This window comes from Leptosomus discolor, chromosome 2 (assembly GCF_034619465.1).
Source record: "Leptosomus discolor isolate bLepDis1 chromosome 2, bLepDis1.hap2, whole genome shotgun sequence".
In the NCBI taxonomy this organism is placed as follows: Eukaryota; Metazoa; Chordata; class Aves; order Leptosomiformes; family Leptosomidae; genus Leptosomus; species Leptosomus discolor.
The window spans coordinates 75,380,375-75,524,553 of record NC_141392.1 but is presented as its reverse complement, the minus strand read 5'-3'; the positions used below and the strand labels follow the sequence as shown (position 1 = coordinate 75,524,553).

General features: G+C 43.0%; 2 protein-coding genes across 2 annotated transcripts; both read right to left on the bottom strand.

The window, feature by feature from the left end:
• Positions 1-22,722: 22,722 nt before the first annotated feature.
• Positions 22,723-41,359, bottom strand: TRAF3IP2 (TRAF3 interacting protein 2). Its single transcript, XM_009954158.2, has 9 exons — positions 41,344-41,359; positions 40,348-41,103; positions 37,075-37,264; positions 34,667-34,842; positions 33,141-33,229; positions 31,274-31,342; positions 28,847-28,963; positions 27,591-27,665; positions 22,723-22,870 (listed from the first exon to the last, which is right to left on the bottom strand). The coding sequence occupies exons 1-9, from the start codon at positions 41,357-41,359 to the stop codon at positions 22,724-22,726; spliced, it is 1,635 nt and encodes a 544-aa protein (XP_009952460.2). The 3' UTR covers position 22,723.
• An 18,901-nt stretch (positions 41,360-60,260) lies between these two features.
• Positions 60,261-111,005, bottom strand: FYN (FYN proto-oncogene, Src family tyrosine kinase). Its single transcript, XM_009951839.2, has 12 exons — positions 110,951-111,005; positions 97,651-97,908; positions 96,974-97,070; positions 93,373-93,471; positions 92,186-92,289; positions 87,388-87,537; positions 84,323-84,478; positions 80,485-80,664; positions 78,600-78,676; positions 78,341-78,494; positions 69,831-69,962; positions 60,261-60,736 (listed from the first exon to the last, which is right to left on the bottom strand). Exons 2-12 carry the CDS (start codon positions 97,895-97,897, stop codon positions 60,528-60,530), a joined length of 1,605 nt encoding a protein of 534 aa, XP_009950141.1. The 5' UTR covers positions 97,898-97,908; positions 110,951-111,005; the 3' UTR covers positions 60,261-60,527.
• Between the last annotated feature and the right edge of the window lie 33,174 nt (positions 111,006-144,179).

Below are 144,179 nucleotides of genomic sequence, written 5' to 3'. Positions count from 1 at the left end.
CCTAGAATCCCATCTACTGTTGCCTCTTCAGCTGCTATTGAACAGTGCAGTGTCCTAACCACTCTGCTGCTACATAAGAGTGTGCAACAAAGGTGTGCGTCCCAAAGGAGGGGGAGATGTCCTTAACCTCTGCTAAGACTGATGAAAAGCTCTTAGGCAGCAGATGTAAATTTGTGCCTGATGACTGACCTAAACTTTGCCAAGAAGAGAGACAGACTGAACAGCCATAAATGGCCTTCTGTAACCTGCTGTCTGAGCTATCATAAGCATGTCTCTGGTTAAAACTATTAACGCAGGAGTTCTGGTTGCTAGGTACTGCTGTGGAGGACTAAACTCTCTAGCTTCATACATTCACCCATCTTTGTTGGTCGGGTGGCATGCTACTTAATGAGAGTAGTGGTGGTCTGTACGCCATTTGCGGGGGCATAAATGGCCACACAAAGGCTAAAGTTCTAAAGAATAAGGTCAGTAGGTTTTATATCTAATTAGACCTCTAATACTACAAACCACTTAGGGTTTTGCGTTATTATATGTTCATTGTGTCTTAAATGGAACTACTCATTTGAGTGAAGTTATGAGTGTAATTGCATGCAGGATCAGATCTAGGCAATCACATTTGGCTTATTATTCATATTGTAGCACTGTTACAAATCAGATATCTCTGATGTTACCCCTTGCCCAGTCAGGGTGAAGGGGTGTCTGAAACTGAATATGTTTCTGTGTAATGACTTGCACTCCATTTCCATGCCTGTCCAAACCAAGCGCTTATACAAAGGCACATCACAGAGAGTATTTTAACTGTTAAGAGAGTCATAAGGCATAGGTTTTCAATGCAGAAGGTCATGAGGCTGCAGTTTCACTGGGTTATGTGCTGTATTTGCGTAGACAGATATTCAGACAGTTAATGGTAGTGCAGAATGCTTTAATGATTTTCATTTGCGTCAAGCTGTTCTCACCTCTTAGGAACATAATGGATAAATAAAAGAGGCCTTTTGTTTGCTCTTCATAAAAGTTACCAGTGATTAAGTGGTGCTGAGGGAACAGACTCATGCTTTCATTTAAAAAAAAAAAAAAACCAACAAAAACCAGCAACAAAACTGCCCATCAAAGCTGACTTCAAAGTGACCTACTTCATTTTGATTTAAAATGGCACTTGAATAATTTATTTTAATGTTATGCACATTTCCTAACTCGAAACACAGAACTGGTCACTCCTAACTGACAATACAGAAATAGTTGTTACATCAGACACAGAAGCTTTGAGCAACCTGGTTTAGTAGGAGGTGTCCCTGCCATGGCAGGGGGCTTGGAACTAGATGATCTTTGAGGTCCCTTCCGACCCAAACCTTCTGTGATGCTATGAGTACTCATCATTTGTTGAGCTGCTCTTTATGATGATGATTTACAAACAAAGCTATATACTATACGCTTAGATCAGTGTTTCTTCCCAAGGGGTTCAGCAGTCACTTTTATAGTGAAACTTATGTCCAGAATGTAGTTGTGGGCAAATTGGTACTTTTTGTGCTATACTATGGTTTTTCATAAGAAAGTCCATGACAGTGGCTTGCTAGAAAAAATCTTGTCATGATTCTTTAAGGTTTTCTTTTAGTTTTATTCTTAGATATAGTCTCCCTGTGGAAGATTTCTCCAAACCTTCCTGGAACATGGCATATTCTTGTATAGAGACTTCCATGCTATGTCTTGGCCCCTTGCAGCTCAGCATCAGCTTCTTGGACTCCCCTGCCATGCATCAGCTCAAAAGCCCCTTCTTGAAAAGGGCTCAAGGGAAGTTAGCATAGTCTCTGGCTGTGTTATATTTTAGGCATTTTCTGAAGGATTTCATGTGCACTTCAGTCTCTTTCAGTGTAATCTTGAAAAAAAAAATCTGAGTGGCCTTCACGGCTCTTTTAGAATAAAGCTCTGTTCTTACATACCTTTGTGACAGAATGGTAATGCTTAAATTTTTGTTCCTAATTTATAGGCACACACGTCATGATTCCATTGCCCTGATTTAAGCATTGGCACCTCGGTGGTGATATTTTTTCATTATATTTTTCTAAATATGTTAGAGTTTCAACTTTGTATAACATTGAGAAGCCCAGCCAAACACTCCCTGTGCCAAATGCTCAAATTTCAGTAGTCTCCATTTATGTGGTACAATGGTCCTGATAGCAGCTAGGATGAACAGGCTTTCAAGTACTTGGGTCTTTTGTTTTCAGTTAATAACTTCCAGTCCTTTCAGTTTCTAACCTCCTGCCTTTGAGATAATGATCTTGAGTATGTCTTGTGGCATTCAACTTCTCTCTCTCAAGCCTGTGTCATTTAAATCAAGATACAGAACTTGACTTCATGTATTTGGAATACCCTCCTATTTCACAGAATTAATAGGATATTTGGAGAACACAGAATATGCAAATTCAGACCGGCTGAATACGTAATTTTTATGGCCCTTCTGTTTTGTGGTGGCTTTGTAATTTGTCCAGTGTTTGACTGAGGGCTAATTAAATTACTGAATTTACAATGGGAATATATTAATCCAACCTTTCCTTCACCAATTCTAATTCTTTAGTTGTCCAGTTAATTTTCTTTTAAATCTGCCTTTGTGTTCTCAGTATGGCATAAAAGGACCAGTCAATAGCCTGAATACAGGGGCAGTCGAGGGAAATTTCTGTCCGCAGTCAAATCTCCTCACTGCAGCAGGAGTGCTGGATGTTCTCACATGTACAATAAAGATGGCTGAATTCAGTGATCACTGCCTGACCAGCATAACAATTCCTTAGTGATTTATGGGAGGTTGGGAGAGCAAGGGTTTAGGAATACAGCTAAGAAGAGATCTGTGCATGTAAGGCTATGACTCTCGCATTAGGAATAAAAGACCTATTTGGAGGTATGTATAATTTCAGTGTACGGTAAGATGCAAAGTGTCACACATGGAAATAAGATCCATTACTGAATGTATTTCAGTACATGTAGATAAAAATGTATTTTACATGTATTATCAGTGTAGGGGGGTTGCATTTTTTGTGTTTACAGCCTTACAATGGCCTTGATCATCTTAATCTTGGTTTTTAGACATGAACTTATGTGCAACACATGGAAATAAAATTTACTAAGTATGTATGACTAAGGAGATATTCCAGAAACAAATTCTGGAAGAGAAGGTGAAGCGTTGTAGCTCATTCTGACAGAATTACAGCAACTCCTTGCTGTAGTGGGAAAACTTTGTTCAAAACCAAAAATGTTCTTATGGTTTTAATTGAGTGGCAGAAAATTACTTCTGTGTGGTCATCCCTGCTAAGAGATTCTTTAAAACCAACTTTTTCCATTTTTCCTTGTTTATTTCTTTTTTAGCTAGTTGTTGCCTCCATGAATTGGATTTATAAACTATGAACCTAAGGAGGATAAATTGTTTTCTGGAGAATTTGATCCAGATGTATATTACTGTTTCAATAAATATCTTTTTAAGTATTTAGGGTGAAGAAGGCTTTGGGGGGGGGGTTGTCGGTGTTTGTCTTTTTTTAACTATCCTGGTTAACTTAGAATCAGCCAAATTCTTGCTGTGTAAAACTCCAGGAAAGTCAATAGTATTTCAGCAGGGATTCATGTGGCCCTTGGGTTTTGAACTGTATCATATTGCAAGCTCCTAAAATAAGACTGTTTGTGGAAAGCTACAGGCTTCCCATCTTTTTGTCTGGAAAAGTTATAAAATGGAACAGGCAGGCTTTTCACTGAGCTGCTGAGAATGCAGTTCTGGCTATGCAATCAGGACTAAATAAGGAGCAAGATCTGCACTAAAAATAGAAATGGAGGCTGATCCAACTGCAGCGTGAGTTATAATCCTCACACAGCAAAGGGCTGGTAGGTTCAACTGGGGACACTCAGTTACAGAGAATCAAATAAACTTTATCCTGCTCCTAAAAAGTCATCGTACTCTAGCTGCTCTAACCAGATTTTTACCAGTCAGCAGAACTATTAATCATTCCTGCAAATTATTTAACATGTTATTTCAGATTCAGATTTTTTTTTTTATTAGAGAGAGGATTATATTTGCCACATAGTAAGAGGGAAATGCCGGTTGGGTTTATGTAACTGTGTTTGAAGAACATGGGGGAAAATGACACAGAGGTTTACTGCACTTTCCTCACGGCTGGATAAATACATTCTTATCACTCCTTTGAGCTAACGTGCCCACTGACATTACGTGACTCCAAGTGGGCACGCTGAGCTGATTTGGGTATCTGGCCAGGCCTGGTACCTTGTCACGAACTGTGCAGTTCACAGTGTGTGCTTCAAGGGAAGTTACTCTGCTTGTTTTGAAGAACAAAGTACAGAACAGTGTAGGTCATCCCTGCCCCCTCCCCTCCTCTTTGTTGGTAAAATAATTCAGAACATGTTTATCTTCTGTTTGTGTATTTCCTTTCAGCTACCACATGCCTCATAAACTTAAGCCAAAACTTGCCCAGGGAGTACAATTATATCATTTGATACAGAATAGATGATTATTGCTTATTTATTGTTAGGAACATTTGGCTATTAAATATTTGGGTTACGTGAGCACAGCCAGCTACAGCTATGTCCTGCTTGCTTTCTTTGCCTGTTCCTGTATCTCTTCAGGCAGTGATACAGCAGGCATGAACAAATTTTCTGTTACATCAGTCTTAAAAATGAGAGATTCTGTAAGAGACTTTGGTAATTCATCATCTAATTTCAATTTCTTTAAATATGGTTACATATGAAAAGAATAAAAAAAAAACAGTAGACACCAAATCAAACTCTTCTACTACCCAAATGTTAAAAATATTTTTAGTAATTTTTAGTGTTCAATGAGATGCAGAATTTGTTACTGAATATGCACACTGTTCATGTACCTCTTGCCTGTTTAACCACAGGAGTAGCTCAGTCAAATTAGAAGAGAGTCAGTGGAGGAGAAACATCTGGGTCATTTGACACATGGGAAAGCTTAGACAGCAGTGGGAGTATGTGGAAGAAGACCAAAAGACAGAGATCATCAAACTTGCACAGGCCAGGAACAAGGCAGATAAAATATACAGTGTCAGTGAGTCACAAATCAATTGTTCAGTTGCATTTTCCTTCCTTACCTCCATCCCCACCATAATATGAACTACAATATTCCCTGTTTCCAGACTCCCATTCCAGCACCTGTATCTCCTCTCTTCCATGTCCCATACTGAGGGCACAGCTTAGCAGAATCTGCGAGCAGCTGCCTCGCAGAGAGGCAAGCTGATCAACACCATCTTGTTGAGGGGGAGGCAGCAGCCTCCTTCTCGAGCTGAGTTGAGAGGCCTTTTCGTTGTTGTTGTTTTGTTGTTGTTGTATTCTGATTACTTGTGCTGTATTTGGAGCTCTGTATTTTCTGGGGAAAAAAGGAGTGGTTGCAGTCCAGGAGACATAGAGAAGGGATGGTGATCAATAATCAATAGAAGCTTCATCAAGAGAAGCGTGGCCAGCAGGTCGAGGGAGGTGATTCTCCCCCTCTACTCTGCTCTGGTAAGACCCCACCTGGAGTGCTGTGTCCAGCTCTGGAGTCCCCAGCACAAGAAAGACGTGGACCTGTTGGAGCAAGTCCAGAGGAGGGCCACAAAGATGATCAGGGGCTGGAGGACCTTCCCTATGAGAACAGGCTGAGAGAGCTGGGGTTGTTCAGCCTGCAGAAGACTCAGGGGGGAACTTATAGCAGCCTTCCAGTACTTAAAGGGGGCCTCTAAGGAAGATGGGGGTGATGTTTTTAGCAGGGCCTGTTGCGATAGGACGAGGGGTAATGGTTTTGAACTAAAAGAGCATAGATTTAGCCTAGATATAAGGAAGATTTTTTTACAAGAAGAGTAGTGAAGCACTAGAACAGGCTGCCCAGAGAGGTAGTAGATGCCCCATCCCTGGAAACATTCAAGGTCAGCTTGGACGGGGCTCTGAGCAACCTGATCCAGCCAAAGATGTCCCTGCCCACTGCAGGGGGGTTGGACTAGATGACCTTTAAAGGTCCCTTCCAACCCAAACCATTCTATGATACTATAATTTCTGTGAGTACTGAACAGTGAAATATGCATATCATTGTGGTTTGGTCACATTCAAAACTTACACTGATTGGTTATTTAATTGACCAACTTAAGCGAAATCTTTATAAAGACTATATAGCGCTTCGCATTAGTTTAACTGTGGGCTACACACACCCAGTCTTTGTATACTGTTAGCTATTTGGAACAAGTTTTTTGGTGTAATGAAAGCAATATAAGCCTGCAGTGCAGATACAGTACTCTTAGTGAATTTGTTAAAATAAACTTATATCAGCTTAATGATTATGCTTAAAAAATCACACCTAATCCAACAAGTAAAATTATGTATGGAAAGAGAAAAATCATTTTAATAACATATTTTAGATAACCAAAGAGGTTACAAGAGGGAATGGGATTACTTGAACTCAGTTTCAGCCCAGGTAGAGGCTTACATGAATGTCATATTAGTTTACAATGAGTCTGATTCTGTATTAGGAAACGGAGATGGTGAACTATGCAGTATAACTAAAATGTTAAGAGATAACTCCAAAACTAAATGTGAACATGTGTGCAATTCTACCTTAAGTGCCTTTTCACTATTGATTTTGAGGGTAATGAAAATGTGGAATAATTCTATGGGTCCTTACACATGAAGAATGAATGAATTCAAAGTAAGATTTTTTTTCTTAAAGAGGATTTGTTTGGGGTTTTTTTGTCAGAGCCCTTTGGAAGTACAAGGGGAGGTCACAGCTGTTCTTTTCCTTCACATGTAGTCTAATAAAACAAACAACATATGTATGGGGCATAAGAGTTTAGCACTCAGAACACAGGGATTTGTATATGACTTTGAAAACTGTAAATAACAAATTATGCTTAACCTTTATCCTACCACCCATCAACCTGATTTGTTAGTAAAAATTTCTGTTGGAATTGGGGTTTTCATGTGTTACATTGTTCAGAAAAATAAAACTTCTCTCGCCAAATGCAAGATAGCAAGGTCCACATTTACATTCTCAGCCTTAATTCCAATTGTCATAAATCTTCCAGATTTACATAATTACTACATTTACATAATCACTTAAGACCTTCATCTGTACTCCAATGAAAGCAGACCTGAAACCTTGCCGAAAATCACACGTACCCACATTTTATACTGCAAGCATACAGGACTGGCCTTAGATATGGGCACATCGCCTTTTTCTTCAGCGCGTGTTGGCTTCTGGGTACCTGAGCGAGCTTGGTGGGATGCTAGTGCTCACAAGCAGTCTGCTGGTGGTCCTTGCTGCCCTAAGGTATCTGGAGTGGATAGGGCTTGGGGAGAGGGGGTACAGAATATGCCATGCTTGCTTCTGGTCCAAAGGACTTTTTGTTCCATGGCAGGGTAGGCATAGCTGCGGTGGTCTCATTTACCCTGGAAGATGGAGCTTCCAAATACTGAGGATTGAAAAACAAACCTAAAATACATCACTCAGTTTCTTACAAGTCAAGCAGGAAGAATAGTTGAATATTTCACAAATACAAATCAATTCATCCCTCAATTTATTTTTTTTCTTGTTGGAGAGAGTGAGCTACAGAAACCCATCAATTTGCACTTTGTCACAAAGACATTTGCTTTTGAATCAGACATTGAACTTCCCTTTGACTTCCTGAAACCACAGAACCCTTACCTCTCATTTTACTCTAAAAATACAGTCAGTTCAGGGAAATTGTGCTTGCTACACTGAAACACTAGAAAGCAGACAGTGCAGACTTAAGTGGTTGCTATTCTGTTATATGATAGTAGCAAAGATGAATTTCCCATAGGAAATGGGTAGCTCACAGGATATAGGTTAGATCTTGACACCACCTAAGTCATGACAGAAAGTTACTGTCCACTGATAGTTTTTGGATGGCCTCTTTACAGTTAAGTCAGGCCCTTACACCAGTTTCCAGTGGAAAAATATCTAAATCAGAAAAGCCATCATGATTGTTAGTGATCTTATATGGCTTCGTGTCAATAGCGTGAGAATGTGGCACTGCTTTCTGTGCCAGGAAGAAATTAAATTATGGCACTCGCATAAAAGCTGGGTTAAAGATTTCAGCAGACACTCCAAAACACGGACAGGAAATCAAAAACATTTGAAGGCATCTTCTCAAATTAGAGTTATCCTGAATGGACATCTTCACCACTCAGGTCAACAAGACAACAATTTCCGTGTTCCAGGGTTAGCTGTTTCCTTTTATGCTTGCCTGTCAATCCTTCTAATGCCCAGATTACTTGGCAAGATCAAGTAAAACCCAGCAATATTAACCTTTTTAATCTCCACTTGCCAAAAGAGTCCTGGTTTCGATATCATTAATAGAATATGTGGTACTTATGGACTTCTTGCATTTGGAGCCACTGAACAGATGAATGGTTTGTTCATCTGTACTTAAAGTTGTTTCCTCTCTTAGCCTGCATGCTGGATGGCTGTTCTCCCACCTCGAACTGGAAACTCTGTGTGGACCCATCACCTCACAGGAGTCCCTATCCTTGACAAATATTGTATGCCCTTGATGACTTTTGTCAGCTAGGATGACCTCCTGGAGGCCATCACTTCAGTGACAAGAGTGAGGGAGAAGTACAGCTGATCCTTCTCCTCTAAATGGATACAGAGCACTTAATGGCGTCTTCCAGTTTCTGCCAATGATGATTGTGGAGCTCCATCTGAACTACAAAATTCATCTTTCTGTATTCTTCCCTCAAACCACATGTTCCTGGAGCCAGAGTCATCTCTCCACGCTTGAGATGTAACAGGTACCCTGTTAACTACAAAAGGTGAATATTTTAAGATATTTACTTGACTTTTCCTACGTAGTTGTATTCCAGACTGCAAGTCTCTTTTAAGATTGTTATGACAATTGCAGGTAAACCGTTAGATCATATGATGTTGGAGAAGCATCTGTGCTGGCAATTTCACCAAGATTATTTATCTTGGACATCTACAGAGCATCGACCTGAAGCCCTGTCTTCCCAATTCAACAGATGTTATGTAGAGTATATTAAGAACTCTTGATGGCATACAACATAAAGCGTTGCTCCAGCTGCAACCTCCCAAGAATCTGTCTGCCACGGAAGAAACTAATGATCACTGTTCAGTACACTGTGGTGGAAATATAGATATATATTGCATACAGATAACTGCTCGGAGGAGAACAGATCATGAGTTACCTAACATAACTGAGCAGTGCTAGATGTGTGCATATCCCACACAGCCCCCATTCTCTTTTCGTTATACTCCTGCACACTTGGGATTCTCATACACATAAGGTGCACTGAGTGTGCTATTGCCCAAATTAAAATCTCAAGGAGCCTTAAAGCTTATACGTGTTGTAGAGGTATATCAGGCCTCGCAGCCCCATAAGCAAATGTGCAACTCCAGCAGATATGCATATATACCTCTCATCAAACTCCTGGTGCTTTATCGTAAGTAACTTCTTGTTCAATCAGAGGCATGAAAAGCTTTCCTACAGGTTCTTTGTGCAGTGAGAGTAGCAATATCTGATAGCATAAGGATGTTCCATCATACAAAGGATAAAGCGATTTTAAAACCCCCACGCAAAGCAACAGTAAGAGTACCAGAACAAAACATATTTGGAATAGCATAACTTACTACTTTTAAGAACTGTTCTCAAACGCCAAATTTAAAGCTTTCTAATGAAATGTGACACCAATACATAGCTCATTTTAAAGCCATATCTGCACAGGAAGTGTCCAATTCTGCTGTCACATACAACATTTAAGAACCCAAGGAAAATTACCAACAAACATCACTACGCAAACAGTTATAAGACAACAGTAAGCCTTCATTCCTAGAAGCAAAATATGGACCACTCCACAATGAAATAAAAATTGTTCAGAATACATCACATTTGCTCTCAAAGAATTCTGTACATTTTGAAATTACAGCCAAGCAAAACACAGGTAGACATCTGTCTATAACCTGCATAGTTGCAGGATGTCTCTTCTGCCCATTCATCCCTTAAATAACGAGCATTTCTGTGCAATCATATTGTTGTCATACCTTCTATGTAGTGGCTTGAACTTTTCAATGTCTCATAAATAACAACAGTAAACAAAACTGGGGACTAAATAGTGCGAAGCCTAATAGGGAAGTAAGGATTCATGAGACGATACAAAAAAGTAGAAAAGACTGGGAGAGTGAGAGCAGAGCAGAAGGGGAGCAGAAGAATACGCTCCAAGGAAAGAGTCAATGCCAATAAAGGTAATATCCTACTCTCAAGTAAAACAGAGTAAAGAACAGGTGGAAATGAGAGGGCGTGTTCATCCAAACCCATTATAGGAAAGCAAGACAATTGTTCCTCTTTTGTTCTTCACTGTGTTTTAATACGGCTTCTGTATAGAGTTGTGGATTGTGACTGTTGAGGGAAAGGTATACTTAGAATTTAGATAGGCTCATAAAAGCAAGCATATGCCATAGAAAGAGTTGTGAACCACAGAGATAGGAAATAAATGATGGTGGACATTTCTAGAGAATTCACAGGCCTTCTGAAAGCCAGGGATCAAATTCAGAATTGATCACCCAATTTAGTTAAATAAGCTACAACTGTTACCAGCAGGTTTGTTTTCTTGTGAGTCAAACTCCGGTCCTATCTTTGCCCTTTTGTTTCAGTGGAAGACCAGCATGTACATATGAACACAGAATTATTTTATTTTCCGTAATGATGAAACCCAAATGTTATTTTACCTTTGCCAGTTTTGTGTAGGGTGATGTGCCATCTTGCATATTTATTTTCCTGGAGTGATTCCCAGAATTATGCTATGCTTTTTCTTCCTCATGTCTCACTAGCTTTATTTGTGAGTTGTGTACACCGGCTTTTCAGTCCCTGGCCTACACAGGAAATCTCTGGACGATATTTAATATATACAAGTATGAGAGCAGTAAAAAAGCAGCTACCAAGTGGTGCTCCAAATTGATGTGATTCAATATTTCAGACTACATTGTGGATAGGTTAGCATTTATGGTTTAAACCGCAAACACCTTTATCTGTTTTGTCATATAGAAAGAAGAGACACGGTAAAGATTAGTAAGTCGGGAAGAAATGTTACTTAACGCTCACTGATGCTTTTGGGCTGCTAAGTATTTAAATATTAAAGTCTGACAATAGACCTTTGTGATAGGATTAAGTGGTGCTAGATGAATGAAAAATGAAGTACTGTAGCCTGATTTTCTGTTTGGAATACCTAGCTTCAGAACACCTCATGTTTTCAAAAGTCTCCTTTAGTTCTTGGGGAAATCGAGGGGTTCAGTTTCTTAAAACCAGGCGCACAGAGCTTGGGACACACAGATTTAACGTAAAAGCCATACTGCCTTTTTTCCTTTTTAGTTGCTTCCTAGAATTAAATTATTTTTACCTGAATTGTTTTAAGTGTAAAGTGGGGGAGAAAAATCCTGCTATGTCCAACAACCATACCTAATCTGAAATACCAAACTTGCAAGTAGAATTGAAGGGAATGCTTTGAGGGAGTATATTCAATTCAAAATACCAAAATGTGATTAATGACAACGAGCCAACATTTCCAGGAGTCTTCCTTGTTAAGTGGAAACAAAATAATTTAAAGAGCAAATTTTCATTTAGTTTACAAAATTAAAATTCCTTTGTTCTCTGATGACTGGGTCTAATGGCAGTATTTTTATTGTTATTGATTCTTACTGATTGCATAGAAAGTATGTTTTAAAGATACCTTTTTTCCTCATTATTGGATGCATGAATTCCCTTTGGCTGTGAAATAAATCAAGATAAGGCCCTTGTTCTCACATGCCATCACAACTGATGAGAGCTGATCGGTATCATATTATCCCTTCAATTACACCTGTGCAATCCTATTAATTGAAAAAATAAAATGACCTGGGGAAACTTAGTGGCTAGTAATGGTGCCTAGGAAAGCTGATATACAAAGTTTGACGCACCTTTTAGACTGTAGTTGTATTTACAGGTTGTCTGCTTGACAAAAAACAGAAACAGTTTTTACCATCCCCTAGGACTTCTGTGAGATGCCATAACCGCTGGACCATTCCTCTAAGCCAAACTGATGGATACGTATTCTGATGGGTCAAGCCAGGGAGCAAGGCATCCCCTCCAACCTCTCTGATGCTCCGATTCATTCAACAAGTCATTTTGGTACTCATGTATGTGTCCTTCATCTGGCAAATGTTTCATCCCTAGGTAAGAGCTGCACTAGGTGTGCTGAGTCTGTCATCCCACGTGACATGTTAATGTGTCAGTAGTGTACTTTAGGGATGCTCCTAGGCTTGCCTCTGGGCCAGCTCTAGTATCTGTGCAAATGGCAAGCGCAGGATCTCACTTGCAAGGTCATCTGCATATCTGTGCATGTCTAGTGGTTTAATACGTTGGTAGTCAGTGAGGTGGCTTAACGTGCTGCTCAGTACAGGCAATGTGGGGCTGCCTGTATGCACGAGAAGCAGACGGAGTGGGGAGGACAGTGACATGCCAGCCATAACCAAGATCGTTCTCCAGAGTGCTGTGCAAAAGCAGCCTTGTGGCCATACAGGCTTCCTAGTGCTGATGCACAAGCGATTGCACTGTTCCTGTGCCAGGCTGGGCACTCTTGCCTTGTGCAGTACGGCTGCAGAGCGGGAGGGAAATGCAAGGGCTGTAAGCGTCATGGAGGAATTAGCACTGCCAGTTTGGTTCCACTGCGTGTCATTGACAGATTGAGACCTACTGGTGATGAGCAGGACAGAGCAGCTGAGGTGCAGGCCGTTTACCACCCATTACTCTCTTGTTTCTCCTGACACCTGAACTCCCAAAGCAGTTCCCTTTAAGGTGATTCACCCAGTGACCCTAAAGAGCTGATTATTCAGTGGGATGATACGGAGTGAGGTAGCCTGAGGTCAGGCATTACCAGGGACTGGCTTTGCAGCTTATGCCATCTCAGCTACCACTTTGTAAGGTCTGGGATCTGGACTGGGAGAAACCTGGTGTCAGTAAGAAGCTAAAAGGAAGGGGATCATCCATGCCCCCCCCACCTTTCTGCTGAATTAGGGGTCCCAAGTAAAACCAGTTACCTTACTTGGAGCCCAGCACTTGCATGTCTCTCCACGTGCTCACTGACAGCAGCACCATATCACCTGAAACGGGTGCCCCCTCTACCCTGACACCTGAAAGTGCCAGCAGAGCTCCTAGCCCTTTTCTGTGTAGCTGAGCCTTTGCAGATATTTTAATCGGGTATCGGACCAGACCAACATGTGCGTCCCAGTGCAGATACCTGTTGCCCACGGTAGCAGAAGCACATGGGTATTGCTAGTCAGGGAGCAGAGGCTGTTGGGGTCTTTTCCTCATCTCAGTCCTGGGACCTGAAGACTTTATCTTAAAGGCAGCCCATCCATCACATGTGCTGCAGCTGGCACCTGGGTCAGGGATACAGCACTGGCCTTGGAGAAGCAGCGCCATAATTTATGCTGACAGGCCAGGAACCAGTACATCCCATGCTCCATTCCTGAGCCAGGGTGCCTTTTGCAGAGACACTGTAGCTTGTTATGTGGAAACAGCTTGGGAGAGGGGGATAAAGATGAGAGGCTGTGCTGCTGAGAGTGAGAAATAACGAGCTGCTAACTGGGGGTGAGGAGAAAGCATAGCAGGTGTTGATATCTTACCCTGGTCATTGGTCCTATAGGTATTGGCCAAAACTGCAAGGGATGCTCTTTGACCTCTCTCACGGTTGCCAATGCAATGAGTTTTACCCTGTGGTGATTCAGGTTGAATTAGATTTTTATTTTTTAAACAAATCAAACTAGCATGGGTTACTCATGAGTTTATGCTCAGTTTTTGTTTGGTTGCAGCTTTTTGTTTTGTTTTCTTTAATACGAAAGAAATCCCTCAGAAGCATGACTAGACTTGCTCGCAAGTGGTTGCGTTTAGCTGTAATCTGCATGGTGAGTTGTAGGAGGAAAATTGCACCAGTTTGAACTGGATTTAGTAGCAAGGATATTTTAATTTGGGGCAGCACAGAGAAAGTTGTATAACACTGTTCTGCTGTCCTGAGTAGGAGAAGAAGCCAGTGAATTGCGTGATTTTTCCGTCTTTGTAATCAGTTTGTTATGCAGAGAGCAATGCCGTGGGATCCAGCATTTTATCTGCTGGGTTTCCCCTGGCAGCATCTGAAGAAGTTCATTATAAGTGTTTATCACATGATCCACTTAATCAAACCACTGAAACTCAGAGAATAAGTCATTCTAACAAGACCCTTCAGAGCTGCCTTATAAGCTACTTACTGATAAACTCTTCCTTGGTAAGTGTACAATGAGTTTCCTTGTGTCCCAGTCTATGATACAGGAAGTTCATTATCCCCAGTCCAAATTCAGACGTAAAGAAAGGAAGCAGGGCTTACAAAGAAGCGACAGATAATTTGCAAAGGATTTTGGTTAGCCAGTCAAATCCCAGATAGAGTCAGACTGTAAGTGCTTCGTAAGAACAGCCTTCTGGTTTTCAGCATTAGGCACAGAGCGGCTATCTATGTAGCTGTCTCTAATGTTGTAGAACGACGTATGAGAAATTATTTGCTTCTTTTGATTAGAGGTCAGCTAATGGAAACGAGTGAGAAAAAAAAGAAATCAGAACTGAAACCATGCTTTTAGGTGGGCACTAGCACATATGCTGCATAATAGTAGCAGAGCTCATATCTGCAAAATGCCTTGAAAGCCTGCTAAATCCCAGCGTGCGCTAGGGTTTGAGATACCGGGACTTGTCTGACAAGCTAGGAGCTCGCAGACATGCTGGTTGCAACCTGTGTTTGTACACTGTATGTCTGGTAGGATAAAATGCATTTCCCTTTGATGTATCTAGGAATTGTTCTGGTCGTAGGGAGCAGGTAGGTCAAGGGCTGCTCTGACTCCTTAAAGGCATTAATTTTACTGAGCTGTGTCACAAGCAATGTGACACCTGATTTTCTGGCACTCGCTGGGTTTTCTCACTGATACTATTTCACAGACAGTGTCTCATAAAGGCTTGCCTTCTTGCTTGGACCAACCTTAATATAGGAATGCCCTGGATAATTTTCTCGAGCTCCACCCAGTCACTATACAACAGCGCTGCTCGGCTACATCTCTTCTTTCACCTCCCAAGCTCGTGTGAAGGCAGTACAGTGTAACACCAGACCAAATGTTGTTTTGCTTAGGGACACACAGGCTGTGAGTCTCCAGATGAACCTTTTTTTTGTACTGGAAACTGCCGTTGGGACAAGGAGCATTGGGCAGTTCAAGACAAGCTACTTTGTAAGACATAAAAAAAAAGGGAAGTTTGCAGGACCGAGAAGTATGGGCAACAGAAACAAAAAACTCCAAGCTGGTTTGATGGCGACGATGCTTTTTCCCTAGCATAGCTCCAGGGAAACAGGTCACAAAATTCATGCCATTGTCTGGGCAGTGCTTTGAGGGAATGGTGAAACCTGTCCCCCCAGTGCCAAAGTCTGTCCAGCCCAGAGCTTTAAAATTCAACCTGCTAAGTACTCCTGGGAGTAATTAACTCCAGCCTGGAGTGAGCAAGGAGTCTGGGCTGCATCAATCAACAGATGTGAGAGTTTGAGATGTGAAGTTTTCATTTGTTGTGTTTGAGGAAAGTTCTTTGTTTTCCATGTACTTTGTACCTGGCTCTCGTGTCTGGATGCAGCTGTTGGTCTCTTGACTGCTGATATACTGATATACCAAATTGGCATCGGTGTGGCTGTGTCCTCAGGAGGGACTGTGCTGCTTTAGTAGGTTGGTTTCCAACTAGTATGTTAAAACAGGACACAAAAGCCTGGAGGAAAACACTGTTTTGCTGTCTTTTCCTTCTTCATTCTAAAAACGTAAGTGCTAAATTATTTTACCTCTTAAAATAAAGCATGAAGCCAAAGAAAGATGAATCTATGCTAGCAGGTTAGTTTTACTACTTCATTCAATTTTATTACAGTATAGTTCCCTTCCTCTTTCTCACTTCTTTATCGTACTCCCTGTCTGTCATCTTGGTTTCTATTGTGCCTATTTAAAGACCCCCTCTTCATCTCTCTTTTGGGACAGTCTTACTGCTGGCTTTCTGCAGTTTCAGCTTCTACACAGCCAGTGCTTCAAGAAAAAAGTGTTTCTCTTGTAAGGATGAGAGGAGAACGGACCCATAAAAATAAATATTGTACGTAAAACTCGAATCAGTAAGTCTCCAATAACTTTACCTAAGTAGCCAGTTTGCTGTCATCTCAGCTTCTTGGGTAAAGAGACTGGAGCAGAGTGAGTTGATAACTTTCTGCTGTCTGCAGCAATGCAGTACTAAAGTGGAGAATAAAACTTCTGTTTTCCAAGTGATTTTTCAGTGGCTGACCCACTGCCCTGTACATGGGGAAAGCCAGTACCGAGCATCTGGAATCATTGTTGGTAAGGATATCTTCACTGCTGAGAAATGGTCAGTTGTTTGCTGCGTGCTGTTAGTTTGGCATTCAGTAATGGCTGGTGCCCGTATCGATGCTGAGGCGGGATCTTAGTGTCTCTGCAGAACCTGCTTGGAGGGAAGATCTGGGAGGAAGAATATGACGAGTGTTGTGTGCATCTGGCTGCGTGTATTCATTCATGCATGTGAGTGAGATGCACACAACACCCACTGAGAACTGAGGTGATGCTACCAGATACTAACCTGACTGGGTTTGGGCAGTGCTAAGCTGGGCTCAATTCCCTCTCCCAGACTAGGGATGACAGACTTTTTAATGCACTCGCTGCTCCTGGGCTGTTCAACTCTATCCCTGGTAGTGTTATCTGTTTCTCACTAAATTGCTTCCTTTGAAGTCTGCAGGCTTTTTAACAGTGGACTGCAGCACCTGCTGCTTGCTGGAAATCCCGAGGCTGGCACATGAGAGCATTGCCGTGCCGAACGTGCCAGTCACAAAGCATCATGTTTAGCAGATTTTCACTGGAAGTAGCTGATGAAAACCAGAACAGACATGTTGTAAGGACTGTCAGGCCAAGTAAAGGAAGGTAGCTTTGAAGAAAGCCTCCAAGATAGTATTTCCAGAATACACTCCTTTAGAAAAAAAGTGGAAAATCCAAAGAATGAAATTCAGCGCGAATGAGCTCACTGCAGGTGGTGCTGGTAATGATTTTTTAAAATAAATTTAAATTATTAACTATTTTAATAATAGGTATTTATTATATAATAGGATAATAATAAGATTTAATAATGATGTCCAGTGTCTGTCATTAGTTTTTTCTGCAGCCCCAGAAAACCCACACTTTTGTGTTTCTCTGGGCTTTCCCACAGCATGCATTCCCCACCACCACCACCTTAGAAGACTGGTATGCTACAACAGAGAGGAATTCATCTGCCCAACCTGCAAACCAGGTGCTGGGAAGTCACCTGCTCCCTGGCAGGATTTAGGCCACCGCTTTCCCCCTTCCACAACAACCAGTCCCGCAGCGATTTACACCCACTGGGTGCATCCATGTTTCACCTGAGATTCCCTGGATTTGTCCATTAGCACCATGGGCTTGGCGGCTGCAGAAGTTACTGTGAAGCTCCCCTGAGGGTTAGGTGGGCAAGCAGGCGCTTGCCCTCCTCCTCTCTGGAAACTGGAGAAGTCCGTGATACCCTTCAATGAAGAACAAATGTTTAAAAAAACCCTGCCTTTCCTTTTGGTGGCATTTCTTCCAATTTGCACGGATCTGCAGTGCCCAGAGCCATGATGGAGGATACGTGCATTTATATTTGTCTGGTCCCATCTACACCAGCGAGCCCTTGAAATGTAGCCTAGCTGGCAGATCTGGTCAGGCTGGGAAACTTGAGTTTTAGATGGTTTTTTGTTTGTTTACAAGTGATCTTGGCCACAGACAGGGACACACAGCTGGTGGTCTGTGCACGGCTCCATGATCAGGCTGAGGCAGAGCTCTGAGCCTGTGAAGGCTGGAGTGGGACTGAGCTCTTCCAGCTTATTCCAGGCTTAATTTGGAGCTGGCGTTGGAGAGGCTGCTGCTCTGCTGCCTCCTCCTGTGGGCTGGCGTCTCGGGGCCTGCTTTGGCTTTGCCTGCACGAGCAGCAGCATCCAGCACCTGTCTGTGGCCGTGGCTCAGAGCAGACATGCAATGGACCTGCTTGCTCCAGACGTGCTTCTCCCGCAGACCAGAGAACACCTCTCACTGTTAGCAATAGCTTTTAATGCAGATATTACACAAATACAGATACTGTTCTTCCTCCAGAAATTACAATAGCATTAGACAAGGTGGGAGAGGTGTGTGTCTGAAAGCCTAGCATCTCAGAGAGGGCTTCGCAAGTGGCTCTTGTGAGATGTTCGTGTGCCAGTGCGGTTCATGCTGGCTGCGGGGACCCGTGTGAGCAGCTATGGGCACAGCTCAAGCAGAAATGACACAGTGGAGATTTCTAATGATACTGATGTGCTGTGTGCCAGCCCTGAACTTCAGAAGACCTGTGTTGGGGGACCAGAGGGAAGGAGCAGTGTGAGCCCATCAGTACTGCAAACCTGGTATTAAGGGAGTGCTTTCCTGCAGCAGCATTGTGATAAAGGATGGTGGAGGGGGAGACTGCTGAAAGCTGGGACCTTCCAGGCAGGATCTGTTTCCCAAACACCTGTTAAACAGCAGGAAACTCTGGCAGGTGTGGGCATGGGGAAACCTGTTAAATTAAAGCCAAAGTGTAACAAGAGAGGTGTTTGCTGTGGAAGATAACGTGCACCTGTTCTGCGTGCAGAGGGTGAGGAAGCTCTCCACGACATGTTTTCCTTCGTTACCACAGTAGACATTTTGCTCTGCAAGGCTACGTAGCTCCCCCTTCTCCCCCTCCATTACCTTTTAAGGTCAGGTATCTCCCTCTGGTTTACCAGTGCCTCCAATCCAACAACTCAGAAGAGTGATCAGTGGTGCCAATCAGTCCTTTTCCTCCATGAGCACATCTCATTGTGGAGCTCCCCTGACCACACTGCCGAAGTTTGCTGCCCAGACTGACGCTGTTATGAAGATGCCCGGGTCTCCAGTACCTGCAGCCTGGTCGCTGGTTGGACACAAGGGAAGGAAACGGTCCTGGCAAAGTGCCCCTTGGTGGGGCTGCTCTAATGAGCCAGCTTCGTTATCTGCTCTGCTGCTGGTCCCAAAGAGGCTGCAGGGATGTCTACTGCTTTATTTTCTTGAGTGGCACAAAATGATGGCAGTTAAGAGCCTACCAGGAGAAAATGAGCTCTTAGGGCAGCATTTCATGTCTTGCACACAAGGCTTTATTGGATTAACTTTGTACTAGAACTGCCGTACACTTCCCTCACTGGAGAGGCCAATCTAGCTTAACTGTGGGATAAAAACTTTACAACCATATTTTTGTCACACAGGTGACTTGCATAAAAAAAAAAAAAAATCTTTATGTGCATTAATGTCATCTGAGCTTTGGCAAGCCTGCAAAGCAGGCTTTCTCAATGATCTCTGTGTCTGTCTTAATGCTGCACTCATCCCAGCATTAAGTATGTAACTCTCTTGCTTTGCTTCTTATTTTCCACATTAGGGACAGTGTGTATTTCCTCTCCCCCACACCCCTTGCAAATGTACAGGCGCTGTGAGAATGATACTGTCGCCATTCAAGTGATGCCTTTTGCCTCTGTGGGTACCTGCAGCTCGGCAGCTCCAGCTGGGCAGCACTGCCCGCCTGCAGGAGGAAGACTTGCATACTTTCAGCTGCTTCCCCATTATTTACACGTAAAGTTAATAACTGACTCAAGAGTTCATCTACAAATATATCTTCAGGGCTGCTCTTGGCAAATTTCCCCCCTCTTGGCCACAAAGCTCTTGTTTTCTGTAATTTCCTTCCTATATTTTCCCTTAACCCTAATCCATTTTAACATTAACGTGTTAGTTTTGAAACAGACGGTGTATTCTCAGCCTCTTCGTCTCCCTTACCTGCTGATTATTCTTTTTTTTTTTTCACTGTCCTCTGTCTCTACTTTTGTTGTTTGCAAAAAACGGCTTTTCTCCTCCCTCTCCCTCTTGACAGCTCCCACCATCTGTCTCTCTACAAATACAAAGCTTTAGGGGAAATGATTCACTAGGCTGCTAGCTCATTACTCACACTCGCCCCATCATGGTTTCTGTCCTTGTAGGATGCTCTTAACTAATGTAAAGATCAATGAATCCTGGGAATTGTTATTCAATTTAAAAAAAAAATAATGCCCCAGCAGTTAAATAGGTGGGGGTCTTTGTAATTCCTAAACACCAATGCTTACTTTTTCTTCCTCACTCTGCTAGTGTTGTTTTTCAGTAAAGGATCGTTGAAACAGAAGAATAGAAGTGATCACTGGACCATTTAATGCAACCTTGTGTATCACGTGATACAGGAGTTACTTAATGAAATACCCTGGCCCAAACCAAGCAAATCTGTGGTAAAATTAGAGCACATATTTTAGGATGACAGCCAAAACGATGAAAGGAATTTACTACCCAGCCTCGCTAATCATTTTGAATGCTTAACTGCGCTCCCTAATATGCTGCTTTGCAAGCAGCAAAACTGACATAGCCTCATTCCCTGCAGATTTCTCTCCTCTATCCCTACCCAAGCTGCACACCCTGAAAGCCCTCGCAGCCCCCTGCCAGCCCCGTCCAGGGGCAGGGTGGCCAGCTGTGACTCCTGTGAGCGCTGGCTGGCCAGCTGCCCACCTCTGGGAAGAGCCCACCACAGACCTGATCCCCCGCTGCCTCTCCCTCCACAGCATGCAGGTTTGGGGCTAGCTCTTTGCTTGGGTAATTATTTACATGGAACTTGTAGGCACTTAATATCTTTGAGCTTCTCCCTATTAAATTTGGTAGCAATTGGCTAAGGGGCTTAGAAGCCATTTGAGACAGACTAGTTAAAACACTTCAGATATCTTAAAATACCAGAGACAGCCATATTGAGTTGGCAGATACACCATAGCATTTCAGGAGACTGGCTCAACCTGGAGGGTGTGCTCACTGCTGTAGGGCACTCCAAGCGACACGAAATGTTGGTGTTTAGGTACCCACATCCCACTTCTTCTGTCTTCACTTTGTTGACCTTTTAAGAAGGATTTCTGTCATGATTTTAGGCTTGTCACGATATACTAGAAAGTTATTTTCTTAATTCGAAGCTTAGTTTTTATTTTATCACGTCCCCCCTGCATGCACAAGTAGGTAACAGGAAATACCACTACCTAACACAGTTTTGTTGTGCCTTGTCAGGAAGCTGCAGGCATGGCAGGTATTAGCCTATTATTTCAGCTGTTGAACTTCCCTTTAGAAATCGGAATTTTAAGAAGTACAGCAAATACCACCGTCAACATTGTAATACACCCTTCTCCCAGTTCTCTTAAACAGCTGCAACTCTTTATGCAAAAGCCTGCTAAAGGAAATCTGAGTATATTTGCAATGTGGTTCTTCAGTTGTTTCTCCTGTGCACCACAAAGCACGTCCTGTATCAACACACCAGACTGGCACCACCTGCATGGAAAGCCAATTAAATAATTTGGGTAATGTAACAGGAGTATCAGCTTCTGGGCTAATTTACTTTTCGGACTGCCAAACACATGTACTTTCTTATAAAGCTGTGTTTGTGTCATTCTGTAACAAATAATAAAGCTGAGGAGCCTGCATTGAGCAGGCATGAAGTCTTCTGTGTCAGAGCAGGACATTCTTGTATGACTACTCTAAAGAACAAGGGCTGCTGTTACCTCAGTAAGGTTCAGGCAGTTTTAAAAAAATGAACCCTCACCAAAGCTGTACTTATGTGCTCTGTAAAAAAAAAAAAGTTCAAATTTTAGCAGATGTGATGTTGTTGAGCCTTCCCGGTTGCCAACACCCTGTGGTTCTCCAACATCTTTGATTATTTTATTGTTCCATACTGCATACAAGTTGTAGGAGTCAATGTTATTTCCCTCAACAGTCGCTGGCTTTCCAAATGCCAACTGTCCTTTGACATGGTCTGTTTTAAATAAGGGCTGAAGAGCAGTAATGAAGCTAAAGGCCCACTATAAAAAGCACTGTAGCATTCCATGGTACTGACAGCACACACGTAGCCATGCGGCTAGCTCTCCTTTTGTGGACTATTGCTGCAACACGCTGAAGGTGTTAGGGGCTGAGGTGTAAGGAAATGGAACCCCAGAGATTTCAGATTTGAGAGTCCTCTAATTGAAGACAGTGTCTATGCAAGACAGGCTAAGGAAAACTTGTGTTACCCAACAGTTACCATTCCTCTGTTATTCCCAGCAATAATAAAAGTTGACGCAATATGTAAGGCTGCCTTACAAAAGGCAAATATATTTAATAGTGTATATACAAATTAACTGTTCGATAATGCTATACAAGGCAGGAATATCTTTAAAGAAACCCTGAGCAAAAAGGAGGATGTAATTTTTATTTTACACTTACTGCAACATTATTTCTGGTATTTGTTTGCTATATTGACTGTTAAAGGAATATGTTAAAAACAGATGTCAAAGTAAAACTGGGCTTTCTTTCCATTTGCAGCTTATTTTGAAATCTAGAGAAAAAGAGTTCTGCCCCATCAGCTTCAGAAATAGATGTTTAACATGGTAGAGAACAAGCCGAGCCTGAGTTACCCAAGACAACCAATTCCTTTAGCAGAAAGAGTGTCTTCTGTCATCAAAAAGAGCCATCTGGAAAAGTGCTGTCTCCCTGCCAAGAACAACCCTTTAACAACTGCTTTTCGTGCACTTTAAGTAATAATGTTCATAACGGTACAACCTGGAGTGTTGGTAAAGGTCCTATTGGAGGAGCAACATATTCCTCCTCCCTCAGTAACCGCAAAAGGATGTTCTTCTTATTCTTTGGCCAGTTATAAATGTGAGTGTTCTGCAGCCAGGTAGGCACGTGTTCCTGAAAAACAAGGGGAAAAAAAAAGCGAAATCCCATAAATCCTCCTGAATCCGTACCAGAATCTTGCAGATTTCATCAGACCCTGCCAAGCAAGATTTCATTTTGTCTGTTCTAGGCAATTCCCACAACAAGAAGAAATTTTAATTTGGCTTCAGAATTGTATTTGGGTTCCTAAATAAATGAACTTTGTGTGATCTCACAGCTTGCCTGTCTCTCTTTCTTTTCTGCCATCACGTTGGCTAATTTCACCGCATTTCAAAGGGAGTCTGATCTCAATGACAGGCATCTAAGGGCTTGTGAAAATAAACATTGAGAAGAGAGGGGAGGCATTTCAGTGCCCCTAGCAGGGAAAGGCTGCCACCTTAGTAGCTGCTGAAGGATCCACACAACATGTTCAACCTTGAGATGAGAATGAATAGGGAAGGACCGGGACCCCAGGGGAGCATTTCTCATCCTGGTAGCCTTCTCCCCTCCTCCTCTTGCACCTTCCTTCAGCAAGTGCGGTGTCCTCTGGCCGCCTCCTGAGCAGGAGGCTGGGGCCAATGCTGAGCTCAAGGAGAGGCTAATGCATCTCCAGATGAGTAGGGTCAAACCTCCACCACTCCCTGCATTCTGGGAAAGATGCAGCTTTCAGAGGGGTTGGCTAAACTCCATTAACATAATGAAGCTGGGATCACCATGGCCCTGGACAGTGGCAGTGGGCTGATGGAGGGGAGCCTGCTTAGATCTCATGTTCCCATGTCTCCGCAGCCTTGGGAGGTTTCCATATGGACAGCCTGGATGCGTAGGCGTGAAGGGATATTATCATACCACTAATTAAAAGAGGGTCAAAGACTGATCCTTGACCAAAACCAGCTCATGTCCACTGTAGAGATGGAGATTTCTTTTTGGAGCGCTGTTGTTGGAGACACTAGAACACAGCCAAAGTGAGACAGCAGGTAAGCAACATAAGCAGTCAAGATATCCAGCACTTGCTCCCTGGACCTCTTGTTTAACAGGACAGTATTTTCCCAAGGTGGTCCCTGCTAGGGGCAGGACAGTCCCTGTCGAGCCAGTGGAGGTAGCTCCAAAAGGACAGAGCAAAAAGCTGCTGGTGTGCACCACATCTCTGGCGCCTCGCCAGGGGATGCCCTGGCATGGGCAGCACGTGTCCTGCCTGCCAGCAAACAACCTAGCTGCAGTCCAAATCTTCCATTCCCAAGCCTCATGCTTCTCAAATTGGCTGTCTTTGCCTTGACCTGTACAGCTGTACAAACGGGGCTGCATTGTTTCCACTGCTCAGGAAGTGGTTTGTGTTCATTGATGCCACCACTTTGTTAGATCTATTGGATTTATGTATAAGAAGAAGGAGGTAAGTCACACAGGCACCTGCAGACCCAGTAGTCTGACTTCACCTAGGCTTTTCAACAAGCAGCTTGGTGAGTGGCCTTCCTCTTTCTTCATTGGCCGAGAAAGTACAGGTTTTGGTCAATGGTCTCCCCAAAGTGGGGTTTTGAAAATGTTGCTCCTCCAGGTGGACACCTTACTGCCCAACGAGTCTAAGATCCCGCAGCGTTCCCTTTGGTAGGAGCACAGACAAGATCTCTTACCTCCACCTGCAAGTCTGTTTTTTGCATAGGAACGGATTTTAATCTTTGTGAACTTTACCCCTTTGACAAAGCTGTTTGAAATTAGCCAAGAGATTCAAATGTTACTCAAAGAAAGATAACTATGTTTGCATGCACGTGCACACCTTTATTACATAAAATTTGTTTCTTTACTAAATCTTGTTAAGAGCTATAGAAGGAAATGCAATGAAATACAGCAAGCATTTACCAAATGAGCCCTCTCTCTGTCTTTGATAAGAAATTACATTTTTTGGAGGAAGGAAATGCAGTAGACGTAGTAGGTCTGGACTTCAGTAAAGTATTTGATATAGGTCCACATGGGAAATCATTAGTTAAGCTTGAAAAGATGGAAATTAGTGTGAGAAATGTATAGTAGGTAAGAAAGCAGCAAGTGGGGATATAATGAGAGAGGCACTATACATCCAGAGGCAGGCTCTGCGCCTTTCTTCCAGAACTGCTCCTGCGCCAATTTCATTTAATATCCTCCATAATGAACTCGGTGCAAAAAGCACCTGCGCGCTAATCAACTCTGGCAATAATTTTAACTTGAGGGAGGTGTGTAGGGGTAAAGGAGTAACTATAGCTGCTATTTTGATCCAGAAGGAGAGCAGAGAAAGTGAGAAGGGGGCTTTTCCTTGCCATGCGACACCGGCTGTCATTGCGGGTGGGAGTAATTGGAAAATGGTTACCACCTTGTTAATTTTTTTTTTTATTCGGCTGTGTATCTGCAAGCTGAGAGGAAATTCTCTCTACGCTGTGGAAAGAATATTTGATAACTCTGAGGATCGAAGTGGTAGGAAGAGGGCAGGGATTATTACTGCAGAGGGCAGGGCTGTGTCGGCAGAGCATGGTTTGAGCAATCCTGGCACCGACCCTGCTCACCTCACCCCTCTGGCTGCCTCTGCTCTGCCAGAGGGAGCCTCCAGGATGGGGCAATCACAGCTTAATGCTTTGGTCATTGGGTGACCAGATCAGGAGGACACATTTCGGTGGACTGGCTTGATGCAAGGCTTGAACCAGCAAGACCCAGTTTTTCTTTAGCAGTGTACAACGTGAAGCTGGAAACGTGAGTTCCACCTTAACTGTGTGTTCTGCTTTTCCCCTTCATAATTCAATTTCCTGATGAACATTCTTTGAATCACATAGATCCCTTCCTGTTGGAGGTCGACTGACTTTCACATACCAGCAGTGCTTTATAACGTGCTTTGTATGAGATTAACTCATCTAATAGCCACGACCCCAGATGAAAACTTCCAAACCTTGCTTTCCTGCTTTTCCACTGCCAGCTGCAGTAGTACTTGAACATGTAAAAGACAGCATAAAAAAAATGAAATGAAATGAAAGTAATTTGCCCACCAACATAATCCAATTGTGCATATACATGGCGTTTTTCAGGTACCTCACTTTCTCTGACTAACCACAGACTTCATTACTGCAACTTGTACAGGCTCTGGTGCTCTCCTTCCACCCCTGATGCCCTCAGTTATATTCTCAGTAACTAGTTAGACGAAGGTAGGTGATGAACCGAAGAAATGTGTTCAGGAAGAGAGCAAAGCTTAACAGCAATAGAAAATGCTGATCTGCATAATTTAGATGAGAAAGGCACCTAGAAAAACTGAAGGGCGATGTGGACTACAGAGGATGGGCAGGAAGGCTGCCTGGAGCCTGCTGGTTTGATAGGAGCAGCTGAATAAACCAACCCTGGAAACTCCTTATAGATCACTGCTATATGCTAAATAGACTTCTGATACATAAAGTTCAGCCAAAATTAACGTAAGTTTATTGTTCTTGTGTCTGCCTCAGGGCCCAGAGGCAGCTCTATGCCTGCTGGGCCAGCTCTCCCTGCAACCGTTCCGGAGCCAAGTGGCTGCTCTGTTCGCACGGCAGGCACTCAAGCAGCCCCCAAGGTGAGGGGCAGTCCTGCCCTTCCCCTCTGATCAAGCTGCAAAGACTGACTGAAAATGCTGACCACTTCCCTGCCTTTGGTCTGCCCAGTTCCCACCAGTGCTGTCTCCCAGCTTTTCGCTGTTAAGGCAGGTACCAAACTGAGGTCATTCGGGAAGGGAGCTGAATGACTGAAATACCCGAGGTACTGTTCATTCCAAAGGACCTCACGTATTTTACAAACCCAGGGACATATTTTCAAACTTCTGAGCTTATATTAAATTTGTGCCTAAATAAAGAACTTCATTACACTAAAACCTACAAGTGCAGTGGGGCATCAAAGCCCTACAATCATTGATAGCATTGTTTAAATTTTGACTCATGTTCCAAAATTTAGGCACCCAAAGAAAGATAAAGAATCTTTCCCTACTTTTCCAAAATGCAGCTGCACCTAGGGGTAACATGACAGCTACCCAAAGTGCACACAGCATTGGGTGATGAAAAGTGAGCACAAATACAATACATCCGTTCTACGTTTGGGGAAGAATGCAATTTTTTCAACTATAACTGAAGCCATTTAACTTTTCTGGCCTTGTAAAAATCTAAGAGATTCTCTCAGAGTGAAGAAGTCAGGAATCTGCTGCATTACTTAGTTCTTATTCTCAAATGAATCTTCAAAACCTATAAGGAGGGCAGATGAAATTGCAAGTCCTAAAAAATCTTATAGTTTGCCTTTGATGGGCCCATCAGAGTTCAAGCAACAGCCTAGTACTCTATTATTTATTATCCTCTTTATTTTTATATTCTTAACCCACCCTCTTCCAGATCCTCACTTCACATCAGTCATAAATCTCTCCCATCTCACTCATCGGCATTACATCTGGACAAAATTATAAAAGGGTTAATACAAAAAGCATGCTTGCTGGATAGATTGTCTCTCTCCATTTAAATTCTTTCAATGCTCAAGACAATTTGAGTTTTAGGTGTACATTCGTCATCAGAAATACATTTATGCGCTGATTTATATTGTGGATGAAATGTTTTTTTATTTGTATGTACATAAAACTATAAACTTTTCGTGTAAAATGTAGCTTTGGAACATTACTAGTGGTATATTAAGAACCAAGAAATTGAGTGTTTGCATTTTAAGATTTCAGCCGATGCACTGTGATCAAAATAATATGTGCTTAATCATGCAACAAGTACATATATGCAGGTATGTATGTTACCTTTTTGGCATTTGGAAAAAGCACAGGGATGAATCTGAAGTTCATACTTCCTTGTTGTATAAACTCGATCTGCATCTAGAATAGAACAAATTGCCAGATTTATTGTAACGACACGTTAATTTTTCTTCGCATGCAGGTAAATCCTATGCGTAAAAACATTTGTTGCTTACTTAAACTGCTCTTCTGTTAAGTGATTTGATCTATTGCTGGTGGACTCGGTATCATTTTGTTTGGCCACTTAATCTGATTCTTCATTACTACAGAAAGGATAGAGGAAAGATCTGTCAAGGTTTCTTCAGTATTTAGTTCTGTGGTGTGAAATAACTGTGGGTTTAGCTGCAGCTGCAATCCTGTGAAGTTCATCTAGAACTGATGAAGTTTGACTTGACTAAGGCCCCTGTTCAGTCTCCAACAGGGTGGAAGATTTCAGCCGGAGGCCAGCTCTGTGTCCAAGCTAGGACCCAGCCTGTTCCCCATGTCCCAGCTCCATGTCTGAACCGGGACCCAGCCTGTCCCCAGTGTCCCCGGACACACACATCCCGGAAGGGTAAGGACAGCAAAGTACTACTGAGAGCTCATCTGGTGGTGACAGGTTCTCAGAAGTTTGACTGCAGGATCAAACTGGGGAATCAGAAGGGTTATAGGGTGAGAAAGGCAGCAAACTGCGAACTGAGGAAGAAAGGATGAGTTTCATGGCACTGTGGGCTCTTCTGGCCTAAGTGTCCATCCTGTGACAGACTGCAGAGATGAGCGTCTGTGACCTCTGCTGGTCCCCGGCCACCCTGCTCCCCCCCAGAAGCCCCCTTTGCAGCTCTGGCCTCTGCTTTGTAATTCCACCTTTCAGTCAGCTTTACTGCTGCCTGAAAAAAGATCTCAGTTATGGGATGGCCGGAGCCATAGGGGCTGGTTTATAGGGAGGAAGGTCAGGCACTGTTAGATAAGATTGTGCTCAGGGCTATATGACAGGGCAACAAGGGCTCAAGAAGGTGAAGGAGGGAAAAAACCATTGAATGATAAAGAATATGGAGAAATAAGATGAGCATGTTTAATAGGATTTTTCTTCCTTGAACCTCTTAGCAGATGTTAATGAGCATACGGAGCTGAAGAGAGGGAGGATTAATGAATTCCAAAGGGGGGTGTTTAACTATGGGGATTAGGGAAAACAAAGCAAAGAACCTGCCATTTGGAGACAGATTTGTCTTTTGAGAAGAAGAGACAGAATCGTTGTAAAACAGCAAATGCATGTCCTTGCTTACCATCCTGTGGATGTATTTAGTATGTAAGCCGTGTTCATCCCTGTCCAGCTGGGATTCAGCCCCTTCCACATCCTGTTTGTATTTTGGACTGATTGCTATGATTATCATCACCGTCTTCTGTTAGGGAGAAAAGCACTTTTATGAAATTGGGAAACGCAGCGTGTTTAGTAGAGGCAGATCGGAAATCTGCCAGTTTGTGTTTTAAGTGATCTTTATGTTCTTGGCAAACACGAGAGGATCTCATTCATTCTGGCAGGAAATACAGGAGAACTCGTACACTCGTTCTCCTCATTATTTCTCGAGATCTCATAATATAGAAAATCCAAATGTCAAGAGATATATTAGCAGCTACCAGCTTACAGTTGGAATCCCTGTAATAAAAAGCTACTTTTTATCAGTGTAGAGCATCTATGTACATACACAGAAAAGTTTTATCTTCAAATTCAGACCTAAATGTTTTCCAACAGCTTATGTAAAAGTGCATCTATTTAACCATCTATGGCTTTTTATACATAAAGCCACTAAAGGCAGTGGTCTATGGAACCTACATTTAGGGCTCTCAGCAACAGAGATGACAATTTCTTTTGCTGATCTTAGCGGCCAAGTGTGCAGAGAGGTGGCTGCGCAGATAGGTGGGCTGTTGCGGGTGGCCTGGGCAGGTTTAGAGGTACCTGGCAGCTCTGTCCCACATTGCTGCCATGGGCCGAAGGCAATGCTCCTTGCCTTGCCTGTGACCTCTTTAATCCCAGGCCCCCACTGAGCTCAGGTTTCTACAGAGGGGCCATCCTTCATATCTGGGAAACGTCTTTCCTTCTTAATGGTAGGCCAGTGAAGAGGCTCAGCAGATGAAAGCCTCCTACTTGTGTTTACCTAGGGCCTGTCTTTCATCTCCGCCACATCAGGCTGTGTAAGGTTTCCAAGTCTGTGGCTCATAGTCAGCCTGGCACCTAATTAACTCTTTCCTTCTGTGCAATATCAAGGGAATTTGCCCCATCACAGGGTCAAATACGGTAAGGAGCCATTATCCCTTACACTGACTTAACATACTCCAGAATTACTTTTGCTTGTGCCTGACATGCATGTAAGCACTTACAGATGTTGAGGGTTTGCAGAGACATGCCCTGTTGCACACATCCCCCTGCTTGTGTCCAAGCAGTCCCTTCTTCCTCACACGTGTAAGGGTTTTGAAGTTAGAAACTGCCTCTACAGTCAATCGAGGAAAACAAACATGTCTGGGGCAGGCGGTCGGAGAAGGATCCTCACGTGGAAGCAGGGAATTGCTCTCTGCACATACTGGTCTCTCCTACTGACTGTGCAGGAGTCCCAAAGGAGATCTGCCAGTTTGTATTTTTCAAGTGAAAACAATGTTCTTGGCAAAAGTGAATTCACCCTGGCTTCTAGTTTCAGTGCCTCCATTACACACGGTGAGGCCAAGCCTGCTTTGTCCTGATGAAAGTCCCAAAAGGCATTGCCACAACAGAGGCCCCAACCTGGCTCTACATGCAGTACTACCATGCCTGCATGGGAGTGAACTTGAGCTAAGGTGTCCTCCTGGACACCTTTAGGAAACCTGTGTAGTGCTGTCTCAGACGGCTGAGCTTCCTTGCTCAGGTGGGAGAGAGCCCACCACTTTGTCATCCTGTTCCCAAACCACAGAGATGTGCCCAGAGCGAGTCAGAGGTCTGGTGGCTACCCAGCAAGGCACAAATCAGGAAGGCACCCCATGACGGCCTGTGTCCAGCGACAGAATCGCCAGTTTGTGTCCAGCTGTGCTGGTATAATGGGACCACTTGGCTTGATCGTAAAGGAGATGTGCACCCACTGCTCAGCTGAACTTCAGAGGAAGTTGTTGCTGCAGGGAACTGCACTGGCAGCAACATGAAACTCTATTCAGTTCTAGATACAAAGCGATGAGAGCACATCTACCATTTGACTAACGGAATACCCATTTCCAGTTTACAGATAGGATGGTTTATCAAGAAGAACCCTTCAGTGGTTTAGATAGCAATGTAAAAGCTACAGGTGGGAAGCAGGATGAACATTAGCCACTACTATGCAGCCTGGGATGAAATACAGACTATCATTTTAACCAAGCATAGCTAAAACACACTATTTAAAAATGAGATGGAGGAACAACTTGTCCAATGGCAGCTTCAGGCTGAATGTAACAGCCAGCATTGGAATTTGGCAGGAATGCCAGGATTAGCACTTCATTTCTTAAAGAAAGAGCTTTGGGACCATAGGATACAAAAGTGAGTGAGATTTGCCTATGCTCTCTCTGCAAGGACTCTGCCATTTCTGTGGGGGCAGGGAAGGTGATAGCAGGGTCCTGCATTTTGATTCTACTAGCATGTTGCTATTAGAATAATTCAACCATTTTCCTCAGATCACCTCTGCCATGAACAAGGTTAAATTGCCTTTACATACATCACCTAGGTAGCGCTCCATCCACTTAATGATGTCAATACCTCGTACCGTGTCCTCAAATATATCAATCTGCAAAAGAATGAAAGTCTGTGGTGAGCATCCTTTCACCTCCCCTCCTCATTTGGTGGCACTGGAAAAGCACCTGCTCTTTTCCTCAGGTTCTAACATGCATGCCTAATTCCCTTAGGAGAGAAATGTGTGCATGCACAACTTTCCCTGCAGTCCGGAGTCAAGCTGGACAGGCACCCCAGGCAGGCAGAGGGGGCTGTTGTAGGCACACCACTGGGCTCCCACTCAGCCAGCCGTCTGACCAGCCGCTCTGCCCTGCCAGCTCCCAACTCCCAGGCATTTTCTGCTCAATGGAACAAGACACAACCACTGCTGGTGAACGTTAGATATGTGATGTTTGCAAAATGGCTTTCTTGCCTTTCTGTACACCTCATGAAAGTGGATGGCTGGTCCCCTTCTCTATCTGTATAGCTGCAAATGTCCACTATTTTCTGGCTGCAAGGGTATATACTGAGTGTCAAGTTTTAGCTTCATACTGAGCTAAATTTTCAGGGTGTGTGATGGGATGTCAGCCAGGTCACAGATACTGGACACACTAACCCAGACTTCAGTGACAGCAGAGAGGTGGAGGACTTCATAGGACTGAATATGACCAACGCCGCTCACTTCCCTGCAGGCTCCATAAGCCCAGAAACTGGCAATCAATGACTGACCAACGGAGTAAATATTAACTTCTCCAAGCTTTTCATAGAAGAGTCATGTTCTGCTCTAAGGTCTTTCTTTTTCACTTTTTGAAAGTAGAGAGCATATTTGTTTCCCTGCTTTGGGGCCTTTTTGCTGTATTTATTATTCTGCAGCAGGCTCCAAAAATTGCCTGTCCAGCAAAGGTGCTACTAATGAGCCTTCTACTCCATACCTCTATGGTGCTCAAAGCTTTCTTATGAATTGGTCATAGTACAGAACTGCTGGAGAGAGGTATAATGGCAGTCTCTGGAAAAAGTCTTTGATTCATGAAAATAAATAAGCATGTGCAGAGCCCCCCACTGAGTCTCATTCAGTTTAATGATAGCCACTTGCTTAAATGCTTTCCTGAATTGAAGCCAAAGAGTGAAGGTTGAGGGGTCAGATAGCATATGCACTTGAAGTAAGAAAATATGAATCAAGATTTTGATGAACACCAAATCCTAGAGCCTCTGTGGATGGTTCCCTTCAAGAGGGCCATTATGATGAAGCAAACTCACAAGAAGTTAAATGAAAATCTGGATGGCTTATGGGATTAGACAGTAGGACATAGACCATTTCAGGCCAGTGATTTTAGAATCCCTTTTGAAAGTATAACAAAGCAAATGAGACCATAAGATGGGCTGTTTCATTAAGCTCTGTGAAATACACTCATTTTAGATCATTTTTTAGCAGAAAGGTATTCACATCTGAAGCATAAACGATGTAATAGCATCACAGAAAAAAAGCTGGGATGGGATGAACATGAAAATTGACCTTTTTTAATATTGATATTACAGATCAAATATGAGACAATGTTAATGGAATAGCTCACAAAGCCTCACACTATTGCCCATCTGGTATCTGGTGTCACGAAATGAAATTTTCCAGGGTCATTATGAAAACAAATTTCAAAGCATAAAATCCAGTTAAAATGTGAGCAAACGAAAAGGCAAGTCATTTAAGTTACAACTTTTGAAGCCAAGGCTAATTCATTCTATTTGCATCTTCTTTAACCTGCAAAACAGGATGATAAACAAAAACATTTAAATGGACAATGTATTGTCTCTGCTTTCTAAAAAAAAAGGTCTTTTTTCTCCCCTGCTTGGAAGTCATACTCTCCTGAAGGAATACTTACAGCAGTTTGAAATCCATTTACAAGCAGGAAGTTCACAAATTTCATAACCTCCACCGCTGTGTCCACTGAATAGGTTATAAAGACCTTGCCTAGGAGAGAGAGTCCATGTGAATATGCGATACATTGAAGTACACCATTTGGAGGGTGAGACTTTCACAGTCCTCCTTTTCCACCGCGTTGCGGGTTCTGCCCACCTACGCCTCTGGATTATTCACAAAATGGATGCGGGATAGCGCAGTGGCTTGGTGTTGAACTCAACCCCCTGTACAGAAACCTTGCTCTAGATTTAAGTTCCTTCTGCCTTGCCGCTGGCAAGCGCCCCTGTGGAAGCTGCAGAAGGTAGCAGCACTCTGCTGCTCACCCTGCCCTGCTGCCAGAGCTGCTTCTTCTCCAGCCCTTTGGCGTCTATAAGGTTGGGCCCTCACCCAGAGCTTGTGCCACCTGCGCTGGCTGCAACCAGCGCAGCTTTCCCCCAGACCTCATTGATCTGAGAGCTGGAGGGGCCCTTACACATGCCGTACTGCCTCCCCTTACAGCAGCATTAACCCCCTGTGGAGGCAGGATGGAAGGCTGATGATAGAAATGTCTTTAGCTGTCCTTGCCATCATGGAAGGAGTTTTCTTACTAACCAAAGAATCATGGATTTGCAGGTCAGGGTAAGCCAGCTGGCTAATCTAATGCAGCTGTGCATGTATCACAAATGACACAATTTTATCCAGTAATTCCTGTATCTAGGACACACGGACTGATAAAGTAGGGTCTGTCCAAGAGTGGTATCTGGTGTCATAACTCACTCCTACCGGCCAGAGAGATGAAACTCTCTGGATTTGAAAGGTGATATGCAAAATGAATAAAGGAAAAATCAAAACCTCAAAAGAGATGTGGAGGGTTCTTAGCAATGGTGTATCATCTCACTTGCTAGCCAACCCGGCATTAAGAAGGAAGCCAGTTTTCTGAAACCTGACTTTGTCCTAAGAGTTGAAGGGTGACAGTGTTTCAGGTGCTGGTGGCAGGGGAAGCTCCTCAGCCAGAGCCTGTGCCGCCCTCAGCCCTCAGTGTGGGCTCCCGGCCCAAAGTCCTTTCCACTCACCAGGTCAGGGAGAAACCGAGATCGAGACTCAACATATTTTTCTGGTTTGGGACAGGCAGAAACACTTTAGCCTTAGGGCTTTGTTTGTTATTAGTCTTTTACTGTAAGCTTCAGTGCCTGCTGCCTCAAAGGGACATCCTGTTTAGCAAGAAGTCATGAAAGCATTCTAAATGCTATTTATTTTTTGTAAACAAAATAACAAGCAATTAATGACAATTGTGCTTTCAGGATTCAAGGGGATCATTCCATCCCACCAAACACAAACCCTCACACCCTACAGATGTGATGACACTCGATAGTTTCTTTTCTCGTTGTCTTTGTGTCTCAATGTTGTTCCCCCTGCCTTCTCCCCGCCCCCTCCCCCCGAGTTTTCCCACCTAAAGCTGTCGGGCTGTGCTGTAAAGTCTTGCACAGAAAAAATTTGCTAACTACTTACGCAACTCCTCCGGCAAATTGCTGGTTCTCAGAGTTCCCTTGGCTGCAGGGTTACTGAGAGGTCTCGGGACGGCAGCTGGAGATGGAAAATTGTCAGAAGGACAACAGCATGCTTCATCTGGGCCACATGCCTTGGGGGGCAGCTGCCCATTAGGTAGCTGGTTGTATATCTGGTTTCTACAAAGAAAAGCAAGTGAGGATTTAAAAAATATTTCTTTTCAGGAAAATTTCAGGGTTTTTTTTCTTTTAATAACACACTGAGAACTTTATCTGCATATTAGCTAGGAAAAGTTCTTGTAGAAATGCTTGGCTCGGCATTTCTACTTAGTTATTACAGCACCTTTTGAATGGATACCTTGGTGACAGTCTACCTCAAGAAGCACTTTACTGCAGAAGCAACTTTAGCCACAGGAAGTAAATGCACTTCATAGCTGAAAGCTGTTCAGTTTGCAATTAGCAGAAGCAAAGGCCATTGCTAAGCAAGAAATAATGCCTTGTTGTGGATGTTGTTACGCACATAAGGGAGCAGGGTGGCACTTGGGTAACCTCTTCCCATTATCTAAAGGGTGCTTCATAGCAGCTCGAATGCTCTCAGGATATCCCATCCAGCACAGGAGGAACAGCACAAGGTGGGGATTGAGAAAAGTGTGGATACAAGGGCACCCCACCTCCAGCTCTGGCACAGCTTGGAGGGTCTCCAGTTTTGGACAAAACTCAAAGTTTTGCTAAAGGGAACAAAGTTAATTTCTTGACCAGCAACAACAGACCCAACGAGGGTTTCTTATGTTAGAGATCTGTGCTCCAGACCTGCAATAACCTTGCCTAACGTCTTTTCCATTTTAACAAACAGAGAGAGAGGGATGATTTTAGAAGCTTAGCAGTTCTTGACCTACTACAATTCAGCTTTACAGTTTAAGTCGATAGGAAGGGGAATCTATAGAGATTTTTACGTGAGGTGTGCTTGGAATCTGCTGGGTTGAATCTGTTGCATGAGTGTTAGGTTTCTCTGAGAGCTTTTCCCCACAGAGCAGTGATGTTTAGTCAATCAAGCCCACTCTCTTTTTTTTTCTTTGCCTTCCTTAAATGAATGATGACAGGCTGGTCACAGCATGTTTTCTGTTGTCACATTAAGATTTGGTTTATTCATTTTGGTACAGATGTTTTCTGTTACAAAATACTCTATAGGCAAATATTACCAACATATAACTGCTGTTCCTGGAATAAGCATGCAAACACCAGCCATGCAGCCGCAGGACAGACCCTGCATATTCTGGAAGTACTAAGAAAAGCAACACCTACCTCATCAACAGCCACAAAAAACTACCCTGTCACTGATTTACAGATCTTCCCAAAACTTCACCTTATCTAAAAAATGTGCCAAAAACTGGGAGTCTGTTTTTAAATTTTACTACTGCAAAGGATACCCACTATTCCTTAGTATTTTTACATTTTCATACAAACTCTTCACTGCAATTATCTCTGATGCAGGTACAGCCTTATCTTGCTGTCACTTTTCCGTCACAGTCACAGTCCCTAAGTTTTCACCTCAGTCATCCGCCTTTTTTTTTGTCTCACCTATTCTCCCAGTTTTCTGCCAAGACTGTCACATAAGTGGACATTTTCAAACACAGATGCCTGTAAGTTTAGCACTTCTGAAAGTATTGTGTCATTTAAATAAAAAGGGTCTGATTTCAGATGTCCTCAATACCTGAAGCTTCAATTTGTCTTCAGGTAACTGAGTCTGGACAAACCCCTGCATGGATAGTATTTCCCATCTGTTATTTAAGTACTTATAAGGAGGGAGATATAAGGCCTGGTAAATTAATATTTGAAAACCAGTCAAAAAGCCCTGGATGGAAAGTGCTAGATATGTGGTGTTTTATTACTATATGAAAAATCCTAGAAAAGGCTGCAAACTGCAATGTAGAGATACATCAGCGATGAATGGTATTTTGTTCCTTTTTCTCAGCACTACAGAAGAGATAAGAAGGAAATCACTGGAAAGCAATGACTGAGGCGTCCCAGGCTGGTACAGTGTAAAGCTGAAGACCACAGTGAGCTGCTGAACTGACCTTTGCTCTCAAGCAGGAGAGCTCTAAGGTTTCAACTGAGATATTTTCCAACCCCTTATCCTTTTAACCTTCAAGCATTTATCTTCCTTAATGTGTGCATTTCAGGGTGCGCTGTAACAACATATCAGGTATCTGGCTTTGAAGTTCTCTCGGGTAAGGTCAGGCCCCTGTTGGGTGTAAAATAGCAAACAAAGAAAACTACCCAGCGTCTCGCATGTACCCCTACAGCCCGGGCATGCTAACATTACAAGGCTTTAGAACTATTGGTTAAAAGCATAGAAAATTGGATCAGAGAAGCTTCCACTGCACACAAGCCACCCCTCTGAGGTGTACTTACGGGAATCGAGGAGGACCAGGGGAGGAGCACGTCCTCTGGGGCAGTCGGTCTCCAGTGCCCTTGGGAGCATGAAGGTTTGAGTAATTCGGGATGACTTGCTGGGTCGGGCGGATAACTCTTTTGCAAGGTCCAGGAACAGGAGGAAGTGGTTGCGATGTATGTGCAAAATGTTGGTAAGGAACTCTGCCATCTGGGAGGGTGAGAAAGTAAAGGCAACAACTATCATTTCAGCCAATACATTTTTGCCTCAGTTCATGTTTATTCCTTTCCAGGCACGTCCTCCTGCATGTCTTGGGAAACTGAGCAGCTTGGAGGCATTTGCAGGTATCTCGGTCCGAAAGAAGCCAGATTAAGGACCATTTCACAGTCTGAAGTTTCCTATTTCCCATTCATGCTTGGCAGGATTCAGATCCCCACCCTGGGTTGGGCTGTTGGGACAACTGACAGTTAAACATTCAGGGCTGCTTTGTCCCTGCACTTACCATGCCTCAGTGTTTTTTTTGTTTCTTGTGTTTTGTTTTTTTTTTTTTAAATTTCTTTCTGGCAATAACTTCTGAAAATGAATCATCCCAACGTTCTCATGAAAGCAGATGCAAAATCCTGGAACAAATCAGTTTGCAACACTAAGACTAAACAGACTGTGATTATTGTAAATTAAAAGAGAAAAAAGAATCCCTTAGTTTGTTACTTCACCCTGTATGAATTTTCTGCCTAAGTGACCTTTTAAGGCCTTGCTGCTGCTCCTGTTGTCATCCAGGGGGCTGCAGGGGAAGCCCAAAGTGATAATTTTGCTCAATTCTGAAAAACCTTACTGTTGTTGGCTGCACACGCGTAATGCTGTTTAATAACTAATGTACACTGGAACTGTTGGCATAAACTGAAAGAGAAAGCAATGTAAGCTGTTTGTTTCCCAAATGGGGAAAACTATTTTTTTTTTCCCCCAGTCTTTCTGCTCGCCGTTTTCATTAGGCAGCAGCTCTGTGCACTTTCAAGCTGCTGTGCGCAGATCAAAGTCCAGCCTGGCAGGGCTTATTAGCGCTGCATGATTATGGTGTTATGAGCTGGCTCTGAAAGCTGCAGTACTCAAACACTCTTTCCCCCCTCCCAGACTGTTTTTTTAAATCCTTTTAGCTATTTTGGGGTCATGCGTGCCTTTTCCTAGCGGCCATGAGGACTAAAAATTTTTTTTTAAAGAGGAGGGAAAAAAAAGAAAGAATACAAAGCTTTGATGAAATAGTTCAATTCCAGGAGTCAATACTTTAAAAAACCCCAACCAACCCCTCAATTGCAAAGAGATTCCTGATGAAATTGTGTTTGGTGAGATTGTTTTAAGAGATTTTCCTGCTCTGCTGCTTAACTCTTTGTAACAGGACAGGGTGAAAGAGGCTGGCAGAACAAAATTGAAAGTAAATATGGCCTTCTCATGGTTCCTCATGCCCGGCTCTAGGGAAACTGGCAGTCCTCTGTGAGATTCAGTTTGGTTTACAGGTTTTTAGGCCAATGTTTCACCAGCTTCCTTTGCTTCTATCGGATTTTAATGGATGCAACCTCTGCCCTTCAGGAGCACAGCATGGAAAACCATGCGTGCCTGCACACACCAACAGCTCTCATATATAAATACCTGAAATGATGGTCCCATGGCACACAGCATTACTGTGAGGATTTCTTTGACTTCAGAAGCAGTTTTGCTGTTGTATCTCAAATAGCAGGTGTCCGGAGCCAGCTTAGAGCCTACGGGCACAATTGCTATTCCCTGGGAGAGGCGTGTTGCAACACACAAACTGCAGAGCTTTGTTGTGGGTTGCCACTGCCCAACAATTATCTGAAACGCGAGGAGCTGTCAGGAGGTGATTTACGCTGTACTAGGCATGTGAGAAACAGAAGTACAGTTGCCAGCGTCTTGGTCCTGACCAAATCTGCTCCAGCCATCTGAGTTTATTTTATTCTTTTTGCCCTCTGGATATGGTTGAAACAGTACTGATTTTTCTAAAGCAAGCCTTTCAGAGTTCCTGCTTTAAAACAAAATGGCCTCATTTAGTAAATGTCCTACTTCTCACGATGCTCGCTTGTGGAGGAGGTAAATGGAGGTAAATAGTGAGGGGTGTTGTGCAACCAGCTCTTTGTCTGCTTAAAGCTGAACTGAAAAGAGAAGGTACGAAAAGAAAACCAGAGGACATTTTGTAAATGTTCAGCTGTAGACATTGATGAACGTCCAGCTGTAGCTCCTTCCCCTTTACAAAGTCCCAAGATCAGAGGTGAAAACAGAGGCTCTGATATCCTCTCTCTTTCATATACCTAATTACAACACATTGCTGGAATGACAAAACTCCTTAAACAGATGTAATATAAGTGCTGTGGAGTCAACAGAAGGTTAAAAAGAAAAAAAAAGGGGTTATCAGAGCAAGCCTACAGCTTTTTGTTACAAAGCCAGCCCAAAATAGGTTGGGGTCTCATGAGTCTAATGTAATATAAATTATATTAAAACAATGATATTGCTGTTGAATGTTCAAAGCTCACTTCATAACAGATAAAAATCTCAGAGACTGAAAAGGAATACTAATTAATAGCAGGCTGTAAACTGTGTTGTAGCCTCCAAGAGCCAAAACACCCATATTGACAGAGTCACATCAGCGTTCAGTGATACAATCACCAGCAGCTGAGAGGGCTCCATTTTAAGTAATGAGCTTTCATTTCAGCTGACAACAGAAAAAAATGAGGATGATGGATGTCACGCTCGTTTCACATAGAAATAAAACACATGGGTGAGTTTGGTCATAATGCTGGGAGATGCTATTTACAGAGATCAAGGGTAACCTCTCATCCTGATTCTGGCAGGAAATTCTCAACTTCGAGGATTGAAGTGGGAGCAAGGAAAGCTATGAAAACAACAGGAATTAAGTCAGTATAGGAGGCTGCTGAATGGTTGATGCAAGGAGGAAGGAAATGACTGGAATATGAAATAACAGCAGGGAGAAGGCTGTGTACGCGCAGCGTGACCGACAAAGGCTAGTTTCTAGGCAAAATCGTTAGCCTTCATTTGATGAGTAACTGTGACCTCTTTAACTTTTTATCTGGCTCAGAGGTTCTGCATCAGAGCCCAGCTGCATAACCCGAAAATCTGGAAATACAAAATGGACTGCAAATACATGTTTAAAAAGGTTAATAATTGCAAGCTGTACGTTGCCATTAAATACAATAGGAAGACACCAGCTTGGTGAATGATGGCTGTGATACACCCAGAAAAACTCCCATGGGGTGAGCGGTGCTACTCACATGGACCCTGTGGCTGCTGCTCTGCCAGGCAGCGGTGCCCAAAGCAGCCGTGGGCTTGCGAGGAGGCGTTGGGGTGAGGCAAGTGCTGGCACATTGGGCACTGATGATGTTCAGGTCCAAAAAACTCTCTGGAAATCAGTGGTCCTGGGAGGTCCTGGGGATTCAGGACAGACACTAGTGGTAAGGGAGGCTCCAGCTGCCTGATGCCCATGATGTCTCGTGACTGGGAATTGTACCCTGTGTCCACAGTCCCCAGTTCTGCTGGGGGTCTGTTTCCTGAGGGTTGCCGTAACTGTGAACTCCCTTTGCTGCTCTCCTCCAGTGAGTCCTCAGGAGCGTCAGACAAGCTCTGCTCTGATTTACTGGAGTGGTGCCCAGTGTCAGCTGAAAGCTGTCGTCTTGGCTGCATGCCTGGTTTGTCCATAGCTACAAGATGCATCTTGGAGGGAACTACTCCAGCTATTGATTCACCAGGGGAACAGAAGCGTCCACCTCCATCAGGATTGGTATATTTTGACCACAAGCTGCTGTCCAGCTCCACGGACGGTGCTGACTGATGACATGCTGGTGCTCTCCAGAGGCACGATGGTTTGGCCACAGGCTGAGGTGTTCGAGCGACACACAATCTCTGGGATTCCTCATCCTCCATATCCTCTCCAGAAGGCTCCAAAGCCTTTTCCAAGACATGTTCAGGAAATGGGGACCATGGCATGGATTCATCCACTTCAACTGGTATGCTTCGTCCCACAAAAGAGCCTGAAAAAGTGTGAGAATAAACACTGTAGACGGACAGCCATAGAGACAAATGCCTGTCATCAGTCATCACGCAATGACTATGAGCTGGAATACTCAGAAGCAATATGTATTCTTTATACGTCTACGGTTTTAAAAAGACAGGCAGAAAACAGCAAGAAAGGTCTGTCTGAATTTTGGCAAAGCAAGAAAGTAGAGGGTTAGCTGGAGTGTAGCTAGCACAGAGCTATAATTTGGACTAACCTGACACAGAGGCCATTTCCAAGTTTCGTAGTCACACCGGAAATCAGAGTCAGCTGCCTTACTGCAAGGCCAGGATTTTCCAGCGAACTGGAAAACAAGAGAAAGGACTCTTGTGAACATGGTACAGTTTCACACAGGCAATAATCCTAAAATAACTCTATCTCAGAGACTGGAAAAGAAATACCAGTTAGAGTTCTGGAAATCGCATTGCCAAAATTGCAAAACAGATGCTTTTATGGGATTTCTGGAACTTACTGTTCCTGCTGAGGTTGGAGCGGGGGGAAAGCACATGAACTGCCTCTCAGAGGTAATTTCTGCACCTGACAAAAGAGCAGGGTGCTTAGGACTGGAGGTTTGGCTAAGGCATATTCCAGGGAATAAAATAACTTCCAATTATTTTATTCTGGGCCTTCTAATAATAGCTTTACACTGATGCCTCGGATCTAAACTTCACCACACACCTAGACGAGTAATTTCAACTGCAAAGCTTGTTTCCAACTGTTGCTGCTTATTTTATCAAACTGCTTCATCCAGCCTGTTATCACATGGCTGTTACTTCAAATTATTGAAAATTAAAAGACAATTTAGAGATGTTAGTTACTGTTTGGATTTTTTTCCCCTTCCTTCAGAATTGGCTTGGGCCCAAACATCAAAATTATCTCTTCCTTTTGGGTGTGCTGTCAGTAAATTTGGTCCAGCCAAGCGATCCCCGATGATGGACGCCTCTGCTCTACCTTCACTCAAAATGACAGCAGCAGTGATGGGTGAATGCTGAGTGGGCTCCAGGAAGAGCAGCCATCTTCATCTTCTTATACAGGGGTGCAGGTTAGCTTTCTCCCAGCAAACTTTATCTGTTACAATGGAGTACAGAGAAACAAGCCCGGTGCTCATCATTTCCCCAGCCATTTTCTTTCTATCACATTGGAGAAGCTAAAATCCCACACAGAAGAGTTATCAAGAGAATAGACTAAGCACTCAAGCAATTGGAGTGACAACATTTGGAAACAGAATCTGACTTGAAAGACTGGTGAAGAAAGTCAAAATACCAACATGTTTGAGGAGCTTTTAGCGATCCAAGGATTTGTCCCAACTTCAGTCACAGTAGCTTGAACAGAAAGGTCAAATGAAGAACATATTCAAATGACCACAGTATTAAAAACAGTTGAACAGGATCACAGAGAGGTACCAACGTTTACCCTAGCTCCCACAGCAATTCTGTAAAAGCAAATTGTGTGCCCCATGCTATGGGGCAAGAGTGAGGCTTTACATTAATGCTGATCAGATCAAATGAGATGTATTTCCCCCTGAAAGTACCTCTGGCATAGAAAATTCTGGGTGTAACATTTGCTGGGAAGTAGGATAAAAACCGTGCTTTACTGCTGGGCTGTAATGTAAATACCCCTCCTCTGTGTAACTTAAAACCCATCTATGCAGAAGGTTTAACATATATTCACACATATCCTGTGTTATAACAAGCACGTCCACAGGGAGAGTTATCCTGGGATAATTACAGTGGTATAATTACGCTGGTAAATTTTCCCATGTAGGCCAGTCCTCAGAGCAGCTGTTAGTTGCACCAACACGGTGAACACGCTGCTGCTCTGACAGCTGCAGCCCTCTGCGTGAGAGCGCTGGGTCTGGTGCCAAACTAGCTCCTTCCCATACAAGCACCCAGGCTTGAAATCCTGACAGTCAGCTCACCACCATCACACATCTCTCCCTGCGGTTTGCATCCTTATGCCTCTGCGCCACGTCACGAACGGCAGCCCTGCTCGCTGAGTCACGGTTCTCTGACAGTCATAACCGATGTGATGGGAAAGGGAGAACCTCGAGCTCTCATAAGCAGCACAGGACCATGACAGGGACTTGTACTGCGCTGTCCTGTGCGGCGGTGGCAAAACGCCCTTTACCTGGAACCTTTGGTCAGATAGAAGTTTAAATTATGACTGTCCTGTGGTGGTGACTCACTAGGACAGTACAGAGCAAAGTCAGACTTGCACGAATCAGGGTGTAGAGCTGCCAAGTGGTCCCTTGCCAGACTTAAGAGAAGCGCCTGTGAAGGTTAAGTGTCAAACTCCCTGCAAAGCATCTGCCTTTTGCTCATCTCAACAGCTTTGTAAACCTGACCTTTGGATCATCTGGCCTCGAAGTGCCTGCTCAGACATGATTCGTCTTGTGGATATCTCTGTCTGGCTGCTTGTAAGCTGAATGACGCACACTTGAGCAGCACAAATAATATTGCAAACCAATTCCCCTCACTGAGCATCTCCAGTGAGCTGGTTCCTTGTGCAAAATTCACCCTGGTGTTCACAAAACACAAGCTCAGCTGTGGGGTACCAGGGTACAGCTCCATCTCTTTAGCCACAAGTGTTGTCTGAGCATCCTTCCCATTAGATATAATCCTTAGCAAACACCCAAACATGGCTTTTCAGAAACAAATTTGCAATGCCTTATACATTAAGACACTTCTTTGATGGTCTCTGAAGTAGTCAGGTCAAAATGCTAGTAAACACTTCTGTCGTGGTTTAACCCCAGCCAGCAACTAAACACCACGCAGCTGCTCGCTCACTCCTCCACCCTCCCAGTGGGATGGGGAGGAGAACTGGAAAAAAAGGTAGAACTCGTGGATTGAGATAAGAACAGTTTAATAACTACAATGAAATAAAATATAGCAATAATAGTAATAGTAAAATATAATAATAATTGTAATTAAAAGGCATATAACAAAAAGAGAGAGAACTAGTGAAAAGACAAGTGATGCACAATGCAATTGCTCACCACCTGCTGACCGATGCCCAAGCAACGATCTGCCCCCTCCAAACTCCCCAGTTTCTACACTGAGCATGACGTTCTATGGTATGGAATATCCCTTCGGCTAGTTCGGGTCAGCTGTCCTGGCCACGCTCCCTCCCAGCTCCTTGTGCACCTCCTCGCTGGCAGACTGGGAAACTGAAAACCCCTTAATTTAGGATAAGCACTACTTAGCAACAACTGAAACATCAGTGTGTTAGCAACATTATTCTCATACTAAATCCAAACCACAGCACTGTACCAGCTACTAGGAAGACCATTAACTCTATCCCAGCTGAAACCAGGACAGCTTTGAATTCAGATCCTCTATATTCAACAGCCTTTAGTTTAGCACTGTGACAAAAAGCACATATTTCTGTGGAGAAACCGAGAACTCAGTCCAGAGCTCAGTGAAGTAAATGGGAATCTCTCTATTGACTTTTGAAGGTTTTGGATCGGGTGTCAGATGGGATTTAAAAGTTACTAAATTCCTTTGGAGGTTACAATCTCCAAAGTTTTTGGTCTTTTTTTTTCAGTTCCATTGCTAACATCTGGCTATCTGTGAAACAGATCATGCGCAGACTGTGTGAACCTAATGAAAAGCACAACATAGGCAGAAAAAAATTCAGACTTGATTCTTTAAGTTTAGTGTATTTACTCTGCCTTTTGGAGGAGGAATATTAAGCTGATCATTGCAAATGATCAGCTACCACACTCTTCAAATGGCTTACTTTATAGTTTAAAAATGCCTTTCCTATTAGTTTAGCCCTCTGAAAGGATAAACGCCTCGTTATCTCTCAAATCAACTTCATATTTAAATAACAGCCTTATTTCTTTCCTGTGTAACATGAGCTAAACATTATGAAAATTGCTTAAAATATCTGTGTAAAAATAATTTGGTCAGACAGAAGAAAAACCTGATTCCATCACTTGTGCTTTTACCTGCAAAAGCTTCTAGTTTTTTAAAATATGATTTTGCTAAGATGCTGCTACAGGATAGCTGAGGAGTGAAAGCGAAGCTTTGATACCCACGCACAGCCCCTGCTCCCACGGGGCCGAGGTAGGAGGCACTGAGGGGCTGAGGGCTTTGGTCTTAAAACAGACACATCATTAAAAAGGAGAAAAAGTTACTTCATCCTCCTCCTCCCTCAGTAGCTCTGGTTGGAGAGAGAAGCTATTAGAACAGCAGAGCTCTGTCTGTAGAGATGGCCCCAAGGATAAATTAACCCCAGGACACGGTGAACACTTTTTTGAGCAATGCTCGCAATGGTATGTGGATGGGAATTCCCGAGAGAAATCCCCACGCTGCTGGAAATGTTACAGATGATTCAGAAACATCCTCCTCTAACAGCAGTGCTTCAGGACACTATTTCTGCTCTGCTGAAGATCCTCAGCTTTTGGAAAAAGACCCAACGCTGAGCCCATTATCCTGGTATTTTATGTTGCCTTGTGCTGCAGAGTTTCATTGGGTTTCCTTTGACTTTGCTAGTTAGCTTATCCTGCAAGTATAGTTATGCATAGAACAGAAAAATCACTCGCTTGCATCGCCCGTGTTGAAGAATTAGGGTAAAGGAATGCTTCAGCATATTGAAATACCCTCAGAAACCTGTAGCCTGATCCCTTTTCTGGCACGGAGACTGCTGGAGAGTGCAGATCGTGCCCAATCTCATTTCCAAAGACACTGCAGCTTCAAGTCAGATCATGATATTGCCAGAAAACTTTGAGAATTTAATATCCCCCCTGCACCTATGACTATGCAGGAGATTACTGATAACCAGCTGGAGCCGTTGCATATATTCCTGCTCGTAATAAAGTGAAGGGGCCTGTCCTAAAGGCACAGAGCAGCTAGCCTGCACTGCTCTCAAAAATGTCTAGGGAACTCCTTAAACCACCGCTTCTCCCGCTCTTCCTTCCTCTGCTCATACACCAAATTCTGCAATGTCCATGAATTCAGCAAATAACCTTCCTGGTGGGTGCTCAGTGACCCAAGCTCCTGGGGAGAAACCCCATCCCAGCCTCCTTGTGAAGCTTTCCAGACCTGGAGAGGGTCATCCACTACTCCTGCCAGGGAGCTGGGAGGGCGGCTGCCCAGCCCTCCTGCACACGGCCGGCCGCTGCTGCTGGCAACGGCCACTCCTCGGAAGATGCAGGGAGAGCATAAATGAAGGAGGACAAATTCTTCTGCAGGTTGGTAGAAATGAGCCTGAACACCCAAGTTGGAAGCAAGGGCCAAACTCCCCTAAAAAACGTCCGATGGAGGCAAGGGGCTGGCCAGGGAGAGGAAGGGTGCTCAGGCTCATCTGTGCAGTTTTCTTGTGGCTGATTGTGAAATCCATCAGGTATTTAATCTGTTTCCCAGCATGAAGACTTGTCAGGATGCGCTGTCCCAAAACGCACACACTAACACTCTATCTGCTTTTGATTAGGAAACTTCTGTTGTGAAGAAACAGAAGAGAGAGTCTGCAATGCGAGCATAGCTGCATTCCCCGTCACTTCTGGAGAGGGAGAAAAAGATCTTTGCTCTTTTGGTCAGTTATATTTGTCTACACTGCAAAAAAAGAAAATATTAGGACGAGAAAGAAATCTCACCTTGCCTGGTGCACAACACACAAGGGAAGGGTTTTTTATTCACCAGTCATGGCATCTCTGAAATGGCACGGGTATAGATTAAGGCAAAGCTGAGATCACAAGAACTGGGGATGGACAAGAATTTCTTGATTTCCAAATAATTCCCATGTACCCTGGCTGAATCCTTTCAGGTCCCTGGTGCTGCTCATATCCATCTGCAGGATGGGAGTAAGCAGATGCAGAACTTGCAAGCTGCCGTGAGGATGCACACATTGAGACTGCAACAAATGCTGTTGCCATGGGGTCAGATGAGCATAGGTGTGTAAGCACACTTGCCTCAAGTGCAGCTTTCTCTATAGAAACACTAGACACAACTTTCATCAAAAAAAAAAAACCCAACCCAGTGACAAATCGTTTTAGAAAGAGGAAGTGCAAATGTGGGAACTGTTTTGGGTCTAAAACCTAAATAAACACAGCCAAGGAAATCCAAGCTCCAGAGTTTCACACTTCACCGTGAAGAATTTTGGCTGCTGTCATCACGGATGGTTACCCTCTCCCTTGGGTACTCTCCACAGCGAAGACTAAGGCAATGTGTCATGTTCCTAGCCCAGATTTTAAGCCCTCGATGGCAGGTAATGTTTATTTTTACAACTTCTGGAAAAAGTAGAAAAAGAATGTGAAAACAACATTCCTCTTCAACACTGACTATATGGTTGCTCTTACATGTTTCATGCAGTCATGGCATGAAAAATCTACATGTGCCAGGAGAACAGGAGAACATACTTCCAACTCTCCTTGCATGGCAAACATCACGTTCCCTTTTGCAGCACTGATGTTGCTTCAGTGGGATACCCATGGTGTAAAAACTAGCATAGGCCTGATATTTTTTGCCTCTTTAGTGTAGACTTCAATATGCATGTAATAGGAATAAGTAATTATGGAATGGAATAATGCACATAATAGGCAATATGTAGTAAGAAACTAGAAGTGCAATACCCTGAAGCAGGATCAAACAGGCATCTTGCACATAGGCAGCATTCCCTGCCAGTTTTCTAATATTTGTGAAATACAGAAATGCCTACAATGATCTTAAGTATCCTTAAAAATGTGTTTGTTTTCCAGAGATTACTTCCCACCCATTTCTGATGCTGATAAAAATCCCATAGGCACTGAATAACCCCCAAACTGGGATATCCTATGGCCCTGGGACATCTAAAAATCCTGGCACAAAATTAGGGCTAGCTGGGTGGGGTTGGATGTGGGGACCACCTCGAGAAGCATAAATCTCCCCAGCCTACTCTTCCATAGCTTCGTGCCTTACATTGGAGCCTCCAGTTCCTAATAAGGGAGAACCTCCGGCATTTCGTGGCGCTGACGTATCCCTCATCCCTAACCGCTCTCCCCACTCTGCAGGGTGCGTGGGTGGTGGGAGGGTGCGGGGAAGCCTGGGGGACCTGACACGTCTCCCTCAGCTGGCGTGAGAACAGATTCACTCACTTGCTTTCATGAAATGTGCAGAAATGTATATATCTTTCAGACATGTACCCTCTACCAAACTTCAAAGCCACTGCTGGGGGTGGAGGGCACTGACAAGACACGAACACCATAATTGCACATGCTTTGTTTCCTGCCTTAGAAAAAGAAAACCCAAGCCCATAAAAAAAAAAAATACAACATGCTTCAAGACATTGCTGGTACTCAGCAAGAGCAAGCCTGACCTCACAGGCTGACGGCATCGCAGGCAGCAGCACAATCGCACACACTCGCCAGGAGCCAGCGGCACTAGCGAGTGCTCACTGGGGCACCAGCTCTGCCGCCTGCGCCCCTTGCACCCCTGCCTTCGGTGTCACCCGCTGCGGGGCTCACAGCCCCGTTCCGTAGTGGCAGGGCATCTCTGCCTGCCTGAGATGGCACGGATGTGGCCAGGCCAGGCCTTGAACCCACCAGGGCTTGCAGGAAATGGGAGTTTCAGGTCTGGTGGTCACTGGTGGTGGTGGAGGACCAGTAAGCCCAGATCTGTCATTCTCGTTGCCCAGCCAATGCTAGCCCTACAAAACCCACCTCCTGAAACAATCAGTTACTGTGTGAAATGGGAGTGGGTTTTACATGGCTGTTTTTATCCTAATTAAAAAGCAATACTACAGGCTTGCTCCCACTGTTTCCATACCAATGCCACGGAGGATGGTGCAAAAGGGGTCTATGATCTTCTTTTCTTCATGCTTTCCAGCCACCTCTCCCTCACCAGGTCTGAGGACCTGTCCTATGCAGCCCTGGGGCTGCCGGAGAGGAGAGGAGAGGAGAGGAGAGGAGAGGAGAGGAGAGGAGAGGAGAGGAGAGGAGAGGAGAGGAGAGGAGAGGAGAGGAGAGGAGAGGAGAGGAGAGGAGAGGAGAGGAGAGGAGAGGAGAGGAGAGGAGAGGAGGTGAACCGAGCCCTTGGCCAACAAACCACCTTGAGCTTGCACAGCCATGCACAGCAGGAGCGGGATCAGGCCTGGCTGCCCGGCATTGCCAGGCAGCTACGTAAATAGGCAGGACAACATTTCAACACCAGGCGTGTCTGTTCCTCAGTGTTTACCCCAAACCCCTCCTGATTTTTTTTTTTTTTTTTTTTTAAAAAAAAACCCCAACACACCAAAACTGCAGTGAAACGGCTGAAACATGTTGTAACCATCTGTGAAACTCAGGCTATCATTACACGAGAGAGGGGGAGAAAGGGAGCGAGACAGCAATTTGAGGGGAAAAAAAAAAAACAAACCCCGAGAGCCAGAAGTGGGTCAACAGCTAATTACAAACAGGGACCGAGCAAGGCAGCACCTCTGACACTTCTTACCTTGTGGGCGAGGGAGCCCCGCGCTGAGCTGACCGAGGAAAGCGAGAGGGCTGTCGTGCCTCCTGCGCACCCCGCCGCTCTCTCGGCGTGCCCGGCTCTCCTTCCTCGGCCGGCCGGGTGCTTGGGGTTGGGTTTTGGTTTGTTTTTTTTTTTTTTTCCTGCTTTTACGACACCCTCCCTGCCTCTCCCAGGTAAGCGGCAGAACTGGCTCTGCAGCAGGAAGTGGAAGAGGCAGGCACGGCACGGCACGGCACGGCACGGCACGGCACGGCACGGCACGGCACGGCGGCGGCAGTGGGAGAGCCTCCACGGGGGGAGCGACACTTTGAAGCTTAAAACTCTCTCGAAATGCCTGCGTGCGGCTCGCACCCTCTCTCTTCTAGGAAGCCAGGCTGCCTCTGCGTGAGCCCCGCGGATGAATAACTGTAGGGGAAACTCGGTGGGATTCCTAGGTGGTGTGCCTCGGCGGGAAGGTTCTCCTTTGCCTCTAGTCCTCGGTCACTTACTGTCAATGCCAAGCGTTAAACCAGCTGTGATTCAGACTACTGAAGACAATCACATGATGGTTGTAAGAACTATATAAAGAACAAAAAAGGATTTCCTGTCTTTTTTTTTTTTTTCGTCTTTTAGGTTAGACTTCTAGACACTTCCAAGTTTCTCTCTACGCCCTCAAGGAGCAGAAACTCGCTCTTCCTAGAAGTTGAAACCCTTATGTGTTTGCACAGCTCCTGAAAGCTGAGTTAACGGTGGGGTTCGAAGAGCCCCGATAAGCCACGCCGGCCGCTTTGTCGGCGCAGAGCCAGGCTCCACAGCAGCGGTCCCCAGTGCGCCCGCTGGATGCAGCTGTGCGCCCCAGCCTACACTGCTTTCCTGACCCCCTCTCCGCTCACCTCCCTGCCAAGAAGCTCCTCCTGATCTTTAGCCTACATTTTCTTAGTTTAACCCTAGGAGGAGTCTGACTTGGCTGCAGCTTGCTCTTCATCCTCCAGGCATCCATGGGCTGCAGCCACATGCCACCTTAATGCCTGCTCGGCCAGCCTGCACACACGGGGATGTCTAAACCACCCCCAAGATCTTCGCTCGGGCAGTGCCAAAGCTTCTTCTTGCGTCCTTCCTGTGGCACTGGGAGTGGAGGAGGGAGCCGCCTGCCTGGCATTCCTCTCCTGGGACGGGCCCTCTCCAGGTGCCTGCTGCTCTGCCAGTCCCTCTTTATGGTCATGGGGCAAAGCTGTGACTCAGGCACTTGTTTCCTCTTGTCAGGGAATGACTGCCCACATTTCTGGAGGGAAAATACAGCACATGCCCCCAAGCTGAGCACTAAATACAATTGTATTGGCAGCAGTGCCATGATGCCTTGCAGCCTGAGCTTACCTTCCTCCTGGAGAAACCCCATGTCAGCCCGGCCCACCAGCTAGCAGTCCTGATCCCTTCCTTCCCTCCCTCCTCCCTCCTCCGCTGAGGTGCATCCCAGCAGGACACTAAGCCTCCCTTATGGGGCACCCCAAAGCTGTCCTTCTCTGCCCCCAGACTGCCCGGGCTGTCCCTGCTCTGCCAGCGGGTCCCAGCCAGACCCAGACGTGAGGGGCAGTCGATGCTTATGGCCGGAGGGGATGCATTACAACCGCAGCCTTTTGAGTCAGCTCAAGGTTCAACCCCTCCTGTTTGGACTCAAGCGTGGTGGTTCTGCTGCACAGCTGTTTTGCACCGTGGACACCCCAACAGACGGCATTTTCAGCAGGGCTGCTTGAGCTCTGAGTCGTGCCAAACCCGGCTTTGGTGGCTGCCCCTCTCACTGGGCTCCCCACCAGCCTCCTGCCCAGGAGAGGTGGCGGCCCCACTGCAGCCTGTGTGCCACAGTGTGGAGGGGCGATGAGGGGCCCAAAGCCATTCAGGTGAATGGAGGCAGGATGGGAGCGGGGAGGGAGAGCTGCTCTGAGGAGTGCCTGACCTTCCTGGGCCTTATGTGAAGGACTTGTGTAGTGTTTGTAGTGCGTTGAGCAGCTCCCCAGGGGGTGTGGGCAGCCGTTGCTGGGCACAGGGACTCAGTGGGCAGCATCTCCTATGGGGACATTGCATCAGTACCTGTATTTGTGGGTTGGTTTCTAAAGGTCTCTGCTGTGCAGCCATCAAACACGTCTCCCTCTGCTCAGTGGAGTGGCCTCCCTTGCCGACAACGGTTATGGATAGTCTTCTTCTGTTCTCCACTGGTCATACCCTGGACACCAGGCTGCAACACCCAGCAAACAGCAGTGGCCACCTGTCTCCCCTGTAGGCAGCTGCCAGCTGGCCAGAGGAGGGTGGTTATAGCTGTGACCCATACCAGCCAGCTCCAGCAGAGCTTGGCCAGGGTCCCTGTCTGGTGGGGTGCCCAGGGGCCAGCATGTGTTTGAAGCGTATGGGATGGACAGAGAAGTTGCAAAGCCTCGGGCTATTCCTTTTCACACAGAATCACACTCACAACCACAGAACGGTTGAGGCTGGAAGGGACATCGGAGGTCATCTGGTCCCATCCTCTGTTCAAGCAGGGCCACCTAAAGATGGTTGACCAGGACCATGAACAGATGGCTTTTGAATATCTCCAAGGATGGAGTCTCCATAACCTCCCTGGGCAATCTATGCCAGTGCTTGGTCACCCTCACAGTAAAAAAGTTTTTCCTGAAGTTCATCAGGAACCTCCTGTGTTTCAGTTTGTGTCCATTGCCTCTGGTCCTGTCAATGAAAAGAGCCTGGCTCCATCCTCTTTGCACCCTCCTTTCATATATTTATATACATTAATGGGGTAGCTCCTGAGCCTTCCCTTCTTCAGGCTGAACAATCCCAGCTCTCTCAGCCTTTCCTCATAACGTCAGACGAGTCAGTCCCTTCATTATCTTTGTGGTCCTTTGCTGGGCTCTCTCCGGCAGATCCGTATATGCTTTACTTGGCTACCTAGAAATGCCCCTAGGAATTAATGCTACCTCACTCAGCATTCAGTCTCCTGAGGTTATTTCCATCCTGACCACTTGTACATGTCTCCATTTGAAGTGGTATTTGTGGCCAAAAGAAAGAAGCACAGAGGCTTGCCACGTCCTGGCTCCTAAGGATGTGATGCCTGCACAATACGCTGTGAAATCTGGCCCTTGTGTGAGCAATTCCAGGTCCAGAAATCACACCTATGGACATAATGGTGTATGCAGCCATGGCCAAAGGACCAGTCTATGTCCCCTCTTTAACTTGCCCAACACCAGAAACCAGCAGGTACTTGGAGCAGTTCCTCTCACTTGAGCTTTATGTATTTTCTTAGCAGCCTGAGAAAAGGAAAAAAAGTGTTTGAAAGACACCCTCTGCAACTGTGTTAACAGCACTGACTGCTGGGTGGGTTTCAAAGCAAAGATGAGGTCCAGCCCAAACTTAAGTACCCTCCCACAAAGTGTAGAAACTGCTATCAATTAACTTGTTTTTGGATTAGGAAACTTGGAGAACAGATATCCAAATTTATTTCAGCACGTCAAAAGCCTTCCCCATCCCCAAAACTGAGGCGATCCTAATTGCTTTCCGAAGGCCTGTTTTATATTTCTGAAGTCTTCTTACTGGCTTCACTGAAAGCTGGAGAAAACTCTGAACTCTTTAAAGTTAGTATCTCATCTGTACACTATTTACAAGCAGAATGTGATGTGTCATATTGGGCCAGTCATAGAAAGTACAGATTAGTATTCCAGTGCAGGATGAGTGTTTTCATTGGCCAGGCAACTAGCATGGAGCTTTTTTGTAAAAAATGGCTCCTAGTCCTTCAGGAGTTGTAATATTTCTTTTTTTTTTTTTTTTTGATTAGGAAGATAATGTCAATATTGAGTGCTGGTTCTTGTATTTCCTACTGCATCTATATATTCAGAGAACTAAATCATAAATGCTTTTGCTTCCAAATGATTAACTGTTCAAATAAAGCACTGTCACGTTGCTCCACTTTCAACATCGGTGCTGTGAATTCACCTGGACACATTGCAATAAGCATTTAATCCTATCTGCCTCAGCATAATGCACACAACACTCTTGCTCCAGTTCTCTGCATTCGGCTCACCCCTTGCTCCTTTTACACTATGAGAGAAACTGGGGCTTTCTTTTGTGCCTTACTGTTTAGATTGCTGGGCACATGCCTAAAAAGTGTTTTCCACTCATTTTTTTTTAAGGCTCTTGCTTCGGCATTTTTCAGTCACACCCTGGAGAGACACCTGAAAGGAAAGAAAACAGTACCTGGATGTTAGCTTGTGCAATGCTTGTAATTAAACCTTGCATAATGACAAAAACCCTCCTGCCATTTGTTAAGATTTTCCCTACAGCGTTATGCATCCTCTTAATTAAGAGCAGAAGCTAAGTAATACCTATTTTATTCCCTCTTGCTTCCAATTAGTCATCCATTGATCATTACCCACTCAACATTTGACAATTAACAGAACCACCACTCTCCACAGAACCAGGATGTGCAGTCCTTCAGAAATGACATGTCTAGAATAACGTGAGGGGAGCTGCGTGGGAGAGTAATGGGGCGAGAGGTAGGGGGAAGGGGAGGAGAAGGCCACCCAAGTGGAACAAAAGACATTTAACATATGCAAATATTCAGTATGTGTATGTGTTTTATACACTGGATGTATATGAGGTCATATACAAAGCTCAGCTGGTGGCCGTGCTGCTTTTGGGAGGCATGGGAATTTGAGGGAACACTAGAGCTCTCGCATGATCAAACGTACCTAGTCCTCTGTCTGTAAGAGGCAAAGCAGTTCCTGATTTGGCTCTTTGCCTCTGCTTTTTTTTTTAGGAGGGCAGGAGTTAGCATCTGATTCTCCGTTGTCACCAGGACTCTGTTCTGTATCAACACAGTCCCTGCCAAGTCACCCCAAGACCCAGGTGCAGCTACACACAGTCGTGCCCGAGTTGCTGCTGACGGCCAGGAGTGTTGCAGCTCTGGGAGCCAGAGGGACCTCCTGGGAAGCCACAGGCCCCTTCTGCATTGCTGTTCCCCTCCGGGAGCCTGGACCAGTGGAGGAGGGGCATGCTGGGACCACTGCATCTCTTTCCCAACACCAGGGACCCTTCCTGTATGAGTAGCATGTTCTAGCTGGGGAAATCTCTGTATTTAGCTCTGGGGCCCCCAGCACAAGAAAGACATGAACCTGCTCGAGCAGATCCAGAGGAGGGTCACAAAAATGATCAGGAAGCTGGAGCATCTCCCCTATGAGGACAGGCTGAGAGAGTTGGGGTTGTTCAGCCTGGAGAAGAGAAGGCTCCAGGGAGACCTTATGATGGCCTTCCAGTGCTTAAAGCGGGCCTAGAGGAAAGGTGGGGAGGGACTCTTGATCAGGGAGTGTGGTGATAGGATGAGGGGTAACGGTTTCAAATTGGAAGAGGGGAGATTTAGATTAGATATAAGGAAGAAATTCTTCACTGTGAGGGTGGTGAGACACTGGCGCAGGTTGCCCAGAGAGGCTGTGGCTGCCCCCTCCCTGGCAGTGTTCAAGGCCAGGCTGGATGGGGTTGGAGCAACCTGGTCTGGTGGAAGGTGTCCCTGCCCACGGCAGGGGGGTTGAAACTAGATGGTCTTTAAGATCCCTTCCAACCTAAACCATTCGATGACTCTATGCAATCCAGCAGCATAGTGGGGCTGGAAGGCAGCCCAGAGCCTGAATTGTGGCAGTGAATAAAGCATAGGGGATGCCAGGGCTTTTGGACAGGCCTCCAGCCTGAGGGTGAGCCCCAGGGTCAGCAAGTAAGGCTACAACACAGTCAGAAAGCTTCCCTGCCCCCTTTTTTCTTCTTTCTTTTATTTCAGATGAAAATCCATCCATCACAGGGCTCAGGGATTTTGTGTGAAGCTGTGACAATAGGTAGCTGAGCAAACTTCACAAGACTCTGAGGGGAGGGGCCCGGCAACAAATGCTGATGCACAGAAAAGCAAACCAGAGCCCTCGGCAAGCTCTAGCCTGGCTGTAGAGGAAGGAGGATAATCTCATTTCTTTGCTTTTTGCCCTTTTAGCTATTCACAGAGCTTAATGCCGAGTTATTCCCAACAATGAGCCGAACAATCAAACTTCCCTCTGGCCTGGTCAGGCAGACACAACACTTCCACTTTCAGTCACAGGCACACCAGTCCTGCAATTTTTTTTCTTCCCCCATCTTGAACATATACTATTTACCTCTACCCTGTAACACAGAAGATATTTACACTTGGTAACAGAAACTGCAGTTCATGCTCACCAGCCTGCTCTAATCTGATCACCTAAATCCCTGGGCACAGCGAAACACTGGCGCTGCGAGCACAGCTGGTGCTGCAACCTTTGGGTATCCCTCTACACTACATGATGCACAGCCTACCAGCTAATGACCTGTTTTTCATGGGAGGGCACTCTTCCTCCCTTTTGGCCCTCCTGCATACTCACACCGCAGGCCCCAAACTGCAGCCGTGCCCTTGGGAGAAATGTTTTCTCTTCCTGACTTTGGAATCAGTTGCAGATTGCTCTTTGCAGTAAGCAGAGACCCACAGCATCACTGGGCTGTGGCAGCGGAGCTTGCTGCTACCACCCCTCTCCTGGCCTGGGAAGAGGGATTATGACTGATCAGGTAGCGGAAGCCAGGCAGAAAGAGAAAAAAAAAAAAAAAAAAAGAAAGAAAAAACCCAGAAGCTCTTTTGTTGTTAAGACCATTCTGTCCTCTAAACTCATGTTCTGGCCTTATATTTTTGTAAAGCGTCCAGCTGCAGGGGAGGAACACAAGGAGACGGATTGACACTTGTGTAAGTACAGAAGTTCTTGTGTGCAAATTGTATTTTGAGATATAGAGATATATGCACACATATGTAAGAACAATGGCTGTATTAAAAGTCAACAGAAAATATCTCACAGACTTAAGTGGATCTAGTATTTCCCCTCTAACATTCAAAATGAACCTCAGTAACCCGGTTTTAGTTGCCAGAAGTTCTCCTGACATATTCAGAAGCATTGAGAGAGAGAGAGACTAACACCCTATGCCAATAGCATCCTGGCAAGGGGCCTCCTTCCCTTTTCTGCTGAAAAGACATGGGTACTGGTTTGGTCTGTGCAGGAAAATCCAAAATTGAAGTGCCCCCTTCTTCAGTTAAGATGGCAGGGAATGCTGCCCCCATTGACACGAGCCCCTTCAGTGATAAATTTTCCCTGTGTATGAGTCACAGGAAATTATAATCACTGCTTACTGAGACTGCAGAAAACAATGAGATTTCTAAGCTACAAACAGACTTCAATTATTCTTGAAAGACAGACAGACCCTCAAACTGATACGACTGGAGAAAATAAATATCCTTTTGTCTGCACTGCTGGTGGTAATTTCCCATTAGACAGGAAAAGACTTCTTTGATGAATGAATATTGTCTACACATTAGAAGAGGAGCTACTGTATATATCCTAATAGCTCTTGCACGCTTGGTCTCAGCCTCATGTGAGGCCCTTAAACCCCTCGGGTACAATGTGGTAGCATTCATTAGTGTACTGCATTTTTTATTGCAGCATTTGAGAAAAGGATGGTGCATATTAAAATAAATTTGAGCAACTTCCCACTCACCTTGAAGTTACGTGGCAAGGTCAAATACATCTAGCAATCTGCCTTCTCGGCCTGCAGGTAGTCCTTTCCAGTCTAGAAGCTTCAGGAGAAACACTGGCATTGGAGACCAATTTTCCATTTGTTATTATTCTTGTAATTTTAGCAGTTAATCACTTTTCTATTTTGTATTTACTTTGCTTTTCTACAGTGGTAATTCAATCAAAAGCAGAGCGTTACATAGAACTAAGTTAAGCACTGTTTGCAGAAGACAAAGAATATCATGTTTGACAAACTTTGGACCCTTTTGAAGACCCACCAAGTCTCACATCATTTCCTTCCCACAGAAACACGTTATCAGGCATTAATCGTACTAACCATCCCTTTTGTGGCAGTGTTGCATTTCCGCTTGTCATTTTCCCTGGGGCTGGTATTGGATTAAGCTTGGCCTAGAGATGCCTGGGTCACTCCAGCTGCTGGTAGGTCACCTTTTCTGGAACTTCGCCGCCACACCATGGATTGGTTGGGAGTCAGGTGGGCTGGTCGGGGGAGCATTTGGCCAATTGTTTTTATCTGGATGGGATTTATTTAGGCTTACGTTAAAAAAATTATTGGAGGGAACAGGAGATTCTTAATCTCATAATTCTACTTTTACAGTCAACCACACAGCTATTTGTGGTGTATGTGCAGTGCTTAAGAAAAAGTTTTTACTAATTTATAGCAAAAATGCTAACAACCTTGTTTAAATTTTTGCTAATGTTTTTATTTGAGAGATTAAAAAACCCAAACAACAAAACTCCCAACATTAAGAAAAAGAAGCAGAAGAGCTACCGACGGGAAATGGTCTGGATTTGCCACTCGAGAGTGGCACCAGTCTGCACACAAGCCAGCTGCAGGCAGAGATGTGGCAGAGACCAACATGGTACTCATAGACTGAATGCGATACAAGAAACAGCAAACCCAAGAATCAGAAATAAAGGCCATAAACCCCCAACAATGCCCCATCTGAGTCTTACTTCCAACAAGAAACATAGGCAGAGCTAGTTTTAGGCTCATCCCGCATTACAGGTGGAAACTGCACTTAAGTTTGTGGCATAGCAAAGGCTGCTAAGGAACTTGGCAGAATGGCCATGCTTTGCCACCAAGCACTGGGCCGAGTATGTGTCATTTTGGCTTCGCCAGCCCGCTCAGTTACTACAGAGTCCTCAGTTCAGTGGATGACATTTTAAGGCAGGGGGGTAGCTGTGGGAAAAGAGAGGACCACGACTTGCTTTGTAAGTACGAAGAGGAAGCTAAAAGTCCAAGAATTATGGCCTCTTCAGTACTCCACAGCTACAGGTACAGAAACATTGAATATATCATGTACATAACATTGCTTATAGACTCTACATGTAAAACGTTAACCAATTTATCATGGAAATCTGGTAACAAGTAACATTGCCATATAAATTCACACTTCAAGAAAGGCTAAGTGTGGAAGCCTCCTTTACAAGAGGATTTTCAGTCAATGTTTTGAATAGAAAATATTAAAACAATGATGACAATTTGTTCTCTGAATCTCAATTCATTACTGGGTTAGTTTTCAGGATTGGAAAAAGGTTCTCCTTAGAAAATGCGTGAATACTTGGAGTACGGATTCACAATCTAAGTATTAAATAATTGAAAAAAAAAAGTTTCAACTGTCAGGAAGTCTTACTTGGCTGCAATATTTTAAAGCAATAACAGCAATACAAGGCATAGAAAATCTTTTCCTGCAACACTTGTAAATGTAAAAGTATTCACATTAAATGCAACAGAACTATTAAAGAATAAACTGCTTGTAGAACAGAGAACTGGGAGACTAACTATGCATTCAGTCATCTTCCTTACAGTTGAACTCCAGCTGTTTAAAAACATATTGATTTCATAATTTGGAAAATGATGTCCCATAGGTAACTGGTCTGCATACTCCTATGAAATATGATGCCCCAAATGGCATGACACCCCTTTTTTTGAAAAGTTTTTATCTCATCTCCACCATTATCTCCACAGTTTAAACAAAAGAACAAATATCCAAATGTAAAATGCTCTTTTTTTTTAATTACTAAATTAAGAAAGTTAAACAGTTTTAAAATGTAAACTTGCAAATAAACCATAACAAAATGTAATTAAGACTTCAAAATTTGCAACTCAGTATTAAAAACTCAATAGAAATAGAAAGGAATTTTTTTTTTTTTGGTTAAACGTAAGTAATTCAAGGCTGGTACAGACAACTGAAAAGGTAATACTTTGTTCTGTGCATCCCCCATGAAATGTAAAGAAGTGCATAGTAATTCCACTGGAGAACTTGCAGACACAGAGAAAGTAATTTCATTAGCAGTACAGGACATTTAACACACTTATTTTACAATGGAAAAATGTTACACATAAAACAGAAAAATCCTAGTTGCATGACCAACAATTTAGCAGGTGGACATGGCTAAATGCTATGATTTTAAGACCATTTGAATGTGGTTACACTGTTTAATAAATCTTTTTGAAACATTTCAGTATACGTGTTTTGATACAAGAAGTCTTTGCAGTTTCAATTTTCCAGTTCAAACGGTGATGGTGTAGTTTTCTTGCTTTAAATATGTTCGTTTTAATTTCAAGAACAAATCATCACACACTTGTCAAACATTGGAAACATTACTGTAAATACAGCACATGATTCCTGAAAGAGCAAAGTTACAACCATCTACAGGTACATAATCATAAACAAAAAGTGCAATCCAATTTAAAAAAATCATGCTTGGCAAAAGCCAAAAATTAGACCACTGGCTTTCAGAATCCCACCAGTGTTTTCATGTCTGCAGTAAAATTATCGCTTTCTGGGTACTGCTGCAGCAGGATTCATTCAAGTCCAAATGAGTGTCCTCTGCAATAGCACCCATATACTGTATGTACAGGTATGTATATATATTATATATATTTTATATATAAAAAAGCAAAAAACCAAACACCTGTCCTGATTTTTTTTTTATTTGTTAAAACATGAAAAAAAATGTTTTAGACAAAGAGGCCACTTCTGGAAAATAATACTTTTAGTTGAATCAGGAGAAGACTAGTTAAAATCACATAGGTTTTGCGTTTTAAAAAAAGGAAAGCACTAGGATCAGTTATTGGCACTGAGTTACTATTTACAATGAACAGAGGTTTTGCAGTTTACATAACATCAATACAATGCAGTTTTGGAGTCTCTGATTAAGAAAAAACAAGTGTTTTTCTCCTTTTCATCCAGGACATTCAGATTATTAGGACAAGTGGTCACAGGCAAGGGCTGCGGAAGTTCCCAGCTTCAGCCCCTCCCGTGCATGGCGGAGCTGGAAGATGCTGCACTCTGGAGAAGCCGATCACGGAGTTGGAAGCTGAAGGGCAGGTGGGGCAGGGCTGAGAAACACCTGGTAATTCATGACAGTGCCTGGAGACCAGGGATTTACAGGTTGTCACCGGGCTGGTACTGGGGTTCTGTTGCAGTGAAGTAGTCTTCAAGGAAACCCTGCAAATATTCGAAAGTTGGACGCTCCTCTGGGTCTTTTTTCCAGCAGTGGATCATAAGCTCGTGCAAGGAGATGGGACAGTCCTGAGGACATGGCATCCGATAACCACGCTCTACTTGCTCCAAGACTTCACGGTTATTCATGCCTGTAACGGGCAGACAAGTCCACACGGTTAAATTACAGGAAAATTAATCCAAGTATTATTGTATCTACAATACATATGGTATTCTTGATCATACTAATTTCTTTCGGTTCAGACAAGTGAAACAAATCTATCCCAATGTCCTGTTTCAGCTCTTCATCTACTGCAAGGTAACCCGAATAATTTTCTTTCTCAGTAAAAGGCTTTAGGATCCAGTGATGAGTAAAACGCTGCTCCCATGGTTACCCTCTTGGCTTACTCACAATGGGCAGGATTTGGCACTTTCCAACAACAGTAGCTGTGAAATATATTATGTGAAGTGATTAAGGAAAGTAAATGCGTTACAACAAATACTATTCAAAATTCTAGAAACGAATGAATTTTTGAAACCCTCACACTGAGCGTGGGCCTTTCTTGAAGTGCTCTGTGGGGTCATGCTACAGAGACTTCAAGACAAACTCTGCTACTTTTGGCTACCAGGGATGTCCAACAGCATTACCTTCAACATCAGTTCAGAAGCTTACTGCTGCTGCTGATCTGCACCTCCCTCGATCTGTGCTGGTTAGTATTGTTTCTACCATATTCCACTGTTCCATCCCAACCCGGAAGAGAACAACATTACTCAGAAGACAAGATGAATGCCAAGCAAAACAGTGCCACTGCAGAACCACAGCTCTCCCTCAGAAAAGGTAAAAATTTACATTACTGTCATGCTTGTCTCCAAGAGGCAAGCCAGGTCTTCTGCTACCTTGTCTTTTCTATGCAACCCCTTCAACCCTCGACTCCTCTGCTGAAGTGCTTTCACCATACAGTAATTGCTGTCAACCTCAACTTTAGTTTAAATACCTCTTTCAGTAATTCCTTTGGCTTTTTAACAGTACCAAAGGTAAGACTGGCACTGCAGGCATGCAGAAGTATTTCTGAGAAAGTGGGCACGCTGACTGCAAGCTTTGTGGCTTGCCAGTTGGCAAGCCCTGTCCCAGTCCTCTCCTGAAAAATATCTGCAGGCTTCACTCCTCTGACTAGTGGGTCCTGCCAAGCAGCTCTTCAGGAAGAACTAGTAGGGACACTTAAGTTCCTCCATGACCAGGTCTAGAAACCAACACCTTGATATTGCTCTTTCTGTTAGCTTATCCTCCCTCTGGCTTCTGTGACACGATCCTTCCCTAGGTCTCCTCTACTCTTTCTTTCAGGGTGTCCTCTTGATGAATTGTCTTGTCCCACCTTCAGGACCCAGGGGATTGTCTCTACCTTGTATTTTTGGTAAACTTATTTGTGAAGAAATAATTCAACCACCTTCTTCAATACAGATTGATTTGCCTACTCTACACCTTGACTAATGAGAATAATATCTTTACACTGCATAGCATTTAGGATGGTAACAGCTGTATCTTTGGACTTGGTCTTTGTGTCCTCACGTCCTGGCTGTGTTTAATTCTTAAAGATGTTTTGAAAGAAGCGTCTGCAACATTTGTTAGGATAACAAAACACCTTTTCCTCTTATCTTGGCAGGATAATTTCCTCCTGCTGATACCCGTTTGCAGTGTCTCTGCAAGGATCAATATCCTATCCTGTTACGGTAACCACCCCTTGCACGGTCTCGCCACTTGCTCCTTGTTGCTTACTATGTAAAATACCAGCCGCTTGTCAAAGCTTCTCACAGGCTGCCCCACTAGCGTTTAGGCTCTCATTCGGCCATGTCCTGGTCCATTGACAGTTCTGGTCAGCTCATTGCAGCACCTTCGGTTTTCAAACAAGCACTGATGTGCTGTTCCTTATGCTGCTGGTTGCGCATGGAGGAACTTCCCCAGAAAACTGCCTTGTCCTCCTACAAACCTTTCCTTACTGTTCCCTTAGCAGTGATAGTTGCAAAAAGAAAGGTTAGATTACTGACTTAACAGTTTTTCCTAACCTGCAGACCAACACTTTAGCACTGTTTTCTTGTGTTTCATTTATCACCTGCATCCACCCGCTGTATTTTTGGTGTTAGATGTTTATGAGTAGGAGAAAACACTTCGTACGGCACCTAAGTGGTCTGTGGTTAGGCCTCCAGAGAATGACGAAAATAGAGTAATAACGGTCCTCTGCAGACACCAGACTCTGCATAGAGTTAAGGTTCTCCTGTATTATTGACTCCAAACTGATGGTGTTATGTCACACAGGCTCACAACAAACCAGAAAACTGAACAAACGTTTGCGTGTTCCTCATTATTCAACAAGAACATTTTCAAACATATTCTACTTTTTTATTAGATTACAAAACAGCGCTAGTGCGCCTGTTAGTCATCACCAATCCAAAGGCAGCATCAACCCAAACCTTCTGGCCTTACTGTTTTCAAGATGCTACAAGAAAAAAATTGGCATTTTGCTCATGTTGTGTTCTCAATATTAGTTTTTTTAATTTGTGTTTTGAACAAAAATCTACAGCCTTTTTTCATACCCTTGACTTTGAATCAGCAGAATTACCTCATGTTTTGGGCTAAGAACTTCTGCTGTGCTTTGCTTCCCTTACATATTAAAGGCTAAGAAAATAAGTGTTACCAGTAAGTCATCTATTGTATATACCTAAACCACAAACAAACTGCATTCTTTGTTTTTATTTTGGCAGTACCCCTTTAAGTACAACACGGGTGGAAGCAACAGCAGCAGAAAAGCTCCTGCCCAACTGATTTGTTATTCTAAGATATCAAATGTTTGGTATTTTTATCCACTGCATTGCTTAGTGCTGCAAAGCACACTCTGAAACTTGATAATGAACTGTATGCTGGAAGAAAAACCCTGATGAGGAGAGGAAAAACATAAACAGTTCCTTGCTTCACTTTTTTTTTTTTTTTTTTAAAAAAAAAAGATAGAAAAAAGAACATAAAAGAAATATTGCTATCTGAAATAGACATTTTTTTGTCCCTGGAAAGTCAGTCAAACCAGGTTTTCTCATCCTGATATATAATCCAGGAAAATGCCCTTCTTTTCCTTTCTTCTTTCTCCTCCCTCCCGGTAAAACCCAGATACGAAACTAAACCAAGTAATCCTCATGTTCCGTACTGGAATTCATACATCTAGCAAGGGCTGCAGCACCTAGGATTTGCCAAAGAAATTCTGTGACATGTGCTGCTAATTAAAAAAATTAGTTTCAAATACTTTTTTTTTCAGAATAATTTGAATTATTAGTCAGACATAAAAATTGCAGTATTTTAGGTGTACTTTTTACCTCTTAAAAGGTCTATTTATGTTTACAAACCTATTATCCAGATTTGCTTATCTTATCCTACAAGTTTTAGTGTTTCTTTTTTGATAGCAGGAGCCTGTTGTATCTGCACTTCTAACACCACAGAGAGAATATTTGAGCAGTCAGTACAACTCCTCTCTCCTAATGAATACCCGAGAGTTTCAACTCTTTTAGTAAATAATAAATGACATTCTGCTTGCAGTATGCTTCTAGACCCCTTAAGAGTTTATCCTAAAATCCTTAAATCTGTGGAATAAAATACTCAGCAATATTCTTCTGTAGACTATTTCACCTGCTCGAAAAATCAGTTTGTGCTCATGATGTTTCTAGAATTACCATTTGGACCAAGGAGGAAACATCCAATTTCCAAAACACGGCTTTTCCATTAGCTTTTTATTCCCTGAGAAGACCAAAAATGAAATAACCTCCCACCATCCATCTCTATTAGTGAAACCTCCAATAATCTTAGGATGCCACATGATATGGCCACTTTAATGCTTGATACAATAAAAATCAACTGTCCATATGGACTGGGGACAGAAACACAATGCTGCTTCACATTTCCTAGAAAAGCTGCAGTAGCAAGAATTACTGTGACATAAAAGAGGATGTAAAGTTTCCAGTTGTGGCTAAAGAAAACACTGAAAAGTGCTTTGGAGTGCTCTGAGGAGCTTCATTAGATGGAGCATGGTAGTTGTGCAAATAGCACAGATCTCGGCAGTGCTGCTCTTCTAGAAGACAGGAAACTTTACTGTAACTAGGCAGCATCCCCACATCCAAAGCTAATAAGCTATATAGATTTCTTTGGGCAACGTGAAGTCCAGTGAGGACAGTATGGTTTTAAGCCACTTTATTCTTGTTTTCCTCTGGTGCACTGAGAATTATGATCCTTCTAGACCCACTGCATGCTTTCAGACCAATGACCAAAACAATAACAGACAAAAATGCTTAAAGTTGGACTCTTAAAACAACAGCTCAGCTGCTGTCCATCCCCAGAAACGCTGTATTTCAGATTCTCCAAGAACCCAGAGCTGTGCCTCCGCTCATGTTCAAAAGTTCCTCAGATGTGGTCGTGTTGGTCCTTTTCTAGTACAGTTAAGAAGGGAAAACTCTGTAGTCCTCCAGAGGGTCTGGATCACGTTGGCACGCAGAGCATGCTCTCAACAGAGAGAGGTAACAGTGGAGACAGGTTGATTTCTGGGTTTTGTTCAGTTTGATCTAGAAGCAGAATTCTTATCTTCCGTGGACAGCCCCAAAGAAGAGCCAGATGTGAGGGCACAGGGATATGATATGGGACTTAGGCAAGGAGATTATTCCATACACAGGCACAATAGTGCACTGAAGGGAACAGGAAAGCTGCTCCTGCAGGAAGACAACTTTTGAAGCATAATGCTTCTTACTGAGTACAGTATGAACATAGTTATTTCTGTGCAAAAGTAGTAACAAGTTTTAAAAATCTGGAAGTTGTGCGACTACACTTAGAAATTAAGGCCTGAAAAACCCCAACAGCTCCTTCTCATCAAAACACTCACACAGCTATGCTATCAATATCTTGGGTTTTTCTTTATTTGCTTTGTTTTTGTTTTTTAAAACAAATTATTATTTGCTTGGTATAAGAGATGAAACTTTGAGCTACAGCATTTGTGAGTGGAGCTTTCCTGCTTACAAAGAAACCCACCTGAGCTTATCTGTGCTATGTGCTGAGTACACATCTCTCTCAACTCCTTATCTACCATCTGTGATGATGATACACACACACATGCCGGCTCACTGATGTGCACTCTGCCCCAGCCTTGGGCAGTGTACCATGCACTCTCTGGCACTTGTGGCCCAGCTTCCCCCAGGGATGAGGAGGCTGAACACAGTCCCCCAGTGACTGCAGAGCTGCTTGGAGCCCAGACTCAAAGACCTGCCTGGCTGGAGGCAGCCATGTGGATAGCATCATGGTGGCTGTCACACTAGACATAAAATGTAAATGCTCTTGACATGACAAGTGCAGCAGAAAGTCAAAGGGGCAAGTTCAGAGGCACTTGTTTAGTGCAGCTGAGATTTTTGCCTATCCAAAAGGCAACACGTTAAAACCCCCCAAATTCTCTGGCTACTGCTAGAGAAATACAACTTCCTACTCTCAAACTACATTAAAAAAATCAAAACTAAGATCTAAGGGAAATTTGTGAAAAGGGAAAGAAACAGATACTGAAAAAGGTTGGCTAAGCAGATTATTTTTTAAACTTGGCTCCTCTTCTGCCCATATCTAGTTTTCACTTCCTCACTGTAATAGTGGAAATAGAACTCAATGCTCAGAAAGACTGTGAAAGTTGCTTATTTCAACCTTCTGCCTTGTGAAAAGAATGGGAAAGCATTAGAGAATGCTAGGAAAAGCACTAATAAATTAGTTATCATAGTGGTCCATTATGTCCATCGACAGAGAAACAGGCTGGGTTCAAGGATGCTGATGAAGACACTTGTCAAAAAGTCAGTCTTGCTTGTGGAAGTTATAGGGTCTGGGGCAAGGCTTAATTATGAACTCTAGCCTGATCTTCATCTCTGCCAGCAAAATCTTTACTGCTCACATGTCCCACCATTGCTCCAGCCTCTCTTCCAAAACGGGGCATCAGAACAGGAACTGGTTGAAATCTGAGAGACAATGGACGCCAAGTCCTGTTCCACACACTCTGTTCCCCTCCTATATACTGCTTTCCTTCTCCTTCTGTCCTCCTTGTTGTGCTTCTCCCTCCTTCTACACAAACTTAAAACAATGGCTGGTTCTCCAAGGCATGAGGTACGGTGCCCTGTGGGCATGGTTATCACCACACAACTGGGGTGTGTGCTATAAATAACCTCTCCAGGCAGTAAGACCGCGTCAAGCAAGACAGCAATTCCTTTGTTTGAGGGACTCTTCCCACTCCCCCCAGCCTGCTACAAGCTGTAAGCAGGAACATCAGGACAATATGCCCACAACTATTTCAGAAACTGTGTATTACAGCAGAGTGACAGCTTCATGACCCTCTTTGTTTCAAGGCTGACTCTTTCCAGAGCTTGCAAATCCACATGCCTTGGGTGCCAGAGTGGTTGGCAGTGCCTACAGACTGCATTCTCTCACCTACAGGTTGTTTCCTTGGGTGAGGAGGGCTGAGTTTTGCCTCTCAGGATGCTTGAACTCCCATCTTTTCCTCCTTGCGCAAGCCATGCTGCAATGGCAGGAAAAGCACTATGGGTGCATCTGAACCTTACTCCCTGCCCCAGACAGGGACCTGAATTCCTGAAGCTTTATCCTTCCTGAATTCACAAAGCTTTATCCCTCCTCTCCCCAGCCTGAAGCAGGAGATGGATGATCCCTTCCATGTCAGGGAGAAATAGAGTCTTTCCTGAGAAGCTCAGGAGGTCTTTGTCACCTTGGGAAGTCTGAGCCCTCTTTTCAACCCACATGCAAAGACAGACCCTTCTGAGAAGGCCTCAGTTCTTCTCCACCATTGCCTCAGCCTATAAAATCTTTCCCAGTTATGGTCTGGGGAGTGAGACTGAATTGAAATCTCTAAAGACTTTGGAAATTCAGATTTAAAATAGAGGTTGCCCTTAGGTAAAACTGACAGAGAGGGGAGTGATGGTGACCAGGAGAATGATTAAGGCCTCCTGGCTGAGCAGAGTGGGAGTCCCTGTGGGGAGGAAGGGCCCTGGCGTAGAGCGTGGGCAGTGCGTAACTGAGGCAGTACATGACCGTTCAGAAAATTGCTGACTCTGTGATATGTAACACACAAAAACTTGCTTCCAGCTACTTGATGTCTTCCTAACGTGGGTGGGGGAGAGTGAGACGGAAGGACTTTGAGTGTGTGAGGGCTTTACGCAGTGAGGGATGAAGGGGGAGGACAGTGCTGAAAGAGAAGAGACGCTGCTAGTTGTCTTTGATGTACTCAGACTGCCACACAATAAAACTGTCCACATTTTCAGGACACAGACCATGCCTGAGATTTCTGTCATGGGCCCTACAAGAGGTTATATATTGCAAGCACTTAAATGAACATCCAGTGGCTTCTTTCTCCTTCAGGGAGGGAAAGAAACACTGGGGAACTGCAGATATCCTCTGCTGCCGTGGCCAACACTGTGTTCAGTTACAAACTTGTGAGTTAACACGGGGCTTAGACAGCCTCTTTTGCCCGGAACAGTATTTTTCCGGTGTGTATGCGTGTGTCTGTGCTTATGCATGTGATAAGAGAGAAGGCTAGTCACTAAGCATCTCTGCCCCACCAATGTGGAGCTCGGGGAAAAAAATTCACCTTAGCTCTGCCCTGGCTGGTGAGACCCCCTGTTCACCCACTCTGCTGGTAGTGAGTAGGGATTTCCTCTTCCTGCAGCCCAGCCAGGAGCATTGCCCACCCTCTGGGAGCAACACATCTTCTTACACATCTAAGCCTCACACATCTTCTTTCTGTCTTTGATCTTTGCACACTGTGCCATGTCTGCGTTTAACCCTCAATAAACCCATGGAAATCACAGCTCTCCCATGCCATTGCCAGTAATCCTCATGGCAAGGAGACGTTTGTGCTGGCTACTGACACAGCCACTCCGTGCGGTGGCAACACCCGCTTTTCTTTAACCACATGGGGAAGTGCTGGGCAGAGGGACTCATCCATCCCACACAAACACGTCATCTTGCTTTCTGCTACCTCATTCCGTTGTCACAGTCACAGCTTTGCTAAGCTGCTCGCTGTTAATCATGACAAAATTTACTGCTGATCACGAGAAGCCTTCCAGTCCCCGTATTCTCTTCCCAAATGTCAGCTACTGGCTGCTAGGTGCTAGCAAAGTTGAAATTCCTGGTTAAACTCTGGGACTATAGTTTTGTTTAGTTCAGCCTTCTGAAGTGGCACAAGATACCACAGGATAAACTGAACTCCACCTTCATGCTTCTGCTGCGCAATTTGATGTGTGGATCTGACTGCCTGATCACGGCATTTTCAGATTGGAAAATTGAAACTGCTTTGGGGCACTTTCCATTAAATGAGCTGCAGTGCACGCAGCCATACTGGTGAGTATTTAGAGATTTTTTCTTTTAATAAAAAGAATAAAGATGCAGCTAGATGCCCAGTTGTTAGTATCTGTGATGATAAGAAAGTGAAGGGATTAAAGTCTTTTGGTTGTAATGCACTGCTTTCACCTCACCCCTTTCCTTTTCACCTGAATGCCTACAATCTTCAGAGGGGCAAGAGAATGAAAAGCTCTTTCTGCATAGGCAGATCCAATCACAAATCTTACAAATCTTAATCCATCGGATACTTGGCAGGGTTTCAACAAAGAGCCTTGGGGCCTCCAGTTCCCCCATGCAGAGAATCTGGCCCCGCTGTGACCCTGCCATGAGCTCCAGCCTGCACATTACAGAATTATTTTCTTTCCTTTCCCTCCATCTTGAAAGCAAGGATTGAAATTTAAGAGTTTATAAAAAAGAGATTTGGTAATACCAGACATTCAGACAGTCATCAAACCTTGCACAGAACCAGACTGACAGAGTAAATGGAGTAATGCCACTCTGGCAGTTTAACTGTTGGTATCTTAAACTGAATGCAACACTATGGAGAGCTATTTGCTCCACAGTATAGTAATTTTACATTGCTTTCATTACTTGGCTAGAAGGTATATTAATTGAATTGAGAACAATTGAAAAATTAGAAATGAATATGTTGGATTTTCTGTCCTCTTGTCATTTTTATCATGACCGTCACCCAGCAGCTTTCAGAGTCAGGACCATTTTCAAGCATACGCAGAACTTATGCGTGATAACCAACCTCCTTTGTGCCCAGTGAAAATAAATACACATTCCAATTTAAGCATATGGCCTGTTCCCCAGGTGAAGCTGGGCTCAGACTGTTGTCTTACCTGGGTATGGCACTCTCCCTTTTGTTACCAGCTCTGTCAGTAGGATCCCAAAAGACCACACATCCGACTTTATTGTGAACCTTCCATACAATGCGGCTTCTGGAGCAGTCCATTTAATGGGAAACTTTGCACCTAATGAAAGAATAAATGAATCTTAATCAGAATAGAGACAGAATCAAAGTACCAGGTCACAGGTGACTGTTGTGTCCTGCAACACGTGCAGGAGGACAGAGCCTCAGGCAAGTGTTAACAAACAGCTCCATGGAGTGTGGTCGGAGAGGACAAGCGGGTGGAATATGTAGGGCAGAAGGAAAGACTTAGCAGGGAAGGGGTGGGTTTGTCCCACATCCCAAGAGAAGGCTAAGACATTTTAATTCAGGTTTGAAGTTTTATAAAAGAAAAAAAAAGTTTTAAAACCCAATAAGCCAAATATAATAGAAATTCTTTCTCCCGAAATGTTTTGAATTAACATTTCCCTGTGATATTTGCAAGTCAAAGACACTTAGCACATATGAATAGAAGTGAGATTCATAAGAAATGTACCTCCCAGTTTCCCTGCTCAAGCTGAGCAAAATGCAAAACAAACAAACATGTTAAAAACTTAAATTAAAAACAAACCTAATATTTCATTAGAAACACGCAGGGACTTAAAAGTAACACTGCCATTTGAGTTGCTTGGAGTGCAATGATGTCAAGCACAACTTTGGCCTGTGATTTATAACTTGACAGTGTACTTTAAGCTCCTGGCACTGAAAAGCCTGTAGTGCCTTAAATACGTGCAGTTCTAATGTGATCATCCATCATCAGAGCTTGCAGGAGCCAGTTGTGGTAAGGATGGTAAGATAACAAGCCTTTAAACACTGACTTATTTGCTTTTCCAATCATTTACTGTTTTCTTAGGGAAAATATTTTCAGTATGACTTTAAAGAAATGTCTTGTGGAAATAATTAACTCGTAGTATGTACGAAAAAATATGCAGACATATCCCTGGTGCCTTGTACTAACATACAGGCAAAAGAGTTGCATTGCTTATTGCTGATCCCTAGTGACAAACACTCTTGAATTTGGAAACAGACTGACTTTGACTTCTCACCACCCTCTCATAAAAGTTCCCTTAGCTTTCAGGAGGAGTGTGGAAAGTGTAACAACGTGGACAAATCGCTCTCAGGGAGTGAAGTTATGGCACTGTTTACAGTTCCCTGACAGAGCTTTTCTGCCATCACATCCAGTGCTCGATGGCCTGTATCTTCTGCTATATGCTGCAATCTGACTTGACTGAGAGTACAAAGCAAACATGGTAGTTCTCATCTCCTTACTTAGTAAAACATCAGGTGTGCTAAAATTTTTCCTGCTCTACATGTGAGTGATTCTAAGAGAGAAGATTACTTAGAAACTAATACATTTTTCTAGGGAAAATTGCAGTTGCTCAAGTAACTCCTGCTAAACAAAAAGACGCGAGACAAACTTTCAAATGCCTTATGCCTGAAGTCAGAAGCTTCAGTCTAGTTAAACATCAACACATCAGTGGTTAGATTTGCACAGGTGCTGGAGGATTTTTGGATGCCTATTCACTTTCAAGAAAGCCCACCCTGTCTGTGTTTTCATTAGTTGACATGCAGGCAGGAGCTAAAATTTGGGTGCTCGGCTTTGGTCTCAATCTCTCTAACTTACACTTCTTCATGGGACCAATCTTAGTTTACAAAACTCGAAATTTACAGAACTTCATCTTTTCTTAAAAACTGCTTTGGCCGTGATGCCCAAGATCTCTGCAGCAGCAGCCTGCCATCACCTGAGCCTCTGTCCTGGAAGCTGGCCAGCAGCCATGTAGGGTTGGCAACCGGGTCCCCCAGACACTGGCAGGTCCTGGGGCTACACACCCCTTGCCAATCCCTGGAAAAACAGCAAACTGTGTATGTCGGGTGGTCGGGTTCTCTAGGCCTGAAGTGCATGGCTTTAGATGGGCACGTGCAGGCATGCTGTGACTATGGGGGCTAACGTCCCTCTGCTCTCTCATACGTGCAGCTGAGACAGAACACCCACCCACTGTGCCAGCTGAACGAATAGCTCCAGGCTGGCCAGCAGCCTGAGGGCTTGGACGTTGGCTGGTGGTGTGCGAGAGAGCCAAGCATGAGGGTTTGCACATTTGCATGTTGCATACATTTTATTAAACAATTGTTTTTTTTTCTTTAATCAGCTGTTTTTCTGAGAAGCTGAGCCAAACACAGTCTAATTCCCTTGTGCTTCATACTCAGATCCAAAGGTAGCAACCACCTAGAACTCAACTTTGGAGGAAAGAAATCTCTTCAGATTCCTTTGTGGCCAACTCCCTTGGTATTTTTGCCTTCCTCATCTACTGCTGGTGTGGCACTGGGATGTGAGGATGTGGTGTGTGGAGGGACCATGGGAAGACGAGAAGCAAGATAAGTAGGTGAGAAGGGGGGACAATTCCAGCACATCCCTTTTCCTGAGAGCTAGAGCAGTACAAACCCCATTGGACAGAGATGAGCACTGCTGGAGGAGTCAAATGGTCTGTGCTGTGGATTTTCCGATGACAGGGTAGCTACTCGTTACATTTCTATGTTGTCCGTGCTGTGGGTGATTCTCTGGCTAAAACAACTAATGCAGAAATCACATGTTGTGCATTTTGTGCGGTATCTACTGAACTTTGGTTTTAAGTGACAGAAGGGGAGGAGGGAAAGGTAAGGTTGGCAGAGGTCTCTATCAGAGCCCTGCCTCAATGGTCTTCTGGCCCCTCAACGCATGCTGGAGGCTAGATGCTCCAAGAAAGCCTGCAACCTAGTAGGGCAGAGCCATCAGTAAGGGGAAAGGAAAGACACAGTGGCCACCTGTGCAATTGGAGGTACAACACATGCACTGCGTAACACAGAGATCACACACGGCTTGGGTAAGTGGGGGGGTGTGTGTGCGCGCGTGTTTAACAGGAATGCCCCAAGGTGCTGCTTCCCATCTAGTGTCTGGCACTGGAGGCGCAGGCAGTGCACTTCTGTGAAAACACAAAAATCCCCAAACGAGTTAAGCACCGCTCTGAAGCCTCCCCATTGCTACTGCTATACGAAGCATTCGCACAGCCCAGACCCTGTGCATGGCTCCTGACTGACACACAGTCTCTGCGCTTAGTCTCTTCCCAACACACCGATTAAGAAACCCACCCCCTCCCTCTGCCCAGGCCTCAGCAGCTTATTAAACAAGCTGACTTTGTGCTGCAAACAAATTACAGCATCAGATCATCAGATAAAATGCATATTACTGACAAGCATGTTAATAAATCTGATAAACCAAATTACCCCAGCTGACAACGCAGGCTATCTCTACTTTGAAGGCATATTTTACATCAGTGGGGGGGGATTTCTCCTTTTTTTTTGCTGGAACCCGTTTTATTACAAACTAGCAGGTCAGTAACTCTATGCATACAAACCAGCTGTGCACTGTGTTCATTAGGTCAGGATAGCCTGTCTTTGCCTCAAAGCGAGGTACTAATCTGCAGTGGTTACCGCTGTCCCTTTTTTTGAAACATTTCAGCCTGGGGAAAGCCTTTTTTTGGGTTTCTGCACTGCTTGTAACCACATCAAGCTAAAGCTGACCATAGAATTTACTGTTAGGGCAGCCAGCCCTGCCTCCTACCTCTGAGGATTTTTGTGAGTCTCAGCCCTGTTCTTGAGACCTCTGCCTGGCTCTGCCCAGGTATTCACATAGGTTATCTCCCAGAAGGATTTCCTTGGGAAAAATCAATCCATGGCCTTGTTTTAATTCTTCATCGGCTGTAAGCAGGTCACATGATGAGAAGGAGTGGAGGGGGCTGGGATAATTGAATGACCTTGACGTACAACTCTCAGCGTGGTTTCTTCTGAGGTGAGCGAAAATCCCTCAGAGCTTTGTTTTTTCAGATCTAAATCTCGAAGAAGCAGAAACCTCTGAAATTCATGCCCCAGAGCCACTGCCAGCTTGATAACGATCCTGTTTCTTCAAATGCTACAAAGCTGCTACCTCTTGTACCTTAAAACCAAACCCAATGCAGCACCACACGCTCTAAGACACAAAAACCAAGGGAACTCTTGGCTTAGTGACCGAAGAACGTAGTGCAGCACCGAATTGCTCCTGGGGCTGGAAAGGGAAAGCTGCAGAAGGTAAAAGAGAAGTGCTGAAGCAAGCATGTAAGAGGAAACGAGTCAGCCCCGGTAGGCGATGACGAGTGCCGTGTGGGAGGGACTGCACAATTACATTTTTTGTGCTGTGAGAACGAACATGAAATAACAAGCCTGGCAAAACATCAGCGATCACAAAGCAGGCTCCGCAGGCTGACCCCTCCCCAGGAAGCGGGGGACAAGGGGTGGAACTGTGGGTCTAAAGAGCCCTCTCACCCTTTGCTTGCACACCCCCCTTCCCCTTGCCCTTCCTCTTGCTCCTCTTAGAGCAGATGGCATCTCTGTAGGAGCTTATCAGGGATCCCTGTCCAGGACCCTGGGGGCTGGCTGTTGAGAAGCAAGAGTCCTTCCTCCTGTCTGCTCCACAGCTGTCTCAGGGAACGGCAGGTAAAGAGCAAGAACAAAGCCCTGGATGTTACAGCCCACAGTACAGTCAGTTGTGAACAAGAGAGATCTGATTAGCTGGTGAGCTGAGAGCCAAGTCTCTACAAAAGGACTGGGGAGAGCCTGAAAAGGGAAAAATATCCCTGCTCGTTTCTAGGAAATCAAAATAAGAAGCACCACTTGTTTTTAAGCAGGGCAGGAAGGAGATACTTTGGTGTTAAGGAAGCAAAAATGATCTGAGAGTTTACAAACACGTACTAGAGCTCCCAAAATAGCTCTGACTTGTCTGGAAGGCATCAGAAAGATCCTTATTGTTTCATGTGTGCTTGGAGCAGCATTGCTGCAAGTGCTGCCAGTGTATGCAGTAGAAACATGGCCTGGAAAATAACTGCTCTTTTTTTTTTTTTTTATTAAGGCAACTTTAAATTTCTATCAGCTGCTACTGCTTAGAATAGTAACAACTCTTCCCCAGGAACTCTGTGGAGCACTCGGCACTCTCCACAAAAATGCCATGTGCTTGGCCAAAACTCGGCATAGCTGCGAACCAGATCAGTGTAAGGGTAGCAGAAGTGCATGGGAAATCCAGTGTTGGACGTGATGGGAAATGTCTCTCTATCCTGTAGGATACCTGGAGTTTTAAGTCTTGCCTTACAGGACTGACACAAGCACCATCACCGATAGAAGGAAACAAGACTGAATGCCTGACACTGTGGAAGGGGGGAAGATGTTGCAACAGCCACAGTCAACAGAAGCAAGCCCCAATGGTGTAGGCTGCAATACAGTCCACCAGCGTAGCCTTTAAAATGGGTGTCACTAACAGGCATGTTTTTCCCCTTTGATTACTCACTTCCTTTAAAAGCAAGGAGCCAAATGCTCGTTACAAGCCAAGAACTTTTTTTTTTTGTATTATTTCATGGCAGTGTATAGCTGCCAGTCACACACTTTAAATCATTAGTGGCATGACGGTCTCTTTCCTTCCTGATTGCTGAGAAACGGCAGTGCAGACAACAAACCGCTTTTTATTTACCTCTCATAAATCAGGAGCAGTCAGGACTCCTTTGTTCAAACCAAAAAGAAAATAAACTGGTCAGTAAAACGTTACCACCAGGCTGAGTAATACAGGTTCAGGAATCCTGCACTCTAGCCCACTGGGGCTCAAAGCATCCCCATCTGTTTCCTTTCAAAATATTTAATCGGAGACAAAAGTGACAGTGGGGGAAGGGAGTAGGAGATCAAGCAAGGCTGGAGAAAACCACCTCTTCCCCATGCTGACAATGAGCCCTGTACTAACACACTTAAGCCAACAGAAGGACTGCTGAGGAGAGAGTGACCAGAGGTTTTAATCTTCTGATTTTGTAAGGCAAAACATTTCCTCTCTCCCACAGAAGCTGCCAGTCTGGAGCGCTCCCTGTTCCCCTCCCCTCTGCTGGCCAGGCTCTCCCCCTGTGTCAAAATTCCCACTGAAGCAGTAGTCAGCTAGATAAACAGAGCAGTCCCCAGATGCATCCCCTTGGAGGCTTAAGTAATAGGTCATGGGAAACAACCAGAGGCAACCATTTCCTTCTGATACTGTGGTCTCCACCAAGCAACACTCAAAACTGAAGTTTAACTAAACAAAGCAGGACCGAATCCCACTTGAAGAAAAATTACAGTGGTGCATTAGAAATCATGTTTCTTCCTCAATAAATTAAAGGTCCTAGGCTCACTCTGGCTGCCCAGCTGGCTTGGAAGTCAGATTAATTGCAACAGAATGTAAATTGAGAGTGTGCTGCTTGGTCAAAAATGCACCCCTCCCTAGAACAAGCTACCACTCAAGAAAGGGTCAAAAAAACATTAGTGAAAGTAGGAAAATCTTTCTACAAGATGCCTGTGATTACAGCTGTTTGGGTCTCTCTTTTAAGGAATTCTGTAGCTCTAAAGGACTTAAGCCTGACTCTGGGGTCAGAGGAAGGAAGTGTTGTCCATTGCCCTGAAGTACAGGAAGGATGGGTGACTTCTTCATACTTGCTTTTGATACTTGCACAGTGAGATGAAGCCAGGCAAACACGATTCGGCAGCAAACCAGATCATCAGCAATGCAGGTTAAAAGCCAAACTACTTCTCCCTTCCCAGATGGTTTTTCTACAATACAAGAGATTTCTGCTGTGGAAGAAGGGCAGGAGATACTCATGACTACACTCCCTCTCCCTGCCAGTCCTGGCATTATGCTTTTCTCAGCTCAACATTTTCCCACTCAAAATCCAGTAATTTTCATTGTCTTAAAAAAAATCTAAGCTTCTCCTGAACATCAGTCTGGCAGGTTTTCACGACTTTCTAACGTGTGAAGAGGTCAAACTATTCTGAGAGCTTTAAACCAGGAAGCAAACAGGTCATCAGAGGATTTCCTAGGAATCAGGAGCCTGAAGAGATCTGGCCAGAAGTAGGTCACATACTTGTCTATTAAACCAAATAATTAGTCATGTCAAACTATATGTTGGGAGGTTTCCAAATGGAACAAAAGACATGGCAGTAAAACAGACAGAAATTGAGATAATATAGGACACTTTCAAAGTCGTTTTGCAGACTGTGTCAGGCTGCCTTGTTCAAGGAAAACTCTTTTTGTTTTACATAGGGGAAGGGCAAGCAGGCAGCTTTCTGTCTTCCAGAGCCTGGAGACACTCCTGTTACTCTGGAGAGAATGTCAGGAGGCTATTTTTTCTAGCAAGAAGTAATTCCCACCCTCAGGCAGAGATCAATAGTGGTTAACTCTGCATTAGTACCTACCACGGCTCTTCAAGGGCTCCTCCAAAATAATCAGGCCTTGAAGACCAAATGTGAAGCAGGCAATTTTAAAGGTGGATGTAGCCTGTGGTCCACATCCCTGCGACTAGGTACTGCTGACAGCACTTCAGAGGGGTGTGAATGGCATGAGAGCTGCTGCTCCCAGGCCAAGACAAGGCATGCTGGAAACTCTCTGGCTCCTTTTGTCAGCACTTGAAAGTTACAGAAAGAGATTAGCTCTTTCCTAAAAATTAATGGTAAAATATGTGCTGAAACAGGGACTTCTGGTCAAGAGAAAAAACTCACAACAGGAAGGCACGAATGCAGGTTATGAAGTACTTAACCAACCTGTGATTTCTGATGACATACAAGAGTTTAGTGGGACACTCCTTGGCTTTGGCACTGAAACGAACAGAGTGGTATTTACCGGCACTTATTGAGCAAGCACTACCAATGTACTGCCAACAGAAAGAGAACAAAACTGTAGCTCTGCAAACTTGGACCAACATCTGACGACTAAGCATGACTTGTAAAGAATGACTAACTACAAAGAGCCTGTGTCATGGCTCAGTCTGCACACACACACGCTTTTTAAAAAAAGCTACAATACTCTTTGATACATTTTTATAGTGTTATCAGTAGTGTCTGTGCCCAGCGTCCTGTGTGGCACTAGAAAATGGCTTTCCTATTAAAGTAACTTTTTAAGTTCCCAGAGAAAACAGTGCTCAGAGAGACAGCTGCATTGCATAGAGACACAATTCTTTGACCCGTTTGAAATAAAGAGCATAAGAATAGCACAGCAATATTGATAGTGGTTAGTAAATACTAGAAGGCACACTGCAAAACAAATAGCTTACATAGGCTTTTCTGGATTACCCCATTCAGGCTTTCAAGGCTGGTCAGTAAAGTATCTTCTTTGTCACGGCACCATGAGGATCTTGTCTTTACTGTCACTTCACTGACCTGTGCTCTCACTCATCATCTTTGTCTATTTTGGTCAGTTTTTAAAGGGAAGACAACTAAATAAGATGTTCTTTTTAGAGCATACATTCAGCAGTGAAGTTCTGGGCTAGGAGTTAATATGAGTTCAGGATTTACTGAAAGCAACCCTATAGCGTGTGACAGAGAGCTTTTTAAAGCCATATTCCACTCTTCCCCTGTCACAAGAATGACACTCAGTGCTATGCCTGCTGCTGTATCTACCTTGTCTAGCTGTATATTCGTTGTCTTCAATCAGCCTTGCCAATCCAAAGTCGGCAATCTTGCATATTAGGCCATTCCCCACCAGAATGTTTGCAGACCGCAGATCTCTATGTATGTAATTCATTCGCTCGATGTACGCCATTCCTGCAGCCACCTGCGAGAAGCACGAAACGCAATCGGTGCATTTTAAAATTAACTCAGACATACATGGACTATAAAACATATATACACCTAAGTGCTCGATACTCTGAAGACAGACCTGGGCTGCCATGTCCACCAAATTTGGTAACTTCAAAGCTCTTCCTTCTCCATCTTTTAGGAAATCTAGCAAACTCCCTGCAAATGCAAAGTTGACACAATAGAGAGACGTTAGGGGAACAACCGTTATTCATCAGGATGGAGGTGCAGCAATATGTGCAATGTTAAAGACAGCACATTTCTAGTTCAAGTGGACAGTTCCAAAAAAACCCACAATATCCTAGAATTCTCCTATTGTACTTGTTTCACTCTTCATTAAGGTTGGCTTGCAGAAGAATATGTCACTAGTCCAAAGAGAGTTGCAGGGAAAAGAAACAACATTGTTTTTAATTTTCCTGACCGTTGTTGAGAAAGCTGATCTTTCTTAACTTTTCCAGTGCTCTTTGAAACCACATACCTGCTGCTCTCCAAAGGCCTCAGCTAGCTGCAAAGCATCAGCTCAGTTCCAAGCCACACAAGCTATGGAAAAAGTCAGATCCCAGCTCCAAAAGAAAGGTCAGCCTGGAGCCTGGTAAGCCCAAAGGGGCTAGCATTAACAAAGGCTAATTTTCCTTAAAAATTAGTAGTGCTCCTTCACTAGGTAACCCATAACTAAATGTAGCATGAACCATTAATTTTAGAAGAGCACTATGCAAAACTAGAGAAGACAAAGCAGAGATCAAATGAAAGCAATTTTAGCAAAACTAGTAAGGACATAGCTCCCCCGTGCAAGGGAAAGCAAGGAGGTTCCCTGTAGCTTTTTAAAAAAGCCTAGGATGCTATAGCTCCCTTCCCAATCTTTTATTCAAACAGAGAAGCATGGCAGTCTCCTTTAAATAAGGTCAGTGAATTGGTTTAATAAATAAGAGGAAAAGACAGATGATTAGGCGTTTCTCCCTTGATAAATTGTCAGCCTCAAGCTCAGATCCAAAGATGTAAAATGTTACAGTAAAAGCTAGTAAAGTAAGCCAAAATAAACCACGTACTTCGGAAGGATTTTGAAAATTCTTTTTTTTAAAGGGGAAAAACCACATGCTTGTCACTGAGACATATGATTAAAATGTGAGTTAGTCAGGGCTTGGATGCCTCTGAGGAGGGACGTGGGCAGGCACCTGCCAGGAAAATAAAAATCAACTCCAAATAGACTGAAAAAATGCACTTAAAATTTTAGAGTGTATCCTCCAATGTACAATGAAACTTCCCTGTGAGAACTTATGTTTCCTATTTGGTTCATTTGCTTTTCCAAAACAAGCAGATTTTTCGCTCTGCTCTCAGCACCCCTGCTGGAGATCTGATGGAGCGAAAAGTTTTCCTTTTCTCATTTTACTACATCGTTACCAGTCAAGTAGCTTAAAGAAAAAGAGAAGGGAGAAGGGGAAAGGGAAGGGGCAAAAGGAGGGAAAGAATCATATGTGCAAATCATGTATTAAAATAATAAATGGAGTGGGCTAGAAATCAAGCTGTGATCTGAAAGTGAGGTGCATGTGACAGAATTCAGGATTGCTAAAAGAAGAAACAGAAATCTCAGGCTGACACTGAAAGAAGGTGCCATATGAACTCTCTGTCGCCAGGAAAAGCCAAGATCTTGGGAAGCAGCGTGTAATATCATTTAAACCTAGAAAATGCAAATCTCCACTTGTCAGGGAAGTTTAGATGCTGATGCAGTTGGAAGCACTTAGGCTGCACCAACTTCTCCCTCCTCCACCTAGTGCACATTTTCTGCGCAAATCTAGTGGATTTCAGGTTGAATTCATAATTCTTCTGAAGCCAGAGTTGAATTTAGCTTCCTGTTCCCTCTCTCCTTCCTCACATGCTGGTCATGCATCACACTGAACCTCCCTCTGTATCTCCAAGGAACATCAACAAAGAAAAAATATCATTATCAAGGGCAGCAGCTCTGGCTTCACCTTTGCTCATGTACTCTGTGACAATATAGATAGGTTCTTCAGATACCACAGCATAAAGTTGGACCAATTTGTCATGTTTTAGCTTCTTCATGATCTGGGCTTCCTCTAAGAAGGATTCTGGAGACATAGTGCCAGGCTTCAGGGTCTTGATAGCCACTTTAGTATTTCCATTCCACGTACCTACAAGCACAGATACTTAGTTAGATTAAACATCTTCTGCTCCTATTTATGCCTGATGCCTAATGTAACCAAGGAATAAACTAGCAAGGACACTTAATATAACAATTTTTTTAAAGTGTGGTTTCCCATGTTGCCTTATCATTATATTCCTCCCCCTTTAGTCTTTTTCTGTTATACTGAAAAATAATATTCCCGTTGGCATTGGAGCACAATTGCTGTTGCCCTACTCAGACAATGCTTCCACCGATGTCCACAGAAGCCTTCTCTGAGTAAGAAATGTGGGATTGCTGAAATCCATCTTCATGTTGCTTAACAAGTAATTTCAACGGACAACAACATAGCTCCAGTCACAGATTTGGATAACAAAACTGGTTAAACCCAGAACTTTCCATTTGCAAGATATTTTAACATTTTGGTTTTGTTCTGAGCCAGAGGAAAAAAATATTCTAAGAAAAAATCCCAAGAAACAAATTCTAAATTGATTTCATTTTAGAAACACGGGCATGTTTCCGAACCGAAATGCATCTTTTTCCTTCCCCTCCTCATCCCCAGAAGCCCAGCAGCTGCTGATTGAAACCGAGGTAGTTCCTGTCCCCTTCACTTTGTTCTTTACTTGCAGTCAGCACTGAAATGGACAAGTTGTGTCATTTTTCAGCCATGACCTACCAAGCCTTCTGTAACACCTGAAAGCCTGCACAAGGGCCTGGAGAGAGCTGGGGAAAGCTGACTCAGGGCATACCACAAGAGTTGGGGCTTACTTGGGTATTTGCAAGGGGGAGAAGGAGGACTGGAGAGAAAAAAACCCAACAAGACACCTACCTCTGTTAATGTTTTTTTGAGGGGATAGGGGACTGGGGAAGGGAAAGGCAGGAAAATTAAAATGGGCAGAAATATCACTTTCCTAGTGCCTTCTGGTTGTTCCTTGCCCAGACTCGTCAGGACCCAGCTCCAGAGCCAGGGCTGAAATGGCTTTGAATGGGACTATGGTCTGTTAACAGGGAGCTGCTGTGTGATAAGGCAGAACAGTACTGAATTACTTCAGGAATTAACCTCATTGGGTAAAAATTACTCCTCTGCACTGAAGCATGAGGATAGCAGAAGGCCTACAAAGTACATAAAGACTCAGACTCAGATCTAGTTTCTATAAATTAAGGTGTCATCACGAAAGGTAACGTGTAAAATAAGCCTGGTTTGTCTTTGTTAAAAGCACCTTAACAGTTACCAGGGCTCAGCTGCTGCACGGGAACTGGTTAAGCCAAAATAACTTCATCATGAGCTTTTGCAACCTGCCAGAGTATAAAACGAGCTGGATTGCCCTTTGTGCAAGTGGTCAGATCCCAGCTGCCACCTCACCTAGCTGAGGACAGGGGAGGAGCGGCCAGGGAGCCACTGTCTGTGTTGTCCCTCACTTGTAGGGCAATCCCTGCTGTGACACACGAAGGTGTCTGAGCGGGGCTTGAGGCACGTATCAGCCAAAAATGTGTGGTGCAAGTTTGGTTTTCACTATGCCCTGATTTTCTTCTGCGAGCTCAGTGCCACGTCCTGTCACCTTTACTGGTGGCAGAGCAGTTTTGGGTTACTACCACAGCTACCCCCGTGCACTTGAGGAGGACTCTTGAGGTGTTAGTTTCACTCAGTCCTTCAAATCAGAGCTGAAGCAGGACTTTGCTTTAGTGGCACTCTTGTGTAAGCTGGGAAGGATGCGATCTTGCCTCCTAATTTCAAGCAGAGTGGCCAAAATCTTTTCTGATGGGTGAAAAGGCGTGTGTTTTATCTGGAGCCACTGAGGCTTCGGACCGCAGAGTGCTGTCAGTTGCAGTCACTTTGCAGAGGTACCGCAAATTATATGAACCAGGAATAAAACCCTAGTTTCACAGGCATCAGGGTTTCTGTCACTGGCATTAATAAACTAGGATTTTTACCTGGTGTGTTAACAGGATTAACAGTGTATTATTTGTTTGCGTTGCCTTAACAAAAATCCCAGGACTTGTTCTGTTACAATGAAGTGTTTTCAGCAGTTCTAGATTTAAATACTTTTATGACTTTCACTAGTTAAAAAAAGAAAATCAAACAAAAAAGTTAACACATTCTCTCAGCCCAGATTTCCATTTAAATTGTTAAATTTTCTTGTTGTGGTTTGGTATGTGTCTCTCAAATAGAAAATTATCATAGACTTCCTTGTGAATTCCTCCCATATGTAGTTAGTTACTACTTAATGAATTTTTTATTAATTTTTTCCTGTGTTAATCTGTTTAAATTTGGTAATGCTTCAGGGTTGTTAATATTTTTACTATATATTACTTTAAAAAATATAATGTCATAACTGTAATAATAATTTTTGCATTTCTGAGAGATATTTGGTACTGGTACTTGGCACTTCACTTCTCATAGTTTTCTTTTGTCTTTTTTTTAAATTGCACTTGCTCCTTTAGCTTATTGTAGCAGTTTAAGATCTACAGCACACAAAGCTGACCACTAAGTATTAACATCAGCTTGAAACTCTTGCATGCCTTCAAGATGGAGGACAAGAAGGTGAAACTGCAGTTATCTGGGGATGGTAATAGAAAACATAGGTAGCTTTCTTTGCAACAGGTCAACTGTAATTCTATGAAATTCTATAAATGTCTATATTTCTACTCTACAAATTCTATAAATTTCACAGGCTTGCTGCCATGTTCCTTGCTGTAGTCTTGCAATGGAAAACAGCTGCAAGAACTGAGGAGAGGCCACTGGTTATTTTGGTTGTACATAGTTCTGTGTCACTGCAACAAAAAGAGCGGCCAAAATGCTCCACCAATTTTTTTCTGAAGAAACAAAATACAGTGATTCTTTATTTGAATTGGTCATTTTAAAGAGGCTGCACAGAATGCAATTTGGCACAAAAATTGAGCCCACGTCTCATGAAATGGCCCCTATATTGTGTTTCAATGCTATGGCCATACTAAGATTTATGTATATTTTAAATTGCTATTGTTTTATAGTCTTTAAAAGAATGAGGCCCATAGAGGGGGGACAGTAAGTAAAGCTGGCAAGTGTGCAGAAAACAATGCCAGTGGATTTGGAAAATGTCAATATTTCTGGACTTCAGAGTGGGGGTTCAGCTGGGTTGGGCAAGTCTTGCCTCTATTGTCCCTGGTCTCTATATTGAGTTACAGGGTTCCGCTGCAGATACAAATTTCAAAACAGACTTAAAGAATTGGATGCATGGGAAAGCTAGCTTGACAATATCAGCTTGCTGATACTTGCCATTATTTTTAAACTGGGAGAGCGGATGGAAGCATTTTCAGGGTCTGATCCCATCAGTGCTAAAACACACGAGGAAAGAAAAATGTCTACTTACCAGATTTATTTCTGGTTAGCCATTCTGCCTTACCATTTTAGCATCATTCCTATTTTGATACCTGGAAATTGTGGAGTTACCCAAATAAGCCCAACGCAATTAATGAAGTTTAATGCGCTAACCTCTCATACCAGTGTGTGCAAGTAAAAGGAAGTTTCCCCGCGGATTACTGTATTCAGGTCTGACTGGTTTAGGTGATATAGACTAACATTTCATACTATTCTGATCTTTTAGCTTTAAGATCTCTATTTGAAATGTTTATTCTGCCAAGAGGGCCTTAAAAGATCCATCCAAAGCAAAATATATTCTCTGCCTTACCACGCCACACTTCAGCGAAACACCCCTGACCAAGCTTCTGTTCCAGAAATAATGAATCACGTGCAACTTCCCATGCATCTTTAGCCAATCCAACAGTTTGTGGGGTATTATTCGTAGCAATCACAGTTAAGTTAAAACACAAACCATCAGCTTTCTCTATAGGAGAGGAAATTAATAAAAAAAACACACTTATAATCCAAAATTACGCATGCATTGAGAAAGATGGAAGGTGACTTGTCTCTCAGTGCTGCATTAAAGTTCATTTGCAAACACTGACTTTTGGATGCTGAAGGAAAAGACTTTTTTGTTAGCTTGCAGAAAAAGGCTCCTTGGTATAATTAATAGATTACTATGTGAGCCTTGATTTATTATTAAGACAGAGGTAATTTGTCAAAATCAAAACCTTCCAAGGAAACACGGAGTTTCAGTTTTCTTTGGCCATCAATTACAGTGAAAGTTGAAGACTAAAGAATTTCAAAGTCGAAGATTCCAAAGCATTTTTCCTAACATTGTGAGCTCTGCTCTTCTTTTTCTTGTGGGTCACAGTGTCCTACATTTTCACCTTCCATCTTGTAATCCCCACAGAGAGCTATTTTAGAATAATTATTTTGCTCCATACCCATCCATACTTCCCCAAACTGCCCATTTCCCAGTCTCTTGATCAACTGTAGGGATTCTCGTGGAATTTCCCAGACATCTTTGGTTTTGACAGACAGATCAGTAAGCCTTGGCATTCCTTTATGACAGGGGACTACTAAGCGGCAGCAAAGACCTGCAGCTCTCTCTGATGGAGCCAGAAGTGAAGCCAACAGCAAAGGAGAGGAAAGAAAAAAAAGTGTGACATGAAACAAAAACAGTAAGCATAAAAACAATGCTACTCACAACAGCTGTTAGTTGCATACCACAAAGCATCCTGGAAGATTAGAAACTGAACACTGAAACATATTCATTTGAGACAGAACAGGAAATATTTTAGTCTCTGCTTGCACAGCCTGAAATGCAAGGTGACCGCCAATGGTTTCTCTTGTGGACTCAGGATTTCCCTTCTCCCACAATGCTGCATTAAGATAACTTTGCGAGTAACTGATATCCTATAGTACAGTATAACTTTATAATCTTTAAGTCACAAACTGTTCTATTTCTCTACTGAATAAAAGAAACACAGAGAAGATATACTTTTTTTTTTTTTTCTGAAAATCACAGCAATTTTTTTCTAGGTATCCTGGGAAAAAGAATTTTCTGTATTCTACTCTGTGTAAGGGTGTTTTTGTAGGTGTCCTGTAAAAGACTCTTTCTGCCATTCTTTCGAGAGCAAACCTTTATTAGCCTGTGCAGCCAGCCCTCCATTGTTTGGGGCAGATTCGTTATACCTATCTCTTGCAAAGCTTCACAGAAGACTGAACTGTGACAAAAGCCACAAGATATTTTAGCAGGAGTAAAAACAATGATATATCTATATAACTATATATATAAAATATATATACACACATATACTGTTGTGTAGTATACTATGCTGCTCAAAGCAGCCTACAACAAAAAGCCTGCACAGCGACCTGTATCTTAAAAGAGGTGCAGGACCATGCTGATCTTTACGGAGTCATTTGGGCATCTTTGAGCTCTCCCTAGAAGTTAATCTAGGCATTCGCAAGGCATCGTGCTAATCTACCTCCCACAATCTAGAGCGCAGAGCAGGTGGTTAGAGGCAGCCTTTATGTTTCAAGTCAGCTGGGGCAGGCATGGAATGAAGGCTCCTGTGTTCACCTGGGTCTGGAAGATGGCAGGTGAAACCTCTGGAGTGTGTCTGTACCATGCCCTCCTGAGCTACCCCACCTGGATCCTACTGATTATGCCTCTGTGTCGCACAGAAGCGGCTGCTTCCTGTCTATTTGTTTCTGCATCTGTGCATGGAAAAATACACCACGGAAAGGATATGATCACAGAAATCTAAAAGTTGACATATACCATCTGGTGTAGCGGGGCTGAAAATTACCTTCCTTAGATGTGAGTTTTTATACATTATTTAGCTTAGTTTAATGTAGAGTCACCACAAACAACTAGAAATTCTCCCAGGCAGCATACAACCATCAGAAACTGGGCGGAGAAGACAGCCAGATGTCTAGTATGAATAGCATAAGAATACAGCAGACAGAATACAAAGAGTACAGAAAAAACACCCCACAGAGAAGTTGATTTCCCAAGTAAAAATTATGAAAAGTTTTTGAGCAGTGAGCATTTGGGGTCATCTGTTAATATTATGAAAAGATAAAGTAATGAAAAATAAAACCTAAAATAATTCAAAACACAAATTTCTGCTTAAAAACTGACCATGTTGAGAAGCATGGCAGTCTTCTACGTAAGAATAGGTTGTCCTATGCAGAGGTTTGGGGAGCTTTAAAGTTGTATCTGTTGTGCACCAATCGCCAGTGACATCAGGATGCACTTTTGGGTTGAAAAGCGCATGCCACATTTTAATCACAGGGATGTAAAAAAAAAAAGAGAGGTTGGTGGGTGGACACAAACAGTGTGCATGAAGAAACACCCACCTTTCCGTATTTATTTTTAAAACTAGACCGATTATGATTCAAATGTTAATACTTTGCACATTGAACACAAATCCAGTGGAAAAATTTGAGCCTGGTAATATATGCAAACCTTTTGGTCATTGGTTTAGGTGACTGAATTCCACAATGCAATTCCCTAATTGCTTTACTAGCAACAGCGTACTGCGCAATGGTGCATATTAACACTCACTTATGCACAGGGAATTCATGCATTGAGATGTACAAGTCAAGATCAGTAGTTCTGTTTGCTTAGAAGAGGGAGAGCAGGCAAAACCTTTACCTCAGTAGAGTGCTAGCTTTTAAAAGCTCTACCAGTCTGCACTGTGAACAGCACTCAAAGCCATTTATAACTGTAATGGGACAGGGATAATGGAAGATGTATTACAACAAGCAAGAGACATAGCTCAAATGACTCTTTAGGGCGTCTTACACATACATCAGCTCAGCAGTGAACACTTTTGTTTTAAAATACTTCAGAGTGCTGTGTATTATCTGAAAAATTACCTGAATAATGCTGAACCAGCTGCTGAAGAGTTTCAAATTGTGCCCGAGTTGTGATATAATATCCACCATTGTCAAGTTTACGAATCTTATAATGTTTGACATGGTCTCCTTTCATATCATCCCAGTCTCGAATAGACAGGGAATAGGCACCTGTTCCAAGTAAAGGAGAAATAAAAAATCGTAAGTCGTTTTTAGACACAAAGATTTTGTTTTGCTGGTTAGTTGTTACAAAATGAAAGAGAAATTGCTTCCAAAAAAGACTTACTGTATCTTGAAAATGAACAAGTGACTCTAACACAGTAAAGTAAGTACCACAGAAATCTTATGGTGTTCGCACCATGACCCTTTCACACTTTTCTAGAAAGAAATCAGTACTTCTGTGTAAATGAAAACTCACATTTTAATATTTACTGCTTCAGGTTGTTAAATTGACATTTCCTATTCTGAGCATCAGGTTACACTGCAAATACTATACTTCAGGTAAATGACAGTGGGCGGTAAATATCAAGATTTTCCTGGAGATAATGACTTTAAATATGTGTAGTGTTGTTACCCAGATGGACCCCAAACCTCTTCATAAACATTAAGCAATCAAATTGGCATACTTTTTATGTCACCGTCTTTGGAAGGTGGTACTACACCAAGATGGCGCACCAGGAGATGTGCAAGAACTGCGTGTTTCACTTTCCAAATTGATGCTGGAGCATTAGAGCATACTGGTGGTATTCAGGTGGCCAAACACACTGGGTTAAGGGGTTAAGTGCCATGTGAGATGCCCCAGGACATCCTGCTTGGTGGTTTTCCCACAGACTGTCACAGGTTCGTCTGATCTACAAGGATGCCCCGCAGGCATTTACAATGGCTCTGGATGCTCACAGACAGCCAAAGGAACCTCAGTTGAGGGGCTGGATTTAGTTTTAGGTGTAGCAGTGGCTGTTCGCAGGTGGGCTATGGGCTTGGTTTCGATGCTCACACGTAAGCTTCTGGTGGTATTGGGAAAGCTGAATCCTAGCCTAGTTTCTATGAGCGTTATGGCACTGTAGGTATTGACGGCGTAATGCAGGTTTGAGCACTAGGTGTCTGCAGTCATGCGCAGTTGAACTGAACCCCTGCTTCCTCGCTGTCTGTAAAGGGAGCTTGGCCACCTATATGGGGACCTGCACATTCAGGTGTCTTAATTTGAAGCACAGTCCTATTCTACAGACAGTGACACCCGTATGCTAGTTCTCTGCAGTGTCGAAAGCAGAGCCACATTTTACATACAGCAAAATGCAGTTTCTGAGCAAAAGCATCGCCATTTCAAAGGCAGTGGAGAAGACAAGTCTTCACTCAAGGATCAGATGAATATTGTGCGTACTCAAAGATAATTCAGGCATTAAAAGGAAAAAAAACTGGAGGTAACTGACAGTTGTAGAGATCTCAGGAAGGTCGTCCTTCTGGAGCCTGGGCTGCTTTCACTGGTAACCATGTCAGCTAAGGGCAGGAAAGGAAAATCACCGGCATACAATTTTGGGCAATGTGAAAAGTGGGGCGATTTCCTACAGGTCTGATAGCAAACAGCACCAACTGCTGCTTATCCCAAGTCAGGGTACTTTTCAACACACCTTGCAGGTTCACATCCTCCAGAACCACCTGCAGCTAAGTGAAATGGTTTAAAGAACACCCACAGTTATGCAGTTGAGATTCCTGGTGTAAGATGCCTTTCCTGGATGTCTCCCCAGTAAGAAGTTACCCTGACCACGTTAACCTGCAACAGGTCACACTGGCACATAGCTAACCGCTGAGGGAGCTGCAGTGAACAAAATGTCTCCACCCTGACTCCAAGGGCTTCTCAAATTCCCCGTTGTTTGTTCCCTAAATAGGAGGAAAAGAGCCAGCACTTACACAGATGATTCTGGTTTATGCGAATGGGAGACACCCTGAGAGGAGTGACAGGGTTTTTATTTGTAAGCGTAGAAAAATACTGTTTGTTCAGGATATTTCTCTGAGGAGGTTCTCCCACTAAGTAAACACATCTCAGCTAGTAGTTCAAAGATTTTTGGGGACTTGCAAGCACATCTTGTGCATGCTTTGTACCACCACTCTGGATTGTACACTGTCAGCCTACTTTCAAAATTTTCCAGGCAGTGTTCTCCACCTCCACATTTGTGAGTTTTGATCCACTGGCAGCAGCTGTATTTTCTTTAGTCATGCTCCCTGCCTATCTGGTCACTATTTTAGATTCTTTAGGAAAACGTAAACAATCTGTGGCTCCAGGTCTGCAATCAGAGCTGTGTGGGTGGCCCTCTGTGGACCCCCGCTGACCTCAGATCAAGTTGCAGGACTGGAGCTTTAGTTCAAATCTGGACAAAAACGAGAACCAAGATGGATTTAATTGTTCATTTATCTAGGCTTTCAGTTATTTATACTATTCATTATTATATTATGATAAATTCAAATACAAGAGATATACATAATAAAAATTTGGATAGAAATATGATGTTACAATATATCATACTAATGAATTTAAAAAAACCCCAAACCTAAAACCAGCAGCCTTGGAGGGTGAAGATTGAAGCCAGGTGAAGGATTATACAGACAAGAGCTGATGAAGTACCTGGGTAGTCAGGCATTGAAAAAATTCGAAGCCAGATCCGTATGATTTATTTTGGAAGTAAGAAGAGAAGGCAACCATGATCAAGGGAGGTTAAACTCATGCTGAAGTCATCCATGACGATACTTTTAACATGATCCTCATTAATTTTATTATTGTTATTATTTAAAGCAGAAGTGATGATTCCAGGATGCAAAACAATTCCTGCCTCAAGCCCAAGATGACTAGCTGGAATAAGGCACTTTGAGAAGACTTAGGGGCGAATGCACCATTCGAGCCCTCCCAGCTGACTTTTTTCTCTCTCACGAACAACAAGCTGCCTCTGTTTTCTTCTGACAACATACTGAAACACCACAAGGATGAGAAGGGCAATAAACATTTTTGACAAAAACCATGCGTGTTTGTTTTTTTTCCAATGGCTTTGATGCAAACTTAGCCTGAAGATGTAGAAAGCCTTAAGTTCAAATGCAGAGAAATTAAGCTTCTTGCTGTAAGTCCATCCGTGATGGATTACTCTGTTTCCCCGATGCTTTTCTGTCTCACAAGAAGCTCTAGAAAAAAACCCTGACTTAGCTAAGTAAGTAACCCTGCAAAACATATCCCCTATTGCTGTATAAAAAATGGTCAAAGCAGACTAAACTGATAAAGTGGTTTAGAGAAACAGCATTGTGTTTGTTTCTAGGATCCAGGGATGCCTATATGAGTCAGTTTTTAAACTCAGGACAGAGTGGAATGAAGTCCTGCTCCTTGCACACACAACATCCGTTGGTGAAAACAAACAGGTGGAGGCTATTTGCAGAAAAAGAGCAAGTTGGAGCCTGTCTTGCTTGTGGTGAGAACGCCTCACTGCTACATAAGATATGGTGAAGCTGTGGGGTGACAAGATGGGAAATTAGCTGTCTGAAACGACAGCATGTCTATTCAGATTTTGCATCAGAAAACAGTCTTCAGAGTTATGGGCAGCAAAGGAAGAACCTAGTGGCTGCAGGAGTCAAAAATGTAAAACTTACAATTTTAGGTGACAGAATGCAGCATTTGAAGATAGGTCAGGTAGAGGAGTGGGAAGTAGTGCTTCTCTTCTTTAAATCCCTTTACCAGCCATGGCTCCAACCACTTTGCATGCTAACTCAAGCTGACAGAGTGCGCTCTGATCAAAGCACTGACAAGTCAGTGCTTTAATTACATGAACCATCCTCAGACTTCAGAACTTACATGGAATTAATTCTAGTGACTTATACTTCCCATAGCTATTGTTTTGGATTGCTGGTTAACTGAGAAATGGCCAGGTTTGTTTTCACTTAGTTTCAGGTTTTCTCCTCAATAGCTGTATGAGTTAGAGAGATCTTTTCATACATGTGAAGCTTTGAAGATGTTGACATGCCTCCTGAACAAAATGTAAAAGCAAAGATGGCACCCATCAAGAAAACGGGAACTCCTCCAATAGTTTTAGAGAGAAGGAGGAGAATACATCCTTTCACTTGACTTCAACAGAATGGATACAGTTGAATACATTCTGAATATATTAATTAGAAATATTTTCAAGTCTTTTCACTGTTAATTATGCATTTAAAACTGCGACATCTTCCCCCTGCCCCGGGATCCAGCATTTCAAAGAGGAAAGGTCAAAAATTTCCCTAATCTTCCCAAAATAATAACTAGTACCTCCCTCTCCCCCAAAATTTTATCTTAGGTCTTCCAGGAAAGAAGGTTCAAATATTCTGCTTGTTTAGAAGTAAGCAGTAATATTCACCAAGCTAGACTGGAGATCCCCAGCATCTGTTCACAGTAAGCTAGCTGTCTGTGCCTGCACCTGGATATGGACACCAGGAGGTTCGCCTCCGGTAGCTGCATAGCTGCTGTTCTCAGGGGCCACTCTACACCCAACTCCAGTGCAGTAGTAGTATCCTCAACGCACGCGTTGAGAGAGACAGTGCGATGTTCAGAGTGAGACAGCAGAGCAGAGCATGCTGCCTGTGCGTGACTTGCAGTGAAGATAGCATGGGTTGAGCAGGGCATGGGTTGCACTTGAGTTCTTCTCTGCTTTGAACACTCAAAGACCTGAGATGTCCAGACATCTAATTCCCTTGCACACAAGATGACACTTACCTCTACCTTCATACCACTGAAAACAGTATTTCACAAACTTAGCACAATTGTTCTCATACATCTTCTCATTCATAGTCAGAATAGCTTTGGCCAGCCTACCTTTGGTAGTTTCACTTTCCCGGATCAGGAAGGTACCTCTGGGGTTTCCAAATGACAACAGCTGCCTCTCGGCATCTTTTCGGCCAAGTTTGCCAAAGTACCACCTTAGGAAAACATCAGAAATAGTAAGACAAATGCTACATAGGATTACTAGGCAGTGTCACAGAGCTCGGACATGTGGAAACTATGGTTACTTGAGTATATCCAACCATGTTTGTTGTACTGTGTCTCTTTTATTTTGGCGGGAAGCTAATGGGACAAACTGTCTAGTAGATGTTGTATACATTGTCTAGTAGCACTTTGGATTAAGCCTATAATCAGCAGATGCTGAGAATGCTTGTTTGGTGTCTTATGACAAAGGCCAGACTTTGACAAACAGAAAGCAAGACTTGGCGGGGGGGAAGGAATAGACAAGCAAAAGGCCAGAAAAATGTGTCACTGCTGAAAAGCAATATTTTACCAGATGTTGTTATAAACTACATATTTGACTTATATAGTGACCTATTAGTATTCAATATTTTTGTTACAGCTATAAAACCTCAATAGAAGGGCCAGATGCAACCACTTTACTGTGGTTGTATAAAGTTTTCAGAGTTTTTGTACCATTTTCCTTCCTGCAGCAATTTCATTTTTGTTTCACTATCAACCAAGTACAACCTGAAGTACAGACTGCAGTAGTACCTGCTCAGCTATGTAAGTTCCTTCAGTGTATCTTTTATACTGGAAATAATATGGATACACACAGCACTCCATTATTCACATAGATACGTCTTCATTATGCTGCCTGCTGTATGCGTTGTAGGCATCCTACCTATTGGTAGGTATCTGTTGATGCAACGTGCCCTCTTTAATAGAGAGTTTGCACACTAATTGACTCCAAATATTTTTACAAGTTGGTTCAGGAAAAGCAAGGACACCCTTTGCTTAAGGCTTGAAATTAGCTGACACTCGAATAAAGGAAGAGACCTGTGATCCTTTAGGTTTTCTTCCTTTGTTTTGACATTGAAAAGGCACTGAGCTTGTGTTTCTTTTGTTACTAATTACCTAATTATTTATCAGTGCAGTTAAGAACTGAAATAAAAATAATGTAAGTCATTTGAAAAATTGCTACAATCAACCAAAACTAAGTCCTCAAACCTCCTTCAAATACAGCACTAAAGGGTCTTCACAACGAAAAGAAAACATACTCCTCTGCTTGGATGGAATCGACTGGAGCCACATAATTACTGGGAATGTAACCGGTTTCGCCTGTTGTCAAGGACCGGGCCTCCCACCAGTCTCCTTCCCTGCAGAAACAGAAGTGAGGAGGAGAAGTGAGAGTGAGACACAGCTGTAAAGACAATGATCAGACTTTGCTAATAGCACCCACAGCTGCTTGGCGTAAGAAGCCACAGCAACTCATCTCTTTATCACCAACATGCTTCCGAGCAAGCTATATGCATCTAAACCCAAATAATGTATGTATTTCTTTACACCTATTATTATTTCAGCAGTGATTAGTAATGTAGCCTTCCAAACGTAGCATAATGGCATAAACAGGCATAACAACCCAGTGAAATCAGGTTTGGTGAGGGCTGGATTTGGACTAGAGTATTGAAAACTGTCTCCATAGCAATTATTCTAATACAGACCCTTGAGAGAGCTTATAGAAAAACTGCCAAACTGAACACTGTCACATCCACTGCTAATTTTAAACTTCTATGGGGATAATTAATCTGAAACCCAAAGGCATGAAAAAGCTATCTATCAATATGGAGTTTTAGATAGCCCTTAAGGATCACACTTCATTGTCTAGATTCCCTCTCTTGGTCACCTAAAGGAGGTATCTGAAGTAGCAAAGGACTTAGCTGCATTTGCAAACACTTACAAAAAACCATTCTTCTACAACATTTAAATATGAAGAGGGCCACGCAGGACTATCTTACGGCAGCATTCCACAGGCTTAGCATCAATCTTTGTCATATATGTGTGTGTACATGGTACTGCCTTTTAGACAATGCATGTTGCTGTAAAATGTGCAGCTTTAAGAGAAGTTTATTTCTCAGTTTTTTACAAGATACAACGATTTGGGATTTAGCAATTTGTATTTCACTCTCAGCATCAGATTCACCGATGTTTAACTCCTACTGCTACTAATTAGCATTCTCTTTTCTATTCTGGACTGCTTAGAAAGTCTTTCTTAGTTCCCCTCTCTGTAAAATAGAGTTTGGTTCACTAAATAAAACACTATTATCAAATGTGGCCAGAGAATTCAGCCTCTTCTGTAAGCAAGCAGTTACAGAAAACACGCTGTTCAAACTATTACTGGCAGGAAAGGTTGTGTCAAAGTGAGGTCTTATTTCGAATTTTCAACGCCACTTTCTTTAACAGTTTGAAAGGTGTGAATTCTGTGGAAAACAACTAGAACACAGCCGTGATTAGTGCAAAAAGGAGACATTTCCAATTCTACAGTTCAAAAAAATGAAGAACAAGTAGCTTTTCTAGAGGCTGGCAGCCAATGTTATTTTAATACACCTTGTGTGCACTAGTATGTCAGGCAAACGGCCCTATCTGTTTACGACCCTAATTTTATCAGCTGAAGTGCTAACCCTGCCCCTGTATGTTGCTGTAGAATATTTCTGAGACATTATGCCATACTGTGGTTGATAAATTGTACCATTACATTTCTTCTCTTTGCTGTACAGACAGTCCACTAGATGGAGGTGTTTTATCATATCTAGGGAGGAAAAAAAGCAGCCCCGTAGATGATCAGATCAGGAACAAGCCCCTCTGCTTTGACAGAGAAGCTTAAATCTCTCAAAGCACTGCCAGAAAGAAGGAGGAATGCAGACTTTTTTCACAGCTCTTAATTTTAGACACCCAACGGAGGTAGGAGGAGGCTAGTCAATGGGGCTAGCCGGGGTGTGCGGGAGTGGTGGTGGGGGTGCAGGGGATGGCTGAGTGTTTCTGAGCTGTGAAGTCAGGCTCTGCTCTGAACCACTACTGCAGGCATCTCTTTCCCTCAGACTGCCTTTGGTATCATTTCTGGCTTTAAATCATGGGGATACCCCCCGTACGCCATTTCAGATATTGCTGTCCTGAAGTTTTATTCCAAAGCACAACCCAAATTTAATTTGTTGAGAGCTAAAAAAAAAATAATCCAAACCCGTCAAAAAATTCCGGAGAAACTAATTTAGTGTACATACATGCTTTCTGGTTGCAAGCAGCAATGGCAGACTCTTAAAAAATGGGCTTCTTTCATATAATTTCTGATATAAGTGAAGAGAGGAAGAATTCTCACAGAAAAGCTGCTTTCTGGAGATTTCCAGTCTGGCTGTCAGTACTCCAGGAGCGTGGTTAGGTCTGTGTTTGTAAGCAGACAGAGCTGACTATGATGGGAACTTAGCTTGTATAATTAATTCTACAAGAAAATCAGTAGACACTAGTTTGTTTTTTTCTCTTAGAAAACCTTCCTCCAGGCAGTAATTACCTGCATCAAAATGCATGTACTGCCACTACCCACACACGGGGAAATCTCTCTGTCCCACTGACTCCAAGTATGAATGCTCCGCAAGTCCTGGTGAGCACCCCCCGATTTCATCAACTGGCATGTGTAAGGAATTTATAATGTGTGGAATTTCTTCTTGTTTCGAGTTATGGCATAGTTTGTGCAAGGTTGGGAAAGCAGCAGGCAATGTGAACAAAATGGGTAATAGTTTTTTTTTTCCAAGTGCTAATTTAGAAGTAGAGAGTTTTTTAAACTGCTGCTCCTTCTACAAGTCGTAACTGAAGTTTCTGTGCTTTCATCTACATCAAAGCTCTTCAGCTTCATAGCTTCATGAAATATTCCGCAGAATTACTTGCTTCTTTTTTTTATTATTTTTTTTTTTTAACTTTAATGCACATTGAGCCAACTTCAACCCTGGAGTTGTTCTATTAAAATTAACAGGAGTTTCACCAGGGATGAATTTGCCTTACTGTCACATAGTCTAAGAAAAAAAGATGACAGCAATATCACAAAGCCTCTAGAAAGCGACATACTTGGTTTTTAACCCATTTTTACCTCTACATGATAGCAATACTGAACATAACACAGAGCCTTCAACTTTATGTTTTTAGCCAAGAATCACAAGATGTTCAGATATAGGTCAGTAGCACAGTAAGTTTTAGATGTTATTTTTAAATTGCTAAGGGATTTTTTCTATGTGAAGTTAATAAAATTAATTTGAAGTTGATGATTTCCAGGATGGAAGTGTGGTTTTCATGCCAAATGCAACTGTACAACATTGCATTCTCACTTAACAGAACTTCCTAGCATGTTCTGACTCTATCACCTGCCTTTAAAATAAAAAAAAAAAAAAGCAGCTTTTAAACTTGGCACGCAAGTCTGGGTAATATCTCTTTTGTGAATTGGATTTTAGCTCATTTCTGTGTAGAGAATCTTGCAGCAGATTGCAAAAAGTGTTAGTACATGTCTTGCAAAACTTCTGTGACTACTGGTAAAATACAGAGCTGGTACTCTCAGTTCTGAATGCAAGTTTGCTGTGAAATATAAGCAGTGAACCACATACTCTAACGCTTATTTTTGAAGTAAAGCTGCACGTGGTTGAAGGTTGTTTTTTTCAATAATACAGCACTTTGCAAAAGTGCACTAAATGCAAAGATAAGTGAGCAAGCACAGAGTGAAACCCCAACATGTCTTAAACATCCAACATTAGATCATACTAGTTAACATAAGCAGACAAATATAATTGTCAACATTATAATTTTGAAAATATTAAAAAGCATATTCCCAAGCCTAAAACTTACGAGCTGTTAAGTATTTGAAATTTTTCTCCTTTGTGAAAACTCAAGTCATCTTCTGTTCTTGCTTCATAGTCATAAAGCGCCACAAAAAGAGTTACACCTAAGGAAGAAGGTAGGTGAGTTACATTCCATCACAAAAAACAGGAGGGAAAGTAGCCTCAAGAGGTGAAGTGGCTAAGCCAAATGTAAGCTAATCCAGTTGCTGAGGAACAAAATAAACTGAAGCCTCCTACTTTTTGGACAACCATTCTAATCCCTCTGCTTTTATGCAGCCAGCAGGCACACCACCTCCTTCACTCTGTACAGTCATCAGTACTCTTGGTTTGATACCCACACAGAGCGTAGGATCCCAAGTGGGCAAAGGGGAAAAGAGAATTTCGACATAGCCATGCCAAGTATTTCCCATTAACTACTTGAGGTGGCTTGGACCACACTTACCATTCCCTGGTAGAAGGATGAGGCATTCAGTCAGCCAAACTGAGCATGTATACACAATTTCTCAACCCCCAAATGAACTAGCACCTGCTACCTGAAGATCCAGCTCCACCCCTACTTCAATTCTTTGCACTGTTTCATAAAATAACTCTTCCAAAAAGCAGCATGCTGAGACAGTCATGCCTCTGCTGTAATTATGTGATTGATACTCATTAAGAGCACTGAAAGAAGACTTTGAAGCTCACCTGTTCCTCCTCTTGTACGCAACGTCCCTGTATGAGAGGAGGAATTGACTCCACCAAACACAGTCAGTCCTTGGCCTCCTGTGGCATGGAAGTTGTTGTAGTTCGGGATTGAAGTCACACCAAAGCTAGGATAGTGCTGCGGAGTGGGATCTGTCCCATAGCGGTAGCCTGAGCTTTGAGTTAAACTGCCATCCCTCTCATCAGTCAGTTTTGTTGCTTCTTTATCCTTACATTGCACACAGCCCATTATCTAAAATCCTAGGAGAGGAAGGGAAGGACAAGTGTTCATACACTGATGCTCACCAGATCTCCCCCAAACCCACATGTGACAAGGATCAAATTAAGTTCACTGCTCAAAAGTTAAGTACTTCGGAAAAAATCCACAGCAGTTTGAATATAAACAGCAGCACATTGGGAAAAGCTCACACAAAATCTTCCTCACAGTGGTTTCCCATCAAGGCCTGGGGAAGGAGGTCCTGCCTGCTCTTAGGGTAGTGACAGCTCTCTGCCCAGCCCTGCCAGGCAATGGCTTGCATGGAGGTAGTGAAAGGATGAAACACCTCTCGCTCACCCTTCACCAGGAGGGGACGACTGGCAGGCAAAGGACTTAGCCCAGAAGTGCAGCTGGAGGTGTTCAAGTCTACCCCCCTAAACACAGAGCGAGGCACTTAGATCACGGTTCATGCTTGACCTTGCCAACTACACAAGAGGTGACTTCACCTAAAGGCAATACAACCTTTTTCCACCACTGGAGCTCTGCATGACAGGCACAAAAGAAGATACAACAAGCCAATAATTTTTACAGCACAGGAAAGTAGGAGAGAGCTATCAGATGGCACTACTAAATCAAAAGGAAGTACCCTTTTATGCAGCACTGAACAGAAGAATAAAACCTGCTAGCAGGTAGCAGAAAGTGGGGCTGCCAAAGGTATACATGAGTTAAGAAACTAGAGAAAGTCTTGGAAGAATTAACATGTCAAATGCACAGCATCTCAAAGTCCAGATCCTGGACAGGAGGAAACCAAGAGGGTATGGCTTGGAAAAGGTTGCTCTAAGTTTTTAAATTCTTGTAACCTCTTGTTCAGCACCCTCATGGTGCACTACCAGGGCCTGGGTTAATCTCTCTCAATTTTAGGGGCCTACTTCTCTCTAGATGGAGGGAGACAGGGGTTGATTCGCCACATCTTAGAAGCAGTCCTGCAAGGTTAGTCCTGTTACCTGGTACTGCTTATCACCTGCGAGCTCTAACATCTTACAATCCGTGTGCTGGTGCTACTGAACTCTTTCTTACTGTCTAGAGCTGAATCTAGACACAAACCTTGAGTTTCTGAAGCTGGGTGTGATGAATCTAGGGAATCAGATACTTGTCCGGATGCACCCTTGATCTGAACTGGTATGGTGACTCTTACATGTAACCTGGCACACAAATAGCATACTCTAAAAACTAGGGCTACAAAAAGAGCAGTGACAATAGAAAAATCTTTAAAAAATTTGACTTACTAGACACACTTTGTCCAGAATATATAGATAGACAAGGAGAAAATGCAGAGAACAGAAAAAAAGTACAACGAAGCACATTTTTTCCCTGCTCATATTTCTTTTGACATTTCAGCCAATATCCGTCACTTAGGGTAAATAAAAAGCCTATCCTTTTTCAAATATCCTCATTTTTCTGTAGCTGCCAGGCTGGCTATTTTGTATGCCTTACCCCAACATCAACACAGGAAATTGGTTTTGACAAACTCATGGGATTCAGAAAAAGCATATTCCTCCACTGCTAATGCTTGAAAAATTATGCAGCAGCTCCCTGCTTGTCTCTGACAGTCCACAGTCTGGATACCTGCTTCCTAAATCTAACCTGCCTAATTGACAAAAAAAAATTCTTTTGAAGGGTATTTTCTACAATTTGAAGATACTCCCAGTTATTCTACAAGCCTGTTCAGAAAAAGAAGCACCATTTTAATGTGTTTCCCTGAGCTATATTGCCTACAGTTAGCACAGGTCTACTGTCCCTTGCTCTTAGCTTAACTTAAATGTGCCCTTTTTGCATTTCTTTGTTTCCTTCAAGGCACCACATCGACTCAGCAGTTGCCTCATCAGAATGTTTAAGTCTCTTCACATGAACAGAAACAAGGAATCCTGACTGCACTTGCTGCAATGGTGGCATGAGCTGGGATCCTTCAAGAAACTGAAGCGACAACAGGGCGAGAGAAACAATCCTGGAGGCTGCAAAACAGGCTGCTCCTGCTAGTTCTGCGGCAGCTGTGCCGGCCTCCAGCCTCTGCTCACCCTGGTAGCTGGGTCAGGGCTGGAGGTGTGGGGTACCACGCTGGGGCTCGAAGTTGTTCACCCCAAGACCAGCAGTGACTCCAGGTGAGCCCACAGGGACTGCGATGGGTGCAGAGGTGCCCCGGCCAGCTTTGCATCAGCTGTCAAAAACTGCTTGCGGATATATCTCTGATATATCTCTGCTGCTTTTACCCATTTCGACAGCAGGATGGCCTGGCTCTGGAGACCCTCTGTTTGGAGATATCACTCAGAGGAGCGGTTTTCCTGGCTCCCCTCAAAGCCAAGTTGCCCCATGAGCAATGCCAGGGAGTGAAGCAGGACCACAGGGAGGGCGAGGGCCCTGTGGGGCGATGGCTCATCTCCCCACTATCAGCACCAGAGCCCAGGGAGGCTTCGGGTGGGAGGGATGTGTCTGGGGCTCACTGCTTTCACCCTGATACCCCTCGGTGAAAGCATGCCTCCAGTGCGTGGAGAGCAAAACACTGACAGTGAGCAAACGCTGCATGGGAGAATTCCCAGCTCGAGTGAATGGGAAGAGAGAGGCATCGACCATCCGAACAGAGAAGAGTGCTGGAACATACACTTATTCACCTCAAAACAGTTAAGTGATATGCAGGCTTTACTATTTAAAGAAGAATTTTAGAAGCCTTTTTGTTGGCTTGCAAACTTACTGCCCCGTGAAACTCTATCGCCTGCTCCTTTTCCCCTCCCAGCTCTGTTTCTCTCTTATTTTTTCCCATGTGTTTTCATGGGAAAAAGTAGGAAAAAAAAAGAAAGAATGAAAGAAAAAAAAGAGATTGAAAACATGAAATCTGGGAAAGCGGCAGGGGAAAGGGGCTTTCCTGTTGCCCACTCACAAACGTTCAGCTGAGCAGGGAAAAAAGTCTCCACTGAAGTCTGTGAAGATTTCACACACCAATTTACAAGTGCTGGCACAACAGCCCTACCCACTTAATTTATACACTGATGAGGAAAAAGTTAGAATGACAAATCAGCTGCAAAAATAAAATTGTTCCAAGTATTAATTCTAAAAAAAGTGAATAAACCAGGAGATGGTATACATATGTACTGGTAGTTTCAGAAAAATAAGGGTTTGGGGTTTTCTTTTTACTAGGAATGTTATGAACAGAAAACCAGTGAATTATCAGTTTCTTGATTTTTGTTTAGTTTTTGCTTCTTTTATCTTTTTGCTGGCAATAGCAACACACAGGGAAGGAGAATTTGATGCAGAAGTGAATGACTGACAAAAAGGGCTTTTTCTTTCCCTGCCCTTTTCCACTTTGTCACAGTGTCTAGACAATCCAAGTATAAAGACTGCTTGATTGTAGCCTCTTGTAATATATGACAGAGGGTGTTACATGAACGCATCTTTTCAAGCCAAGTCCCTGAAAGTTGTCTGTTCCTGGCTCAAAGAAACCAGCATCACAGGGAGCTGGCTAAATGTGAGAGAATACATGTAAGCATATACATGCTTAAAGTGATTTCAGCTAACTCAGGGGTTTCATAGACAATAAATATAACCTCCATTCAGCATTGGCCTTTGTGTCAATGAATGGATTCCAAAAACTAATCTCCTTCAGTATCACAGAGCAGGCTTTTAATATCTGAAAGTCTCATCTCCCTGCATGTCAGCATTTTATGCTGTGGAAGGCTGGAGTTATTCAGCCAGCTCTGAGATCACCAGAGAAAATCTGGAGCTGTTTTACACTAAACTCTCTAGAGACAAGCACACGATGTTGTTCATCCAACATACTGCACAACTTACAGTAAAGGAACAAGATTTTATTCATTTCCACTAGGAAAGGCAGCGTTTCTCAGATGTGTAAGTTATGGGTCACGCAGCATTATCATAATTTGACACTGGTATTGTTAAAAGGTATGTAACTAGCCTAATTAAAATGAACTTTTCTAACGCAAGCGTGTTGAATTTGTTTATTATAAAGTTGTGTTTTTACGGGCAATATAAAACATGTGTCTTCATCAAAACATAAAACATTTACGTGGTTTTTGAGACGTCCTTAGAGACAAATGAAAATAACCATTATGTTATTTGTCTCCTTTCTTGTCCTTGTTGTACTCCTTGGACTCCAACGTTTGCATTGCAAGCAATCCAACATCAGCCTCACCAGAACAGTAGTTTCCTCCCACATGGTGGAAACATTATTCAACAGAGATATAAAATTAATTACATCATTATTAATTACTTACATAGTCATAGCACCTTAATGACTTTCAGTTAGGAAACAGATGAAGGCTAAGGAGGTGTTATTAACACTATTATTATTACCGTAAATCATCCTCCTTCAGTTTTTCTGTTAGTTCTCAATACAAAATGGAAGCCAAGACTGAAACTCCTGCCAACGCCAGACATCCATCCACTTCATTAACAGAAACAAAAGCAGTCCTCTGTAAGCTAATCAAAGCCTAGGAAAAGTCCAGGATTGCCAGGAAAAGTAAATTTTTCATACTTCTATTTTAAAAGTAAAAGCTCCAACATGTGATATTTGAAAAGCAGAAAGTATTGATAAACCTTTGCTTGGTCTAGCTTCTGCAGTTGAAAGCCATCAGGAAAAGATGGATAGGAGGAAGACTGGTGTAAATTCACTCGTTCAGAGCACCACTAGTTTTTCCATAAGATTCTGTAACTTGTGTCTGAAACTCTGAATTACAGTACCTCTTCAGAACCTGCTTTTTTTGAGTGTTGTAGGAGAAAGTAGGTCCTTAAAATGTTTGAAAGAGGGGTACAGGGAGATGCAAGGAAACACCTGTCTATGCTGAACCCTTCTATCCATACCATGGCTTCTGTCCTACAATTCCTTGCATAGGAAAGGACCACCATGGGAGAGGGCTCCAACCTGCTGAAGAGATGCGGAGCAGGTTCAGACCCAGCAGGGTGCATTCTCCTTCCTCTTCATTTTCTCTGGCATGAAATTTGATGGTATATTTTGGGTGAACTTTTTTCAGTGAAAGGCATGAAAGGAAAAGGCTGGATGGCTGGTAACTGTCAACTGTCTTTTTCTGACCAAATCTTGTCTGGAAAGCAACAGCAGGAAAGCTGAGCTAAAAAACAGTTACATTAAAAGGGAATCAGAAGAATAAAATCCCTGACTTTTACTCAGTCTCTGCGGTGAACATGCTTATTAATCAAACCAAGGGTTGCAGACAGCATGGCGGTGAAAAATATATTCTCTAAGGGATATCTTCTTGGTGTTTTATGTTTTGCTGAAAGCACCACAGAAGTATCAGTCTGTGCCATCAAATAAGCCAAATTTCATGATCTACAGTAGGATGCCACATTCTGAGTTACTGTAAAGATGCAAGAAGGACAGAAAAGGCTTTCCAAGAACAAGAACTAAAACAATTTATAAAAGAGACGTTAGTTTTGTGTGGAATGCCTCCTGCAGGCTGGATAGGGGGAATAATCAACACAGACATTTACTCTGAAGTCGAAATGTCTTACTTTCCATGCCACCATTAGTAGCTCCCTAGAGAGAAACTGATGGAGTACATATTTTGAAACACAAGCCTGAGACACATTAAACCCCCCAATTTTCATTAAAGTCTTGCTCACCCACTTTGACTATTACAAGTCATTAGGAAGGCATTCCAAGTTGGGCAACGAATAGGCACTTAAAAGTAGTCCTATGTAGGTCAGTAATTCTCATGCTGTCTGCTTGCTGACCTCTCTTTGACTTACATCTGTGGTGATGGGAGAATTTTGGATTTCCAGAATTAATTCTGTGTCAGTTTCAAGCCAACACAAATGAAACAGATGGAATAAAAAGCAACACTTGTTGCTTGATTTTTGTTTTTGTATATTAATTCTGGAACCTTTTAGAGGACCGCCTTCATTCCAGCTTGATCAGTGATTCCACAATTTTTAGGAATCATAAAGCAGGTCAGAAAGTTACAACAAATACTTAAAAATAATTCAACTCTTGGGTGTTATTCATCACTTCTCAGGCTTGTGGGTTGCATATAATTTTTAAACTACTGGCCCTATCTAGAAAGACTAGAATTTTACTGCAGTGTGATAGATCTGGTTCAGCCTTGAAAGAGGCTGGAGACTGGGGATTTGTGTAGAATGCCTGCAGATCTACATGTGCACCATACCTGTCATAATGCATTAAAAAATGTAAATAAGAGAAGACGCAGTACTACCACTGGATGTCCTGTGACTACTAAAGATACGCGGAAAATCTCACATACACAACATGGTATTCCTGAACAAAAGGCCGGAAACACCAGGGCAAAACTTCAAGTCAAGTATGTATTAGGATCCATGACTGCATCAAACAGCGTTTCCATGAGAAAAACAGCACTGAAAAATGCCTGGGCTGCATCCATTTGTCTTTCGAAGAGAGTCCTTTAACGTTTCACTCCTGGATTCTGCTTTAGTGGGCTGAGCAGAAAAATCTCAGCAGTTTAATTGCTGGTTTGCAGCAGTCAAAAGTCAGGCCACTGCCCAGTGTCAATGGACATCCATGGCTGGAGGAGCAGGAAGAGCAGTCTTAGATGAGCTCCTGCTGCCATACTGCTCTGTCTCAAACCAAATGCCTTTTACAGTGCTGGAGCGCTCTTACTATTGTTTCTTGTCAGCATAAAGTAGCTTTGGAAGTCTTCTACAATGGTGGCAAAGGGGATTCAGGAAAAGGAGCAGATCCTGTTGCCAGGAGAAGAGCAGATCCTGCAAGGAGCTTTGAAGTGCCATATTCTGACCTGCTGTTTCTCCCCATTTACTGAGTGACTGGGGATGTAGCCCTGGTAATGACAGCTTCCTGACACTACAGACAATTTTTAAGTTGTAACACATGTCTGCAAAGTGTGCACTGTGCTTGCCTTCCCTCTTTTTCCCTTTCGGACATGAACTAAAAGTCAGTTACGAAAGATGAAGATTTGGCCTTCTTGCTCATTTAATTTCAGCTAGTCTTGGAGGCCAGGACTGGTGAAGGGAAGGTGCGTGTGGAAGGATTTCATTGAACTACAACCAGACCCTTGGCTTCTGCCAGAGGCTGTGAGCACAGCTGTTCATGGGGCAGGGCAGGTGGCCACTGAATGCCAGGAAGACCGATTAATGGCTTGACAAAGAGATCCATCATCGTGCTGGTGGGGTATGGCCCCTCTCTGGCAAGAGATTTATGACAAGCTAGACAATCTATTTATTACAAATTAGAGAGGAAAAAAGGAAGTCAGTGTTCCAGCTGGGCAGGAGGGACAATAAGCATGTCCATGTGTGGTGCTTGTTTGAGGTGTAGTTGTGGTGGTGGGACTGGCCAGCGGCTGGCTGGTACGGAGGTCACCTGACAAGGCCACAGGAAGACGTATTAGCACAATGCGTCTGTTCGAGCTGCCATAATCAAAAGCTCCCCAATGCAATCGATGCAAGAAGAGGAGACGAAGCCTCCAAAGTATCCACAAAAGGACATGTCACCACCCTTTTGGGTTTCTGCAGGTTCTTTGCCAGCTAAGTCTGTGAATGTCATGGCCTCTATCTTTTTCAAAAAACAGTGAATTGTTTTCCACTCTCTTTGATACCTCCCTTTCAGCAAAACCAAACCAGAACAAAACATAAGAAGCGATTAAAGCAGAGTCTCACCCTGCAGTCTCTTAAAGTAACAGTAACTGAGTTATGCCTTGTACTGTCTCAGGGCTTTTATTACTTTGAAAAAAAGATGCCCTAGAAAAACGCAGCACAGGAAGATCAGTTCTGAGGAGAGGTTCTTCTGTGTTTTTTCTTTTCCCACCAACATCCAACCTCACTTGTAATCTAAAACAGAGAAGCTTACGTATAGCTAACTTGAGAAGAATGGCCTGCAGGTTTTACATTCATAAACCGAAGAGAAAGTCAGACTCAAAACTGCACTTAGACTTTCTGCCTTCTTTTTTTTTTTTTTTTTTTGTGCTTAAAATGAGTTCAAGGAAGCTTTGAAATTAACAGCTAAAGGCAGCAGCTAAACACAGTAAACACATTGCTTACTCTACATTTAAACCCTCCAAAGAATGGGTCTATCCTTGGTTCTGAGTAACACAGGAGAACACCATGTAAATTCAATAGTGTGATTTCAAGCTACATTCCTCCTTCATCAGGCTGCTTGTGGTAGCTCTATTCATCAGCAGAGAGAAGTGGGTGGACAGTCTGCATAAGCATTTTGAGCTAATGCGCCTAAATTTTAAAGTGACTTTTAAGTATATAAATTAGAAAACCTGTATCAAGAGAACAACTGCTGCAAATGCCAGAATAATTTTATCTTGGAAAGAGAAGTGAAACAGTGTCTCCACTGATTTCCTCTTTCTTTTTCCCCGTTAAGAGAACAGAAAGATGATTGCAGATTGATTCACACTGTTCTGATATTTTTTCTTTCAATTCTTATTCTTAGAATCTACCCGGGATTAATGGGTGTTCATCTGATCCGCAGCATGGGAGCAGCACGGAGCAGAATGCAAAATGTGAATCAGGATGGGCACGGAAGGAGGAAAGGGAAGGGAGTTCTATAGAAGTTCTGCCTGTTTGCTTCTTCGGAATATGTAAGAGGCATAGAGAAAGATTTTCTCCCAAAAAACTCCACGCTCCCTCTCCACTCCACTTTGCCTATGCACAAACAAAACTAACCTCTTCTTCGCCTTGTCTGATTCCTGTTTTGTGACTGAAGAACTCAGGAGGATGTGACAGCAAGGAAATGGGAGTAAGCTGAGTCTCAAATCAGGAGATGATTTACTTGAGACCATTCCAGATGCCATTCTCTCTTGAAGGGGCTCTCATTTCACCTAGGTTGCTAATGCTAGTATTTCAGAAGTGTTATTTAAATTCCTTGTTTGTCCAGCTCCATCGGGGGAAAAAATACTCTCCTGCATAAATAGGAGCAAAGATTTGCCTGTGGCCAGCTCACAAAGAAACACCCAGTCTTCTCACCATCACTGCAGCTTCAGCTACAGTATAGCACTTCAGCTGCAACAGCAAAAATGCTTACAGGCAGAGACCCCAGACAAGGTGGCAACCGTATGGTGACAAAGGCCAGTGAGCAACCAGAACGCTGAAGGTACTGACTACCTCAGTAACGGGAAGACACAAAAACTCTGCCTACACTTACACACACAAAAAAAGTGCTACTAGTGAGACCTGTTTTCTCAAACCCAGCTGTTGCCACTGCGGTTTCAGTGTATGACAGCTTAAAGTGTACTGGGTCTAGGTGGGGTTAAGTTTCTTCATAGCAGCCCGAACCCTGCTGTGCTTTAGATTTGTGACCAAAACAGTGTTGATAACATGCCCAAGTTTTAGCTATTGCTGAGCAGTGCTTGCACAGCGTCAGGGACTTCTTTGTTTCTCACTCTACCCCAACAGTGAGTAGGCTGGGGGTGAGCAAGAGGTTTGGAGGGGACACAGCTCGGACAGCTGACCCCAACTGACCAAAGTGATATTCCACACCATACAGTATCGTGCTTAGCAATAAAAGCTGAGTTTTTTGAAAGTAGCCATTGCTTGGAGAATGGTTGATCATCGGTCTGCTGGTGGGAGTTGGTGAGTGAGTGCCTTTGCATCACTTGTTTTCGTTATATTTCCTTCGCTTATTAAACTGTTTTTATCTCAACCCATGAGTTCCCTTGCTTTTGTCCTTCCGATTCCCTCCCCCATCCTGTTGGGGGACAGTGAGTGAGTGACTGGGTAGGGGCTTAGCTGCTGGCCAGGGTCAGCCCACCTCAGTGAGTAATATGTAACTGACATTCTTGGTCCAGAAAATAACTTCAGAGGCACACAGGTTATGTCATGTTAACTGGACAGGCAAGAACTGAGATACTGCCTGGAGATGAATTTGCCAGGATTACAAAGATGCCACATTACCATCTAGTCCATTTTTAGCAGAGATTTTGAGATTTGGAAAACAAGAGAGTAGGAGGCTGAGATGGCAGTGAAAAACACCCTGAACTATGGGATGTGGAAGGAGATGGGTCCTAACTGCATTCCCTCTTACAGAAGCATGACAGCATTGATGCATACAGTCCAGCCACAAGGCCACTAAGACCAGAGATTCTCAACTCTGTTTTGCCAACTACCCTACAAACTGCAGCTCCCCATATTCTACAATCCTGTGCCACCACAGGCTGCATCTGTGCCACCAGTGATGTCTTCTAGGAGGTCTACGGTCAGCCTCTCCTTCATTTTAACCACACACAGTTCCCAGTGCCAAAAAGCTGGGAAGTGCCCCTAGAAACAGAGATAACCTACACAAACATGGATGGGGCAATCGGCAGAGCAGGATGTGAGTAACAGGAGGGGAATCGAGGCAGAAACCACAAGAATAGGAGGAAAAAGAGAAGCTGCTGTCCCCTTCCTTGGCTTCTGCTGACAAGCAGTGACCCACAGCAAAGTCCCTCTGCCTCCAAAGGTGGATCAATACTGCTCAGCTCAGAGTGGACCCTGCAGTATCACAAAGCTCAATGAGGTTGCCTACATCCCACTGCTACCTCAGGGAACTCTAGGAGGTAGTACCAAAACTGATACACATGGACCTATGCCCCAAAAGGACTTCTCCTCTCTGTCTCTCTCCATCTTTCTTTCTGTCTCCCTCTTCCTCTGTCTCTTGAAAAGATACCAGCATTCAAGATACCACCAGCAGCAACAGAGGAACACAAAACAGCAATGCCGGACAGATGCCTTCTCTCCTCAGTGTATTGTCCTCTTTGTCTTTGCATCAGTGTATATGGTTGTAGGACTGATAAGTTTTTGGTTTTGGTGATTAATCCCACAGCCTGCCCTGACTCTTCGGTGGCTGCACTGCCCGAGTTGGAAGGAGGAGAATGAGCCAACAAGAAACACGGGAGAACATCACAGATGCTTCAAAAGTCAGGACCTGGAGTTTAAAAAAGGGGTGATGGTGGAGAAAATCATAAGCCAGAGAAGATGGGGCTTAAAAAGGGATCAGATGCCAGCTAAAGGCTGGGAAAAACAGATTCTGCTGGGTTAGTGAGCATTTTCCAAAGGAAGCCAGCAAACAGCTACAGAGCCCTTCCACATTGATCAAAATAGTTAAGTATCACTGTTTCTAAGATTTATGTCCATGTCTGAGAGCAAGTAGCAGAGATAATTTGATTTCAGGAGCAGTTCACAGCATGATGGCCACAACGTGAAGAGCTTGTGGGATGTAGCTAACTCCACTGCACACAGCTAAAGCCCACAGTGGTCACCCTACCATGCCACGCGCAGCAGGACCTGCTGACTTGCTCCCTGCCCCAGCCAGCGACAGCAACAGGCAGGAGCTCCAGTGCCTGTACAAGCACAACTCACTGCTGGTCATATGGTGTAGCTACACCTGAACTGCCTGTGAGTCACATGTGGTTTAGCAGAGGAGCCAGACAATCCGTGCTCTAGACTTCGTCTCAGTAGGGAGGAAATGATCACAAACCAGAAGGTTACTGGTTGTTTAGACTGAAAAGGACTGACACTTTCTGTGCAAATAGCTAACATTGCCTGCAATCAAATCCAGACTAGTAAAATTTTATGCAAGATATGAACATACCCTCTTCATATATGCACAAATTAAAATCAGCGCATGCTTTCTGAGAGGCAATTTCACAAAACTATAGCGAATGGGAGTCAAATCAGGCTGAAGACAGAACGAACAGAAAATCACTGACATCTGTAAGTGGTTTAAGACATTTCCTAAATGCCTACAGTGTTACAACCATGAAAAGAAGGCTGGGCTAGATAAAAATAACACATAACAAAAAAACCAACAGCTGGATTTACCAGGGAAGTGAAAAAACACATAAAATGTTATATACAAAATCAATGCATGAAGGGAGAAAGGGGAAAAGGTAATAATGAGTAAAAAAGCTAAAATAAAGATTAATAGAGGAAGCGAGAAGATAGTAGGGAAAATTAAGTCAGATACAATCTGGTACATAATTTTTCATTCTTCTAAGCAGATTATGAAAGCTGAATTCTGAACAATAAGAGTGGTAGAATCATTCATAACAATATGACAGCGGCAGAAAATATTCAGTAAATATTTCCCATTAACACACAGGTAAAAGGCTGGATGATCTGTTTACGATGATGATGAAATAACTTCTCACCATGGCAGCCCCTGGAGAGGGGACATTAAGCAGCAGATACATGATTCTAGGTGTTTCAGATTATTTGCTAGAAATAAACTTGTCTTAGAAGATTTTAGAGAGCTAGACTTCGAGCTGCTACTGCTGTATCTAAAGCAGTTCTGGGCCCCTCAGGAAGGACCAGGGGCAGGAGGAAGGTTCATGTTAGGCCATTCTTTAAGAACGGTAAAAAGTAACTACAGGCGAATTGGCTGAGTTTCCAGTATTTTGCCTAGGATAGAAAACCAATATAGGACTCAATTAATTTTTTTTTTTTGAAAAAAAGCTCTGTAATTAAAGTCAACCAACTTGACTTTAAGGGAAAGAGATCCTATGAAACTAATCTGATGTCATTTCTTGCAAAAAGTAAGTTCACTTGACAAAGGCAGAGTGGTTGACAGTATTACAAGTCTAAGTCATTTGACTTGTTCTGTAGAACATCTTTATGAAGAAACTGACTGCTTTGAAGCTTGTATGGAGTGTCTCCATCTGTACATGGGAAGCAGGACTCCATAAATGGTGAGCACTGTATGAGGTCAGGTAAAAATCTCAGACATATTTTATACTGAAGTCACTTCTGTGTCCAAAATCATATTAAAAGTATTAAAAAGTTGATAAATGGAGGAAGCCAAAGTGTAACTGTAAATGGGAAACTATTAGTACACAGATGGGTTCCTACCGGGTTCCTACAGGTAATGGTGACCATCCCTTTACTATTTAATAGCCTTATCAGTGACTTGGCTTAAAGTTAAGTCATTATGGTTAGATATGAGAGTGAGGACAGCAAAAAACAATCAGCGAAAGGACAAGCCTGACACAGAACAACTGGGGTCTATAGAAAGGTGGGAGAAACAGGTTTAGGTGTTAACATGGCCAAGTGCAGAATCACCTTACTAAAATAAAGAATACTGGCTGTACTTACAGGATGAGAGGGAGAGAGAGGACTCTATCCTCCGAAGCAGAGACTGAATATGAGACCGGGGGTCCTGGGAGGCAATCAGCTTGACATGAATTCCCCACGCAAGGGTGTGGCCGAAAGGGCTAATGCGAGCCTCAGCTGTACAAACAAATGAAAATCAAAAGATGAGTAGGTAGGTTACAGTGACGCTGTATTTGGCTCTTGTTCCTCTGCTCCGTGAATAATGTATCAGGTTCTGCTGCTCCATTTCTCAAATAAAGTGTTGGAAAAATTGGAAGAGTGTTCAGGAGAGAGAGATTAAAGTACTGAAAACACCGTGTAGCAGAAGGCTTTGTTATACACAAGAAGCTTAAAAGGAATTTTGTTATTTTGTTCGCAGTATTTGAGTATTCATATGGGGAATAAATCTGATAACAGCAGGCTCTAATCTAGCAAAGGTGGAAAACGCATTGGAACTGGAAACTAATCCAATCCAGACTGTGAACAGGCAATTGTTTTGCTTTTTCAGCAATGATCTGTTATGAGCAATTAACCAGTAATTAACCCTTTACATGACAGGTTGCGACGTACTGTCTATCTGTGCAAAGTTGTGAAAATCATACAATCATCAGGTTGGAATAGACCTTTGAGATCATCAAGTCCAATCCATGCTTCATTTAAAAAGGATGCACACTCAGGCAGCTTGGGTTATTAGGCACGAGGCAGGAGCTCCTGCTGGTGAGATCTACTGCCTGCATAAAGCTGGAGGTCAGGTGAGTGGTCGCTGCGTCAGACAGTGCTTTGTGTTTCCACTAAAAAACACTCCCTCCCCTCTCAGGGTAGTAATCCTGGCAGCCTTCCTGCTCAGGGCCCACAAAATGCCTCCAAGGGAAACCCCAGCCTTTTGGGGCTGAGGTGTCATCTAAGTATGGATGACACCCAACTGTCCGTCTTCTGCAAGGTCTGTAGGCAGCTGTCTCTGAATTCCCATCACCTGGCTCCACAGAAAACCTCACTGTGCAAAGCTCCTCACACTGAGATGCCAAGGAAAGAACTTTTACAAAACCGATGGGGGTTATTACAGCTTTGCCACCGAGAGAGTACCTGTGACTCCTTGCTTCAGCAATTCACTTCATCTGCAGCCTGATACTGGGGTCTTGTCCCAGTGATCTGCCTGGGATCCCATCCCGGGATCCCCCAGCCACAGAAGCTGACCTCAGAGAATTAGGCTGAGGAAAGGAGTCCTCCGTACCTCACTGATGTTTTCTCTCCCAACATCACCCTTTTGGGATGAACTGATGGACTAGCTGCCTTCTTCAGGAAAACAAGTTAGTGCCTTTAAGAAGTGTGAGTGGACGTCAGCCCTGCTCCCACAGGTACCTCCCGTCTCACTTGGGATATTCACGTATCTTCTCCTTCCCCTTCACCTGGCCAAGGGAACTGGATGCTGCCAAGAAAGGTTCGGCTCTGCGTTGCAAGGATGGGGTCTGGCAGGTGGGCTCCTAAGGGCCATGCGCTCAGCAGGGGACCCTGGCTACTGAATTTGCTTCATCCCACAGCCTGCCAATATTTAGGTTTGGTGATTTTTAAGGATGCAGGGCAAGCTTTTGTCCATGCTGTCTGTCTTAATCTGGGCCTTTGCCAGAAAGTATTAATCCTGTTGATATGCAGGAGTGGGAAAAGCTGGGGAGTGTTTGATTTGTACCAGTTGCTGGCACCAGCTCATTTTAAGCTTCTGGAATGAACCCACTTATGACTGAATGCTGCACTGTAAATTCTGCAAATAAAACAGATAAAATAATCTCAATTACTTGAGCTCAGCATTGGTTAACATATGCCTCTCCAGAGATTTAGAAGGCATAGGCATTATTTCATACAAACATTTAATTATATTTAATTATGCTTCTGCAGATATTTTTCTGTTCAACAGGTGGGAAAAAAATGTGTTTTTCAAACTTTCAGTCACTTTCAGTAACTGATATCTGCTAAAACACAGCGTACATGGCATAGTAAAACCTCAGTGCTATGTTACAAATATAAAAGAAACATCCCATCTTAAGTAAACTATTGTAGTATAAAACTTCTGCAGAGTGAACTAAAGCAATAAAGCTTGTGAAAATTTTATGGAAGAAAAAGGCCTGTCCAAGTGTGGTGTGTATCTGTCTATATCTGTGTACACATGCATTCATACACGCACTACCACCTGGTCTCTGCTGTACCTGGTATTCCTATGAACAGATCTCAGGACTCAAAAATGTGATTGGCAACTCTTTTGTCACTGAAAGAGCAAAAGTTTCGGGAAAGCTGATCAAGAGCAGAGTTTCAGAGTTACTAATAAAAGGTGAATCAGAGCCTGCTAAAGTGCAGTTTGATTTGTGCATTTTTGCATCTTAATACTTTGTGTCCTCCTGGGTGCACTTTTCCCCCTCTTCCTCTGGCACAATCCCAGCAACATCCTACAGCATTAGGATGTTCGTTAAGCACATGTGCAACCATGAATTTTAGCCTTGTAAAGGCTTGCTTATGTCAAAAGATGTACCATTACAAAGATCATGTAGGCTAGGCTCCACAAATTTATTTTTACAGATGAAATAACTGTGGTAATCTTCCTAAATGTAAAAGACAGAAACTACACAGAAGCAGACAACTGTAACACGTGGATTTTAAAAATCTTTTTGAAATATTAAGAAGTAAGTCAGATGAGAGGCTTGTCCTTTTACTCCAGATACGCAGAGAAAGAATTAAATAGGAGAATGTGAGACTCACCATCCCATCTGGGTCTGTAAGTCATCCAGACCAGATGCAGAAATACTATGGAAGTTAATGCAATGAACCCCAGAAGTGTCACTTTCACAAATCTCAAGAGGCATCATTGACCTGAGGCTGGCTGCAGTTTCTGCCCCAATTCCAGTTTAATGTATTCCAGTTTGACCCTCAAGCGACAGTGCTGGCGGAGAACACGCTAAGAAACAAATGCAGGCAATTGCTTTGACATAATTCTTTTGGACATAGGCAGATCGAATGTGCTGATGTCAACAGAGACCAGAAAAGAGTTTTACCCAATCTCCTTTCCTCACTGAAGAAAACAATGAGAGAAAACAAAGCACAACCCAAAACCTAGCCAAACACATGCCCACCTCTCAGCAGCAAAACTAATACATACTGTCTAAGAAAGGGAGAACCAAGACAAACGTGTCTAAAGTATCATTTGGATGTACACACAGCATTTCTTTTATAGCTCAAATTTACATGACTTGTATATATAATTGGCTCTTTGCACATAACATACATGAAACATCTGTTCCATAGAGGATATTAATCTAAAACACAGATCAGCATTAATTCAGTCCTTTATGGCCATAGTACATTCAAAAGAGTTCCTAACATAGCTCTCTCACCTTAAAGCAAACTGCTTTTCTTCCCTTTCGCCCATTCTTCTAAAATTTAGGGGAATGCACGGACCTGCTTTCAATGATTGTCAAGATGAAACCTTCCTGCCTTGCCATTCACTTAAATGCCCAAGCTCTAGCAGCTTCGAGGCTGCATAGTTGGATATCAGAGAACATTGAGGCAACACTGATTTTTCTGCACACAGACAGCAAGAATAGAAGCTGGGGATATTTTTTCCACGGGAAAGATGAATTATAGTAAGAAACCAGATCAAGGAAGCCACGATGACTATATTGAGAATAACAGAATAAGCTAAAGATTTTCTTCTCCACCTGCTCGCTGTTGCTCCTGAAATAACTTCTGTATAAAAGGAAAAGAGAAAAAAACCTGCACATCAATGGTACAGTTTGAAAACAGAACAAAAAAACGGATCCCAAGCTCATTCCCTCCTTCTTCTTTTACCTCCTTTCCTAAGAAAGGCTTCCACCTCTGCTACTCACAATTTTCCTTTTCTCCCATTCCTCCAGCTCTCCACCAGTCCATGCAGACAGACTATCTGTAATGATATCACACAAAAACCAGATGAGATCCTCAAGGCTTCCCCTTTCTGTGTGGCTACAGTGCTTCCAAGAACAGAGAGTCTGGTGAAGGAATGGATTCTCACTTCCCTTTTCTGCAGCTGTTTGTGTGGGTCACTCTACCGCAGTAAAAGTCTGCATCTGCTATCTGACCACAATTGAGAGACAGATAAAAATTACGATTTTGAATGTCCATAAGAAGCACGGCTTCTGAGAGAACAGTGATCCTGTGTTACAGTCACTGAAACTACTTAATCTAGAACATCAAACCACTCCTACACAAAGAAGAAACAGACTTTCGTCCTTCTTCATCTACAACACTTCACGCGACCTGCTCCCAAAATATGGCCACAAAGTGTGGTCCACAGTTTGGCTGATCATCAGAGGCTGCAGAACATTTTCAGCTATGTTGGGACCTGCATAAATGCTGTAATGTTCAGGAAATAAGGGTTTTAAGACCACCAGTCATCAGTGTGTGGTGTCATGCTCCTTGCATAACTATCCAGAAAGAAAACTTTGGAATCACTGCTCTAGAGAGTCAAAGGACAAAGGCTGGTCAAAAATACGACCGAATGTCCTAAGGATTTCCTTGTATTTCTCATGCTGTTGTGGTTTATTTTTTAAAACATTTGTCAAGATGCAAAAGTATGGTTGAAACATTTTTCTAATACTGAGAAGGCTTTAACGAAAATAAAAGTTTACTATCTACCTTGACTCCTGTAAGGTCTTTGACATGTTCCCATACAACATCCTTGTCTCTAGATTGGAGAGATATGGATTTGATGGGTGGACTATTTGATGGATAAGGAATTGGCTGGATGGTCATATCCGAAGAGTTGTAGTCAATGGCTCAATGTTCAAATGCAGATCAGTAACAAGTGGTGTCCCTCAGGGGTCTGTATTGGGACTGGTACTGTTCAATATCTTTACTAATGGCATAGGCGGTGGGATTGAGTGCACCCCCAGCATGTTTGCGGATGACACCAAACTGAGTGGGGCAGCTGATACACTTGAGGGAAGGGATGCCATCCAGAGGGACTTTGACAGGCTTGAGAAATGGGCCTCTGTGAACCTCATGAAGTTCAACAAGGCCAAGGCCAAGGTCCTACGTCTGGGTCGGGGCAATCACCAGTATCTGCACAGACTGGGGGGTGAAGGAATTGAGAGCAGCCCCATGGAGAAGGACTTGGGTACTCCCATGAAGAACTGGACATAAGCTGGCAATGTATGATTCCAGCTCAGAAAGCCAACCGTATGCTGGGCTGCACAGAAAGAAGCGCGGCCAGCAAGTCAATGAAGGTGATTCTTTTTCTCTACTCTGCTCTCGTGGGACCCCATCTGGTATACTACATCCAATTCTGGGGTCCCCAGTACAAGGGCCACAAAATTATCAGAGGGCTGGAAAGCGTCTTCTATGAAGAAAGGCTGAGAGAGTTGGGGTTGTTCAGACTGGAGAAGAGAAGGCTCCAGGGAGACCTTATTGCAGCCTTTCAATACTTAAAGGGGGCTTATAAGAAAGATGGAGAGAGACTTCTTACCAGGGCCTGTAGTGACAAGGGGCAACAGTTTTAAACTGAAAGAGGGTGGATTTAGTTTGGACAAAGGAAGAAATTTTTTATGATGATGGTAGTGAGACACTGGAGCAGGTTGCCCAGAGGAATGTTTAACATCAGGTTGGATGGGGCTTTGAGTAACCCGGTCTAGTGGAAGATGTCCCTGCCCAGGGCAGGAGTGTTGGACTAGATCATCTTTAAAGGTCGGTTAGTGCAGCTGGGACTTAATGGTGCTGTAAGACAACTTGTGGAATAGAGTTACAAACCCATATTACTGTACACAGAGATAAGTAAAGCACCTGCACTCTACGATTAACACACACGAAAAAGAGAGGATAAGATACCCACATGATTTTGTCTAAATGTATAGATGATACAAAACAAAAAAAGAACCAAATGCACCTGTATCTTTACAGTGTGTCTTTACACTGCCATTTGTATGAAGAGTCAAAGTTTATTATTTCTTCCATACTGCAAAGCTACAGTTGTTATGACAATCACAGCAGTTATTATGTAGTTCACGCTCGCTATGTTTTCAGAGCACGAGAGTTCCAATCATCTGCAGGCTTTGAACACTTCCCTCTAAACATGCTCGTCTAATATGACTCCAGTTTTCAGCGACAGTAGGTTATCAGTTGTTTGGCTACTGCGGGCTGTTACAATATTTTTACAACAGGAAATGTGTATTCCATACGTAAGAAGACTACACTTACAAGAAATAATGCGGGAAAGGAAAGTGATCTAATTTCTATTCTGCTTCCTTCCTTCTGCAGTGTGCTGCATTGAGATGTTTGTTCCAATACACAGATATTAGTTCAAGGCCAAGATTTTATTTACCCTGATCCTACAAAACAAATCTTCAGCTAAACTGCAATTCAAACACCTCAAGCTGTTGTACTGCATTCACATTCATGTAAGTGATTTAGGTAAGTGGGCTTAAAATGTCTCATTTCAAGGTTATTGAGCCTGCCTTATCCACAGCTGTATATTTACGTGGCAATGCCACAGTTTTAAGACTCATGTGAATTAAGAACACTTCCCAAAGATGCAAACAGTACATCAAGCAGGAAGCGTCAATTCTGAAGAGTCTTTGTTGTGGTCCTGAACCTCAGTTATTGCAGGCTGTAAGAAAATAGCCATTGTGGTGCATTTAGGGAAACAGCACAACACCCTCATGAAGTGCTGCACCCATCCATGGCTGTTATCCTGCTACCGCTGCTGAACAAAGAAACATAACTGACTGCTACGCTTCACTTCTTTGCTTTTGCAAAACCTGTTAATTCAGGAAGTCTGAGGTAGCCTTTAAGAGGAAACTTTCAAGCATTCTCTTATACATACCCTATTTATTACTGTGACCAACAATACATGTCTATAATAAATCATAAATGGCCATAGGCAACTGCCTCCTGTCTGCAAGATAAAAGCTGCCAAGAAACTCTATACTGCTACAGGGCCAAATCTGCATCAGGCAGGTTGCTGAATTTGAGGAGTTTTGAGCACCAGTGGATTTGCACGCGGACTAGTCAGTGCCAACTGCTCATTGCCGAAGTTCTTGGGAAGGGATAAACAGATGGGTCAGGAAAGGACAGTACTCTGAACTGGATTGCCTAGCTGTAGAAATAACAACCAGAGTTCATTTGTTCTCTATCTTCCACACTTTTCTAGCATGGAAGATAGAGAACCATTAAAAACCATTAAACCATTCAAACCCTGGCCACTATATCCTGCATTTCTGGTGAGATGACAGGACTTTCATATTTATGTGTTGGAGAGGTAGGGGAGTTAAGAATACAAATAGAATCAAGAGATACTTCAAAAAATTATGTTTGTTTTGTTTATGATGTCAGTAGTATACTCTTCTGGCAAGGCAATATTGACTCTGAAATGCAGAAGATTTCCCTAGGGCTGGGCTGGAGCTTCTGCTTTTTGTTTGCATTTGGGCACTTTAACCATCCCCAGTGAAGATTTTCTTGAGCGTGAAAAATGAGGCTACATGTTTTCTCTTGTTTATTTTTTTTCAGAGCAGTTTTTCAGATGCCAGGAGCATAAATGTAAGCAAAAGAAAACAGTCCCAACTTTGTCAGCTTCCCAGCACTATATTTTGTATGCTGGTGTTTTTGTTTTCTTGCGAGTTCAGCATTGCTTTAGTGGCAGCACCATGGATTCCCCCTGCCCCCAACAAGTGATACATATTAGTACATCTGTTTTCTCTGTAAAGTCTTTTTGCATTCTTTGCAGGGCACAGGAAGGATGTGGGCTCCTTTTCACATTCAAATGAGGCAAATTAGCCTTTGCCTGGTTCCTACAGTATAATGCTTATTTTACATTTAAGCGTGAGAAAAGAGGAGGAAATAAAAACCAACACGTTAGGTGGGTTACATGTTTCATTTCGGTACAAGACTCAGCTTTCTTTTGTGAACTGCTTTCCACAGGACGTAATTTCAGGATGGGATTTGAAAGTTTAATTGTGTAAAATGACCTAATAGTTAGTACAAAGAAATAGCATCCACAGATACATTAAACAAGAGAAAAAGCTGAAAATACCAACCTGCATCAGCAGGGCTCAAGCAATCCAGGAGTTTCCTGAAGTGCATTGATAGTAACTTGCTAACACAGGTGACTGAGACGACAATGGGAAATTCTGTGCTGGACCTTATATTTACAAACAAGGATCAGGAGATGTGCAGGTCAGGGGCAGCATGGGCTGCACTGGCCATGAGATGGTGGATGGTCTTTTTTCCAAAAAGCAGGATAACAACCCCCACAAAGTAGATTTTGGCCTCTTTGATGATCTGCTTACAAGAATCCTGCGGGATACAGCCCTGGAGATAAAAGGGGGTACAGGAAAGCTGGTTGATTTTCAAGGATCACCCTCTGTCAGCTCCAGGACGGTCCATCTCAATATGCATGGAGTCAAGCCCAGGCAGCAGGAGGCCCACATGGATGAACAAGGAGCTCCTGACTAAAGTCAAACATGAAATGGAAGCGCACAAGAGATGGAAGCAGGTCAGACAGGGCTAAGGAAAGCTAAATCCCACCTGGAGCTGAATCCAGTGAGGGATGTCAAAAGCAGCAAGAAAGGTTTCCACAGGTATATCAGCAGCAAAAAGGGCCTGCTGCTGAATGGGGCTTAGAGTTGTACCCCAAATATCAATACTGGGGCCAATACTGTTTAACCTCTTAATTAATGATCTACATGGTGGCAGAGAGTGAATCCTCAGAAGGTCTGGGAAGAGCGGTTGTGCTGCCATTCACAGGTACCTTGACAGGCTGGAGAAATGAGCCACAGGAACCTCATGAAGTTCACCAAATGGAAATGTGAAATCCTGCACTTGGGAAGGAATGACCCCATGCCTGGGGTACACGTTGAGGGCTGACCAGTTAGAAAGCAGCTCTGCAGGAGAAAATCTGGGTGTTCCAGTGGACACTAAGTTGAATATGAGCCAGCAATACTCCCTTATGGCAAAGGCAGCCATCAGCATCCTGGCCTGCATTGGTAACAGCACTTCCAGCAGGTTGAGGAAGGTGATCTTCCCCTTTACTCAGCACTGGTAAGACATACCTGCAGTGCGGGATTCAGTTTGGTCCCTGAAAATTTGGGGCTCCCCAGTACAGAAGAGACATAGACTTATTCGAGCATATCCAGCAAAGGGCCACAAAGATGGTTAACAGTTTGGAGTATCCCTCCTACAAGGAAAGGCTGATAGAGCTGGGACTTCTCAGCCAGGATAAAAGAAAGCTCAGGATGATCTTATTAATGTGTATAAATAACTCATGTGAGGCAGGAAAGGAGACGAGGTAAGACCTCTCAGTAGTGCCCAGTGGCAGGCAATGGGCACAAATTAAAATACAGGAAATGCCATTCAAACATAAGAAAAAACCCTTTTTTTACTGTAGAGGTGTTGAATACTGGCACAGGATTCCCAGAGGGGCTGTGGAGTCTCTATTGCTCGAGATACTTGAAGATCAGTTGGACATCACTCTGAGATAACAACTTTAAGTTGACTCTGCTTTGAGCAGAGGGTTGGAGTATACGATCTCCAGAGGCCCCTTCTAACCCCAGCGATTTGTGATTCTGCCAGGTCACATGTAGACCTGCTGCACTTGTTAAAATCCTCCTCTCCTTTTAGAAACTAGAGACAAATGCAACAATTCAGTAATGTAACAAAAGCACAGTACGTATTTTGCAAGGAAATGGCGTGGTTCAAATTCTTGCTTTTTTAGAACCTGTGCTCTAATCCAAGTGGTAAAGCTAAGAGATGAGATACAAGAAAAAATGAACAACTGCTTCGTAAACTCGTTTACCACAGGCAGTTAGCACTAGGTGGAAATTCAGCGCACACTTTAGGCCACAGCAACTTTTTGCGCACTTAACGCACACTATGTGTGAGATAACATACACAATATATAACGAACTGTTATGAAGTAGTTGGGTGCTGTAAATTTACACTTGGCTTTACTGATGGCAACCTCCCAGGGCAAAAGAGGCCTTAGTTCTCTTGACAGTCATGTGCCAGCTTTGACAAGTTTTTACTGAGAGACCTGGAAGAGGTTTTGGCACACATGTTAACGCATGGAAGTGCTTTATCCAGCTTGGTTGCTGTCCTCATCCACACTTCTGGGATGCACCAGTCTTGCAGTAACTGATGGGCTGTGTCCTTGGTCTAGGGACCTGCAAGACCCATGTTCCAAGTCCCCGTTCTGCTCACAAGCTACCCCCTGAAATAAGTTACTTGTTTTTTTCTTGGTTTTCCCCCTGTACTGACCTGAGACACCATACAATGACCTCTTTTCTTAGCCTGTATGAGCACAGCCCTGCCATGGCCTCCCGCTCACCCCTGTGGGAGCCCTGAAGCCTGCTATGGCTGCAACAGGGAGGCTACGGAGCAGCAGCAAGATTTCCTACTTCCTCAGACCTGACACTGGTTTTCCGGACACCTGGCTGCCCAAAGCACACAAGCGCTTATTGTTCTCACTCATTTCTCTCCCCTCCAAAGCCAAAGGCATCCAAATTGATTAGTCTTGCGACATACAACAGAATGGCGACACCATTATGTGTGTCAGCCTGAACTCCTCTCCTCTTTCTAGATCTCTCCTTAAAACAGCAGCTCAAAGCTCCAGCTCAGAGTCCTAGAGAAAAGATAATCCAGTCTGGATTTAGATCCAGACTACCCCCAAAGCCTGAGCTAACTCAACATCAGCCTCTGGCTCTCCTCAAGCGGTAGGGGCAACGAGGCTGCTCAGTCGGACCCTGACGCCTTTAACACTGGTTTAGTTAAAAGTGTTGTGCCAAAGGGATATATGGAAGAGCTGAATAATTCAGTAAATTCTTGAAAACAATGCGAGTGAAATTATATTTTAGGCATCCTGGGAACAGCCAGTATCTCTCTACGGAGCCACTCATAGCACTTTTAATCCACAATTTCCATTGTAGCCTGCTAAAATAATGAGATTTATTATTCCTGTCACACGTCCTTTCTGAAGATGCTGGGAGGGTGTGGGAGAGGGAAGAGAGAAAATTAGTTATCAGTCACCACTTGCCAAGAGTAGATTAAGCACTCAAGAGTTACACATTCATGTATAAAGGACTGAAGGGAATTTCATTTACTCCGTTTCTCCTAGCTTGTACTTTTTTCTCCTTTCCTGCAGCCCTTGTTTGCCCGTTGTTCTTGGTCACAACCTGCCTACAGTGGACAAGTTGGACAGTGCTAAACAATTCTGGATTTTTCCCCTTTCATCATGAGATTTCATTTGGACTCCCTTTCCCAGACCTCAGAGCATGCCTGATTTCTGGGAGCAGAACAGAGAACAAGAACAGAGTTAATCTTTAGCAATGTGATAAAAATCACTCTCTCACACAGACAACTGGACAAGGATTTCAAAAGAGCTGTTGTGCCAAACACCTGATAGCAAAACCTGATATTGAAGCCAGCCCACACCTTCCTGCTCACAGACACAGCTCGCTCATTTTCTCCCCAGCACTCCCTCTTCTCTACTAATTCTACCTGGAATTAAAATGTAAGTCACCACTGAGCATACCTTTACACCAAAATGTGCTGTGCTTGGAGAAGCCACCATTTCCATAACAAAAACACAAGCGCTGCCACATTGCAAGTGGGGTCACTTCGTGTCTCCTTTTTTTTTTTTTTTTTTTTTAAATACAGTTACAAAAAGCACATTAAGCCATTAGATTGGAGTGATGTGATAGGAGAACAGGACACCTGGAGATCTGATGGCTTTGATGCAGTCTAAGACACCAAGGAGTGGGCAGGTGAGCCGAGCAGCTGGGAAGGGAGGGGAGGAGGAGGCAGCAGGAGATGTGGAAAGGGCTAGCAGCTTGCACTCTTAATGCCAGAGTGCCAGCTGGCAGCTACATGTTGCTGGTTGCGTGTGGGCTGTGAATATAACAGAGGAGATGAGCCTTTAGGGGAGGAGCTGTCTGATAAATCATTAATGAATGAAAATATGAAGTAATCTGTCTGCCTAGGAGGCAGAATCGTCTAATGATGAGGATGATGGACTAGGAAGCCAGAGATGAGGTTCCTATCTCACCCACAAGACCGCTGGCACATCAGCTCCTTTTGCTGTGCATAAGACACACCCATCTCCTTACATTGAAGGGCTGCTTTCTTAAAATCAACACGGAAACCCCATGATCTAGGTGAAAACGTGGCAATAAAATTTACAGCACCCTTTGTGAAAACTGCACCCCCAGCTTCTATTTTGTCACAGGCAGCGCACAAACAACCAATATCTCTTCTCAGAGACAGGTTTCACTAAAAGAGATTTTTTTTCAAAGCCATGACAAAAGCCTAGTACAACCTCTCACCAGTGCTAGTGGCATTTAATTTTAAATCGATTAACTACATATACAGTATTAATCACCCATGGGTAATTTTTTAGCAACCAGACTATTGGTTGGAAATGTAAGGGTATGCCTGGGTGTGGACAGGGACACTCTTCTTTCTCCATGCTCTCTGAAATTAAGAAGAAAAAGCTCGAGAAATGATGCTGAAAGGTGCATTTGTGTTTATGGGGATAGCTGCAGGGGCACCAGACACATGTGGTTAGAAAGCAATGAGGTTGTCAGGGGAAGGGGCAGGAGGTTAGCATGGTTTTTTTTTGCACAAAGACCTAGTAGGACGTGTCATGCAGGACAAAATCAATACAGACCCTGCATGAAAAAATAATTGTGCGGTTTGTACCGTTCTCAGGCTTATCTGGAAAGATCCTCACAAAGGTGATTCTTGATTTGTGTGAAATCTTTAACTGTTCTCTTTCCTCTATCTTAAAAACCCTTAATGTTCAGGGATTAACATAAACACCTAAGAAAGACATGGCACAAATCAACATGAATCTGTCTAACATCGACACATTTGTGGGATAAGAGATACAAATACTTTATCATTCACAGTACTTAAAACGTGATTTTCCAGAGTGAGCAATGCGTAGACCACAGCAGAAACCATAAATAGAAGACACATATGGCTGTGACAAGAGACTATGTATGTAGAAACTTAACCAAGCACCTGAGCAGATCTGTGGCATTTAACTGCGTATCTATTTGTGGTGCTGAAGTTCAGTTTAATTATCCTGCCAAATGCCCCTGAGCCACAACAAGGTTATTACCATTTACCAAAGGACCTGCTCAGGCAATTTTACAAGGAAATTGCCTATGCCTAATCTAATTGTTAAGAAGTAGCTAAAATTACATTAGGCCTGGAAAGACCAACAAAGAAGCAGGAAGCTTCAAAAGGTTCAAGAAGCTTCATGAGGCTGCTCCTGTAAATCACAGTGGTGGTGGTTTGAGGATGAGCTCCCTGGAGAGGCCCTCAGTCACAGTCAGTCACCGTTTTGCACCCAGAACAAACATAACACAGGTGAGATGACTTACAGCGCACAAAAGTATGATTTCTTGCATACATAAACCTTCTACTCATTACTGAATACATTTACATAATAAGTGGGGTTGGTAAATTATCCACTGATGATGTCATGCAGATTTAAATAATCTGCAGTGTCAGTCTGTGCTATCTGCAAGCCATATCTGACACTTTAACAGCCCTTGAAAAAGATTTAACTGGGAACCATTGAAGAATCCTATTTTTCAAGCTTTTGTTTAATCGTAAGATGAGTAACATGTATACAATGTAACAAATGGATTGGGATGGCTTAGATGTTTCCAGACCCTTGTAGGAAAACAGCACAAAACTTCAGAAGGAATTACTTCTGTAAATTACAGAAAGTTTAATTGGAGACTGCTGGACGTGTTAAGCTACAGTCAAGCTTGTTAACACAGTAATGTACAGCATTACCTGCCAAATAACCACAGCAGTACCTTTGGTTAGTCACTTGCTACTTTAGGTCTTGCTAAACTGACCAAGAGCGGATTTCTGCTGGGGCTGTTACCAGCAGCTACTTTGACACGTTGTGTGGACTGCCATGATTTCAACTTGTGTACCACCTGCTATTTTGCTCATGTGTTCTGGGTTAAAAAAAAAAAAAAAAAGGAAAATAAATCTCCCTTCACACTCCGCCACTCCACTGACATAGATGAGCCTAGGACAGATGACCTGGATTCAAACCGGTTAAATACAAGTTGCAAGCAGACAAAGCGCGCTCCAAGGGGATTTCTCTCAGACTTTCACAGTTTTCTGGTGCTTCAACCAACCCTGACTTGCAGAACATATTAAATTTGGTGCTCTCTCTGTCCAATATCATTAGAGAACTGTCAGTCAAAGAATAGATTTCTACCAGAGCTGATTAACAACCTGAATAAACTATACAACTAATTGCCAGCTGTGCTTAGGATGTCTTCTTCCACCACGAACAGAAAATATTTATATATATATAAAAAATACATATATATATTTATACATAAAATCCACACCCCACCCCTTTTCTTGTTTTCAGTAAGGGAAGTTCTTGTCTGAGTGACAAATAGAAGCATCTCCAACTCAGATGAGCCTAGAGCTACACCTTAAAGCTCCTGGAATTTATTCCAGACATAAGAGATCCAAACAAGACATTGACTATATTCATGAGTAGATTCAAAAAGAGGTGAAATATTCTGGGAAAAAAATACCACAAGAATTGCTGGTTACAGTGAAAGCGAAGCAGCAGCAATAATTTGATCCAAAAATTCTCTACACAACAGCACTCTTACAGCTCCTGCTGACACAGGATGGTGGCCTGGAATAGTACTGGTCTCTTAATAGTTTTGAGGAAGAGTTTTCTTAGAAGAAAAGGTGGTTATAAGTCACAGCTTAGGAATTTTTTATTTCTTTAATCAGAAGTACAACTCGGGAAATATTCAATACAGCAATAGAAACTTTTGATGTTAAGCAACAGAAATATTTAATACAGCAATTAGAAGTCCCCTGCAATACACGTGACTTTCAATGACGTCTCAAATATATGCCTCAAAGGAAAAACATAATTTTCTTTTGATTTCTGGAAACTTACAGGTGCTGTGAAAGGGGTCTTGCAACACCAGAGTGATAGGTCTGTGTTTTACACAAAATTTAAAACTCAGGTCCCACATACATTCACCCAAATCACAAACGCATAAAAGCATGGGTAAAAGCAGATGCAAGTTTGGGGACCTAAGCTAGATGGGAAAAGCAATGTAACAAAACCTATCTGAGTGTGAGCTCTTCCCAAAGACCCTCAGCTGTGCAGAGCAAGCAGCTCGAGTGCTTTAGTCTCTCTGCCCGAAAACAGAGCTCCTCTCTCAGAGCTCTGCCCAACATCCACCTTCTGAAATGCCTTCAAGGGGGCTGCTTTCTGCGTGCTATGCAACACATAGTCCTTCTGCGCACTGCTGCAAGAGATGTTAGATGAAGGCTGCTACATCTTTTATTGAGCATAAGCCACGTAAAACTGCTCAGAGCAAGACAGGAGCCACAGTTACGTGCAAGATTCACTGTCGTTGGTAATAGTCAAAGGCATATGCCACACGCATGACCAGACAAGTTTCTGCAAATAACTGTTTCTGGATAACATCTACACCACATGCTGAGGATGACACACACGTGGAAGACACATGCCACACTAACACAGAAACGATGAATACTTTAGTATCAACACGTAAGAATTCTGTTTTACACTAGCAATGCAGCTTGCATCTTTGGCATGCTCTTACTGCCTTGGAGTGAGCAAAAGGCTGCTGCAAGCAGCCCTTCAATTCAATACAAGATTTGCTTCTGCTTTGTCAGCTTTGAATAGTGCTCTCTCTCTCTCTCTCATCTGGAACACTTGGCTTATAAACAGTCTGATCCAAAAAAGAAAATGAAGATATATACTGTCATTTACAACTGTGCATGCTAATCCCCCAACAACATCTAATGACACAAAGGAAAGCTGGTGGTTAGACTCAAATTAAGCCTCCCTGTGTAATTACAGTCAGTTAAGAGGGCAAAACTCCAGAGCAAAACATTTTAAAAATCAAATGGAATGATCTTGGGCTACTGCAAAGGCATTTAGCAGATACCAAAATGGTCATAAAGGATATCTTGAAAAATAGGACTGTGGATGTTGCATACTCTTCCCAGCCAAAAAATATGCCACTTCACTCATATAAAAATTTGTTTCTCTGTGTTTTGAGACATTTGGCATAATCACCATGGTAGAAAACAATGAGAAGTCTACATCATCTATCAGCTGTCAGTCTCTATGTTGTCTATATGCCTATAGCTGTGTTTGGAGATATCCTGCTCTATAGACAGAGCAGAATTTCATGTAATGGATCTTTCATCAGCCTCTGTCTTACAAGAATAAAGATATATAGTGGCCTAAATATTTCTCATCAAAGAATGTAAATGGAGAGGAATTGGGGGAAGATGGGATTATGTTTGACAATAAAAGGCATGCAGAGAGAGACTAATGCCCCAATATTGCAGAATTAACAGGGGGGAAAAAAGTGGACAAAACCTCCTAAGTGTTGTGCAAAACCAACAAATAACATAGCAAAATGAGGATTTTTCTAAACTGATGATTCAGTCCAATTACAGCTAACCAGACTCAGCACCCATCACAGCAATGGGTGCTGGTGCACCAATGCAATCATTAGCTTTGAGCATACTGTACTATAATTTAGTTTAAGTTCCCACTGAGAAAAGACAAACAAAGCAGCAAAAGAGGACAAGAAATTATCTGAAATCCTGTTTCCAAAGTGTGCAGTTGAAGTTTCTTTCCACAAAGTCTTCTTTCTAACCAGCATCTTAACTGCATGAATGGGAAGGTTCGTTAACCAGGGACCAAAGCACTTAACATTTCAGATCACATCTAAGATCCACACATATTTTTAACTAGTAATTTTACAAAGAATCTAAAAGATGTTATGCTATTTATATTTTTATCCTTCTACCTGTAAAGCCACTTGCTTCAGTTATGATTTTTGCACAAAATAAAATACACAGTAAGAAATGCAGTTTGATTAAAAGAAAAAAGCAACCCAAAACCTATGTCAGTAAATCAATAGAGTCTGAAAGGTTGTTACAGGATTAGATACCCCCTTGTAAGACTAGAAAGGCAGTTTTCTCAGCACTCAGCACAGTATTCAAAATCCTAGCAGACTGAGCTAGTAGAGTTTATATTTCTCACTACTGCTGTTGCATGACATGATCAAGGATGCACACAATCTTCAAGGCTCTTCAAGCTTTTGCCAAAGGGAAAATTTCAAAGCAGACTTCTCCCTGTCTCATAATACTAAATGGGCTGGACAGGAATGACATTTACACAGTTGAATCTTCTATTATTTTCTCTTCCATAAAAACAATAGGAGCAACATGACTTCCTATATTAGATATAGTCCTATAGGTGAGTGGAGAACAGGTATAAAGGTCACAAGGACAAAACACTGTTTATTAGAAGGCTGTGTAAACCTCTGCTAGCTCTGAGGTTTTCAGGGTGATATCTTCAGCATGAACACAAAATTCTCATGAATTTGAGCTCACTGGATATTTTCTAAAAATTGCCGTCAGTGATTTCCCTGATAACGTGTCTTGGGAAAAGCTGACTCTCCCGGACCAGTGGAGGCTCTGTGAGACCCCTTGGAGCCCAAGAATGCTGTTCAACATTGCTAGTAGGGCTGCTGCAGGATGATGCGGAGTGCTCCCTGACAGAGCTTTCCACCTCAGCTGATGGAGAGTGACACGTCAAGCAGGAATCTCCCCCACCACTGAGCACTGGCCTTCGAGATCCACCCATCTTCGTTTTTATTTTGAAATGGGTATTGTGATACAGCACTGCAGGCATTTTCAAAACACAAACTAATGCATGATCTTCACAGTAGTTTCTGTTCTTGGCTTTTCTGGATTGCATCCCAGTCTTTCTTTTATCTTTGAGCTTAGCAAACTGATTAATATAAATAACTCAATGTCCAAAAATATTCAGCTTTGGTAATCTGCAATGAGATCTCTCTTCTTCTTCATGCTCCTTTATATGCAGTCTCATTATGTTCGTGCCAGATGAGCATTTAAGTGAGAGGGAGACGTAATGAGAGATGGAAGAACTAGAGAAATGTGCTTATGCTATAAGGTGGAAACAGATGCTTGTGCCTAGAGATCCATACCAAACTCTTATCGAAGAGATAACTTGCCTGTATGCAAAGTATTTAGTGCCCAACATAAAGTTTCACAAAAGGCACAGAGAAATCTCCTAAACAAATCCCATAATAATTAAATCTTCTTGATACCGCACACGCACATGCATTGCATCCTCCATTTAGTTTCAGCAACCTCTGCTGTGCTTGGCTGATAAAATCTCCCAAATGATTCTAGTTCTAAAATCTATTAAATCCATGAAGTATTGATGAGGCAGAATTAATGCTGAGAGAATTACATTAATAGCCTCCCTCCCCCTGTATTTCATAAAAGAAACTCTAGAAGTAAAGCAGCGCCGTGGCTGTACCACAAAATACAGCACGTTCAGGTCAGGAAAATCTACATCTGTCCACACACCTTAAACTCTACCTATAGATGTATTTATCACTACAATATGTATTAATTTAGTAAGAGTCTTATCCAGAGAAACAGCCTTATCTGGTGCCCAGAAATCATGATCTCTATTCTTTTTAATCTCAGGTATGAGTCATGTTTTACACACAGCGTATCATGCAAACCAGGCACCAGGTAAGAGCCCTCCCTCCCTCTGTGGTGTTCCTCACTCCCTGTGCTGTGGGGCTTATTAGCTGTGGGTTGATAGTATTACCTACTAAGACCCTGTTGCTGCCTGATTATAAACTTGGCACAAACAGACCCAAGTTTGGCAATATTCTCCATGCTGGATGTTTGCTGGGAGATTTTTTTTTCCTTGTTTTGTTGCTGTTTTGGATTTTTGGCATGACTTCAGCCAAAATTTTTCAAGCTAATTCTGCAACAAGGCATGGGAAACTGGAGGGATTTGTTCATGTCAAAAGCTTCTGGTCACCCCTTGAACAGCTCAAGAGTTTTGGCATTTGGATCATCAACTTCCAAGGTGTCAAGGCAAAATCTTTGTATTTCGATCTTTGCAGGAAACTCTTAAACATGACTGAATTACTAACCTCTGAAAAAATAAATCTCCATTTGCATGAGCTCACTAAGGAGGTGATGCCTCCTAGCAACTAAATTCCCTGGAGTTCCCACCTACAACCCAGGATCCCACCACCCGCTGGGTAGGACCTGCCTGCTCCAAGCTGCATTTACACTTTAATATTAAATGATCAGGGCTAGTCGTGAAAGCAGGTGCAAGGTTGTTCTGTATCTAAACCTGAATTCAATGAGTTGGATGGTAGTGGTCCCTGCAGTGTATCACGTACAGATTTTTATTCAGTCCTCTAGAGGGGAGGAAGAGGAACAGAAGGTATGATAACACGCCGATGTGATGGAACAGGAGTTTTTATATTGACTGCACAGTGACAAAAATACCCTGATGCACACACAGAAAAGAGCAAAGTTGATGTAACACTCCCTAAAGCAACATCTCAGTTTTCAAATTTAATGCTTTTATTTCAAGAGGGCTTGCTATCTAGATTTAAAAAAACAACCAAATTACCATTTGCAAAATCCTATCATGGATCTTCAAGATGCTGTAACACCACAATCCACTGCAAACATCTCTGCTGTTGAGTCAGCTAAGAAATCTGGGAGATTCAGCTACATGTAGTGCTCTGCTCCGTCTGCTGTCTTAACTGTCCTTCCCTATTTCTTGTCCAGTGGCTACAGCAAGAGGGACATCCAGATGGATGGCCCGCAGACCAGCTCTCTTTGGCTCAGAAATTCCAACAATGGGATCACCTCAACCTCAGGGGAAAAAAAAGAAAAAAATAGAAGTTATGCTGAATGGATTACCAGTGGGATGTAGGAAAACACTTGGGAAAACGACAGAGACTGAGACACAAAGATCTCTTGTGTAGGAGACCGGAACGTAACCTCCCTGAGTAGGGTCATCTGATTTAACAAATTAAATGCAAATATGACAATGCTTCACATCTCTTAAGATGGCAGACTAAATCCAACCTGATCAGGACTGGAGACATGCAGTTCTGGGCAGGGGACAAGCTGCATTCCTCAGAAATCTTATGGACCAGATTTGACATTTACCACACCCAGTGGCACCAACATGCACATCTTTCGCACAGACTAGACTGGAAGAAAAGAAACAGACTGAAATTGAAGGAATTACAAGCATAGCATAGCAAACCTTGGTAAACCCCAAGATATTTTAAAATGCTCAAGCATTTCCACACACTTTCCTTCCTAAGGATGCATGGCAATCTTCAGCCCGTAGGAAGATATAATGAAGATACGCAACAGAAGCACATTATGTGGCGCATCAGTGCCCAAATTAATGACTCTGGAAAACTAAAAGCTACTAGAAATAGGACCAAATTGCACCAGGTCAGCCCTAATTACAGAGAACAGCTAATGATTCTGGCAAAGCCTCTTGTGGGCATGGCAGAATACAGGTAATCAAGCAAAAGTTACAGAGGGTTATTTTTGCAGTGAAAACTCATATTCCAAGCTCTTTGCAGATAATACATAGTAGCTCTTTAACACTTTACATCAGAAACCTGAACAAGTGCAAAGAATCACCAAGAGAAATTCAATAGCATTTTTGGTAGACATCAAGGATGTAAATAATTGTATAATACAAATCAAACCCAGGAATGCACAGGGTATCACAATCTTTCTAAAGGCAAACAAATTTAATATGTATAAAATATTGAAAATTTCTTTTAATGTAATTTCTTAAAATCAAAGCAGGCACTATCTGCTACTTATTTGTTTAAAATAGAGAAAAGAAAAATCTGTCTGTCCTTAATGGGAAAAACCCAAAACAAAATACCAGATGAGAGTCTTAGCAACTGAAATCCAAATTTTCCATGATATATCTGAGCAAGTAGAAATAGCCAAAATTATTGTTTAAGATGTGCCGTTGCTTCTAATCAACAGAAAAGTGTGCAGACAGAAGCACAGCATTTCAAATTTCAGCTGAAACATCAAAAAGCCCTGAACTCGGGGAGGTATCCCTGCCTAAATTCAGAGTGAAAAGAGCAGTGGACTTCCAGGCCCCTTAGTATATGGTCTGCTTCAAGGCCTGTGTTTCAAGCATTCACAGCTTTCCTGGGAAGTGGAAATCTACAGGAGAAGGATAAGCACACAGTGGCACATCTGGCACAGGGAAGATGCAGGTCAGGTTTACAATAGAGCAGCCCCTCTATTCACTTCACAGCTTGATCCTCCTCTGATCTTGATGGCTGTAACCAACTAAGGGCGTAGATGGACAGGCACAGAACACCATACTGTACAGCATAAGTCATGCTTAGAACTATAAGAAATGCTTATGAAAGGCAAGAGTTTCATGGGAAGTCCGGACTGGCAAAGAGCAGTCCAGCTAGGGAAAAAGATAAAACACCCCAAGGCTTTCTGTCCTACATCAGCCACGCTTCTTGGGACTCCTTGCAGTCGTGTACATATTTGATGTGGAGGGATGGCCGTTCCATGATGACCTGCCGAACGCTGTGCTCAATGCAAGACAGGTCAAACCTGTGGTGCCATGCAAATACCTGCTCTGACAAGGCTGCTTTACAGAAGTCTCGTCAAAAGAGGTGACTTCTCACACTGCTCAGAAAGTAAACATCAGCTTAGCTGAAGGAGTTTTAAATTCAGTCAGGATTTCCATCCTAGCATTCAAGTATTCTTCTTTAATCAGCTCCTAAAACCACTATGAATTTTTGATCTGGAGGCTGCACAACCTTTTCTAGGACTTTGATACAAGATGAATATATAACCTCTGAGCCTCTGAGATCAGCTGCTATGTCAAGATAAATTCAAAACATTCTCTTGATGTCCAGTCCTTCTAGGATTCCATGGGCTAGGGACAGAGATTGGCAAAACTCTTTCCTTGTCTTATATTTTTTGTAATTATTTTTAAACACTCTGGGAATTTGGAATGCCATAGGCAAACCTACAGTGGGGTCAGACATATTTCAGAGATCCTTACAGATGAGAAACTCAAGGTTCCTGATTATCGTACATCATAATAAGGTTTTGCAAACAATTTGAAGTGTGAAAAGGGGAAGGAACAGCTGTGAAAACAAGCAAAATTTGCAGAGTGTTTATATGTTACAATGGCTCCAGGAAAATAATATTAAATTCTAGCACAAAATCCTGGAGCATGGAGTGGTATGAACCCAGCTCCAGACTGGCTTGAAGAAATTCCACACATTTACAATCCAGCAGGGAGAAATGTCTCTTTTCTATCTCTAAGCAAGTCAGGAAAACAGGGAGTTTTCAGGAGCATCAGCTTGTCAGATAACCTTCTCCTAAGTTTTGAGATTCAACCAAGTCAAGCAGCCATGCTCTCCAAGTCTGAACACGAACTATAGATTGAGAAACATTGCCCAAGTAGAACCTCTGTGACCCAGATTGTGGGTTTCTTCCCCCCACTAACAAGTTTTCTGCAGCTGTGTGACATCACATTTCCTTGGAGCCACAAGAAGCAGCTTCCCTGATTTTGAGGGAAGACTCCAAGACTCCTCTCTCACAGGCAGAGAAGATGTGAAGTCCACGCTGATCAACAATGAGTAACAACAACAAGAAGCAACAAGGAAGCACTTTTTTCCTCTGGGGACGGTCAGACATGGGAACAGGCACCCAGAGAGGTTGTAGAGTTTCCAGCCTTGGCATCCAGTTGAATTTTGAAAATCAAGGCCCTGAGCAACCTGGCCTAATAGGACCTGTTTCAAGCAGCGGTTTGGACAAGATGACCTCTGGCAGTTTCTTCCAACCAAAATTATTCCATGATTCTAAGAAACATGCTGGTTCTGTCTCTTTGCTCTTGCTGCTTTTGAACTATGTTCTTTCATTAAGGCCAGCCATGAAGACTAGGCTGGTGTCAGCTGATGCATCTTTGAGGGGAAATTAAAACACAACAATCTGACTACGAGGTCTGCTAATAGACTTTTTCTCCTTGGTGTTACACATCATCACTATTTCTGAATTATGACTCTACTCTTTGACCTGTGAATGCCATAGCTTTGTCACACCCCATGCAAAGATCAGCCAATCTGTAAGGACACTGGACAACTTTTAGGATCGAAGTATCATTACTACCACCAAAAAGAAAACTAGGTATAAATTCTATCCTCTTTTGCAGCACAGAACAGAAGTCAGCACAAAATGTCGTGGCCTAATGAGCTCATGCTCTGGTCTGTGGCTCATCTTTGGCTCTACAACTAAATTCTACTTAAATAATTGTTGTTTGTATTTCTCAGTATACAGATATAGGTGCAGGCTTACAACATGCACAATTGCCAGAAAAGCCAAACTGAAGAGGGAAAAGTGCTTAAAAGAATGAGCTGAAGTAGGGTTTACACAGATACCATTGTACAGGACTTTCATGCTTTTGGCCAACTTCTTTGTAAAGTTCTAATCCTGGTTATCTTATCTTTTCCTATCTCTAAGAGTATACATTCTGCAGAAGGCTAATCAATCTACATTTAAACATCTGCTAGCTAATCCAGATCTTTCTGTGTGATGTAACAACATCTGGGTTTTTTAAAAGGCAGAAAAGAACAAGTGTTCTCACAGAGCCAGTCTTTGATTTTCAGTTTTCTACCCTGCAGGCTATCTGACTCTGAAGTCTTCTGCCAGTGGAGAATAAGCCAGTTTTCATCTGCAATCTGCACATGCTGGCTGAAGGAAAAATACCAGTCCAATGCCCGGCTTGGCCAAGGGAAAGAAGGGACACAATCTTCTGCTGGCATTTTTTCCCCAAGGGTAATGGTGATCGATTGGCACCAGACAGAACTGTATATGTTGACAATCTCCCAGAGGGAAAAGCAAGATGAACCTACAAACTGCTCCAGATCTGCTGCTTTTTTTGCAGGTTGGAAGAGTTTTCTGAGGATCACTTCTCTCTAGCTGGAGCATGTCACTAATTACATCCTGTTCTTCTCTGCCTCCTTCTCCTCACAGCAGCATAGCTCAGCAGCACAGACACGTCACACATGACATGCCATATGCCCATAATGCCTGTAGGACCAGAAGTCTGTAGGAAGCTGGTGCCTCTGGAATTTTAGCATACAGAGCAGCCAGAGAAACAGCAAAGCTTGTCACATGGGGTGGAAAGGAGAAATAGGAAAGCTGGTACCACACACAGGAACATTGACTACCTCTTTATCTCTCAGGCAAAAGCAAATCATCCTAGCTCCATGTGGCAAGTGTGCCAGTCAGACATTCTGGGAGCAGATGGAAAGATGTCAGAGTGACTGGACAGCCCTACCGCTTTAGGAGGTATGTGCTCCCCTTACATTTATTTTTGCTCCTGATTTTTTTATACCACCAGCATGCTTTTTTGTTCCCCTTGTTTTTAAATTAGGCCTTTGTGTTTCTTCTACTCTAGGTTTTAGCTCAACCACTCTTCAGCAGAAAATAACAGCTACAAACACAATAAGCAGATGCTACTGGAGCAAATGAAACTACATTCCTTTCCCTGAGGCCTAGCATGCTGTTTTCTGTCAATGCTTCTCATACTGCGAGTCTCCATACCAGAGTAAGAAAAACCCATATAATCAACGATATCTCTGTATTTACTATTAGCTAAAAAGATTAAAACTGAGAAAAGCTAAAACAATCTTTCTGAAATTCTTATTGAAAGCCAAAATTGATCAAGACAGCACCACTCACCAGAATTTTCCCCCCAAAAAGAGCAAGTCTACATTCACCACATTTCCTCAAAAATGTCTTGAAAACATGCCCTGTAAAATAAGAGAGAAAGGGAAAGAAAAAATTAGTGACTAGAACACCACAAATTATGTCTCACTTCTTTCTCACTCTGCTAGCATTTATCGTCAAACTTCCACCATTTTTCCTGTTTTAGGGAAGGAGGTAATTCGATTTGAACCTTCATAACTACTTCTTAAATTCCACCAGTATTATGCAAAATATTAAAATAATTGCAGGACTCCCTCAGACTGCTCAGACACATCACTGTCACTGACACGACAGCTATTCAGACTTCAGGGAGACGAGGTCAACAACATGAAACATGCAGCAGCATACAGCAAGTGTGCCAATTATTTTACATCCAGCCCTAAAAAAATTGGTCAACCTAGTATCTCTCAGTGATTTTGCTTTAATAAACTGTGTTTGAAATACGAAGCACGTAAGGGTCTCAACAGCCTCCTTGTTTGAAACCTACACAAAGAGAAAAAAAGGGTTTGTGCCACACTACATTTTTAGACTATATTAATTACTCTGTGTTCTCTAGAAGCACAAAGAGGGAGAAGAAGTAAGTCAATGCAATATCTAGTTTGACACACATTAGGGCCAGTTTGAAGAAGACAGAGAGCAGAAGTGACAAATGCCATCATTTTGCCAACGCTGAGTAAATTTCAAATGACAGCTACTCCTTATATTTCCTTGAGGCAAAATCTTTGAAAGAACAACTAACGGAGCACAGACTAACACTGATGTTAAAATGTTTAGTTTCTAAACTCGTAGAAGATGAAGGAGCTATGATTCTGCTGGTGTTCATGTTTGGAAGCGATAACCGTACAGTAAACAGAGAAGGACACACATTTCAGTGCCCAGGTATCCACGCCAGTGAAGCCAGACTGAATTTGAAATACTATAAACTCCTCTTCCCCCCCAAGTACATGGCTGAATTTTCCATGAGAGAGGCATCTGTGAAATTACTGCTGGACGAGTAACTTTACAGCTATACACAGATGACTTGGAGCCCTTTATTGTTGATCGCGGAAATCTCCTCAGCTGCAGACACAGCGGGTCTTTGCACTGGCGCTTCTCCTGAAGGATGCTGTAGACATCTGCAGGAAAGGAAGGGGGAATGGCCTCTTTGGTCAAATTACTTTTACTGGTCATTATTACACAAAAAGTAGCTAGGAAAATGAAATTTCTGTGAAGGAATAACCAAATAATCTTCCCTAAAACATGGCAACTGGATTACACTGCTCTAAATCCCGATTAGCAAGCAGACCTCTGATCTCCTAAGACTGAGACTTCATTTTGGGTGGAGAGTTCAGGGTGGGGACAGAAGGGAAAAAAAAAAAAGAATCATTACAAGTCAGAAGAGGCTGTTGTGAAAGATTTTAGGAACAGACATTTTTAATCACAAAACTACAAACCAAAGTGTTGTCTTCTCTGCTTGTTTTCTTTGTCTAGTGCTTGAGAAAAAACCCTGCACATATCAAGGAACAAAGAAAAAATCCCAACGCCCCCTCCTCCCCCAACACCTTTTGTACAGCTTGGCAGAATTTGTGAAACACTGAAAAAAAGATGGGCCTTAACTGCTTTGCTCAAACTCGGGGAAGGTGGTTATTATTCCAGTGCCATCCATTTCCCTCCCTAGCTTCCAGGCATTTGGCCTGGAAAGAAAAAATCAAGTCTAGAAACTCTGCTCCTGCCTCCGAACTAATTGGATAACATCTGCATGCAGAAAAGTTAGGAGCTTAAGAGACGAGCCAGGTCCGAAACAATCCAATAGCACCTCGACTCCGGATTAGCTCATTATTTTCCTCTACACCAAGAGACTGATTTACTAATTTCCCCAGAGAAGTGACAAAGACAGGAAACTCTGTACTCCACGCTGCCAGTCGCATGAATACTTGAAAGCCAGGGGCCGGCACTGCTGCCAAAAGGGTCTGAGCCCCCCCCCAGTACTGGTGTGGAGCTTCTGGATACAGCCCCCCCCAGCAGTGCTCCCTCCCTCACCCCAGTGCAAACGTCTGTGCAGGAAACAGGCCTAGGGGAGCAACTGGGATTAAAATGAACTGGGTGAATTCTTTAGCCCAGTTTGCGAAGTAACTGGGGAGGAAAAGAAAGAAGAAAAAAAAAAAAAAGGAAAAAGCCTGTGCTAAATCTAGGGAAAACATAGAAAAGGATGGGCAGGCAGGTGTAGGATTTGGGGAATGGCAGGTCTGCTTATCTGGATACAGTACTAGTTTCAACCAACAGTAAAACTCCACTGTTACAGTACTGGATTTCAGGCAGGTGCCTTAGTACATGCTAAAGGAGTCAGTCTGGTCCAAGCTCTCTATTGAGGCCATGTACGACAAAAACTAGCAAGACGCCTAGGTAAAGGGGTGTCTAATTAAATCTGAGTCAGAGACACAAGTTACCACCATGTCTCTAGACTTGCAAGATCTTTTGAACTTTGGGGGTGGCAGGTAGAAAGCTTGAAACTTTTCCAGGGGATAACTTTAGCTTGATTTTGGAAGACAATCCAAAATATGCCTTGTCTCTCTGTCTACAAAGGAGATGAGTGAGATATTTGGGGGTAGAGAAGGGCAGGGAGAGAGAAGTGAAATTAATATTTTTTGCTGCATAATTAGGGGCAAGGGCTGGATGTGGTTTGCAGAGAAAACCAAAGATTAGTTACTCTTTCTTTATATTTGCTCTGGGGTCTGTACAGAACTCAGTTTTAGCTCTAACGATTTTCATTCTACCTAAGCACGTAGGAGGAATATTCCTTTTTCTTGAAGGCTTTGGATAATGTTACTTATCTCTAAATTCTGACCAGCACTTTTCAGAAAAGCTTTGCTGACTTTGGAGAACACAGCATAGGAAATGAAAAATAAATGAATATAGGCTTCAAGGCACACCAATTTTTGCTTCTTTTGCAATTAGTATAATAAATAGAAGAGGTGACAAAAGGTTTGTCTTTTCAGAATTACTAATGGAAGAGAGCTTGACTTCCAAGTTTCTGCGCTTGGGAAAAATGAAAACCTGGAGGTAGCCATCCAACTATTCAGTGGAAGGTGCACTTCTCTTGGATAAGTCTATTTTCACAAATAGTTCTTTTAACAGAAGACATTTACCACAAAAGGTTTTCATTTGCTTCTGCTATGAAGAATTGGCTACAAGTGTACAAAGGTATACTGTAATATCCAACAGGCTGCTGGCACCAACTGAATGGCATATAGTAAATGTTTATTTGTTACCCCAGCCAGGGGAAGAGCAGGGAAGGAAGACGAGAAGTTGCAGGCAAAGGAAAAGTGATGAGAAAGAAAACTTTTCTGAAAAAATTCACATTGAGCTCCCCTTCTTGCCATCTCAAATCAAATACAGAATGAGGATGTTTTAGAGCAGAATCAATTGAATAGTATTAGCTTTAAACAACATCGGCTTCCCACGAGCAGCTGCAACTTGCTACGCATCCCAGGCCAAAATATTTACAACAAGTTCACCCCAAACTGTGACACATACATCACTGACAATACGGAAGTGGTGTCTAAACAAAAGCTGTTCAAGCATCTCCTCCTAAATGGTAAGACATGGTAGAACACTTAGCATACAAAAAGACACAAAAAGTTGCTCTGAAGCTCAAAAAGATCTGATTTGAAACTTTAAAGAAAAACTAAACACTCTTGGGAGATAATCAGGTTTATTACCTGCCAGGAACAGCCTTTTCCTGTAAGCAGCACCAGCTTCAACAAATTGGAATTTTTTACCAAAAAAACACACACCCCCTCCCAGTGTTGCACATATACCAGCAGTGCTTTTACATAGCCTTGTGTAAAAATTACTTTCTTTTTGTAAAGAAAAAAGTATTTCGTGAAACAGAATGTGGTGAGTATCATAATCACCCATCTTTCCTTGTTCAGTTTTATGACATTGCCTGTTTCATGAGGCAACCCCTGTTTTTTCTCATCAGTTTCCAGATGCATATTTGTCAGTTCATACTTGGATCAGAATTAAGTTTATTACTACTGGCAAAAGAGAAATCACTGAAAACAGGCATAGTAACTACTTTATTCTCAAGCCTGCACTCCCAAAAACCATGAACACCCACCAAATTCAAAGATCTTTGAATCAAGTCCAACATGAACAATCCTAGATGTGAACTCACAAAACCTCTGATTTTTCATCAAGGCTAAAATTGTTCAGTTCCAATTTACCCACCATTTAAAACTGACAAAAACATGATTTAAGGCATAAAAAGAGTTACACAGAGATTTTGGGTTGGTACATGTTGCCATTGTCGCAGTTCATGCGAGCTTCATCCAGCTGGAGGAAGTGGCTGGCTGAAGTCATAAGTGGTGTTAAATACTTTTCAAATGCTAGTAGATGCAATTCAGTTCATGGTACTCAAAAACAGAAGAAAATCTACATAATGATAAGCATCTGTCAATTTTCTATTAGTAACACGCTTCTGCTGCTGTTTTTTCAAACCTCAAGTAGAAGCAGGCGTCCATGGTTCCTGGGCCGCTATTTTACTTGGCAAAAATTGGGAAGCAGAAGGTTTTCAGGTTTACAAATGAATATATCTGGGTCAGAATGTGTAACCTGTAAATGAGCTGGATCCACTTTGTAGAGAAAGCGTTGGTTAGCCTGCCAAGCAACAGCATTCCTTTTTTATATGTTCTAACGTAATTTGTGCTTATTTAACAGTGCATCATATTAAGCAGATTTGGGGCCATGAATTAGTGCAGAAAGTATTTTTCAATAGTAGGTTACTATGGCCTTACAGTAACAGAGTCTTGAGTTACCCATTTTAGACAGGTTGAGGAATCTGTTACCTGGGAGGCTGCTGACACTGGTGTTTGAACAAGTGTACAGAGGCATGCATGTTCAGTTTTGCCTATGGTACAGTGTTTTCCACCTATTCCCACCACCTTAAGATTTCTAATCCTACTAAAAAAAAAAAAATAATAAGAAAAAAACTTCTAAAAGCAATGTTTAACACAAGAAGAAAAACAATCTTGTGCATGCTGACTTTATATGGCCACTTTATAAAGGAACTGCACATCTTAACTTACATAAGGCAATCTTTTACTGTGCAATGCCAGATCACATACAAAGACCCCTTATCCTGTGAACATCTGAAAGCTTTCCAACAATAAAACATTTAAAGTTTGAGGGAAGCTTATAGGCTTGCTCTTAGACAGAGACAGAGGCATCCCTGTCAGCCTGAAACTACCCCTTGCTAAGTGAGGGTCCCAGATAGCAGGCGCATGATATGAAAAAGCCTGGTCATCAGTGGGGTGGAGGGGAGAGCTGAGTGGTAGAAAGATGGAGCTCCCACAGGAGACAACTCTTGCAACGAGTCCAGACACAACCCTGGGCAGCAACAGAGGAAAAAAACCCAGCAACACCCTTAGAAGACTCTACTAAGACTAAACACTACCACCCTGCTCCTATGCAACAGCGCCAAAACTTGGAAAGGGGACAGTGGATACGGGACTGGCACCCTGCAGTTTTTCATGTGAATGTCACTGGATTTCTAAAACAGTTACTTGAAAGCTTCATGCAGGACGTAAGTAACTAGGTCCCTCTAGTTAAAGGACTCCCAAAGGAGATTAGTAGTTTCAAAACAAGAATGTTTGTCTGCATCATCAAACTTACATCTGTCTAAAAACACATCTTTCAAGTTGCTGCCCTTTCCGTTTGGAGCAGGCGGAACTGAGATGCAAAGTCACTGTTGTAGTGGCAACGAGTCCTAAGAAACAGGAAACACAGGAGAAAAACATCAGGAAAATATAGAGGCTTTGCTTGAACTTTTTCTACTTTCATTAAATGCAGCTATGAAGTGAAAAAAACCCCACAAACTGCGTTAAAGATCAGAAGCTGAACTGCTTCTTTTCTGCACCACTTCAATCTCCTCACACATTGTATCTACTGACTGATCTTTAGCAGACATGCTGCTGTCAGCTGGTCCCCATGTCCTGTGGCTTTTGGCCCTGCTGAAGCACACTGCTGGCTCTCCTTCTCCCTGGGATGCTTCACTCCCACAGGCAGTTTAAGCCTCTAGACATTGCCAGCTCAGTATCAGTGACATTAGCACAGTTTTTCTCTCTCAGCTTTTGAGCAGGATAAACTAAATCTTCCTTACATCCATAGCTGCTTTTCCAGGCATCAACTTGCTTTGTAATACAGCAGAGAGCTGAAAGCATAAAGGAACTGGGATCTGAAAACATCAAGGTGCCATCTAACCAAGCACTCCTGCATGGAAAGTGCCAATACAGGCAGAGTGTGTGGATATGAACAGAGAGGTAGCAGACAGAGGCAGATGCAACGAATCAGAAGATGCCGAAAGCACCCCATCTCAGTGGGACAGCTAGTGGTTACGGTGACCAAGTGGAGCACAACACTGCGAGGGTACCAGTGACAGAAGGGCAAACATGATGGCACTCATGGGCCATTCTAAATCCTGCTGCTTGAAATCGTTCTAAGAGCCCACAACCTGTGGCATCGCTTGCCATCCTCACTGCCTCGGAGAGAAGCTAGCGTGTACCCCTTTGTAAGCTGAAAGCCAGTGTGTGGCCAATGCTTATAAATTTCTAAAGGGTGAGTGTCAAGAGGATGGGGCCAGGCTCTTTTCAGTGGTGCCCAGTGACAGCACACGGGGCAACGGGCACAAACTGGAGCACAGGAAGTTCTGCCTCAACATGAGGAAAAACTTTACTCTGAGGGTGACAGAGCACTGGAACAGGCTGCCCAGGGCGGTTGTGGAGTCTCCTTCTCTGGAGATATTCAAATCCTGCCTGGACGCGTTCCTGTGTGATCTACTCTAGGTGGTCCTGCTCTGGCAGGGGGGTTGGACTAGATGATCTTTTGAGGTCCCTTCCAACCCCTGTGATTCTGTGTGTACTGCATACCTTGGCTGCTCCGCTGGGACTGCCTGCCCCTGTGTCAGGCAGCTGTCGGCAATCACGAGGGGCTGAGCAATCAATAGGGGAAGCTATTAGCAAGCTCAATACCGAGCATGCACTTAGACTGAGAATGTTACTCATATATGAGGAGCATGTGACTGCAGCAACATACTTTATTTCTCAAAACAGTAGAAAAACAACTTCATTAATTGCGGGAAGAGTGCTTGCATTTCTCTTTGCAGAAAAATGAGAAGTACTATGCCCCAAACAATTTTTTTTAAAAATACATGAATGGAGCCCATAGTCTTAAAAATAGATTGCACTCTCCAACCCTCTGAGCTGGCTCCTAAGAATGCTGCTGGGCACCCCTGGAGCTGAGGGAGGGAACAGGCAGCCAGCAAGGCATGGACGCAGTGGCTGGAGCCAGCACTGCATCCCTATCCCACACCCTCAGCGTTGCGTATCCTTACCTGCCGAATATCCCAGTGGCATCAGTGAGCCACTTCCATGGCCAGAGATAAGCACTCACATCATTATGAAAGTTAAAAAAAGATATCAAGGAAAAAAGCAAGCATAATGTAAGATTTTAGAAGCTTTTGTTTTAATAATTGATTTTGCAGTTTGTCTCAAAGAAGAAAATGTTTTTCTTCTGAAGATAGAGGATTGACCCCAAAGTACGTTAGCAGAAACTGCCTAAGAAGCACATTTATAAACCCTCTGTAGACGCAGTAAAGGCCATTTAGAAGTGTAGTTACATTGCAATGTAAATTGTTTTTATAAACAATTGGTTTTATAAACAATTTTTCTCCTCTCCCTTAAGAGAGAATCTTACTTATGCAATAAACACTTTTGTGCTTTAATCAGTGTCCAGGGCTCTAATTAAGGATGTTATATCCATGATGTACAATGAAAATGAACACATACATATACAGTATATATAGAATATAGATGCTAATGTTGCAGTACTATAGTACCCATAATGTCAGCCACTCCTGTTGTGCAACAAATAGTAAAAAATATACACATGAGAAGAAACAGTCTCAACTCAAGTCCAACTTACTTCCAGGCTTTAAATCTTTAAAGAATTCAGCACATACCCTATATTCTTAGGATAAATTGGGGGTGAAAAAGAAACAGTGTATAACCAAGAACTTGTAGTTAAGTCAATTCATAGATTTAGCTAATTTTGAGTCTGTCAAATAGAATTTATATCTTGTATATGTAATACTTTAATGGATTAATTACTCCATATTTTGTACTTTCGGTTTTCCTAACTACTGTAATCCCAAAATTGTCAGAGAGTGAAACAAAAAGGTGGCATGGTCTGCAATCTCGCCTCACGAGATGGGGGGTGGGGGTGGGGTGGGGGTGGGGAGGGCAAAATGTGTCTTTGCAGAAGCTACGTCACCTACACGTGGTCACATTTCCTGATGTGAAATATGAAAATGTTGAAAAGAGGCTGAAATTTTGCAAGAGTGTGCTATTTGTAAACCTAATTCTGTATGAAAGAAAGGCCATGAAGCAAAAAGTAAACAGTGTAAGAAACGAATATAGCAACACGATTAAAACACAAACAATGAAAATGCTGCAAGTAAACCAATTATTAACTGCAACGAGCTGAAAATAAACTG

Bases quoted from the DNA above. Each gene is read 5' to 3' on its own strand.
- TRAF3IP2 (XM_009954158.2), bottom strand. The intron at 28,964-31,273 runs GTATGTAAAGGC...TCTCCCTAACAG, and splicing joins TGGAGCGCTACCTAGGTGAT to AAGACGGTGATGATAATCAT. The intron at 27,666-28,846 runs GTAAGCAAGGAC...GTTCTATTCTAG, and splicing joins CTAAATACATCCACAGGATG to ATGCAGATCGAGTTTATACA.
- FYN (XM_009951839.2), bottom strand. From the start codon at position 97,897: ATGGGCTGTGTGCAATGTAAGGATAAAGAAGCAACAAAACTGACTGAT. The intron at 93,472-96,973 runs GTAAGTTTTAGG...CTGTTTCTGCAG, and splicing joins TTTCAAATACTTAACAGCTC to GGAAGGAGACTGGTGGGAGG. The intron at 84,479-87,387 runs GTAATTTTTCAG...CCTCTCCTATAG, and splicing joins GCTGGTTCAGCATTATTCAG to AGAAAGCTGATGGTTTGTGT.